We start from the raw sequence: 128,126 nt of genomic DNA on the forward strand, positions 1-128,126 counted from the left end.
TCTTGCGGGCCAAGATTAACATACAGTTTATGCTCATACCTTAAGGAGCGTATTTTTTTATTCAAGGATAGTATCTCTTTATGAACTTTCCATTATTGGGGACAATGCGCAATCCTTTTGAGTCAACCAGTTTGCAAGCGCCACTTGAGTATACTTCTTGTACCACATATGGTCCATCCCATTTAGCGGAAAACTTACTTCCAGACCGATGAGAAGTAATAATGGGCCTTCTTACAACAAGAACTTGATCACCCACTTGGAAGCATCTATGATCGAGCTAGATGAGCTTGATAGCATTCCAGATTTTGTTGGGCCTCTAGTCTCTTTTCATCAAGAGCTTCCAATTCTTCAAGGCGTAACCGAGTATTTTCTTCATTAGTGAGTCCTTCTTGAATGGCAAGGCACAATGATGGGATTTGACGCTCAAATAAAAGAATTGTTTCAACTTCATAAATAATAGAATAGGAAGTCGCTTGTGTTGGCGTGAGATACATAATCTTATATGCCCAAAGAGCTCTTCCATTCTTTCATGCCAATCTCTCTTAAACTTGGAAAAAACTTTCTTCAACAAGTTGCAGAGTGTCTTATTAAATGCTTCAGCGAGACTATTAGCAGCCGCATAATACATAGAGGATTTGCGTTGCTTGAAGACAAAAAATCACATATATTCATCATTAACTTATTATCAAATGGCTTGCCATTATCTGCCAATATTTATTGAGGAATACCAAAACGGTAGATAATATTAACTCAAATGATGTTAGCGACATTCTCTTTCTTCACTTCTCTAAGAGAAACAGGTTCTGCCCATTTTGAGAAGTAGTCAGTTGCAGCCAGGATGTACAAATGTCCATCAGAGGACTTAGGCAATGGTCCAACAATATCCAAACCCCAAGCTCCAAATGGCCATGAGGCAATAGTTGGGTGCAATACTTCTGGGGTTGATGTATAAAATTCGCATGGAATTGACAAGCTTTACATCTTCGGACGTAATCCATACAATCTTTCTCCATGGTTTGCCAGTAATATCCCATCCTTTTTATGTGAATATGAAGTTTTGGCCCAGATTGATGCGCTCTACATACTCCAGAATGTGCTTCTTGTATAGCTTGAGTAGATTCATCTTCCCCCAAACATTGTAAGAGAACTCCATCGAACGACCGCCTGTAAAGTGTATTTTTATAATAAAGAAAACGAAGGGCTCGTCGTCGGATTTATGTTCTTCTTCAAAAGAATTCTGGCAATATTCCATAACACAGGTAATCTATTATTGGTTGTCGTCAATCTTCAATTTCATCCTCCGAAGTGGCGATAACTTATCAAAATTCTTCTTCATGCTCTTCTGGAGGCGGAGTTATCCATCTTTGACAAACCACAACTTGCATTTCATCAGGTGATACTAATGTAGAAGCTAAAGCTGTCAAATCATCAGCCTTCTTATTTTCCTTTATAGGGACATATTGAATAGTCACCTCTCCAAGTCATCCTATCATCTTTTGAGCATAATTGCAGTATGGGAGTAACTCAGGATTTTTTACTTCATAATTACCCAAGACTTGATTGATCACTAACTTGGAATCCCCAAAAACTTTTAGTTGCAATTGTTTTATATCAACGGCCATTTCAAGCCCAAGTAAGAGTGCTTGATATTCGACAATTTTATTAGAGCAGTGTTGTGTTAGAATGAAAGAGTACGACAAAACTTCTCCATGGGAAGTGACAAATACCACTCTAGCACCGGCTCCTTCACAATGTGCAGCACCATCAAAATACATCTTCCAAGGTGGCTGAATTTCCACTAGCATTACATCTTCATCAAGTAATACATCAGATAACTCCCAATCATTTGGAATTGGATGATCGGCCAAGAAATCTGCTAGCACTTGTCCTTTTATTGCCTTTTGAGATATATACACAATTTTAAATTATTAAAATTGGAGGTACCACCTTGCTAGTCGATCACTTAAGACCGGCTTGGACATGAAAAACTTGATAGGATTCGTCTTAGAAACAAGTTGTACAATATGAGCTTGGAAATAATGCTTCATCTTCTAAATCGAGAATACGAGTTCCAGACATAACTTCTTAATAGGTGAATACTTGATCTCATTTTGTGTCATCATCCTACTCAAGTAATATACAGAATTTCTTTTTCTTTATTATTTTCTTGTGCGAGAAGTGCTCCTACTGACCTTTCTCGTGCTGCAATGTATAAAATCAATGGTTTTCCAGGTATAGGAACTACAAGTACTGGAGGCTTCATCAGATAAGACTTTATGTTCTCGAAAAAATTGGTACAAGCTTGGTCACATTCAAAAGAAACATCTTTCTTCATAAGGCGATTAAATGGTTGACATCTCCCAGCCAGATTTGAGATAAACCTCCTAAGGTATGCTAATTTTCCCTGTAAGCTTTTTAACTCATGAATATTTTTTGGCCCAAGCATATTCAAAATAGCATCTATCTTATCTTGGTCAATCTCAATTCTTCAATGTCGAACAACAAAATCGAAAAACTTTCCCAAAGTAACTCCAAAGGCACATTTTAAAGAGTTCATTTTGAGTTGGTATCTTCGAAGTCGTTCAAACACCATTCTCAAATCTTGCAAGTGATCATCATTCTTCCTTTATTTCACCATTAATTCATCAACATAGCACTCAACATTTTTATAAAGCATGTCACCAAAAATATTCTGCATGGCACGTTGATAAATAGCCCAGTATTTTTTAAATCAAAAGGCATTACTTTATAGCAATATATACCTTTAGGAGTGCGAAATGCAGTAAGTTCTTCATCCCTTGGTGCCATGCGAATTTGATTGTATCCAAATGAACCATCCATGAAATACATTATCTCATATCTAGTTGTGGCATCAATCATAAGCTCAGGGATTGGAAGAGGAAATTCATCCTTGGGGCATGCATTATTAAGATCTCTAAAGTCAACACAAACTCAGATTTGGCCATTTTTCTTTCTTACAGGTACAATACTTGAAATCCATGTAGGATATTTGACTTCACGAATAAAACCTACTTCAATGAGCCTGTTAACTTCAGTTTCAATCAAAGGAACCAGTTCAGGTCTAAAGCGACGTTGAGCTTGTTTAACAGGACGAGTGCCTCGTTTCACAGCAAGATGATGAACTGCAACTTTAGGGTCTAATCCTGGCATTTCTTTGTAACTCCAAGCAAATACATCCCTAAATTCCATAAGCAGCTCAATATATTTCTTCTCTTCATCGCCATCCAGTGAAGCACTTACATATGTAGGCCTTATATCATCATCAACCCCAAGATTTATTTCCTTTAATGCATCAACAATATTCTTTACCCCTCCCTAGAGTTCAGGTAGCGCATCTTCAGCATCATCATCTTCTTGAGGATCACCATCATTAAAACATATGTGATGGCAAGCATGAATATCAACAAACTTATCCTCAATTTTTGCATATAGTTAAGTACTTTCCTCGTTACAAATTGTGATGTGATTTGATGATCCCACACTTTATTCATCTTCATCTCACTCCCTGGTGTGAACTATGGTATGAGTTCTTGCTCTCAGGATATTTTCGCATGAAACTATAAGTTTTGTTTCTCGCCTCATTCTAGAAGGAATAAAATTGGCAATTCTTGGGTGAATTATGCTCTCGAGCGTGTTCCCGTTCTTCCATTGTTCTATAATTTCTTTGGATGGTATTTCTTCTTCATTGGTACCAATCAATCAAATACTAAAGTTTTTGGAGTTGATTTGATAAGCCGATCAAATGCAGAAACATTAGGAGTCATGTCATTAAATCGATCAAACACAGAAGGCTTCTTGTTGAACATCATAGGTTCTTCCACAGGGGTAATATAGTTGATGCTTATCCTTTATATATAGATTCGAACTGGCGACGGTTGTTTGTAACCCAAGCCTTTCGCGATTGCTTGATAACATACCCTCTCTCTATCATCATCCTTTGAGTTGGATTTAGGCCATGATTTGCCTTTTCAATAATTTTATTTGGAAACTTCCCTACTTTAAAAGCTTCTTGGGATTGTACCCTGCTTTCACCAACAACTTATATGCATTTGGGTAAAAACCCTCATTTGTACGCTTTTTAGGAAGTGATTCATACGAATCATGATTTGATGGTCTGACAAATCCTTCTATTATTTTTGAAGATGATTTGATTGCATCAATTTGCTTGATAGGAAATGTCAACTTGTTAATCTGCAACTCTGAGGGTGGGATCTTGACCTCATTTGTCTTTGGGATATAGTGAGAAGTAGGAATCACTCTCTTATTTGAAGATGCCTCACTTTTCTTAGGTAATTTACTCATATCTGAAAGTGTTTTATTCTTTTCAATCATGACCCTCGTATTATCAGGTGCTACATCATTCATCAAAGGAACAAGCGATAATGTGTTAATATCTATCGATTTGAAGTCACCACATATAATAATTTTTGGTGGTGATGTGCCTAGGACATCACCACCATCATGTATTTCGACAAAGTTGCAACGAACTATGGGATCGAGTGAACCAAAAGTGACAGAGACTTGATTTGAACTCTCCTTCTCATCTTTAAGCAATATCTTTCCTTTACGGGCCAAGTCCATGATCTTTTCCATAAAGATAAAACCTTTTCAATAGGATGGCCCATCAAACGATGATATTTGCAGTAATTTGGATTATTAGTCCTCCCAGCCTTATTTGGACACTTCATTTCAGGTAGCTCAAAGAGTTTTAATGCTAGAAGCTCCTCAAAAATTACTAGAACATTTGAGTCCAAGAATGGATACTCGTTTGCTTGCATTTCTTTCAAAGTCAGCTTTCTACCAGCATTATTCTGAAAAGTCGTGGTCTTCACCCTTTGATTCTTACTTAGATTTGTAGCCACTTTTAAAGGTACGACATTAACATTCATCGACTCCTTATTTCCAAACTTAGGTGTCGATTTTCCTCCTTTCTTTACCACTATTTTGTCTTTTTCCTTGCGAGGCTCATAATTAAGTGGTCCTTCAATTCCACTTGCAGACATTCTCAACTCCATATCATGAGAACATATGACTGTTCCTCAAATGATTTGGGTTTAATACCCTGTAGGATATAACAAAGTCCCCAACGCATTTTTTGAATACACATTTCTACTATGGAAGTTTCACTAAGCCATCCTTACAATTGAGGCTTGCTTTTCTCCATCGGTTCATGAAATCGATGACATGTTCCTCTTCCCATTGATGTATATTTATGAGTTCAACCATGCTCACAATACACCTTGTGCTATAGAAATGATTGAAAAATTCTTGCTCAAGTTGTTACCAACTATCAATAGAGCCATCCTCGAGATCCTTATATTAGTCAAAGGCATTTTCTTGTAAGGAGCGCATAATTTTTTTGACCAGATAATCTCCATATGTTCCAGCATTATTGGAAGTTTCAACAAAATGGGCAATGTGTTGCTTTGGATTTTCCTTTCTTTCAAATTGTTGAAATTTTGGAGGTTGATAACCTGTAGGCATCTTCAAAACATCGATTCTTGAAGTGTATGGATTTGCATACGTAAATAATGACTTTGAAGGCATGTCATACTTATCTTTGATAGTTCCCATAATGAAGTTCTTCAGCTGATGAATGGGAATTCCTCCTTCAACGGATACTTACAGCTCATCACCCACATTTATTTGCTTTGTAAATGAATCTCCCTTTTCTTGTATTATGGAACATTTTCCAGGTGCATGACTTGATTTCTACTCCATAACATTTTCAACTTTGTCCGTCAATGTGATAATTCGATTATCCTGATCTTGCACATATTTATTTAGACCTTTGATTGCCTTAGTCAAACTCGCCAGTTGTTCTTCAATAGTTAAGGTGTTAGTCATCATCACTTGGATGGCCATTATGTATTATGGAGTAAAGCACGGATTTTCTATCAAACTGAAATTTATTTAAAATAAGTTACGTGGAGTGACTGGGGAAGATCTAGTGATCAAGACATCATTTTCATCTTGAATAGTGCAATTCCTTATGTTAAAAGCACTAAGTCGAGCCAACATCTTTTCAACAATATCAACTATATTCTCTCCTTCTTCCAATTCATTCGGAAAGAATCTTTCCTCCTTTGAAGATGGAAGATCAAAAATAAGAACTGATGCGGACGGCACTAGAAGTGTTTGTTGTCCTAGCAAGTTTGCTCTGTTCCTGATGATGGGTCCCAAACTTCCCATAGTAGCATTCAGTATGTTCTCCACCTCAGAAGAAAATTTGGAATCAGTAGCCTTAGCAACAGTAGTCCTGGAGTCAAACTTCTTAGATGACATTTAAGTATTCTTGAAGCTTAATGATCGATGTAAAGAGATGAGAGGTAGAGATTGTCCCACTGGGCGTGCCAAAATTTATAAACAATAAATTTTTGAGCCGAAAAAAATAAATAATCAAGACCGAAAAATTAGAGTAACAAGGTGTAATATTTGATTTTAAAATGTAGTGCGTGTTACAATCTCTATGATAATCCTCTGATTCTTCAAATAATATGGAATATGTTGAACTTGAATTTGATTTAGAGTCAAAGGCTTGAATAGCTTGATCTTGAATCTTCGTCTTCAAATTTGGATTTGAATTATTCGTCACAAACACTTGTACGGCTATGACGAATAATAAATATGAACAAGTAACTTGATCTCAAACTTTTTGATATTTTCCTTCGTTCTTGATCTTGAACTTGAACTTGAATTTGATTACTTGAACTTTGTAGCTTTATAGAGAATTTGTGGCCTTTGATCCACGAGCTCTCTTCTTGCTTCTTGTTCTTTCAAAACCCTCCTCTCTGAGAATAATGAGAACCCCTATTTATAGTTGTAGGGAGTGGTATCCCTGTGTGATTTGATTGGTCGGTTTGAACTGACCAATCAGATGCCTTTGGTGAAGAGCCTCAATTTGATTGGTCAGAACATGTCACATATACATTGTCATTATTCTAGTGGCTCATTTCATTTGACTTGGATTGCCACATAACTTTGACATGTGGCATGATTTTAGTGGCTTATTTAATTTGACTTGAATTGCCACCTAACTTTGGCACATGGCATGATTCTAGTGACTTATTTAATTTGACTTGGATAGCCACATAACTTTGACACGTGACATGATTTTAGTGGCCTATTTATTTTGACTTGGATTGCCACATAACTTCAACACGTGTCATGATTTTAGTGGCTCATTTATTTGACTTAAATTGCCATATTATTTGAACTATTTTCTTGAATTTAATATAGTCCAAATTAATTTATCAATTTAAATCCAATAAAATTTTAATACTTACAAAACTCTTAGTTGATTTTTTTAAGCGTAAAGGTTCTTTTATTATAGGATCTTAGTTATTTATATTGATAGTATGATGTATTTTTATATCATCAGCTCAGTTTAGTTGGTTATGGTAGATTATTATTTTATTTTTCAGGTTATCCTATCAGGTTTGATATATGAAGAATTACTTGTTATCGATAATTTAATTTAATGTTACGAAATTGTCAGTATACATACCTTACAAAATATCCATTGAACAGTTTAAAATCTTTATATATTGATGGAAATAATGGTAAAAATGTTAGAATAGTTTTCTATATCATGGGAAATTAATTGATTATTCTTATCCACATCGGTGGTGAAAGGCTTCCTTGATAGTCTTATGTCTCTGTCCTTTTATATACTTTGATATACTACACTTCCCATCCTTCTAAAAAAACTACGATATTAATAATATAAGGTATTGTTTTTATTTTAGTTAGTACTATTTTTATTTTAATACACTATATTTAATTAATATAACAAATTAAATAATCAAATAAAAAAATATTACTATTAATTTAATATTATTAATACACTTTATTTAATAGTACTATTTTTATAGTACCTGATATCAAATGACCCCTAGGTGCATTTAACAACGCCAACACATGCTCCACTACAATAAGAAAAAGATAGAGAATCGAGGAAAACCTATGATCAGTAATTACTTCTTATGACAAGAAAAAAATATAATATTGTTATAAAATAAACTAACTTAGCAAATTAATAAGAAAGAAATAGTAAGAAAAAGAGAGAGAGTTGAGAGAACTAAGTATCTGTGTGTGCTCTTTTATTGCAGAAAATATGGTCATTTATAACCAAATGGAAAGAAAAAGTAGTGGGCAACTTGTCCCCTTTAGATGATCCCCATTATAAAAGGAGCATCCACTATCATCTATATTATAATACTCCCTCTTGGATGTCTATGTAAAATAAAAAATTCTAGTGAAAAAACAAATATATATAGTTATTCTCAATACCCATAGATGTTGTGTCTCGTTAAAACCTTATTAGGAAAAATCAGTGGAAAAAAGCTTAGTGAAGGAAAAAGAGTACATACATCTGGTAATACGCCTTGAGTGCTGCCTCATTAAAAACCTTATCAGGAAAATTCATTGAGACAAAACCTTGGTTAAAGGAAAAAGAATACAACGCGTATTTTACACTCCCTGATGAAAACTGCATTTGATATTTTGGAGACAACGCATTCCAATCTTATATCTTAGCTTCTCAAAAATTGATGTTGGTAATGCCTTTGTGAATAAATCTGCAATATTATCACTCGAACGAACTTGTTGTACATCAATATCACCATTTTTCTAGAGATCATGTGTGAAGAATAATTTTGGTGAAATATGTTTCGTTCAGTCTCCTTTTATGAAGCCATCTTTCAATTGAGCTATGCATGCAGCATTGTCTTCGAATATAACTGTGGGTACTTTGACATCATTTTTCAGGCCACATCTTTCTTTGATGAACTATATCATTGATCTCAACCAAACACATTCTCTACTTGCTTCATAAATTGTTATTATTTCAACATGATTTGAAGAAGTAGCAACAATAGACTGCTTTGTAAATCGCCATGATATAACAATTCCTCCGCATGTAATAAATAGTCTATTTGAGATTGAGTTTTATGTGGTCTGATAAATAACTTGCATCTACATAACCAATAAGGTCTACACAGCCTTTGTTAGTATAAAATAAACTCATATCAATAGTACCATTTAGGTATCGTAAAATATGTTTGATACAATTTCAATGTCTTCGCATTGGGGATAAACTATATCTTGCCAGCAAATTAACAAAAAATGTTATATCAGGCCTGGTTGTGTTAGCAAGATACATAAGTGCACCAATAGCACTGAGATATGGTACTTCAGAACCAAAAAGTTCTTCATTATCTTTTGGAGGTCGAAATGGATCTTTATCCAATTCAAGCGATCGAACAATCGTTGGAGTACTTAATGGATGTGCTTTGTCCATGTAAAATCATTTTAAGATTTTCTCAGTATAGGCAGATTGGTGGACAAAGACTCCGTCTGCTAAATGTTCAATTTGCAGACCCAGACAAAGTTTTGCCTTTCCAAGGTCTTTCATCTCAAATTCTTTCTTTAAATATTCAATCGCCTTTTGGACCTCTTCAGGGGTTCCAATGAGATTTATGTCATCAACGTAAACAGCGAGTATAACAAAATCTGATTCTGTTTTCTTAATAAAAACACATGGACAAATGATATCATTTATATAACCTTCATTTATCAAGTACTCACTAAGGCGATTATACCACATACGCCCTCAGATTATATAATGATCTTTGCAATTTGATTGAATACATCTCCCGAAACTTAGTACATACTTCAGGCAATTTTAATCTTTTTGGAATTTTCATATAAATTTCATTATCAAGTGAACCATAAAGGTAAGTTGTAACTACATCCATTAGATGTATTCCATCCATAACAGGTGAATATGTTTCTTCATAGTTGACCCCGAGTCTTTGAGAGAATTCTTGTGCAACAAGGCGTGCCTTATATCTTACAATTTCATTTCTCTCATTTTGTTTTCCCACAAAATCCATTTATAGCCAACTGGTTTTACACCTTCAGAGGTTTGAACTACAAGTCCAAAAATCTCACGTTTAGCAAGTGAGTCTAATTCTGATTGAATTGCCTTTTGTCATTCTGGCCAATCACATCTACATCAATATTCTTTGATGGATTTAAGCTCAAGACTTTCACTATCTTGCATGAGGTTAAGTGCAACATTATATGCAAAAATATTATCCATCGTAATTTTTTATCGATCTAAATTTATCTCATCACCGATAAAACTTATTGACCGTTCTTCATTCACTTGAGTCTCGAGTTCACTGATTTCTTCAGAAACATCAGGATTACTTAAATCTTGACCTTTTTCAAGAGGTTCTTTTATAGTATCATTTTTATTATTTCTCATACTTTTCTTTCTAGGATTTTTATCCTTTGAACCTAATGGTCTACCACGCTTCAGGCGTGTTTGGGATTCAGAAGCTATGATACCAGTAGATGGTCCTTTTGAGACATCAATCCTGATAAGCATATTCACTGCAGGAATATGTGACTTAGTTATCCATTTCAAATCAGTAAATGCATCTGGTATTTGATTTGTTATTTTTTGTAAGTGGATGATCTTCTGGACATCCTGCTCACATATGCGGGTACGTGGATCAAAATGAAATAGTGATGAAACTTTCCACACAATTTCTCTTTCTCTTTTGGGTTCCGTTTTCTCTCCCCCTAATTGGGGGAAAGTTGTTTCATCAAACTGACAATTTGCAAATCGAGCAGTAAATAAGTCTCCTGTTAACGGTTCAAGGTATCGAATAATGAAGGCTGAGTCAAACCCAATATATATGCCTAACCTTCGTTGAGGGCCCATCTTGGTATGTTATGGTGGTGCTGTAGGCCCGTATACCGCATAACCAAAAATTAGTCGATGGGCTATATTTGGCTCATGACCAAATACTAATTGTGATAAAGAGTATTTATTATAATTTGTCGGTCGGAAACGTATAAGTACTGTTGCATGTAAGATAGCATGACCCAAAATAATAATTGGCAATTTCATTTTCATAAGTAGAGGTCTTGCTATCAATTATAGGCGCTTAATAAATGACTCTGCAAGGCCATTTTGAGTATGAACATGAGCAACAAGATGTTCAATTTTTATCTCAATTGATAAGTAATAATCATCAAAAGCTTGGGAGGTAAATTCTCCATCATTATCAAGGCGAATAGCTTTAACTGGATAATCTGGGAATTGCGCCCTTAATATTATTATTTGTGCTAATAAATTCACACATGAGACCATCTTGATGATGAATCTATAAGGTCCATAAAATATCTAAACAATTCACTAGATAGATGAATAGGTCCACATATATCTCCATGTATACGCTCTAAAAAAGTTAGGAGATTCGATGCCAATATTCAAGGTTGATGGTCTGTAATTAATTTGCTCTGATAACAAGCAGCACATGAAAATTCATCATTCGTAAGAATCTTCAAGTTCTTTAAAGGATGTCCAGTTAAATTTTCAAAAATTCATCTCATCATTATTGATCCAGGATGACCTATTCGATCATGTCATATCAAAAATGTATTTAGATCAGTAAACTTCTGGTTTACGATCAAATGTGCTTCAATTGCACTAATTTCTGCATAATATAGCCCAGACGACAAAGTTGGTAAATTTTTCAAAATATATTTCTAGCCTGAGACACTCTTGGTTATACCAAGGTATTCAATATTCATTTCATTTAGTGTCACTACATGATATTCATTTCTGCGGATATCTTTAGAACTTAATAAGTTTTTTGAGGATTTAGAAGAGAACAATGCAACTTCTATAACAATTTGTGTCCCCTTAGGTAGAAATATAGTAGCTCTTCTGGAGCCTTCAATCATTTTTGAATTACCAGAAGTTGTAGTAACATTTTTTTTCTTCTAAACAAGTAGAAAAAATATTTTTCGTCTTTAAAAATGGCATGAGTCATTTCACTATCAATTACACAAATATCCTCGTGATTGATCATTGATCCAAACAAAATTTGAGGCATATCCATATTTTTCTTCAAAAAAAAATAAAGTAAATATTATAATTAAAACATGACTCATTATATAAATTTTATTTATTTACATGAATTAGAAAAATATAAATATATTATTTAGTACAAACAAATAAAAAGAAAATTATTTAAATATTATCCGGCTTATCAATATTCATATTTTCTTTTAGAAAATTGAAGAAATCAGTTGCATCCAGATTCATAAGCTCAATATTATCTTATGAGATAAAGTTTATCTCTGAATTGGTTTCTACTATCTTCAAGAATGCCTGATATTGCTGAACTAGACGTTTTGATGACCGACAGGTCCGTGAGCAGTGCCCTATACCTCCACATCTATGACATATACTTTCTAAATTTTTTTTGGTATAGCTTCTTGATTTTTACTCTTTTTTTTGTATTGTTGATCATTTTTTGGTGCCAGACGAGCATTATGATTATAATTTTTTCTTCGACCACGACTGGGGCTATGACCCCTTTCTCGTTGGTTATAGTTTGCCTGATTTACTTCAAAAAGTGGCAAAGAAACAACGGATTGACTATCATGATTTTTCATCAACAGTTCGTTATGTCGTTCAACAATAAGAAGGCGAGAGAGTAATTCATAATATTTTTTAAAACCCTTTTCGCGATATTGCTGCTGCAGGAGCTTTGTGGGTGAAAATGTGGAGTGTGTTTTTTAAGTTTGTCTTGCTCAATGATTTCTTCTCCGCATAAATTTAACTGTGCTATAATTCTAAACAAGGCAAAATTATATTCAATTATATTTTTAAAATTCATTAATCTCAAATTGAGTCAATCATGACGTGCCTGTGGAAGATGACCAACTTCAGGTGATCATATCTTTCTTTTAGATTCTTCCACAGTTTAAGGGGGCCTTTTAATGTGATGTACTGTAATTTTAACCCCTCATCAAGATGGTGGAAGAGAAATATCATGGCTTTGGCACGGTCTTGACTAGATGCTTTACTGTCATCTTTGATGGTATCTGTCAGACCCATCGATTCTAGGTGTATTTCGGTATCGAGTGTCCATGATGACTAGTCTTTTCCAGATATATCAAGAGCAACAAATTCAAGTTTAGAGATATTAGACATTTTAAAAAAATAAAATCCTTATCCTTTTTGTTATATTTTTAAAATAGTTCAAAGTAATAAAGTCTCGTGCTAATAACATGTTATAAAACAAACTAACTTAACAAATTAATAAGAAAGAGAAATAGTAAGAGAAAGAGAGAGAGTTGAGAGAATTGAGTATCTATGCTCTTTCATTGCAGAAAATATGGTCATTTATAGCCAAATGAAAAGAAGAAATAGTGGGCAACTTGTCCCCTTTAAGTGGGCCCCATTACAAATGGAGCATCCACTATCATCTATATTATAATAAATATATATATATATGTAGACACACATGACATAACATTACTTAGTTTACTTAATTTGCCAATTGATTTAATGAGAAAACAAATTGAGCTCTTTCATTTCAATCTTATCCATTATATGTTGCAAAATTATTAAACCAAAATATGATTAGACAAATACAATAAGTTTAGGTCATATTTTATAAATTATATGCTTCACATGGGAGGATTAACAAAACAAGAGAAATAATAGTGATGAATACTCTTTTATAAAGATAAAACATTTTTAAAAGATTGTCCATGAAAAAGACAATGTGAGGAAAATAATATTCTAGCTAACAGACAGTACTAAAATAGCACACACATGAAAATGATATTATAAGTTAAAATTAAATAATAATGCATTCAATCAATAAGGTGTCAGTACAGGATAATATTAATCCCTGAACTATATTCAAAGTTCCAAAGACACCTTATTTTGACGGAAATTCGAGTACTTCCTAAAAAATTTAAAGATAAAATAAATATTCCCTTCATTCCATATTAAGTAAATTTATAAGGCAATACACACATATTAAGAAAAATATTAAAGGACATAATTTGAATCATATTTTTTACTATTGTCCTTTATAAAATCATAAATATAACTTTGCAATCATAAATATAACTTTGCAAGTAGTGTGATTTATCTCTTAAAAAATATAAAATTTCAATAAATGAAAGGACAAATATAAAAAAAAGTTTCAAATATTTATCTTGAACTTTGAATAATAAAAATTTCCTCAAAAATTCACTTAATATGAAATAGAGCGAGTATTATGTGACATAAAAAGTGTTCACACTGAACCCATGTCGTCTCCATTATACAATTAAATGCATCTAATTAATTATAGCAGATTTTGGCTAAATTTGTAATTGGGTTGAAGAACTTGACTATGTCTGCAAATTCTGACAAATTATTAATTGCTCAATTGGTAACGACTGAATGTTTAAATAACCTTAACTCGGTTTGTGTCTCGTCCCTGACACGGTTCAAATTTTGGCTTTTTTAGGTGAGTTTAGTAAGTTAATACGAACAAATTAACATAATTTAACGATCTTTCTATATTACTCTAATAATGATTAGTTAACTTGTTCTTGACTAACCCAAAAATAGGCATTCTTTAAGAAAGAAAATTACTACTACTACTGGTCTGATTATATTGGCTGGTACGCCTATATATAGTATCAAATGATTAAAAAGAAAATGAAACTAAAATTATTCAAACGTCATTTGATAGCGATGACAAATTATTGACAATTTAAATCTTTGATCTTTAGAAGAATCAAATAGGTAAAAATTATTTATGCCCCCAATTTTGTTGTAAAAGTTAAAATTCCCTCCAACTTTGAAATATAGATATTCTTCTTTTTTTAAAAAATAAATTATAATATGCTCAAGATTGCAAAAGTTGATGATCTCGAAGTTTTAGAAGCTTAGTTAATCAGAGTACGACTGGTTAGAAGACATAAATTATATGAAAACAAAGGTACGATTGGTTAGAAGACATAAATTATATGAAAACAAACACTAACATATAAAATGAAACATATTATACGGTAAAGTTTGAATTGAAGTTTCAACATATGTTCATATTTCACTTCTTTTTTTTAAAATGAAATATGATTTATACTTATACGTTTTAAAAGTTATTAGAAATACTCATAAGTTTTATTATCATTTTTATAATGAATTAGATAATACATTATCAAAAAATTAAAACACAATATTTTAATTTTAAAAAAACTACTAATAAGACAATTATCAGCTAATACAATTCGTCAAATTATAATTAGTTATGAAGATTAATCCATGTAAAGAAATACATAATAACTATAGTAAGTAGCTATTTTTAAAAATAAATTCTTCCCTTATTCTAGATCAAGCGTGCTTTAATGAAGGAAAAGGATAGATAAAATTAGTTTAGATGTCTAAGGATTGTGTTTACACCCCCACCCCACCCCACCCCTTACACCTATATATATAAAGCATTTGTGCCTTTCAATTTCAACTACATAAAAATAGCAAAGAAAGAAATCCCACTTCCCCTTCCAACTATAACAATGCATCAAGAAATAATTTCAACTGATTTTGATCTAAGCATTCTTGATTTTGAACTAGAGCATCAAATCAACGGCTCCAACACAGACTCAATCTCCTCCGATTTATTCGTTGATCATATGTGGGAGAAAGTAGACGAAAATGAAGATAATATACCTCGTTCATCATCACAAGTATCGAATAACTGGAAGAGATACAGAGGCGTGCGTAGGCGATCGTGGGGAAAATTTGCTGCCGAAATTAGAGATCCGAAAAGAAAAGGCGCTAGGCTTTGGCTCGGAACATACGAGACTTCCGAGGACGCGGCGTTGGCTTATGACCGAGCCGCATTTAAATTAAGGGGTACGCGGGCCTTATTGAATTTTCCTCACTTGATTGACACGAACGTCGCTGAGCTGAACAGAGTTCGGCCTAAGCGACGTTCTCGCTCACCCGAAATTAATAAAAAAGAAGAAATTCCGAGTCCTAAAAGGAGAAATCCTCAGCTAATAAACAGCCTAGCTAAAGCTAATAATATCATACATATGTTTGAAATCACTAGTTGGGCATTTTATCCTCAGGGATAAAAAATAAATAAATCATTTTCTAAGTTTGAATTAAAAATATATGGAGATGAAAGTACTCTTTTTTTTCTTTTTTTTTTCGTGAAAAAAGGCTGAGCTTATGAGCTTATTATTCCTTTTTTACGTTCTCATGTTTTAATTCCCTCATATTGTAAATTTCAAATTTGTTTATATATAAAAAGAATGGATCTAATTTTATTAGTGTCTATAGCTGATAGGTTGTGTATGAATATGTTTTGCATTTTGACGTGGATCTTCAATAATAAGTACGTTAACAGGGGCGGATCTATGTGTATGGGTGGGGGTACCATGGCATTCGGTGACCTCGATTAAAATTTTATATATATATATATATGTGTGTATATGTGTAACAAATTAATATATATTAAACTTGCCGCTGGTTGAACAAAATAGTGAATAATTCAACTTGTAAAAGTCTGAATGTTGCATGTGATGGTTTAGGGTTCAAACCTTGACAACATTATTTTTTCTTTGCTTTGTGCGAAGGGCTTCAAGTCTTCCTTCTTTTTTTCCTCTCTTTTTTTGGCTTTTACATTAACATGTGCAAGGGCTTCTGTTCCACCCCCCACCCACCCCCCCACCCCCCACAATTAGGTCTTCTTTATTTGCTATTATTTATTTATTTAATTAACTATTTTTTGCTTGATTTAATTAATGATATTTTTATTTACTATCTCTTTTACTAAGTATTAATCTCTAATTAATACAAGTGTTGTGTGTGTATTCTATATCAATTATTAATTAGTATTAAATTTTGAACAACACATAACTACTAATAAAAATATATTTAAATAGTATTTATTTTTTAAAAAATAAGTTTTAAAAATGATGGATATTATTATATTAGAGCTTTTGAATTTAAAGGCTCTTTCGATCTTTGACCGACATTCACATTAAGTGAAGATAATTGAGTTGAAGCTACAATTTTTTATTTTTTCTCAACTCTATGGTATTTAATTAGATGATTTATCCACGTTCGAATTTTTAACGTGGAAAATCTCTTGTTTTCTCAAAGTTTTATAGAATAAGTTCTCTTATACCTAAAAAAAACTACATAGGTATATATCTTTAATATTAGAATATCTAAAAAAGAAAAATGCTACTAAATATGCATATTTGATCGATTTGGTTATAAAAATCGGAAAAAAAATAATCCAAATCATAACCCAAAATTAAAGGAACCGACCCATTTATTCTCTTTAGAATATATGACATCCGTAATCTCCAAATCCTGAATCTGCCTTTGAATACATAGTAATATTAAGATTGTCAATTGATTTATGTAATCTTGATATACGTATAAACTCCTTAATAACATCGAATTAGACCATCTCTTTCCATGCAAAGGAAGAATTAGTAGTAGGATATCAAAGCAAATATTGAGGTATCAAATTTAAGCTATTTACTTCGCCTCATATATAAATCTATAGTTAGAGATAAAAGCTAAAAATTTAAATTTTACAAAACGCAAGTTTTTGAAATTTTGATAAATTATTTATAAATATTAAGTCAATTTATAAATACAAATACAAATTAAAGCCTAAATTTTTGGGTTCGATAAGCTAAACCCTAGCTCCACTCCTATGAAAAAGAAAGAAGAAATAAGAAGCTAAATAGATAGCCATTTTGAAGAGAGTTGAATCCACGCAGTATTTTTGGGAGCAGGGAAGCTCATGCAGTGTTGTAATCAAACTTAGATTTCATAATATAATTAATAAAGTTAATTATTATTAAGTAATTACATAAAGTATTAAGTAAATTTTGATATTACCTTTTTATTAAGTAATTACATAAAATATGAGTAATCAAATTTAGATTTTCAAAGTATTATTAATAAAGTTAATTTTAGAAAAATAAACGCTAGTGAATACTTTTTAAAAAAAGAAAATGACAAGTCAACAAAAGTCAAATAAAAAAGGAAAAAATGGAGTATAATAGTCTATTATCGCTTAAATACTACTCCTATTTACAAATCGGTGCAAGTAAATATGTCACTTTATGTATTAAGCCATAAATATACTAAATATTCTCTTTTTGGGAACAAAACATATTTTTCGCGAAAGAGATATTTGAAAGTATAATTCATAAGAGAATTCTGAATAATATTCTAAACAAACTGACTAGGGATGTTCATAGTTAGATTAGTCGATTTTAATTGAGAGTTGAATTAAATAAATTGATTTTGATTTGGTTTGAATTTACGTTTTGAAAAATTGATAGTATTTAGTTTAGTTTGATTTTATGAAAACCAAATCGAATAAAAAATCGAACCAAACCAATAATTTATATACACAAATAATATATTATTTTTTATAAATAACTTTATGTACTTTGTATATCTTTTATGAAAAATTTATTTATCTATAATAGAGTAATGAACTTTATAACTTAAGCTCATTTATTAAAAGAAAGTCATGATTACAAACTCCTTTATTCAAAGAAACAATTATGAAGTTATCTATTTATATATTTTTTTTCTATTTCTTGTCAACTTTATTCACTTTATTAAACCTTATAGATCTTAAAATATTTTCCACATTCCAAAAAAATTAGAATCACCAGATTAGTAACAGATTATAAGTTGGAAAAGGACAGAAATTTCTATTCTAATTATAGGTAATAAAAAAACAGACAAAAATACTATTTTGTTTCTTAAAATCAAAAAAAAAAACCAAATCAACAATAATCAAACTGATCTTGAATTTGAATTATATTTGAGTTGCTTTGATTTTAATTTAAAAATCAACTAATTTTTTATTATAATTTCATTCCAAAAACCGATTCAAATCTAATCATTAACGCTCTTTATACCAAGTATGTGGTGGTGCGTGGGGGTGGGTGAGGGAAATAATCAACCAAATATATAGCATGACAGAACACATTTATAATTAAATAAATTTAGTTGAGGGAAAATGATAAAACGAAATGGAAAGTTAGTTAGCTGCTTCATTTTAATCTTACTTTATGTTTCATTATTCCTTTCATGATCAAATTAGAAAAAATAAAAAGTCATATTTACATGTTAATTAATTCTTTGGAATCTCTTCAAGATATCATCTTTAATATAATAAGCTTTTATTTAAAAAAATAATAATAATAAAATTGGGCCTTTATCTTCCACGCATGGGAGAATAATACAATAGTAGGTGATGGAACTCTTATGAAGACATACATATTATTTTTTAAAAAAACAATATAGTATATTTCATTAAAAACAACGTGACAAAACTGAAATTCTAGTTAATTGATAGCCCCATTTGGGACACCAGTTTATAAGAATTCAATCAAAAATAAATTTGTAAAAGACATCACTTATTAAAAATATTTGATTTATTATTTAAAATATACTAGGAAAGTAATTATATTTTAATATGAAAATCTTTAGTTAGTGCAAAATTATTCATTTCATTATATATTTTTTAACCTAATTATCTCTAATAAGTGGTGCACTAAATCATAATGGTGCACTAAATCATAATGATGATAATGATCAATAATAAGTGGTGCACTAAATCATAATGGTGCACTAAATGATAATGATGCCATTCCATTATTTTTTTTCATCTTTGAATGATTTCCTCTCCTATAAATAGAGAGGTCTTCTTTATTTTGAAATGGAAGAAAACATTGAGTGTATTAAGTTTGTCAAAAAAGAGAGTTCTTATTAGTTGAAGGGAGGTGTTCTTTTTTGTGGAGCTTTAAACTCAACTCTTGTCCAGAGTTTATTGAGTAACATTTTGTGATAAGGCTGTTGTATCCTGGAGGGGACAAGTCAAGAGGACTACTGCTGGACCGGTGAAAAGATTTGCTGCAGTGGGCTTGAATCTCCTTAAAGAGAGTGAGATATCCGCGCCTCAGCCAAGAAGAGAATTTATTTTTTTCATTTTATTTTTCAATTGTAATTTGTAATCTTGTAAATTCACCAACAATTTTAAGGAGATTCAATATGGCTACAATTGAAAAATCCGCGGATATCAAGATGGGAAATCTAAACAAGCCATTTCGATTCAATAGTAATCATTTCAAGAGGTGAAAGGGTAAAGTATTTTTCTACTTAAGTTTTCTCAATGTTTCATATATGTTAACTCAGAAAAATCATAATCCTCTCCATGGATAATGATGAACTTATTTCTCATCAAAAGAAAGTGGAAAAGTATAATAATGATTCCTACAAGTGTCGGTATTATATTCTTAATTGTCTATCTGATAATTTTTATGATTATTATGATAGAACTTACTCTAGTGCAATGAAAATATGGAAAGCATTGCAAAGTAAATATGATACCGAAGAAGCTAGAGCGAAAAAATATGCTGCTAGCCGATTTTTTCGTTTCCAAATGGTGGATGACAAATCAGTGATAGACCAAGCTCAAGATTTTATAATGATTGTTGGAGAGCTCAGGTCCGAGAAAGTCAAAATTGGAGACAACCTTATTATTTGTGGCATAATAGACAAACTTCCACCTTCATGGAAGGAGTTTCAAAAAACTATGCGCCACAAACAAAAGAAAGCCTCTCTTGAGACTTTGATAATGAAAATCCGCATGGAAGAGGAGGCAATGGGCCAAGATGCACTTTTACAAAATGAAGAAAGCAACATCACAACGAAGGTAAATTTAGTTACTTTAAAATATGCTACTCCTGAATCTAACTAAAATACCTCTTTGAAGCCTAAGAAGAAAAAGTTTAAGAAAACATTATGGTAGACTTCTCAAGAAAAATAATGGTGAAAATAGCCAAGCACAAAATCAACAAATTTATGATAAAGGACCGTGCTTTGTCAGTGGCAAGAGTGGGCATATTGCTCGATTTTGCAGATATCAAAAATGTGGTCCTACACCTCAGGCAAACGTTATCGAAGAGCCTTTTGTGGCAATGATTACAGACATAAACATGGTTGAGAATGTTGATGGATGGTGGACTGATTCTGGTGTAAACCGTCATGTCTGTTATGACAAAGATTGGTTTAAAAAATATACTCTTTTTGGAGAGCCCAAAACCATCATGCTCGGTGATTCTCATACTACACAAGTGCTTGGAATGAGAGATGTCGAATTGTGTTTTACCTCTAGAAGGATATTGACTTTGAAAGATGTACTTTATACTCCTTCCATGAGAAAAAACTTGATGTCTAGTTTTCTTCTTAATAAAGCAGGCTTTAAACAGATTATTGAATCTGATCAATATGTAATTGTGAAAAAGGGTATTTTTGTGGGAAAGGGATATGCTTGTGATGGGATGTTTAAACTGAATGTTGAAATGAATAAAGTTTCTACTTCTGTTTACATGCTTTCTTCTACTAATTTTTGGCATGCTCGTTTGCGTCATATTAATGATCGTTATGTTAAAATCATGAGTAGTTTAGGATTAATCCCAATGATTAAAAAAAATTTTGAAAAGTGTGAAACTTGTAGTAAAGTCAAAATCACAAAAAGGCCTCATTTTCAAGTTGAAAGAAAAACTAATTTATTAGAATTAGTTCATACTGATATTTGTGAACTTGGAGGAATTTTAACTCGTGGAGGAAATAGATATTTTATCACTTTCATTGATGATTTTTCTAAGTTTACATATGTTTACTTAATGAAAAATAAAAGTGATGTTTTCGAAAATTTTAAATTTTTTCTCTATGAGGTTGAAAATCAGTTTGAAAGAAAATAAAAAGAATTAGAAGTGATAGAGGCCGTGAATATGAGTCAAATGAGTTTAATTTTTTTGTTAGATCATTGAGAATAATTCATGAAACTACTCCTCCTTATTCTCCTTCATCTAATGGTGTAGCGGAAAGGAAAAATAGAACTTTGGTTGAATTGACTAATGTCATACTTATTGAGTCAAATGCACCTTTAAATTTTTGGGGTGAAGCTATTTTGACTGCGTGTTATGTGTTAAATTGAGTACCTCATAAAAAGACTAAACTAATACCTTTTGAGTTGTGGAAAGGCCACAAGCCAAGTTTAGGATATCTAAGAGTTTGAGGTTGTCTAGCCTTTGTGAGGCTAATGGCTCACAAGGTTACAAAATTGGATAAGAAAGTTACTACTTGTGTTTTTTTTTTGTTATGCTTCAAATAGTACAGCCTATAGATTTTTAATCTTGAAGATAATATTGTAATAGAATCAGGTGATACTATTTTTCATTAAAATAAATTTCCTTTTGATTCTAAAAATAGTGGGGGTCAAAAGATTGAACAAAATATTTTATCACTACCTAGTTCTTCCTCTTCTTCCATTTTAAAAAATAAAGAAATTGATGATTTTGAGTTAAGAAGAAGTAAAAGAGCTAGAGTAGAAAAAGATTTTGGTCCTGATTTTTATGTTTTTAATGTTGGAGATGACTTTTTCACTTTACAAGAAGTTTTATCTTCACATGATTCTATTTTCTGGAAAGAGGCTGTAAATGATGAAATGGAATCACTAATTTCTAATAAAACTTGAAAGTTAGTTGATTTACCACCAGGTTGTAAAACAATTGGTTGCAAATGGGTCTTACAAAAAAATTTAAAATCGGATAGATCTATCGATAAATATAAGGCTAGATTAGTTGCTAAAGGATTTAAGCAACTAGAAGGCCTAAAGTTTTTTGATACTTTTTCTCCAGTTACTAGAATTACATCCATTAGGCTTTCAATTGTTATGGCTGCAATTTTTGATTTGCATATTCATCAAATGGATGTAAAAATTATTTTTTAAAATGGAGATCTTAATGAAGAAATTTATATGGAACAACCTGAGGGTTTTGTTGAAGCAGGCCAAAAAAGCAAAGTATGTAAACTTACTAAATTTCTATATGGCTTGAAACAGGAACCAAAACAATGCATAAAAAGTTTGATTCCTGCGTGATTGAAAATGATTTTAAAACAAATGAGTGTGATAAGTGCATATATCATAATTTTTGGAATAATACACATGTTATTATTTGCCTATATGTTGATGATTTATTGATCTTTGGCTCGAATATGAATGTTATTGATGATACTAAGAACATTCTTAAAAGTCATTTTGATATGAAAGATCTTGGTGAGGCAAATTTTATTTTTGGAATAAAAATTACTAGAACATGTGATGGAATTTTCCTTGACCAGTCACATTATGTTGAGAAAATTTTGAAAAAATATAACTTTCTTGATTGCAAGCATGTTTTAACTCCTTTTGATTCAAGTGTACACTTGTTTCCTGTTCAAAGTGAAAATAATGTGATAAATCAAAAGGAGTATGCTGGCTTAATTGGGAGTTTGAGATATGTGACTGATTGCACTAGGCCTGATATTGCATATGCAGTAAGAGTACTTAGCAGGTTTACAAGCAAGACAGGTAATGAACATTGACATGCTATAACAAGAGTTATGAGATATTTAATTGGAACAAAAACTTGTGGTTTGTTCTATAAAAAAATATCTTGTTGTACTTGAAGGCTTTTCTGGTGCAGATTGGAATACTCTAGCAGGTGATTCCTGTTCTACCACTGGTTATATTTTTACATTGGGTGGTGGTGCTATTTGTTGGAAATCAAAAAAGCAAACTATAATTGTTAACTCTACCATGGAGGCTGAACTAATTGTTTTAGCTTCAACTAGTGAGGAAGCGAATTGGTTAAGAGATTTATTATTTCAAATGCCTTATTTTGAAAAACCAATTCCTCCAATTTTAATTCATTGTGATAGCACCACAACAATTGGTAGAGTTCAAAATCGTTGTTACAACGGTAAATCCAGACCTATAAAGAGGAAACACAGTAATGTAAGATTGTATTTGAGTACCATTCATGTTGATTATGTCAAATCTTGTGAAAATCTTGCAGATCCTATTACTAAGGTCTTAACAAGAGAAAAGGTCTGGAACACATCGAGAGGAGATGGGATTGAAGCCTATAAATACATGAGTCATATATGAGGAAACCCAACCTGGAGACTAGAGATCCTATAACAAGGTTCAATGGGAAAAACGAATCATATGATGATTTGTTGTGAAAAATGCACTGTTTTTTATTCCTTTCCTATGATGTGAGTGCATGGTTTCCTGTAGTGAATTGTGGAGGTTGAGTTTATAAAACTCTTAATGAAAATCTGTAGCCCGTATGGGTGGAGTGTTAAATTTACAGGAGCACTCTCGACAGATTTCACCTATGTGAGTGTGGAAGTAGGCCGCTTCCTAAGAGAATTGGGCTTATTCTCAAAAGCACTCATAAAACCGAGATAGCACAAGGCCGAAATGTGCTGGCTTATAAAGCTCGTGACAACACCTTGATTACTATGTGTGAGCAGTAATATTTTATATCCCTTAAGCAGTTATAGTTCAAGTCTGAGACAACTACGACTCTAGAGTAAATGTTATTGTTTCACTAAGTGGAGGTTCAATGCAGAGCACACATTCATTATGTATAGTAGTTTTCCTTCAGCTGATAGACTCTCTTATATAATATTAAAATGAGTGGAGATTGTTAGTGTGGCATTTTAACATTTTATTAAATTATAATTTTAGCAATTGTCCATTGATGACATTTAATGTCATCTTTATTCTATTTTTCTTTAGTACATAAAAATATCTTTCATCATCATCTTTAGTTAGTGCAAAATTATTCATTTCATTATATATTTTTTAACCTAATTATCTCTAATAAGTGGTGCACTAAATCATAATGGTGCACTAAATCATAATGATGATAATGATCAATAATAAGTGGTGCACTAAATCATAATGGACACTAAATGATAATGATGGCATTCCATTATTTTTTTTCATCTTTGAATGATTTCTTCTCCTATAAATAGAGGGGTCTTCTTTATTTTGAAATGGAAGAAAACATTGAGTGTATTAAGTTTGTCAAAAAAGAGAGTTCTTATTAGTTGAAGGGAGGTGTTCTTTTTTGTGGAGCTTTAAACTCAACTCTTGTCCAGAGTTTATTGAGTAACATTTTGTGATAAGGCTGTTGTATCCTAGAGGGGACAAGTCAAGAGGACTACTGCTGGACCGGTGAAAAGATTTACTGCAGTGGGCTTGAATCTCCGTAAAGAGAGCGAGATATCCGCGCCTCAGCCAAGAAGAAAATTTATTTTCTTCATTTTATTTTTCAATTGTAATTTTTAATCTTGTAAATTCACCAACACCTAGTTATACTTTTAATTTAAATTCTACGAATTGTTTTTGAAATTCAATATTTTTCTAAAGGTAAAACTCTAACATTGCATGCTAAAGTTCGTTGAAACTTCGTGTCTGTTTTGTAAGTGTTTTATTTTTATTGTGCATGCGTGGGAGATTCTTTATTTTTTCTCATTCGTCTCATACTTCCGTTCTATCCTCACCATACCCTTTATTCTTGTTACGAAATGACCACACTCTTTTTTAGTTATGTACATAACACATATACAGACAATAAATTTGTAAGAATCAATTAATTTCATTTCTATCTTAGTAAGAGTCTTATGTGAATGTATTTATATTGCTTACCCGTTGAAATAATATAACAAGTTATCCTCAAAATCTTGTCAATGATATCAGAGCCAGATTCATTTTTATTTGGGCTCCAACTGGGTCTAAGCGTGAAGTAGGTATTAAATAGACTAATGGTCTGTTTATATGGATTTAGGTAATCACTCCCCTATGAGCAAGCTTTTGGGTTGAATTAGACCCCTACAATGTCATATCTTGCCTGGTATTAGAGCTACTAGGGCTCGATATTAGGCTCCAGATTTGGAACTTTGTTAGAGAACTGTTCTTACCAAAGTTAGAACAGGATTTCAATCGCTTAGAAGCAGGTACTTCGACAAAATCAATAAAGGGTTTAAATTTTGAGAATTTGAATTTCAAATCATGATCCCAAATTATATGTCCAAACACTAATTTAAATTCATGACTTCATACCGCATGTCCAGACGCAAGCTAAGGATTTAAATTTTCTTTTCATGGTACCTGAACAAATTATCTTGGAATAACTAAACAAAGAAAAGGTGATTCAATTTGAGATGGAAATAATAGCAATACCACATATCATTCTCAAAATAACAATTGCAATTGGGATGCAAGTAGTCCAACAGAGAAATGCATTTTGGGATTTCAGAATTACAAGGTGGCAACAGAGGCCATCTGGGCTTCCATAACCTCTCTTTCAAATCAAAAGTTCCAAAACAAGAAGAAAGGAGAAAAGAAAAGAGTAATAACATAGTTCAGCAATGGAAACCTAAACGCATAAATGGACAAGCAAGCTTCGTCAAAATGGACGATAAGTAACAGCCATAGCACAAAGGGAAGAAACCCGAACAATACGATCACTTATTTCTTATTTAGCAGCAGATATTATACCGGTTTGTTTCTCGTATACAAACTTTCCAGCAGTAAATGATTGGTCCTCTCCGGATTGGATACTTCTCTTCGCACACAAATGTCCACAATATGCTACCTCTAATACAGTTGCATCCTTGTTAAGCGCAGTAAAGATGGAGCCTACTCCTTCACCTGGATTAATGAATGAAGAGTTTATAAGAGATCAGGAATGCTATTGGGAACTTAAACTTTCTATTTTACCAAGAAAATAGAAAAAATATGCATTTTATCTACAGAGCCAACAAACAAATTATACTGTAGAATTAGGTACAACCAGTTTCGACGATCATGGATGCACCAATCAAGTCGTAATTATTATCAAAGCCACCCATTTGAGACTTTCAATCGTGAAAAGGAAAAAACAATACTAGATCTGCCAATTTACAGTTTAGCAGCTGCTTTATGATAAATGAAACTTAGGCAAGAGTATTGATGCCACCTAACAGGTCCAGCAGGTCACTTTCATGAGGAAGGGTTGTTTCCAACTTTATCTAATCGCTAAAACTCAAGAGTGTGTGCAGTTATGAAAAAGTTCATGGCATGCTACTGAAATTGTTGTTAGAAGTGTATTCTCTTCAGTGGAACTACAAAGATACATATTGCTCTTATAAAATGACAAAGGGAAAACGCACAGACACAAGAAATCTAAACATGCAACACGGGGGAAGAAACTATAGCGAGCAATCTGAAACTAGATTTGCCACCCACAAAGATACAACATTTAAATTGAAACACATCTAACTGATTTTGCCACTGCCGAAGTAGTATCTTACAAGTGCCCCTTGTGCTTCTTCAGAGACTAGAAAGCCTTCACTCACCACATCACAACCTATAATGCACCTAGAGAATGCAAAACCAAGCAAGAACACTTACCATGTGTGACTAACAACAGGTTCTCAGAAGGATACTTATCAGCAAGGGCCTTAACTACCTCCACATATCTAGCCCTTGCACTTTCCAACGTCTCTTCCCACTCTGGCAGCTGCAGTTTCAGAAGCATAAGATATCATGAGTAGAGGGAACAGTGGATCGTGCATATACTCAACTATGCCAACAAACAAATTGAAGCAAGAACTCATATCCTACAAAATACCTTCTTATACACAGGTTCAACAGTGTTATCTACAGTTCCAGCAGGCAACTCAGATTCATATTGTGAGATGCTGAATTTGAAATCCCCATCCTTGGGAGCTGCAGAAGCTCTTATGGCTACTAAATTCAGCATTTCACACAAACCATATTCAATAGATACCTGAAATGTAAAAAAGAAACATGTTAAAAGTAATCCAGAAACAGAGTGAAGAGAACAATTTCCAAAAAAGTGACAGTAAAGAAAAGCCATTTGATTTAAATGCTGATGTTCAGCAAAAGTATGTGAGTATATTTGTGCATGTCTCTCATACCCCTGCTTCTACAAAGACTCAAGTGAGTCATATCAATTTTGCAACAAGTTTCATGGCACAGAAGAAGCATATTCAAATCTAAGTCCTGGTATAACTTAAGTGACCGTATTGATTACTGATTAGAGGCTCACACCATAGAGAAAATAGAAATATTAATGAAATTCATAAAAGATTTCATGACAGGATTGAAATGGGTGGATGCATCAGTACATGGTGGAAACATTTAATGATGGAATAGCTCCATTTAGTAAGTTCTTCTATATTATCAATGTGAGATTTAGCATGAAAAAGGGCAGACTGTGCCTTGGTTTTTCTTCTCTCCGTTTTCTTTTTCTTTTCTTTTTTTTATTTGACAAGTCAAACAAATTTTATTAATATGTACCAAAATGCTGCTAACTGTACATAACGAAATTTTAAAAGTATGCTTTAAGAGTGAATTGCATATGTAACCTTCATGAATCTTCATGCACACTTTCCTATTTCAGGCTACGATCTTACATGCTTATTCATAATGAATCTGCAATTCTTGGGTTATTGATATGGCTATCGAAGTTTTGAACCAGGAAATTACAAATCTGGTAATTCAAATATCCTCACACTAGAACAACCTGACTTCTGAATTAGGAATTCTCCTTTTTTACTTTTTTGAAAGTTGATCTATCAACTTAAAAACAGGGACCGAACCAAACCAAACTTTGTTTAGTATTATCCACAAACAGAAAATAAACAGACCAAATCGAATTAACCTAGTATGGCAGAACCAATCAGAACTATGTGCCTACAGACAGGTTTATGTTATAAAAGGCAGTGATTCACCAATCAGTTCTAAGTGGAGCATGCTTTGCAAGAAAATTTTAAACATAAATGAAATTAATAATAATTTGGACCATGAAGGAAAAATATTACAGCTAAGTGATATCTATGAAATAACATATTAATTAAGTGCAGAAACCATTTTAAGTCTCTAACTTAGATGTGATGATGCAGCTATGAATTTCTAATTTGGATTTATCTGATACTTTTATCGAAACTAAAATTCTACTCCGAACAATTAACAATTGTATCTGGACAAAAGAAACTACAACTAAATGAAGTCTCCAACAACTAAATAAAGTCTGAAGAAAAGAACATATCAATCAACTCAGAAACTATTTTAAATGTCTAACTTAGATGCAATAATGCAGCTATAAGTTTCTAACTCAAACTTATTTAGTTTTGTTTTTTTTTTTGATAAAGAAACTTATTTAGTTTTCTTGAACTAAAATTCTAACTTTCCATGATTAACTCATTCATAATATTTATTTTAAAATTGATGATATATTTGGTTCGGCCCCTGTTAATGATATATTACCCCTCTTAGATTTCATTAGCTCCCTCAATATGGCTTAGCGACCATTCTTTTGCTTGTGGCTAACTCCCTGATTAAATAGGTGTTTTTGTTCTCAAGAGTTAAACATGCTTTTGTGTATGTAATTTGCATCTCCTTGATGCCTTTCTAACACAACATCTTACTTCATCAAAAAAATTGATATATCACTTTGTCAATTACATTTATTATTTAGCACTAATCTCTTCAAGATAAAGCTCGTGAGCAATGGGACTCACGTCTTAAGCAAACTGCCTTTCTTGGACTACACCTAGCTTCATGGCTTAACCACACTTTAAATGAGCTTTAAACAATACTCACATACTTACCATAGTAAAAAGCAATATGCATGCACAAAGACAAACATATAAAATATGTCTACATATAAACCTAAACTACCACATAACATTATTTTTCTCTGCTTCTCATTGAGGTTACGTTCTCTCTTTCTCATGGCTACCACAATTCGAGTTGTGTGCCTGAACGTAGAACACCATTTTTGTCACAAAACCAAGTTACAAATTTTTAGACTAAGCTTGATAGTTGACAACTCAGTTAATGCCAACAATAGGCATGGTTAATTCCCAGCTCATTCTGAAATCAAGCTCAGATATAATTCCAACGGCTAATTCTACTTCGCTATATCAGACACACAGGCAATCAACCCTAATAACAATGTGTTGAACAAGCTGGGATTCAGGTTGACTTTGACATATTGGTAATGTTACATGCATAATGGACACATCTGAACTAAGAGGACAGGCAAGAGCCGAGCCACTCAAATCACCAAACATCATCCTTAACTAGGACCTGAAATAGTGAACAAACTCATTAGATCATTGTTCAGTCTCCACAAAGCCCAACTTTCTTTCTACCTATTAACACTTTAGTTCAAACCCTCCTTTAACCAGCAACCAAGCTTAGACAACAAAGTGAATATACCAACCATCAACTACTTGCACGTTCACTTGGTAAACAATCATATATCTAATAATCAAGAGCTCAAGACACTTTCGTTACTACCAACACAACCAAGTAGTTGACAAAGTGATGTATCAATTTTTAAAAATATTATGAATACATTAATCGTGGAAAGTTAGAATTTTAGTACAAGAAAACTAGATAAGTTGGAGTTAGAAATAGTTGCAGTATTGCACCTAGGTTAGACATTTAAAATAGTTTATGCAGTTGATTGATATGTTCTTTACTTCATTTAGTTGTTGTAGACTTATTTAATTGTAGTTTCTTTTGTCCAAATACCATTGTTAATCGTTTGGAGTAGAAAGTTAAAAATTTAGTGTTGATAAAAGTACCTGATATCTGAATTAAAAACTCATAGATGCTATCATTACATCTAAGTTAGACACTTAAAATGGTTTTTGCACTTAATTGATATGTTATTTTCATAGATATCATTTAGTTTCAACACACCTCTATTTCTAGAGGTGTGTTGAAATTTAATTTCCTGGTATAATCATCACAAGTTGTTTGACAAGAAGTTATATGGTCCTTTTATTCATCTTGAGAGAAAAAAAATCTTTCGTTCCATTATAGTCAAAAAAGCTAAAGAAATTTGTGTGAATTATAGGCAAGATAAACCAACTAATTGCAGCAAGACAGCAATGGCTATAAAGGGAACATATTAAGTCAAGGATTGACCATTTTCTTTTCTTCAAAAAAGAAAAAAAGTTGATGTCTGACCTCAGATGCTTAACAGTGAGGATGACAGGGAAAAAAACAAAAAATGTCATAGTTGCAATACTGCTTTGCCTTTGCTCCCTTGGGAATCTACTAAAAGTTTTCCAACTGCCCATATTATCCTATTATTGATATTCACTCATAAAACAAGAGGAGGGCTAAGTTATAAGTCAAGCATACAAGAAATATGTCGTCTTCTTTTTTTTTGATAAGGAAATATATCTTCTTCTTTTTGTGACAGACAAAAAATAAAAGCGATAACTTTTTCAGCCTACAAAATTTCTTATAACAAACGCAGTTCTTACTAGTAGTATTACATAAAGACCATCAATGATGTATTCTCCCTATGAAAAGTTAAGCTTTCAAACTATGGTGTTACCGGGTAAGGTTTGGGTACACGCACCTTCCGAACTCGATTACATTAAGTATGTTGTTATTGTTATGGAGGCGGAGCTACATTTTTTACTTACGGGCTCAGCTAAATCAGTAGCTTTGGTTCAAACACAATATTTTTCATACTTAAAAATTCACATATATCTAGAACAAAACAAAAGATAAAAAGAGAGGAATATATACTTTGACTTTGGAAGGATCAATGATGACGGAATCGGAATTGGAGGACAATACATTGGACTCTCCGCTGTGATCGGCAACGTCACAAAGAGCACGTACGACTTCTGCAGCCGTCTGCACACATCGGAGGAACGGAGAAACGAAAACCCTATGGATCGGATAATCAATATTGGATCGGATCTTTTGACCCGTACAAAATGCCCGGATCTTACCATCCTGATGCAAGGGTGGGTCCCACGGTCTTTCAGCTTTCATCACCCACAACTCCTCAAAGTTATCCAAACGATCACCGTGTCTCATTACGACGACGTTTTGTTGATTTTCCTGCGTCGCCATTGTTGAATAACAAAATCTATTATCCTATTTATTTGTTTCTTGTTTTGTATGATGAAAGATTTGAGATTATTTATATAGAGAATGTACAATGCCGGTCAGTTTCTGGGTGATGGGAAAGTGGGAAATGGAGTTGGGATTTTTTTTTGTCAAGAGGAATTCGTTGAAGCTTCCGCAGCAATATGAGAAACTGCGATGGAACTTCTCTAATGGCGGACAAATTGGATTTTATTTAGTGCTATCCAAATTTACATGTGTCTTTTCAACACTTTGTGGATTTCTTCTTCTCTGACCCTTTCAACTTAAACTAAAAAAATGAGACATTTGGACAAAGTGACATTAAACTTCATTTTCTTTTACACCTTGATTGGATGCTTATTATGATGGTGAGCCAAACATGAAAAATCTCATTTTACCTTAGTATTTTTATTTATTATATAATAATTATATTTTATCTTTTATCTTATCTTTTCATAATAGTTTTACCCCTGTATCCTACTTTTCTTCTACGATTATTATTTATATTGTTAATGTATGATACTATGTAAGAACGAAACATTATGAAATAATACGGAACTATTATCCAAACAGAGTGTTAGAAATAACCGTCAATAATATTTCACTAAAGAATGTGGTGCACTAGGGTCGAATTAGAAGTTTGGATATAAAAAAAAATTGGTATAGAGAGTTTTCTTCCGAATGGGATGTTATGTGGCACAAATCAAAGATTAGTTGAACTCAAATATGGGTATCAGACATAAAATGAGAAATCAATAAAATAAAATAAAAAGGTCAATAACACATTTGAAGTATCATTTCTTTAGGAGTTTCATACATCACTTGTTTGCACTTAAGTCGAGGGTCTTTCGAAAACAGCTTCTCTATATCCATGAGGTAATGATAAGGTTTTCCCTTCCAAATATCCACTTTGTGAAATTTCACTGAATATGTTGTTGTTATATACATCAATTATTTATTCTTCCTTTTATCTACTTAAACTATCATTTTATTTGTATTAAAATATACTTCGATGATGAGTTGATCTACAAACATATGTTATCAATTGAGAATAAATATTTGATAAAATCAATATTGAACTGTATTTTAATACAAATAAAAATAAAGGAAATAATAATACTCCATAATTTAAATATGTTTTTCCACAAGTAGTGGTAATGGATGAGTTGGTCTAGGAACACCAATAGTGTTACAAGTAAGAAAATGGTTCATACCTTAATACTAGTCCTCATCAATCAAATTCTAGAATCATTTTCCACCAAATGTGATATTTGTGAATCTACATGGTGCGATTTTCAGATATTTAGATTCAATAATTTTTTATATTTATATTATCCTGTTAAAATATTATATCAGTATCCTAATTTAATTTGATATGGGTCAGTTTTTCTCCTTTGATGAATTCACTTTATTTAGTTTGGTAACTTTGATTTGTTCGATTTGGAAAGAAAATTGCAACTTTCTTTAATTTATAATTAATTTGTTAAAATATTATATCAGTATCCTAATTTAATTTGATATGGTTCAATTTTTCTCCTTTTGATGAATTCAGTTTATTTAGTTTAGTAACTTTAATTTGTTCGATTTGAAAAGAAAATTGCAACTTTCTTTAGTCTATAATTAAAAAAAAAAGTCTTACACAAAACACTAAATTAAAGAAAGTATCCTATGAAGTTCTCAAATTTCTAGGGAGTGTAACTTAGAGGAAAAACATGTATCAATATTTTATTCGACTATCATATGTTATAAATAAATATAGAACAAACCAAACTTCCACCAGTTGGAGATGTAATGATTTAGAGCCCGTTTGGATGGACTTAAAAAATATTTTTTATGTGTGAAATGCTTTTAGAATTTTGAAGTGCTGAAAGTTATTTTTATAAATAATCAGTTGAGTGGTTGAATAAAAGTGCTTATGCCGAAGAAATAAGGAAAATAATGTAAATTTTAGGGTTAAAAAAATAAAAAGTTTAGTTTGGAAATTTAGTTAAAATATAAGGGATATAAAAGTAATTTTCATGGTCAAAGAAAATGACTTTAAGCACTTAGAAAACAAAAAGTTAGGAATTCTAACTTTTTGTTTTGGGCTGAATTTAAAAACTTTATGGCTTAAAGTTGATATTAGGCAAATACCACAATAAGCTAAAAAGGGCTTATAAGTTGATTTGACCAACTTATAAGCCCATCCAAACGGGCTCTTAAATTGTATGGTCTTTACACTAGGAAAAAAATAATTAAGAATAATTTTCTGTTTCGCGTAAATTAGCCAAGTTGAGACTTTGTGAGTTTTTAAAAACTGAGAGGTATACATCACATTAGGTGAAAATCATTTTCATTTTTCAACTTTACTTTGAAATATTGATTGAGATATAATTAAACCTAATGTCATTCTTTAGCTCCTTTCTTTATCCGATCCGGCCCGAAAGGGAAGAGATAAGAAAAGAAACAAATGAGCAAAATAAAAAAAAATTATTAACTGTAACTGTAATGTGATAATATTATAAACATGTGAATAATACAATGTTCTTTTAATAAAAAATAAATATATATGTCATAATAATTTCTTAAAAGATTATTCATTTATATTGTAAATAGATTTTAAATTATAATTTAAAAAATATTTTACTAATAACAATCAAAATTCTTTTATGTCCAATAATTATCTTTCAAAGTTGAAAAAGGAGTTTAATTTTTAAATCAAAATTGAGGAATGTAAATAATTTTCACCCATAATTTCAAAAAAATACGTTCAAATTCTAAATATTATTTACAAAGAGTATGTACAAACACAATCCCAACTCGGATTCTTAATTTAAAAAATTACATTTTGTTCATTTTCTCAGCATTTTCTGTTACGCCACCGCCCAAAATCTGAAGCCAAAAACCTCTCGGAAGAAGGAAAAACACATGTCATCTTCCCCTTGTCATTTTTCTCTCTTTGTAAAATAACAACAAACTTCTTTCTATCGCTCTTTCAGAAAACCCCTTCTCGAATTTCGAGGTAGTTTTTCTTCTGGTGTCTAAAAATCTTAGTTCTTCTTTTTCTATTGATGTTTTCTTGAAAATCTGATTCTTGGGTTGTTTGTTTGAATTGTATGTTAGCTTTTTTTATGTTTTTTTTTAAATAATCATTTGGGGTTCTTTTTACTGGTTCAGCTGTTAAGAAAGTTAGTTTCTTTTTTTTCTGTATCTTATTTGTTCCTGTTTATTCTTGAGTTATGGTGATTTGAAGCTTTGCTGCAATTTGTGTGAATTTCTTTTTTTTCAGGTTCTTTGTGTGCTTAGAGATGTATAATTTTGATTCTTTGCATCAGTGGAAAGATAAGTAGTATTAGTTAGTGGCGGAGCCAGTGTTTTTACCATGGGGTTCAAAGTAGGTAGAAGTAAATAAGAAGCGGAAGGGGATTCAAACATCTAATATATACATAAAAAAATAATTTTAATCAGGTATAAAAGGCGTAATTTTCCGACCCGTTAGAATCATAAAGAGGTCTTGGTAAACTTACAGGGGATTTAGAACCTTGAAAAGTTTGTTGGGATATTTAAATGCTATCTCCAAAGAAGTTTGTTGGTAGGTTTCATATATGATTAGTTTAATTGATATACTAAGATAGTTGAAGGAGGAAGCTGCAAAAGGAGTCTAGAATCAAAAATAATAGAAGGGGACTGGCATACTAGAAGAATCTTGGTATTTAAATGGGAAAAGATCCTATCCTTTTTCCCCATCATCCAAATAAATAAGACCCTCCTTTTTTTTCTTTTCTCTTTTTCCCAAATTTTGAAGTTAGATTCAAAGAATAACCTCCTCTCGCTGGGATCACCTTATGCCTCACCACTTGAAGTTGCGCTTTTCTGTAGAGTGTTGCTGCACCTATGAGGTGATCGAACCTCATTTTGATTACTCCAGCAACAACATACCTATGTGATCCCACAAGTGGGGTCTGGGAAGGGTAGGAAGGGTGAGGGTGTACGCAAATTTTACCCCTACATCGTTTTGATTGCTCCGTCATTTAATACGATAAAATCATGGCTTTTAGTAACATTGCCTTTCAGAGCATGGCTTTAGGATTGTTAACGGAATGTCATCTATGTTCTATCATTTTCGTGCTTGAGCTACATGTTGGAACTTAACCTACTTTTTGGATTGCTAGTTCTAATACTTCCCTACCCCAATTGACTTGTAATTAATACATCTCAGTTCCCTATTTACTGCACATACAGTATGTGAAGTATCCAGATTTCGTTATATAATAAGTTTGTCCTATAATGGTTGAATTAAATGAAATTATTGCACTTTTGTGCAGGTTCTAAGGTGATCCATAATGTTTGGACGGGGTACAAGGAGGAGCGACAACTCCAAGTATTATGAGGTTCTTGGTGTTCCAAAAAATTCCAGTCAAGATGAACTTAAAAAAGCATACAGAAAAGCTGCCATAAAGAATCATCCGGACAAGGGTGGGGACCCTGAAAAAGTGAGTTCCCCTTCTCGCATGTGCAATTAAAATTCTCTGCATGTTGCTATTCCAGATATGTTGTATCTATACCAAGGGAACCTTTTGATTCTGATGCTTATTTTCTTTTTCGTCATATGTATATATGTCCTGTTTTGTCTCCACTCAGTTCAAGGAGTTGGGTCAAGCATATGAAGTTCTAAGTGATCCAGAGAAGAGAGAAGTTTATGATCAGTATGGTGAAGATGCCCTTAAAGAAGGAATGGGTGGTGGTGGTGGTGGTCACAACCCATTTGACATATTTGAGTCGTTCTTTGGTGGAGGTTTTGGTGGAGCTTTTGGTGGGGCTTTTGGCGGTAATAACCATTAACGGCCCATCTCCCTCTTGGGAAAGGTACCCTGCAAGAGGAGGGGGGTGGGGGCTGTTAAATTCCTCTTTGTGTTTATTATCTTTGCAAATTTTATTGTTGAAACATCTCTCTGCCTTGGTTATCCCAGGTGGTAGTAGCTTCAGAGGCAGCAGAAAGAAACAAGGTGCAGATGTAGTGCATACTCTAAGGGTTTCACTGGAGGACTTGTACAATGGCACAACAAAAAAGCTCTCTCTTTCACGGAACATATTTTGTCCAAAATGTAAAGGGTATTTCTCTTTCTTTAATTATATGACTTCTTTCATTTACTACTGTCTGTAAATAAATGTGTTGAATGATGATATTGTATTTAAAATTCTTCTGTTCCCACTTAGGCTGAAAACCAATACCAACTTCTGTCTTTGAACATATCTGAATTGAACAAATTGGGAGTACAATAGAGAAAGAATGTGAATTCTCTATGTATACAGATGTATAAACCGGTGACTGTTTTCTTCTTTTGTTTTGTCTCTCCACTGATCCTGTCTGAAGTAATTTTAGATTGAATTATGATTGTCGAAGCATTAGTTTTTGATTTGTGTCAAGTAAACCTGGGCATAATCAATAGGTTCGTCCTTGTGTAATTAAGTCACTACCGTTGAGCCCTCTCTTAATTTTCCTACTGCAGATTGGTTGCATGTACGTATTCCTGAGAAATACAATCACCAAATTTTAGGCAGACTTTGCATTTGAGTCTAAAAATCGACCACCCTTTGAACAAATGTCCGACACAGAGTGCTAGATACTTTTGGAATTCTTCGCATTTACAAACCCTTCTATAGGAAAATTTGGGTTTACTAACTTTCTGCTAGTTTTATCTCTGTAACAAAATGATATCTTTTTATAGATTAATCACTTGTTGGAGACGAGAACATGTATTAATGCAGGTGTTCGTCCCAATGGTTTGACCAAATTCTAAATGGGAAGGGAGAAGAGACTTCTCTACAAGATAAGACTGTTAGAGGCAGGATTTCTATAGTCTTGGCTCTTTCCACTCCCTATAGATGCTTTAACAGTATTTTGTAGGACACAAAAAGGCTTGGATCTAATTTTGCGGTGTTGCAAAATTTGAATTTTATGGCCTCATAATGTTCAGAACAAAGAATTGTCTGATAGAAATTGTTATATATTTACCTCTTCGAAAAAGTCACGTGTTTCATTGTATCGGTCTATGTTCTCTACCAGAACATTTGCAATCTGAATGAGATATTCGAGGGCTTACACAAATCCATATTTATTAGTTTAGCTCGTCTTAATAGGCTTTTTTATTTATTGGGTTGCTTATGCATTAACTTGCTCTTCACATGTATGTTTTATTGAAACTTCACTGGTGCATATTTACAACTTTTATATGATTTACTTGCATTATCAGGAAAGGTTCAAAGAGTGGAGCTTCTGGAAGATGTTATGGATGTCAAGGTACTGGAATGCGTGTTACAACTAGACAGATAGCCCCAGGCATGATTCAACAGATGCAACATGTTTGTTCCGAGTGCCGAGGCTCAGGTAATGAGATTTTCCTGCAATTCTAATTTTCAGTCTAGAATGTAGAGGAAAAAAATTAATTGCTACGAGTCTTTCTTTGTTAATACAGGAGAGCTTATAAATGAGAGGGATAGGTGTCCTCAGTGCAAGGGAAACAAAATTACACAAGAAAAGAAAGTATTAGAAGTGAATGTTGAGAAAGGGATGTTACACGGTCAGAAGATTGTTTTCAACGGGGAAGCTGATGAAGCTGTAAGCGTTTTTTTGCTATGCAATTCCCCAATACATGTTAAATTGTGCGTCCACAGTTTCTAGGCAATGTTTGCTAACAAAAATGGATCCTTTTTTCCAAGTCTTAATCTATTCAAATCTGTAAATTTTGAAGTCAGTGCAGGACTTTGAATTGAATATAAATCCTTGTCACTAATACACAATATCGTCAGTCCTATCTGCTTTCCTTTTTCTGTATGTGACTTCCTCTTACATTTTGGGAGGTGGTATTTCGTTTCTCATAGTTGTTTTGTGGTTATATGCAGCCAGATACCATCACCGGCAATGTCATTTTTGTATTACAACAGAAGAGTCACTTGAAATTCAGGCGTAAGTCTGACGATCTTTATGTGGAACACAATCTTAGTTTGACAGAAGCTCTGTGTGGCTTTCAGTTTGTCCTGACTCATCTTGATGGAAGGCAGCTTCAGATCAAAGCTAACCCCGGAGAAGTTATAAAGCCTGGTAAGGAATTCTCTAGTCTGTGCTTAATTACTTGTGAAGTGAGATGTGATTTATTTATGGGGATCATTTCGTTGTCTCTTGCAGATCAATATAAGGCGATAAATGATGAAGGAATGCCCCATTATGGGAGGCCATTCATTAAGGGTCGGCTTTATATCCATTTCAATGTGGAATTTCCAGAATCTGGATTTCTTTCGCCTGAGAAATGCCACACTCTTGAGGCTATTCTGCCACCAAGACTAGGGAAGCGCTCTTCTGATATGGAGTTGGATAAGTGTGAGGAAACCACTATGCATGACATCAACATGGAGGAAGAAATGAGACGCAAGGAGCAGCGACGTAGACAGGAGGCTTATGATACAGATGACGATGATGATGAGCCAAATCTGCGTCGTGTCAATTGTAACCAACAATAGAATTTCCATATACAGTAGTGGTCTTTTGGTTGAGTCCCCAATTTTGCCTTATGCTCTCTGTTGGCTGTTTTGGTTAGGTAGGAATTAACTGGTTTCTTTTTGGTTCTGCTTCAGTTTGGTGTGGTGATCTCAATGCAGTTTTTTTGGTCCTAAAGTTCATTGCTATCTTAATTGGGCTTTCTGAACTCTTTGTCGTTGCATGTTTCTATCATTCCTTAGCTAGTAGTATAGGAGTGGGAAATCTTAAAAAATAGCTATAGTTTGAGGTCTAATTATCAAACATGGCGATAGTCTCGACGATAACCAGATGTATCAGCAGTTTCTGAAATTTGCTCCCTTTGTATTTGTGATACAACAACAGATACAACGGGAATTCCTGTATCTAGAGCACGAATTGTTGCATCACTGATAGTAATTTTGTTGTTTGTGCGCGATTAATAACTACAGCAAATTTTGCAGAGCGATGCATACTGTTTGTAGCCTCATTCCAGCTCAATTATTGAAATCACAAGTAAATAAAAGTATGCTCTCTACTAGGCAGGAGTTGGATTTTCCTTTCGCCTATGTTATCTCGATTTTTTCTATCCTATCTATTTATAAGAGTTGCTTGACCTGTACCTATCTTTTATAGGATTGGATTAAGTTCGGGTAGAATTTTTTGGTTGATGCGATTTTGCTATTTTTAGCATTCATTCTCTTTCGGAATAAGTCGTGGTATTTCAAACTTTAACCTCTTTGCCTTTATTGAGGGTTTTGTAGTGTTTCCTTTCTACATTGGAGAAAGTGTAGGCAACATTTTTGCAGTCTCGCGGTTATTAAAATTTATATATTGGTCCATAAAAAAAAATCAGATATACATGAAAATATAAATAAGTTAATAAAAGTATGTTCTTTGGAAAACATAAGCATTAATCTATCACATACTTCAATTGTTGTAATGTCAAACTTAGGCCTATATCGAAGTTCATTCTTTTGTTACAATTCATTTGATTAAAACAAAATAACAAGAAACTCAGAAACTGCTGCGTTTTTTTAAAAATTTGATAAAAAATAATGAAATTTGTCGTGAAAGAATAAACTTTGATGCTTTGGGTATTGAAAAGAGAAGAGGATAAAAATAAAAGAAAATAATTCGGATTGGACTAAATGGATGGATTTCGGAGTGAATCATTTGATTCTTAACTTGACACGTGTTTATTCATAAAAATTAAAAGCAAATTTGTGTTAAAATAGATGAAATGAGTATATTTAGACCGAAAGTATCACAAAAGAAGGCTTGGACCGAAAGTATAGCAAGGAGTATATTTAAATAATTCTGATAGTGTAGAGATATATTTGACTCTTTTTTCAATGTTCGGTATGTGCCGACTATATTTGAATTCACATATTGCAATTTCCATTTTGGGCGACGCTTCATAAAAAAATCTTTTTATTGTTAGGGACTCAAACTCAAAACCTCTAATTAAGAATGAAAAGAATCTCAACCATTTCAGCGTTGCCTCAATAATTAAGTTATTTTCTAAACAAATAAATAAAAATAAGAGAATCATAAAAGTGAAAAAGACACTTCTAGGTTTATGGTGGATAAATATGCCTTTCCTAAGGTTAATATCATCCACTAAAGTGAACAAATTTATTAGTGCATTAATGTTTTTCAGTTTGCACCCAAAAAGTATTAATAGTTTCTCTAAATTTATTGACGAATTTAAGATTTAAAATTAATTAATTAAAACTTTTTTAAAAACTAATATATAAGTAGAAAGTTTGTTGACTCTGATGGTAATTTTGCTTATTGTAATTAATGGATGCAACTGAATGGCTCACCTCATTCGTATATGCAAAATTAAAACGTCGTTTTCCTTAAAAAAAATGTACAAAAGCCCACGCATAAATATGTACACACATGCACGTTGTTTTTATCTGTTCACTTTTATTTGTCACGTTTTATTTTACAAGAATTAATTTGATTAATTTTCGAAACTTTACACTAAATTAAGTTGATTCAATATTTAATAATCGAAAATTATACGAAAAATATCATAAGTGACAATCTTTCTCATATTAAAATAATAAAAAATACATCTTAAAATATTAATCAAAATTTATATAATATGACTCTTGAAAAGTGACGTGATAAGTCAAAGTTTGAAAGGAGTAATATGTATTTTTATTAACACAATCTTAATAAATACCTTGAAAAGATGTAATTCTTTAGTAGTTATGTTTCTTGGTTTTATATATAAAATTCTCTTTATTTAAAGAAATATAAAATTAAAAGAACATACCATTTATTTGAAACAAAATAAAAAAAATTAATTATTTTAAAATGGATGAGTAATAAATAGGTTCACAAGCAAGAACTCTTCTTATGTGAAAATAAATATTTTTGGTGGTGTGCCTCCCCTAGAAAAGGACATAACACTAAATCTACCTTGCCATTCAAAAGTTTAGAACCTTTTGATTGAGCATCAATAGAAAATTTAATCTAACTTTTGAAATATTAATGAAGACATGTGCAGGAAGGATCCCTACTTTCCTAAACGCGTTCCTTTCACAACGAACAGAAAACACATAGCTATTGTCTAGTTAACATCGACTTTCATACCACCTAAAAAAAGTAATGGACTTTCATATCAAACTTGAGGTTCGACCTCCTTCAATTGCTTTTTCGAGATTGAATTTCAATCCAAACGTAACTCAAATCTCCACTGAAACAACCTCAAATTTAGATATGAATTCCATACCTTTTGAGATATCATTCACTCAAATATAGCTCTTTTCTAAAAATCTAAGTTTCAAACTTGACTTCCGAGATCCTTCAAATGATTTCACTTTTTCTAAAAAGCAGATCAAGTCATCAAACCATAACTGATTTATTTATATTGGATGATTAAAGGCGAAAAAACTCTGATTATTTTATTTATATTTACTTGTATTTATTTGACAGAATAATTAATATATTATTATACAGATATGTTGTTGTTAATTAATATATTTTAATAACTGAAACTCTGACAACTCATCTATATTTGGGTCGTTTTCGTTGATGTTATTTTCATCGTACGGCACGTACTTTCGCGAGAATAAAATTTTCTCTCCAACCATGAGGCATAACTCAATTCGTGTGCACAATTCAACTTGAAACTTTAATAATTTGATGTAAAAAAATGTTATTTTGTATTGTGATCTAGAAAAGACAATTTATATAGATTAGTCTAGATTTCCTAGCTGAGGCAAAAAAAATCATGTATATCAACTGAAAAAATATTTTTATGATTTGAATCAATTTCTTAAATAGTGAAATAAGAGAATTTGATGCATTAACGACTATATATGAATTCTTGAGAAGTACATTAATAATTGTGTGTATCACAAGAAGACGTCTGGTAACTCAGTGATTTATTTACTGTTGTACGTTGACAATATATTTATTGCTGTTAATAATATCACAAAAATAAATATTCTAAAGAAATTATTGAGCAAGAAATTTGATTGAAAAATTTAAAAGTCGCAAAAAAAATTCTTTGATATGGAGATTTCAAGAGATATATATTGTACTTCTTTCTTTAAAAGAGGTTATCTTCTTGAGAGATTCATTATGCATATGCAAGCACAATTAACACCATTATGTATGCTATAATGTGTCAATGTGTTTGAATTATATATACATTACAAAAAGAAATTCTATCAAACATGGTGCAAATTATGTGGGAATCTCCTCTAACCAATGACCAAATGACCCCTAAGTGATTATTATAAATAACTTACAACTTAACTAGGCATTGACATTGTCATACCTAATCTTAATAGTAGCTAGGTAATTTCATCTAAGATAATATGCACCAATAACTACACTAGGCATATCCTTTTCAAAAGAGAAGTATTTTTTTTTTGTCAATCCGTCAACAACTTGATTAGCTTATCGATAGCAATGAGCTTTGCTATTAAGTAGGAGGAAATTACGCAAATAAATAAATATATATTAGTTAATTAGTTAACATAATTATAGTTTAGCTAATTTATAATTCGTCATTAATATTTAATATTAATTACGGTTTGAATTTGTATAATTCACACGTTTGTATGATTCGAAATTTTTATAATATAATTTGGATAAATTTTGTATAATGTACTTTTATATAATATAATTTGTATAACTTTTTAAAGTTCATATGTTTTGTGTTGATATAAATTCATTACAAACCCATAAATTATACAAACGAGACAACTTAAACTATATTTACAATCCGTAAATATGCAAATTATAGCTAAGAAACCTAATTAAGATCAATATTGGATGAGATTGAGATAACTCATTAATTTGGAGTTATTACCAAAGTTGGAAAACTCGAAAAGTATACACGCATCTTCATCCATCAAAGAAACTTATTTAGGTCACAAGATATTTAAGACTTTTAAGTACTTTGCTGATTAATTATTCAAATTACTACTAAAATAATACCGTGATAAAGATGTGTACATCGAAAATAAACAAAATATAGGTGAAAAGTTGCATTCTTACTTTAATGATTTACGTCATTGTTATTGTACTTCATTGGCTTTAGCAGCTCGATAAGTTTCTAATTAATTGCTAGATGAATTAAGTTTGATTAGGGTTAATAATATTTTCAGTTCCTTAATTATTGATAAGTTTTAATTTTTGTCCTTGTGATATTTTGTTAAGCACATTTTCAATTTCTAGAAATGTGCATCTTATTTTTAAATCTCTTAGCATGTGAATAGTCACAAATTTCCTACAAGATTAACTAGTTCACCGTTTAATTATCGATGTATTATGTTAAACTCGTAATCTTACTCATATTTGAGGGTTATATATCTCACGCTCCGAGCCTATACCCTCGACGTAGCTGGCACTTGAAAATTATTACTAGTCCCAAGCGAACCTTTGACGTAGCTGATTACTGAATGGAAGACTAAACATACATGTGTAAGTTTATAAAGTGAACCTTTAAAAACATGTAAGTCAACATGTAGGAAACATGTGTCTTGTTGTTCAACTTTATACAAATTTAAGTGTCTACTTGTGCCCATCCAAAGTTAGAGCTAGGGCATAGATGTTAGATGAGACGAAGTTAAAAGGCACTATTTTTCCTTTTACTTTTGTTCACTTCTTTTTTCTTTTATCAAAATCCATGTATAGATACATGAATACATGTATATATACAATATATTAGAGCATATTTGATACTGGTTTATTTGAGGAATGTATCAGAGAATAATTGATAACATATACATATATCTATGCTACCGAATACATGTATCTTTGCACGGATACATCAGATATATCAATATCCTCTCAGAACCAATTTGTATTTATGGACAAATATACTGGATACATCAATGAATATTTTATATAGGATACATTGTATGAAATTAATATCGAATACACTAGATGAAATTAATATTGGATACACTGGATGAAATTGCTATTGAATACAACAATTGATACCGAATGAAATTGATATTGTATATAGATACATTAGATATATTAATGCATATTTGATACATGATACACAAATGCTTAAAATTGTAAATCACAAATACAAAAAAGGAGAGGGACGAGAAAGGAAGAGAGGCGAGCGAAAAATGTAGTTTTAAGCGAGATACATACGTCAAGCGCATCGAATACAATGTATCTAAAGACAAATTCAAACAAGATATACAATTATTCTGCATTAAGTAATTAGCGCACAAAATATCCGTGTTGAGTAATTAGAACCTATACCAACGTATTTTAGGAAATCTCTTAAAAAATTATCTGGTCAATATCTGGAAAAAAAACATATCAAACGCATAATTAAGTAAATTAACTAAGTCAAACTGTTCACCATTTTAGACGAATGTGAGCTATGTTTGCAAGTACTTATCTATATCAGGTGTTTTTAATAAACTATATAAATTTCTTATTATGAAGTAAATATACATGTTAAATAATTATAATTAAATACTGAAAAATTATGTACATATATTGTACATTTATTAACTTGATCTAAATATTGATTACAAATAAATTTTTATCCTCCGTATATTTTACCTAGTCAAATGATTGATAAAATAAGCCATTATATCAAAACAAGCTCATTTTCCTTAGAGCTAAAAATATGTAAGTGGCTATTGGAGGTCCCCTATCTTAAACTAGTACTAATATATTGAAAGAGCTAGAGTGGTACTTTTGGATTGAGCACCAACACAAATATTGTACTAGGGGATTGGGCTGATTTATGCAAATATTTTATTTTTTTTAGGTTATTATTTAAATTTTATTTTTATTTTAAAAATTGTGCTAGTATAGTCTTTTGAAAACTACCCTTCAGTTTATTGTTAGATTTGAATTTAATATTTGCTCATATGCTATTAATTTTACAGATAAAATATTATAGACAGTGATCTAATGTTCGCAATAAGTGATAAACTTTAAATTGTAGTCTAACATTTCATTTTCATTTTAATTATAAAAAAAATTTTAGGCCGTTATTTCAAAAGCCTGTAAACTGCAAGAGAAATAAAAATATCTTTCTGATATCATCATTCAGTGGCGGAGCCACCTTATGGTCAGGGAGTTCATCCGAACCCTCTTTGACGGAAAATTATACTATTTATACATGGTTAAAATATTTTTTTATGTATATATAGTAGATGTCGAACCCCCTTCGACTAGTTCATGTGTCTACTTCTTCAGATTTTGAATTCTCTTAGTCAAAATCCTGGCTCTGCCATTGTCATTTATCATGGACATAAAAATACAATAATTATGTCTTAATATCAAAATTTGTTTTATGAGGATTTATCAATCATCATGAATTAACTAATTAAATGCATGCTAACTGTCTGCCCACTGCATTCCTCATCTTTTATTCGTGTTTGAGATTGACAATATAAACTCGCATAAGCGAAGTTAATCATAAAGACTTTTTGATCATATATTATGTTATGATTTTAAATGTGATATAGGCATGAAAGCTACAATATAAGAAAGATAAGATGAGTTTCCATATATGTTTAGTACCTTTTCTTGGTTGCATTTCCCAAAAGGAATACTATGAAAGAGTGTAGGGACATGAATTGAATCTCCTATTATTAAGGTGATCAAGACAAACATGTACAACATATAGAGGCATGCTAACTTCAGTTCTTCTGACCCCTTCTCTCAACCAACAACTATTCTAATTTATGTTACATCGTTTTCAAAAATTTGAGCTTTTAGCTATTATTTTCTCAATTCTAATTTATGTGGTATTGTTTGGTGTATTAACTCAGTTAGTTAAACTCAATTAGTTAACAAGATGGCTGGACCATTTAGATTTGAATTATTTGAATTTAAATATAAACTAAAATAAACAACATTTATTCAAGCACAGGAAACCAAATGTTTCGGTTTTTTAATAGTACGAAACTAGTTCTACTATTACGATAATGTTTAATGTAGTAATAAATATCAAGTGCTCTAGAACAAAATGATTTTTGCATTTACTTTTACTTTTTGAGAAGGACTTAAATAGTTAAGTTTTCAAAGTTGAAGATCCTTTATCATTTACACCAGTGTTGAATAAAATTGAATAAAAAATCGAATCAAACCGCAAATTAAGTCAAATTGAAAAAAAAAATTGATTAGTGATTTGGTTTGACTTAATTTGATATTGAAAACAAAACTCGATTATACTTGATTTGGTTTGATTTGATTTAAACTAAAAAAAGTCAATTCGAGAGCAAATCAATCCGACATTATATACATATAATTTTAAAATTTATTTTATACATAAAAATATTTAATTTGATATAATTTATATATATTTCTTATAGTTTTTATCTCTAAACGTATTATTTAAAGTTTGAAACTTAGAATTTTAAATGGTCCAATAAAGGTTATAGTTCATAGATATTTGTAACTCTAATAAAGCTCAAATCAAAATCAAATCGATACTAATGCTAACAAAAAATAATCAATTCAACACTAAGAATGATAATAATATTGAATATTTGTTCTTTAGTTTTACATTGGTTTAGACAACTAAAATACATAACCTAATTTTAGTTTTCCTTTAATATTTAATCATAGAATTAATACTTAATAGGCTTATTTTAGCATGATTTAGTACTTTTAAATTATGATCATTTTTATCATGACTTATTAATTTACAATATTTATTTTATGCGATTTCATTATTATTTTTTTGTTGAATATTTTAGTGTCATCATTCATCTCATATTTTGTGTTATTTTCTTAAAGAAAACACCTTAGTTTAATTTTGGTAGGACTAAAGAAATATTTGAAGCACAAGTTAATTTTATGTTTGTATGAATACTTTATCGAAAAATCTGAAAAAACACAAAAATCCAGAAAAAAAACCCCAAAAGAACTCGAGGTTAAAAAATCTGAGTTTCATTAATTTGATTTGATTTATAAATTTAAAAATCCGACACAAATAATTTAATTTGATATCTAAAAAATTCGAATCAATCCAATCAGGTACATCCCTAGTATAGTCGCAGAGGGATTTTGAAAGCCCAAAGCTGCCAATATATATGTGTTAGTTCTTTATATTTTTCTGTATAAATATACAAAATCTAAATTAGGATCAATGGGTGCAGTTACAAATGTCAAATGGATGTGTTGAATTTAATTTAGGCTAATTTTAATTAGCTTAATTAATAAATGGACAACGGGTAAAGCAATACTCATTTAGCAATTTCTTTTCAATTGGTAAGCACTTTTTTTACCCTTATTAGATAGAAACTCGTCTTTATTAAGAATTATTTTATTCTTTAATATGAGATATTCTCTTGTTCTGACTATTCTATCATATGCCAAATCATTTTCTAATGAGTCAAAATTTTCACTAATAAAAATTAAAACGATGAAAAGAACGTATATTTTCACTATTCGACATTCATGATGTTACACCCGCATGCATTGTTGCTTCTACAATACAAAATACAATAATCATGGCAAGATACCAATAAAGTATGTTATTACAAATTATTTTTAGTGAACTATTTATTTAATGTGTTTATAATTGCGTGAGGAAATAAGAGTTATTTGTGAAGTTTTGACCAAAAAATTCACTGCTGAAGATGTCGCAAAACAAACAAAAAAAAATAGACTCAAGAAGTTTTATTAATGACATATGTGTGATAAGAAGGAGTTGAAAGTCTAAATTAATGAATATCAGAAATTGCTTGAAGACTTAATGATCGAAAGATCTTTCTATCAAAATATTTGTTATCAAAAGTGTAGATCAAAAAGTTGCTAACTCATGAGTGAAAACTCATATCATCATGTAATTTTCATGTCTAACTTTAAAATATCATATCTTACTCATTTTTACTTCATTAAAATAATATATTAACGAAAAGTCCTAAACAAGTAGATTCTGAAAATATAAATTTCTGCGAAAATTCAAACAAATGATCTCAAAAATTAAATTATAGATCGTAGTTTTTTTAAAAAATAAATAAATTTCAGCCTAACTTTAAAAATTCATATTTCATTCGTTTTTAATCTATTTACATGAATAATATATCAATGGTAAGACCTAAATTAAACAAGCTGATTTTGAAAATGTAAATTTTGAAGACATATTCAATGTAATAGTATATTCATATCAATAGAACACACAACAATGACTTTGATACCGATGTAAGGAAAAAAAATTAAGGAACAAGAATAACAAATTATGTACCTTAATGCAGCGGAAGAATCGTTAAACTTACTACCAAATTTTGAATCTCTTAAAAACAAAATATTCTTCATTAACTAAATATCCTAATTGTAACGATCTATTCCGTCGTTATTAAAAATATTTGCGGTAAAGGTTATGAATCTCATTCTTCATAAGATTAGGATCAATTCTTTGATATGCGAGTACATTAGTTGTGAATTAAGGTCGTACAATATTCCGATCTAAAAGTTGAGTTAAAAGTGTCTTTCCGATTTAGTTTCAGGCTTGAGTTTAAACTAAGGTCAATTTGAAACGACTATAGCTCTTAGCCTATAATGAATTAGGTGTTCCGTAACCTATCAAATTAAATGTCTATGAGTCTTCTTTTCAACGCCGCCGAGTAACCTCATTTGGAGCTCGGAGTAAAAGTTATGCCCATTTTACTGAGCACTGCCGTGTTGAGGCCGTTGTGGCGGGAATTAGGCCGCTGTAGCGGGATTTGACGGGCCAGAATTAAAAAAGGAAGGATTTTTATTATCTCCTTCTTCCCTTAAGTGCCAAAATAGATGAGGGTTAACTTAGAAACCCCCAAAAAGTTACTCTAGGCTTGGAGAGAAGGGAAGAAGGGAATTCTAGTGCAAGGAAGGCTATAACCCACGGATTTTTATTATCCTTCTTCCTTTAAGCGCCAAAATAGATGAGGGTTAACTTAGAAACCCCCAAAAAGCTTTTTTAGGCTTGGAGAGAAGTGTAACATCTCTCAAAATGCTCATAAGTGCCTTAAGAATGCCTTAGGAATAGGCCGCTCAAGTAATGCATTATCCTTAATCTTTTTGGAAAATCCGAGCTCGGAATATCGATCAGAGGGTCAAAACCTGTAGAAAAATAGTCTCAGTGGATTTTTAGGACCCGTAGATCGAAATATAGATTTATCAAGGAACTACGCAAACCAAAAAGGTCTGCGACAAGTCCGTGTCGCGGACTTGCTTGCCTCCGCGTCGCGGACCTGGCAAGGGTTTTCTGGCCGAGTTGGATTTTTAGTAAGGGCGTTTTAGACTTTTCCTAAATTGTTAGCTAATGAACCTAGACGTTTTTAGGACCTAATTCAACTCTATAAATTAACCTAAACCTCTAATTCTTTTCATTCTTCTATAATTAACCTACTAAAATATTTCTCTCTCTACAAAAGACTCTCAAAGGCTCCATTGAAGACTTCAAGTAAATTCACTCAAGCTCTCCATCAAAACTCTCAAGTTCTTCCAAATTATTTGGTCTTCTTACTTAAGGTATGTGAGTATTGATTTATGAATTCTTTTATCCATGAATTCCAATAAATTTTTCAAGGTTTTCTATCAAATTAAAGTATGGTATTTTATGGGTCTTATGATCTCATACTCATATTGCATGAATTATAATTCAAAGTATGATCATGAGTCTATTTTAATATAAATTAATGGTTATTGCATTAAATTGAAGAGTCCTTCCATGAATTCTTCTATTTTGATCTCTAGGGTTCATGATGTAAAATATGAGTATTTTCAATTATACTTTCTAATAATATTATCTATATGAATTATGTATGGGCTGATATAAAGTTTATGATCATGCATGTTTCCAAGTCAATTACATGATTTTCAAATCAATTTATCATGCATTCATGTGTTACCCTATTTCAAGTACAAGCTATGATCATGAATTTGCTAAGTATGAATTATGTCTATGTATGTATGATTGTAATGATGAAAGGACAATTTTCATATTACAAGTATGTTATGAAAATGAGCTACTCTATGATTTCAAACCTATGATCATGACTATGATATATGTAGTTATGATTTTTATGCTATGTATGTATTTCGTGGGATTTGACTTAGTACCGAATATGGACTTGAAGTGGGGGCTCGAAGTATGGGGTTCTTATATAAAGTCTCTTGTCTCATAACTACGTGCCACCATAGGATTGCCTTTTTGGCCTAGCTAGTGGATCCACATATAGCATACGCATGACCCGCCTAGCGGGGTAGAGTCTACCTTGGCAAGTAGATTCCTCTTTCCTCCGATGTAGGGGCAACATTGGGATTTCATGTTATAGCTCGCATGGTCTTATTGTCGGTTATGGTTTCTATCCCACATATGTATGGTCTTTTTATATTGTAAATGACTAATCTTATCTTTTACTTTACATGATACTCTTATGGTTTATTATGCATTGGTCCTTCTTAAAGACTACTTATGATTTTTGACTACTTCTCCTATCATGCTATGTAAAATGGTCATTTGTACAAACATGGTTTTCTATGCATTGTATTGCCTACATACTTAGTACATTCCAACGTACTAATGCATACTTTTGTCTACATTGTCTCATAATTTAGGGGTTGAGGTTGAAGATCATATTCGTCCACGTAGCTAGTAAGCTTTTCTATGCAACGGAAGTATGGTGAGTCCTCATTTATCGGGGACTATTCATCAAGTTTGTTACTGTTTTTAAAGACTTTTGTTATGTTTCATATTGAGAGTGAATTAGAGACATGTCTTAGCCCTCGCCCATACTCATGTGTAGAGGCATCTAGTTGGACAATTGTTTTGAGTCTATGTTGTCATGTGACATTCTTCATTTACTAATCATGGTTTAGACTCTCTTATGATGTTTCCACTTTTGCTTTACCCTATTAATGCTTATAATATGTACAAGAGGCTTGGTTGGAGTTCTTCGGGGTTTCAATCATCGTGTTACAACTAGGCCTTAGGTCGGGTCGTGACAAGAAGGGAAGAAGGGAATTCTAGTTCAAGAAATGCTATAACCCACGGATTTCAGGCTCGTATCCATAGTTTGTCCTTCCGAAAGTTAGAGATCATGCTATAATCCTTCTACAATTGTTTGGCGCCTAAGTAGGCTAGTTTTTTTCAATTAAGTAGTTATAAATTCATTCCCATTGCTTAATATAATATAGATTGACTGGAGATTTCATGCCTAGGCCTTCGGACAGAGAGTATGGATGGTTAAATGATTGTCAATTCTTGTTCAGACTGGAATGTATATTGTGGGTCATGATTATTATATGACTAGTGATACAGGTCAAATCTTTGAATGTTAACCTTAGTGAAAATGTTTAGAAGGCCAATGACTATTGTAAGATTAAGTGTAGATAATAGCTGGGTCATAATGGAATTTTGAAACTTGGAGATTATGGGTTATTGATGCATATAGTGATAAGCTTATACAAAATTGTGGGTGTTTATACTGATTATTCTCTATGAATTACTTAATTAATGTGTATCATAAAATAAATGGTGAATGTGAATGACTTAATGTTGATAAACTTCATACCATGAACCTATTGGATTACCTGTGGTTGTAGGTTATGGTTTAGCGTATATCATAGAGAAACTCTTAATAGTGATTGAATAATGTTGTGATATTTTCCACATTGAATTATAGTGGTAGGGTGATTGATATGTTGTTCTGATTGGTCTGTAATTTTGAGATCGTGAAATTTATAATCTTGAACTTGCTCTACCAAAAGTGATGCCTTGAATAAAGAATGCTTGATGAAATATTGTTAATAAAGGGAAAGATAGAATGAAACCAATGAAATGACTATTTGTGCACAATTGCATGTAATGAACCTGTTACTTGATTGTGCAAGTATGTGAACTATTCGTTGTGGATTGTGATTGTGTTTGTGATTGTGATATTGGATCGGATGCCACATTTCAACATACTTATTAAATCGGGTGTCACATTTCGACACATACTAACTATTAGATTGGGTGTCGCACCGATATACTAACTTTTTGGGTATGGATTTCATGAGAGAACATTTGTGTGGCTATCATCTGTGAATTAATCTTGATTATATGTGTGATGATAGAGAAACTCACTCAATTATAATTGAGCACGTCTATCATGTGTAATAATTGATCTGAAAGGACCGAAGGTCCAAGTGTTGTATTGTGAAACTATATACTGCCTTTGAAATGGTAAATTAGTAATGTGCTTCTGTATAAGCCTGTTCAGATTATGTTTTGGTGGCTAGATGCTTCCATATCGTAGGTATGAGGTCATGGGTAAACAAGTGGAGAGCAGTTGATGTGTGGTCTAGTAAGATTGGCGACTTAGAGTCAAATATTGATTTTGGCCTGTTGGTACATATGAAGAAGGGGGAATTGGGAGAGAATTCGGAGATTCTGCCTCTGGGCACGCCACCCTGGCGGGATGAATCCCATTGTGGCGAGACCACCAGAGTGGGTTAAGTCCCGCCAAGATGGGCCAGTGCGATTAGAATATGAGCCTTAGTCCACCTAAATATTTTTCTCTTTCAAGTGAGATGCTATTTATTGTAGGGCCAGGTGTTGGTATGAAAGTTAAAGGTAATAGACTAGTTAGATAAATTTAGTCGTGGACGTTATTTGAAAACTCCTCTATGTGATAGAAGGGCTAGGGATGAGAGCTGGTAGAAGAATAACTCAAATGGATGAGAGCTAGGTTTGAACGAATTTAATGAGGTTAATGAGAATGATAAGAGTTTGTATATAAAGATTTGGCGGTGTATTTCCTCAAGAGCATGTATACTTTTTGTTAATTTCTTTATATTATACGGTGGGTGAATGGGAGCCTTGGAGTAACTGGTAAAGTTGCTGCTATGTGACTAGGAGGTCACGGGTTCAAGCCTTGGAAACAGCCTCTGGTAGAAATACAAGGTAAGGCTGCGTACAATAGACTTTTGTGGTCGGGCCCTTTCCCGGACCCTGCACATAGCGGGAGCTTTAGTGCACCGGACTTCCCTTTTTTTATGCGGTGGGTATTAGATTGACCGATGATGCCTACTAGTACGTGTTGTTTGTACTAATACTATACTCTAGCTACGCTACTTGGCATAGTCTAGTTGTAGGGTCAATGATGTTTCTTAGGTGAAGATGAAGATGATTCTCTAACATGTTCTACTCTTCCTTCGATATAGTTGGAGTTGTATCATTACTCTATTTATACTATGTATCTTTAGAAGCTCTTGTATCTGTTTATACTTGTATCCTTGGAAGTGTTAGAATGTTTCCTGTAATTAACCTTAAAGTTTTGATAATTCAATTATAGTGTATTCCTGACTCTTAGGGATATTATTGATATTTTGTTAAACTTCCGCATGTTATTTTCTTTAAAGGAATTGAGGATTCTCCTACTTATGTGTTAGAGTGGGTACCCGCATGATCTGATGGATTGGATGGTGGCTACCTTTGTTTAATGTAGAGAGAGTTTTATCATAAAAAAGTGTATCAAATATTTACTCTTTTTTCTTTATACTAGTGTCTATGGACGGGAAAGGGAGTCTTGGAATAATTGATAAAGTTGCTGCCATGTGACCAGGAGGTCATGGGTTCAAGCCTTGGAAACAGCCTCTGGCAGAAATGCAAGGTAAGGTTGCGTACAATAGACCCTTGTGGTCGGGTCCTTCCCCGAATCCTGCGCATAGCGGGAGCTTAAGTGCACTGGGCTGCCCTTTTTTAGTGTCTATGAACGTGCTTTGCACGCTACTCTTTATCAATTATCATACAAAAAAGAATTTTGATGACTAATTCGGAGTCCCATTCCGACACTCGACACCCGACTCGGGACTCGACGCTGACATCCGACCTCAACACCCAATGCTTGAATCGAAATACTACTTTCAAACTAAGACTTGACCCTGACTCCCAATCCATTTCCCAATCCAACACTTTCTCCAAGATTCGACCCAAGAGCGGACTTCTTACTTCAGATCCAATCTCGATAATCGACTCTTGGCCTGACTCAAAACTCAACTCTGACATCCGACCTCAACACCTGACACTGATTCGGGACCACACTTTTGACATTAACTCCATACCTAGGACCCGATCCGGGATTCAGATCTAGATTTGATTTTCGACTGAAATTCGACCCTGTAGCAGACTTTCGAATCGAGATTTGACCCCACCCAACCCAGCTTTTGACTCTTGACCCAGCCCAACTTTCAACTCGAGATCCGACCCCGACATCAGACCTTGGATCTGACTTACGAATCGGAATATGACCCCGATCTGACCTAGGACCAGACTCCAACTTTTGATTCGCAACTCGAATTTTGAATCAGGACCCTACCATGAGATCCTACTTTCAACCCTGGATTTGATCCCGACACTCGACTCTGAATTTCGACGATCGATTAAGAACCCACTCTAATAGTTGACTTAGGACCCCATCTCGACTCTCGATCTGAAATCTGACTCCGACACCCAACACGAAACTCCATCTTGACACCTAACTCGGGAGCCAATCCTGACACCCCGACCTGACTCGAAACTCAACTCCGACATCCGACCAACACCTGACAGTGATTCAAGATCGCACTTCTGACATCAACTCCAGACCTAGGACCCGATCCGAGATTCAGATCTAGATTCGACTTCCGACCTGAGATTTGACCCTGTACCCAATTTTTGAATCGAGATTTGACCCCACCCAACCCTAACATCCGACATGAGACCGTCCCCATCTTCTGACTTCTGACCCGTCCCGACTTTCGACTCGATATTCGACCCCGACATCAGACCTTGTATCTGACTTGCGAACCGGAATCTGACCTAGGACCCGACTCCAACTTTTGATTCGCAATCCGAATTTTGAATCAGGACCCAACCACCAAATCCTACTTTTGAACCGGGATTTGATCCCGACACTCGACCCCGAACCCCGACGATCGATTAAGGACCCATTTTGATACTTGACCTAGGACCCCATCTCGACTCTCGATCTGAAACTTGACTCCGACACCCGACACGAAACTCCACCCTGACACCTAACTCGGGACCCAATCCTAACTCCCCGAAATCTTACCTCGATTTCTAACTCAGGATCCGACACTCAAATTGAGATCCAACCCAAAATTAAGGAGTTGGGTCTCGAATAATCTTGAATTTAGAAAAAATGTTAATGACGGAAAGTTGTTCTCATTGAATTATTGATTGAACACTGCCTTTATTGAAAGACTCTATAATAGATAAAATTATCATTTACTATTTTTTACAATAAACAAAAATTTTATTTACTATTTTCTTTAAATAATTGTTATTTAATTATTAAACGTGTAGAAATTCTCTACTCATAATTTATTTGAAATAGATTTAATGTTAAACTTCTATTTTTAATAGGATAATATGTATCTTACTATAAACTTAGCATTCGTGCTTTTATAATAATATAGATAGATAGAATAGCACTCTCCTTTTTTACGTTTAGTTTTAAAGGTAGGAATCTAGAAACTCCTCTAATAGAATTGGATCAATCCACATATTCCGACCCAACACCAAAACATACTTATTTGTTCGTTTATCGATTATAGTGCCTCAACATGAGTTTCCATTGTAGAATTTAGTAAGGTGAAGAGAATTGAAGCAAAAATTCTTTGCTACGATTCATAGGTTCGTACTATTCAAGGCAAGCAAAAAATATAAAAAATCTCTCTTCTAAACGTGATTTGAAATTTTTTTAAATTCTTTTTAATTAAGCTCTATAGATATAGTTGTTATTCATAAATTTTATTTTGACCGAAATTCTGAAAGAAAAATAGAATAAGGAAAAAAGAGAGTGAAATTAAGGAAATAACAATTTCTTATTCCAAGTTAGATACTTTTTAAACTAAACTAGATTGGACTTCTTAGCATGCGATGCATGTGTAACAAAGTCAGATGTAGCATTCTCTCAATTTTTCAAAATATTTGGTGTTTTATTATTTTTTTCTTATTTTAAAATAAGTGATGTTCTAGAATTTTAAGAAGTAATTGATTTTTTTTAAAAAAATATTCTGATTTATATAATAAAGAATTATTAATTAGCGTTTCTTTGATTAGGGTAAGTTAATAAAAGAACCTCTGATTTTCCAGAAATGAGTAATTTCTTAAGGGTTGTATTCAGGCTAAAATTATTATTTATTTTAAAATAGAAAAAAATATTTTTTTTAATTTAATTTCTTAAAACTTAATAAATATATTTATTGGAAAAACTCGAATTGATTTCGATAATAAATGTAGAAACACACGGCCAAAAGCTTCTTGTCCATTTGCCATTATTAAAAAAGCTAGCGCACATTTGAAAAAACAAATGAATGACAGTACGAATTAATTAGTGCTTCATCTTTTTTTGTTTTCTTGTAAATATCTTTAATTGGTCAACTTATTGGTGTTTTTTTTGGCTGCTTTTTATATTTAACTATAGAGAAAATGGTTTCTTATATTTGAGGATAAATTTAAAATATTTTTTTAATTATGTAGTTAATAGTTCTGGTTTTATAATTTGATAAAAAAATATTTTAATCTCTGTCAAATATTTAAACATATTTACTAGATTTGTCGTTAATAATGGATTATGTTTTTTAATCATAAACACCATAAAAAACTATCAAATTATAAAAATATGCAACACAATAAAACATTAAATGCTAAAAATAAATTTTTAAAAATAACAAAAATTACATCTTAAAAAGTTGCACCAAATTTAGAAATATAGCAAACACTACAAAAATTGTATCTCTAAATGTGAGTTCCTCCTAAAAAAAAATTCTTCATGGTTTTTGTCAAATCTAATAGATAAAGATTGATAAATCTTTCATTGTAGTGTATCTTTAACCAAGTTTGTATTAACTCCAATTCAAGAAATTATAGGTCTTTTGAGACAACTTTATTCTATGTGATTTTAAGTCTACCTCATCCTTTTTTCAACGGCTTCACTTATCATAATTTCACATATGCTAATCAAAACATATGCAAAATCGATGTAGGATATGACCAAAAACCATTTCAAATGACCTCTTATTTTATCCTCTGCGTGTGCTACTTACACCTTTTGACAAATATGCTAATCTTTCATTATATCTAATCTTATATGATTACATATTCATTTTAATATTCACATCTCGCTTCAATACTCATCTTCTGAATATGTTGGTGGCTCACTCACTAATCACTACTATATAAAATTTTCGATCTTATAATTCTTTTGTAAAATTACTTTTCACTTTGATAAGCATCCTTCTATCATCTAACACTTTGATAGAGCTTCTCCATTTCGACCATGTTATATTAATTCTCTGAGTAATTATTTATCTAACATTTCATTCTCTTATAATAATAATAATTAAAAAAAGTATAGATATCTAAAAAAAATTAGTTTGACACCACAATCTGAAAGAGATTAAACGTGTGATTTTGAGGAGTATGTAACTTGGCAAAAGAAAATTGCGTCTCATCAAATATTACGTGACGGCTAATGATTATTTTTTGAGATGACAAATCAAAGCATTTATATTCATGATGATGTGACGGATATTTCAAAAAAATACACGGGGTTGACTGGGGTTGAAGTTTGTTTATGAGTGTGGAGGGAATGAGAGGATAGCATAAACACCCAAATACACGAAGATGAAAAAAAAGGGATCCTTCTGATAAAAAATGCAAAGAGGGGATTGATAGTTTACCAGTTTATGAGGAAGGATGTTGAGAAGGTAAGTTGTCATTTGCAAAGCATAATGCCAAAAGTAAGGAGGAAGGGAAGCATGAGCCAATAAGGTACAAACAATGTTATTAATCGTACAGATTTGTCTTTTGGCTTTCCCGTTTTGAGGAGATGTGTGAGGACATGACAATCGAAACGACAGACCATTGGCTTTACAGAAGTCTCAAAAGGGTCCATTATTAAATTTGTGCCATTATCACATTGAATATTCTTGATGTCCCGCTCAAAGTGAGTTCAAATAAATGTCTTGAAAGTTAAAAATGTGGAAAAGATTTGTGATTTTTTCAATAAAGGAAACGTCCAAAAGAATTTAGAATAATCATCCATAAATAAGACATAATATCTATGACCTGAGGAACTCAAAACGGGTGATGTCCAAAGATCACTATGTATATAATATCAATGGCATAAGAGTGCTAGAATTCGAAGCATAAAATGGCAAATTAACATGTTTTCCAGGAGGACAAGAATGAAAAATACGAATATCTCTACTTTGATTACAATCAATCAATTTATTCTTCCTAAGGAAATTCAACACAGGTGCTCTTAGGTGACCCAAACGAGCATGCCAAAGAGATGGTGCCAAAGCAGCAAAAGTAGATGGTGAAGTGACTATATTGATGATTGGATAAAGCTCTCCCCGATTATTACACCTCATTACCAGCCTCCCCGTCTAAAAATTCTTCACAAAAAATCCAAAGGGATCAAAATTAACAGAGACAGAGTTATTAATGGTAAATTTACGGATGGACACCAAATTTTTAACTAGGTGAGGGGTATGAAGAACATTATTTAAGTGCAAGGGAGGACACGGGGAAGACAAAGTAGTGTGACCATAGCCATGAATTGGAATTGATTGACCATTACCAATAATTATACCACATTTATTGCTCTTATTAAAATAATACATGAGGTTACCTTGTGTGGATGTCATGTGAGAAGTGGCACTAGTGTCCATGTACTAATTTGTATCCAGAGGAGTGATCCCAAGAGTATGCATAGCGGCTTCAATGTCCATAGGAGTAGGGGCTGCCGTGTAGGCCTGCTGAGGTCGGGGTCCAAGAACACTCGCTCGTGGTGGTTGCTATTGTCCATAATTGGGCCGGAACCAAGAAGTTGAAGGATATGGACACGGTGGGATAGCCCTAGGACTCCATAATGCCATCCACGACCACTGCTGCCCACCAGCCCATGGAGAATAGAGCGGAGGGTTCTTCCTCACTGACTGCTGCCCAGTGTCGCGACTGTTTTTGCCTCCCAACTGACCATTACAACATGCATTACCATCGATTCTGGCAGCTCCTTTGCCGTCTCCACGACCACTATTGTTATCGCGATACTTTTTACCATTATTGCTTTGGTTGTGGTTCCTCTTCCCACCATTAGTATTGCGGTTGAAAGAGAAATTATCAGGAACATCAGGAGGACCCTCGGATGAGTGAGCAACTAAGACAACAGAGAAGCTTTGGGCCACTTTCTTAGCACGATCAGTCTCCTCAAGAGTGAGCATCGAACGAGCTTGATAAAATTGAAGCAAAGGGTCACATTGGCGAATAAGAGTGGCCACACCGTGGTAGGGCTCGGTAAGGCCAGAGACCAGTTGAAGAACTAGTCGATCGTTAGAGATCAGAGAGTCGATATTCTTGAGTTGATCTGCTAGAGATTTGAGATATTTACAATAGGCAGAGACATTCGGAAAATCTGTCATGTCTACATGAGTGAAGTCGTACTCAAGGGTGACAGCACAAGAGTGTTTGTTATCCTGGAATATGTCACGCAAATGGTTCCAAGCCTTCATCATCGTGGTGTCGGATTTAAGAATTGTATGCAAAAGATCATGAGAGATAGTAGCATAGAGCCATTGGAGAACGGTGGCGTGAAGGGTGGACCACAACTCTTTGTCCTCTTCTTGTTGAGGCCGTTTCTCCATGCCCGCTGCCGAAGAAATAATATGATCAATTACCCGATGGGATCTTGTATGAATCTTAAAGAGTTTTGTCCATGTGGAATATTGTACGTTCTCCATCTCAAGAGTGATGGAAACATGGTTCTTGATGTTGGATACAATACGAGCAGGATGAAAGAAAGATTTGGAGTTAGACATGGTGATTGAGAAGAGAAGAAGAGGGAGAGGAGAGGGGCGGCGGCAACGAGAATCCGAGAAGAATGAAGAAGGTCGGATCGTGCCCTAGATAGCTGATACCATGAAAGATATTAATTCCTTGATTTATTTCATTAACCTCATCAGTTTATATACACAAAATACAAGAGTATAATTAGGCTATAATTAAGGAAACTAAATATCTATATATTAGGAACTAAATATATACAATCTGTCAGATTATATTTTCATATATTCTAACACAATCCTTGGTTCTATCATGCAAAACAGCGGAGAGATCGACGATGATGTCACACACCGTATTGGGGCAGGATGGATGAAATGGAGGCTCGCCTCCGGTGTGTTATGTGACAAGAAGGTGCCACCACAACTTAAGGGCAAGTTCTACAAAGTGATCGTTAGACCAGCTATGCTGTATGGGGCGGAGTGTTGGCCAGTTAAGGTCTCCCACGTGCAAAGGATGAAGGTTGCCGAGATGAGAATGTTGAGATGGATGTGTGGGCATACCAGAAGTGACAAGATTAGAAATGAGGCTATTCGAGAAAAGGTAGGAGTGGCCTCGGTGGAAGACAAGATGCGGGAAACGCGACTGAGATGGTTTGGACATGTGAAGAGGAGAGTCCCAGATGCACCAGTGCGGAGATGTGAGAGGTTGGCCATGGATGGTTTCAGAAGAGGTAGGGGTAGGCCGAAGAAATATTGGGGAGAGGTGATCAGACAGGACATGGCGCATTTACGGCTTAACGAGGACATGACCCTAGATAGGAGGGTGTGGAGGACACATATTAGGGTAGAAGGCTAGTACATAGTTGTTTTATTCTCCCTTACTCGTAGGCGTATTAACGCACTATGATTTCCTGTACTCTGACGTATGTTATTTATGGTATTTATGTTATTATCTAATAATGAGGTAAGACTGCGTACAACAGACCCTTGTGGTCGGGCCCTTCCCCGGACCCTGCGCATAGCGGGAGCTTAAGTGCACCGGGCTGCCCTTTATGTTATTATCTAATAATAATATCTACTGTTTTTTATGCTTTGATTATACTACTGTTTGGACCGTTTTCGTCATCTACTGATTTACTCTAATATTCCTGTCTGATCTTTTTCTATGTTTTTATTGAGCCGAGGGTCTTTCGGAAACAACCGTCCTACATTGGTAGGAGTCAGGTCTGCATACACTCTACCCTCCCCAGACCCTACGATGTGGGATTTCACTGGGTTGTTGTTGTTGTTGTTGTTGTATCTCTTTTCAAAGGGTTGTGTTACTTGAATTAGGGCAAGTTGTGAAGCCATTGCAGAAATGTAGTAATTAGGACAACTTGCAGAAGACATATCAACAAAGCCTAGCATTTTATTTTAGTTTTCCTTGAAGGGTGGGGAGGGTAAGGAGAATGAACTTATAATAATCAAATTTTGCACCCATAATATATTATAGTAAAATACTCATATAAATCGTTGATTCGGACAAGTAAAAGTGAACGAGGAAAGTATTAATTAGAAGAGTTTTAAAATTACTTACTCTTCATTGGTATCTAAAAAATCATAATATCATCCCATAATTAAGATGTTTGTAGTCTTTAGGAATAACTATTTTTGAGATAACTTTTTCCTTAAAATAAGAGAATATAATTTGTGAGTAGTGAAAAATTCAGCTTGATTAGTTCTTAAAATGTGCAAAGCATTTATTTATTATTATTATTTTCAATTTTTAATTTCTTCCTTATTAAATGGTGGACACAAAAGTAAATGAAAAATGAATGGACTGAGTCATTTGTAACCCTACTAAGGTCTTATGTCAAACTTTCATGTGCAATACATGGTTTTTGATTATGACAATAACTCTACCCTCTATATATGGCCAAAATACATCTTATTGGCATTTCAACATGTTAGTATTCCATTCAAATTTCTATGTAACAATCATCCTTTTTGATATTTTATTATAAATATTAAGTTTTTTGAAATTGATTTTTCATATTATATTCTTTATAATAATATTTTATTATAATAATTAAAGAATATATTCAAACAAACAATATCTTATAGAAAAGTTTGACTATTTTTATTTTTACTTTTTTCCTACAAAAGTAGACAAGACCAATAAAAAATTTAAAAATAAATGAGAGTAGGAAAAAGAGAAAAAAAATAATGTATGGCAATTACCACATGGGTGGCAAAATAGCTTAATTGTTGACACCCTTGCTTGAAAAGGTCCTTTTCATCTTTATTTCCTTTATTTAAATGAACACAACAATATTTTATATATAGGAAGGACCCCAAAGCAAAACAAACATATCAAAATTTTCTATTTTAATAGATTTTTCCTTTCTACTTTCTTTACTTGCTGCAACAAACTTCACAAGAAAGTATAGCCACTTTAGCTATCATGGAAAATCAAGAAGAAATAAAAAACCGTCATGATTTTATCTCAAATGGCTTGAATTCTCCTTCGACCACCGCAACATCATCTTCTTCTTCTTCTCAAGAATTCGTCCACAACGACAAAAATAAAGAAAAGAAGAAAAAGAAGAAAAATAATGAAGACGATGATAAGCACCCAACCTATAGAGGAGTACGTAAGAGGAGTTGGGGAAAATGGGTGTCCGAAATTCGAGAGCCAAAAAAGAAATCAAGAATATGGTTAGGTACTTACCCATCGGCTCAAATGGCAGCTCGAGCACATGATGTTGCGGCTTTAGCCATCAAGGGATGCTCGGCTCACCTTAATTTTCCTTATTTGTTTGATCAATACCCGCGTCCGGCTTCCACTTCTCATAAGGATATTCAAGCAGTAGCCGCAAAGGCTGCTGTCATCCCATTTCCCGAGGAAGAGGAAGAAGAAGAAGTAGTTCGAGTCGAGCCAAATAGAGTTGAATTACGAAATTGCCATTCATCAACAAATTTATTCTTGGAAAATATCAAAGAATCTCTAAATTCTCCATCAAGAGAGGATGATGACACATTTTTCGACTTGCCTGATCTTTCCATTGATGTGGTGGATCAAAATAACCGTTATTGGTGCACAATGTCCACATGGCAGCAGCTGAGTGGAGCTGACACAATGGTATACCGTCTCGATGAGCCATTCTTGTGGGAGTAGTCGATAAATGTGTACTTTTTATATCAATCAAAATATTAATTTTAGCAGTAATAAATTTTAGTAATAATACATATAAATATGTGTGTACGTAGGAGACATACATCTTGAATTCATTTAATTTTTTTATTTTTCGTATGGCGTCTGGTATTAGGACACTTCTTTTCAAGTGGAAATGTTATTTGGAATAAATAGATTTTTTTTTTAAAAAAAATATATCAAAAATTGTCCCCATGTTTTTTCCTCCATTTATCTTTCATAAGACTCAACACAAGATTTCGACTTTTAAGTACAGTCCTATGCATTTGATTGATTTAGTTTACAAAATAGCTGGCAATTGTATAGATTTTATATACTTAAATACAATATAACTTACGTATACTATATATATATATATATATATATATATATATATATATATAAACAATGTATAAATTTTATATAATTCAGATATATTAATAAATAAATTTGATTGAATCGCACATATTGATAAGTTTTCTATTTTGACCTACTTAGTTAAGGTTATGGGAAGTTAAAAGTTTTTTTAAAAAATAAATAAATAAAAATAAAGCACTTTCTTGAGATAAACTCATGAGTTAGTTTGGAGGAAAATGGAGAAGTGCAACAGAAATATAATTTTGCTATGGGGAGAGGCTGAAAATGTAAAGGCATAAAAAAATTGAATATTTTTTTTCAAAGCAAAAATATCTTTATCAATAATTTAGGACTTATACTAGCTAATCATTATTGATTATAGAGGAAAATCAACTTTTAGAATGATATGGTTAAAGATTTTACGAAATAAAGGTTAAAAACTCTATTTTGATATCGTAGTTTTATGCTAGTTGTTTGGAGCTTGTGTTGTGTAAAGTTGAGGTGATTTGATTGTATATATACTGCTGGTTGTTGTTGTTGACATGGTGGACGAGTTGAGATCTCGTGGATGGTGTATTTACAGGGGAGATGCTGCCGAAATTTTGGCAGATTGGAAATTAATTTGTTTAAAGGATGAAGACAAGTATATGGTGGTGAATCTAATGACTATGTCAACTCTCTTGAATGTAGAAAAACAAGTTGGACGCATAAGCGTAGCTAGTAAGGTGCGACACAGGTATGTAAAGCTAATTGTTCCTTCTTTTGGCATGTCTTTGTCATAAGTATGTAAGGCTTACCCTTTTCTTTCAAGGCATGATCCCGATGTTATGGTTTCATAAGTGCTTCCATTTTTTTTTGTTTCCAAAAGTTAGGTGTCAATGGTCCCAAGGGAATGACTATTTTTTTTTCTATAACCCGTCAATGTTTTCTAAAATGTCTATAGCTTTTCAAGACAAAGGTTTACAGTATTACAAGCTTTTATGATAGTAACGATAGATATGTTTTACAACGACATTGATGACGTCGAGAATGAGAATATGTTATAATGGCTATGATAAGAACGGATTCATGTCTAAAAGGTTCTTGATATTACTCTCGTCTTGATTTTTAAGTAATAGTCTCATCTTATAACAATTGTTCCTTCAAGGTGAGACGAAGCGACCATGATTAATCCATAATATAATTGGAGGTTACCGACCTTCCGTCACTCCGATAAATATGCGACTTTCGTTGGGCTCTCGTGCATGTTGTCTATATGTATATGTATATGTATATGGGGGATATGGGGAGGTGTATATGTGGCGCTATAGACGCATTCCCACCTGATCAGTTGGAGTAATTTTCATTCCGGACGCGGGACATATGTGGGCGAGCCGACGTTGTTCGGTGATATTACTTTTATTTTCTATGTATATGAAAAAGAAATGTTTTTAAAGGAAAAGATAAGCATGCATGGCATCCGGCCTAAAAGGGCACTCATATGTACAGGTTACTCTCTTATCTCACTATATGTTCTATGATTCTATGATATGGTTGTTCCTACCTTATGTTCTTTATTATGCTGATTTTCATGTCTTACATACTCGGTACATTACTCGTACTGACCCCCTTTTCTTCGGGGGCTGCGTTTCATGCCACGCAGGTACACCCAGACAAGTAGAAGCTATTATAGAAGATGTTGCAGCAGGGTTAGCAACTCCACTTGTTCCTGGAGTGCTGCCGAGTCAGAGTATATGAGCTATGATGTTTCATTCGAAGTTAGAGACTTTGCAGACAGAGTTGTGGGTATAGAGTGTCAGCTTTGTAAGCGGCGTCACCAGCCGATAGGTTATTATGTCGTATGTCACGAGCTTTATAGGATGATAGATTTTGGAAAAAAAAAAGAAGATTAGGAAAGCTTAGCTATGGTTTTCATTTCTTATTGATGTAAAAGTCTAAAGAGATTAAGTATGTACTATGAAGCAGCGGGTTCGCTCGACTCCAAGCAGGGGGTCGGGTGCCCATCACACCCTGTTAATATCGGGGTGTGACAGTATGCCGGTGGCAGAAGAGTGAGGAGGGGGAGGGGTGGGATGCAGAAGATAGAACTTTTGTGTAAATAATAAAATTTGAGAATTTTAAAATTAATGTCATTAGCACATGTTAAGATTGTCACATTCACTCAATAATTAAGACTTCTGCCATTTTTTCTTAATATTGAAAATTTTCTATTCCCATTAATTAAAATTCTCCTAAATAATAAAACCAAATTAATTTTTAATAAATGATACTATTGAAGAAAATCGTTACATACTTTATCGTAATTTAACACTTACAAATAATTTTGAATAGATTAGTCAAATATTAACAATTTTTTAAAATATTAATAAAAGCACATCTTAAAATGACTTGAAACAAACTTTAACCTCAAAATATTTTGTCAGAAAAAACAATTTTAATAAAATTACTTTAAAAAATAAGCAGATTTCCCAATCCTGTACTTCTCCAATATTCAATCTACTTTCAAGTTATAATTCATTAAAAGCTGCTTAAATGTTACGATCCGAATCCGTCGTGACTGACACCCACTCTAACTTTTCAGTGGGAGAACCATTCTAACAACCCAACAACAATAATCGCAATACGTACACAAGCTTAAAGATGCGGAAGCATGTTTAAATCAAAGACAAGTGCTGAGTTTCCATAAACTCAGAAAACTAACTAGTTATAACCTCCATTGTGCGGAATTAAACACCCCTAGGAATTGAAAGTCATCGTACCAAAACTCTAAACTAACAAGTCTAAAACAAGAGTACAACTCCAAATAGAAACCAATAATAAATATAAACATTGTCTGAACACCTAAGTCCTGGAAAAGAAAAGGACTAAAATAACGATAGAATCCACGGAAGCCTGAAGGAATAACTCACCCTTGAACTCGAAGACATGATCACTCCTCTAGACGAGTTCTCTCCGCAACCGGTTGAATATGCCCTGTACTCAACAAAAAGGCAAATCAAGTATAGTATTAGTACACAAAGACAATGGTGTACTGATAGGATCATGCGGTTAGTCAGTAAACGGATCATAGACAAGTAAATTCAATGCAATAGGCATATACGTATACAAAATAAGTCAACCACATCTCAATATCACAACTCAATGCCTTACACATGCTATAATTTCACATAAGGGTCCTCTCAAGAGACCTACAAACAATCAATTTTGTCCCGGAATGTGACACTCGATCCAACTATGTGTCAAAATGTGACACCCGATTAAAATACATGTCGGAACGTGACACTCGATTCAAATTATGTGTCGGAATGTGACACCCGATCCCAAGATATCATAATTACAAGAACATTCAACGTTTACCACATTTATACCACCAAGAAAAGGTTCATCAAAATAACTGTCTAGCAAGTGATCATTTCACGCATAATCTACCATATTTCTCTATTTATATACGCACATGCATATCATTAAATTATTTAACAAGTATATGATACACATACGGGAAACTAGACCATCACCTACCTCAAATTCAAGGTTTTACAACCTTACAATGCAAGAACCTTACCTTTCAATGTAAATCCGTGAAAAATCAATGTAAATCGCTCTAGGTCGCATCTTGGGGTTTTAGAAACTGATTGTTGCAGAAAAGACCGTTTCTAGTCTTTTTCACGACTTAAGTCGCGGCTGTCCTGCTCTGACGAGAATAATCCCGCCCTGGCGGGATATATGAAAACAGTGAGCTCAGAGTTTGTGCTCCAAACCCCCATTTCACAACACGCCCCTTTTCAAAGACATATTAAAATATACTCTTCACGCCAACTTCGAATTCGGGAGTTTTATCACCCGAATGCAATTCTGCGAAGCCGTAAATGCTCCGTATCATCTTGGCTATCAGCCTATCCGATCAAATTATAAATTTGACCTCCCATCATTCACGTGATCACCCTAGACTTCACCTGACTCAGAATTCGTCCAAATCTGGCCTAAGCTCCAATTTTTCAAAATTACTATCCGAAATTTTCTGGCCCAAAATCCTTCCCCATTAGTCTATCCCTAACGACGGGAATAGGTCGTTACATTAAATAATTCGTTGTGTATGGAAAAAGCAAAATCAAAATTCAAAGTTTAGGAATTGCATAGTGATCTAAAATTAAATATATAATTGAATAATTGAATTGATATTTAATACGTTATTCGCTCACTTTTACTTTCTAACTATATTAAAATATATTTTTAGTTTTACTTATCAATTTAGCATATTAATAAAAAAATATATTAATTTTTTATATATTTTACCCTTAACATTAATTACTTATTTCTTAAATTATTTCTCAATACCTAAAACTAAATATCAATCAATATAAAATTGTGGTAATCACCCTCATCAAGTAATATTTCTTAAAGAATGTGAAAAGTTGGACAAGTAAAAGTGAACGGAGGAAGTGAATATATTTTAATACATAAACAAATTATGATATTCCCTCCGACCATTTTTACTTATCCAATATAAACGTTTTACACTCTTTTGAGAAGAAAAAAATTGAATGATAATTTTACTATATTACTCTTTGAATTTAATAAATTTAATACTTTAAAAAATAAATTAAAAAATGACTATAGTTAATAATAAGGATAAATCAAAAAATAAATAATAAATTATTTCTTAAACTAGACAACCACAAGAAAAAGTGGACACTTGGTATATTCTCTTCATTTTAATTTGCTTTGCCTAATTTTTTTTAAAATCCATTTCAAAAGAATTTTTTTTTAAAATCCATTTCAAAAGAATTTTTTTTAACAACTCTTTAATTTTAACTTTTCACGTGATATATTTAAAATTACAAGATTAAAAATCTTTTAATATATTTTAAATTTAAAATCATAAAATTCAAAAATTATTTTTATTTTTTAAAAAAATCATATAAAATTAAAACATGACAAATAAATTTAAAAACCGAGGAAAGAGGCAGTATTGAGTTTACATAATCCGTGACTTTCGGGCTTTACCCTTTAGCGGCTTCCTGCGGTGCCTAACAATAACGAAATATATACTAGTAAAAATAAAATATGTATAATTAATTAAAATATCACCATCAAAGAATTTGATGTTATGAATAGAATTGATTTTTTCTTAATCAGAAGTCACGATTTCGAGCCTTAGGTATAAAAAATATAATTGATAGGAAGCGCTACCTTGCTAATAAAATCTTATTCGATGCGAATCTGAATTCATCGTATTCCAATACAAGTATCGACATCGAATAGGAAAAAAGAAATGTCAAGATCCATTTGTCACTCACTACCAGAAAGTGCCAAACATTCTTTTCCTTCGATCCTTTGATTCATTATTATTATTTCAATTATTGAATTACGGGGTCTTCTATTCCTTTAATTACACTATTTTATACTGTAGTATTTAATCGTAAATATTTGTTAATTACCATTGAAAATTGGCCTCAGTATGTGTAAATATTTAATTACACATCTACACATCAATCTCAATTGTATTGAGGCCAATGATATAATTAAAGGAAATAATATATTTAAATTTATTAATTTATGTACGTAATGAACATTTTAGAATATGTACAAAAAAAATAATTCAAAATTTAAACGGACAGTATCTAATATGAACATATTATATTGTGTTTAAATGCTCAACTAAAACAAGTTATAATTAAAGTATTGAAATGAAATTTATTCATTAATTTAAGAGGCCATTGATAGCTGTATTAAGCCAAAAAAATATATGCTTTTATGTCCAATTGATCGATTGTCTTTTTTGTTAGTCGATTATGGTTAAGAGTTCTTAATTTTTCAGATAGTTCCAAGAAAAGATCAAAGGTGAGGTGGAAAATGCCCCACACGAATTATCTGATCAAGTTCTTTTTTTAATTATTATAGGTAGCTGGCAAAGACGTGTTTAATTATCGCGTATGATTAAACAAAAAAAGTGATGATGAAACAATAAGCAAACTAAATACCATGATAATATATCTATTAAACTTTTATTCAACCATTCTGTCCAAAAAAAAAGTAAAACAATGATTAACAATATTTCAATGATTGACGTTTTTTTTTTATACAAGATGATGTTTACTAAAATTAGAAGGAAAAGCTTTACTACTATATTCATCTGATATGTATTGTCAAATAAATTCGTACTTGAAGAAAGAAAAAAGTTTACCTAGGGTCGTTTTGTAGGAGGAATTTTTTGTTTTTTTTTACTTTTTTTGTTGCTCAAAATTTTAGATTTTCTCTTTTTAGAAAAATAAATTTCTTTAAAAAAAATGAGGAAAATTTTAATGAAAATAGAGAAAACAAGTTACGTAAGTAATATTCTACATTGACTGTGTATTTCACATCCTCTAATACGCCTCATTTTCACCTCATCTATCATAGTATTTATCCCGATTATATACAAATACTCCTTCTGTTTCTTTTTTACTTGTCAAATTTTAACTTGACATACCTATTAAGAAAACAATGATTGGTATAACGAGTTTACCAATTTATCCCTATTAATTGATAGAGTTTTAAATATATTTACATACTACAATTTTCAAAGACATCAACTCAATATTAATAAATTGAGGATATAATAGAAAGAAAAAGATTGTCCTTTAATTTTTTAATTTGTCAAAATTGACAAGTAAAAAGCTGAAAAATCAAATTAAAAAATATTTGACAAATAAATAAAAATAAAAGAAGTATTGAACAATATTTTCAAATTACATATCGAATAATAAAAAAGTGAGAAACTCATATATATATATTAGCTAACATCTTCCCTAAAATGATTGATGCCACAGTTAGACATCCTTTGGACAACAACATCATTTTCAGAATTAATCTTAGTGTGTTACATTTTTTATAAATATTATCAGTGCGAAGTTATAATTAAAGTGCACCACCCTTTTCATATCAAACACACCCTTAAAAATAGAAAAACTAACACGTGAATAAGTGTCAAATCTTGTTGGATTATTCATCTAATTAAGAATTTAGACAGCAAAATTAAACATCTTTTGTAGCTACTTGAAACTTCCATTAAAAGGGGGCCTATATATTCTTGAAATGAACGATTCTAAAAAATTCTTGTGATATATTGTTATAAAATCAAAGTAAGGGTTCATTCAAATTTCTTTAGATAAAAAATTATACTATATATTTAAGGTTAAAATTTATAAGAATAAATTCTATAGCTAAATATTAAATTTATCGCTTATAATTTTATCTAGCGGTAATTTAACGACATATTTTTTAAAATATAATTATTTATGAGCTATTTAACGATGAATTATCAACGAAGTTATTATCTAAATTTTTTTTTTAGTGATTGGTCTTATGGAATTCAATCAAGATGTAAAATATTTACATCACAAAGATTAGTGTGATTAAGATATGATTTGATTGATAAAAGATCTAATCAAGAGTCTGAACTATTTAATTGATATTACTCATTAATTAGCTGTGTTTCATTAAGTAATAAAAAGGGAATCATAATAGTTTTGTCAAAGAATTTAACAAAAAATAATAATTTCATACAAGTATATATAAGATGCAGGTTTGTGTATTAATCAGCTAATTTAGGCATAAAGCTTTTACAAATATAGATTAGACACCAAACACCTATTAAAGCAGTTGGGTAAAAGAACTAATGAAGGAAGTTGAGAAAAATATTGGATTTAAATTTTCTCCATTTCTTCAAATTCTTCCTTGAATAAGTGTTATAAGTCTCATATTAATATCAACGACTTAAATTTAATTAATTAAACGAGGGTTTTAATCATAGTTAAAAAATATTGGTCTTCCATATATTTGCTACCATTTTACAATTCTAGCATCAGTTTTTTCAAATAAAATCAATTTGTTCTTCCAAGAAAACAATAAAGGAAAAATTACTTAACTACACACCTTTTATATCTACATTTACTATTATTCCCTACCATTTATAAAAATATCAAAAATTTCTCTTTTATTTTTTCTCTCTCAAACTATCAGATACATCCCATTACTCCTCAACAACTATACTAATTTTTCGCCTAATTTCAAGCCATCGGGGAAGCGATTTCATTTTTTCAATTTCAGTCCATCTTCTTCTCAAATTCGAACTTCTAAAAAAGGTAATATAATTTCTCCATTCTCATTCTACTTCAATTTCATCTTTTCTTCACTGTATTTTTTTCTTCGATTTTATTTTAAAAACTTTCTTAATTTTCATCGGCATTACTTGATATATATGGATTTCGGTCCATCTTTTAGTATTGGTCTTACTCAGTCAAACCAACATCAAGGAGTACTCGTTTCTCTTGGATCTGATTCATCTTGAGAAGGTTACAACGAGATTATATCCAAACATCGTAACGATCCCATAGTTATGGATAAATTACGTGCGAAATTGAAGTCCAAATCTCTAGTGCAACAAGGACCCAAGAAGCAGGGAAAAAAATTGGAGGTGTTACAACACGCCCTAATCTTTCAAAGCTATAAGTTCTTCTATTCTGTATTGTTATTTTTCTTTTTAAATATCGATTTTTTGAATACATTTCAATGTATCATTCTTAAAGTCCGTAATGATACATTTAGTCTTTTTTTATATGGGATAAATGTATCAGATATATTATTTTTGTATCTATTAATGTTGATACACACTTCGTATGATGATACATAAGGTTTTGATATGTGTTTTGTTATTATGTTCTTGATACATAAAATATACTATTTTTTATAATGGTCATGATACATCATGTATTAATCATGATACATAAGATTTTATTGATTTTGCGTTGTTTATGATACATTAATTTATGTTTTTTCTGTTGTTCTCAATACATAAGGGCAAAACAAAGTGTCTCATATCAATATACACAAGCTCTATATGTTTACTTATTGGTCATGTACCTGATACATATATTCACCTTGTATTATATTGTTTAATGTATCATGTTATGTTATATTTTCAGAAAGTCAGATGTAATATCCCCTAAAAACGTTGTATACGATGTTTCAATTTTTGCCTAAACATGATACAGCCTCTGTAGTTTGGTCATAACTTTTCATAAAAATATCCAAATTGAGTGATTCAAATTTCTGAGTAACCACAAGATCATTACCTACAACTTTTATGAAGACCATATTTTAAGATTCGAAGGTTAAGTAGGTCAAATAAATTAATCTTTGTAAGGTAGGATGCTGTTACGGAAATGAGTGTTTATAGAAGAAACATCATATCTCACTGTAGATTTATCCAAATTGGTTGATTCTTGAACGATATGAAACTAGACTTCCATATCTACAATTCTTATGAGACACCAAATACTAATAAGGAATTTATCTTAGTCAAACGCAGCTCCCAAAAAGAGTATTCTGTCAAAGATAACTCATTTCACCTACCATAGAAAGATCTAGATACATTTGACATCACTCATGACATAAATTGTCCTCCATTTAACATCATCCATGACATCAATATATTTCACTAAATTTTCAGATTTTTATTTATAATTATTTTATTTATTGTTAGGTCATCTTTCCCACCTATAAATACCCACCTTATTTCCTCATTTTATTCATCAAGCTTTCTCAAGCAAATCTTCTCTTTATACACATTCTCAAATATAGTTTTAGTTCTTAGTAGTAAAGAAATACTATTCCGGTGATTCATATATTCCGGGTAGTACACAAAACATTCCGGCAAGGAGAGAAGCTAGGACTCAAGAGTGTTCATTAAGTCTTCCGGTACCAACTAAAGCTTCGGTTTCCAGGTATGTAAGGTTTCAATGAGAGTTTCCTTCCACTCTCATGTCTAAATTATTTTGATTATATGATAAATTATAGTTATTTTCTTTAAGCTTTACTCTAAGTTATGTGGTGTTTATCCATGAATTCTTCCATCCATATAGTCCAAAAACTCTTTCAATTAAGTCTCTTGATTTCAAGTAATATTTTGTTATGGTAATTTTTATTTTTACTTAATAGTATGAATCATGGTTAAACTAATGATTATTGGTTTATTTTGATACAACATAATTTTATATGTATGAATTGATGGATTGCAAGTAATTTATTTATTTATATTTTTAAAGGTTGTTGAAATTCATGGTGGGTTGTTTAAAGCATGATTTTTAATGAATGGATTTCAAAGTATTTATGTATATTTATTTACATACATATTTGCAAGTTGAACTGATTTGAACCCACCTAGTTTTACTATGTTTTTAATAAAGTTTGACTTGAAAGCTTTGACTTCAAATAAATGTTTATGAAAGCAATATCCATGATCAAAAAGGGAGTCTTATGAAATGAAAGAATGATGAAATGATATGAATGATGGATTCTTTATGCAATAAGGACAATTCTTGCATATTTGAATTATCAAATGTTTTAATGAGCTATTCTACCGAATATGATGTTTGAATTCTCAAGTTATATGCTATGAATATTTTGAAGTATTAAACTATTCCGTGGGATTGACTTAGCACCGAATGAGGCATTGAGGTGGGATTCGGTAAGGGAATCCTAGTAGCAACCCCTTGTCTCATTAACTATGTGCCAACATAGGAGCCCTTGTAGGCTTAGGCTAATGGATCCATAAATAGCCCTTAAAGTTAAAGTTAAAGAAATGAATGAAGTTGACGGAGTTCTACCTAGCAAGTAGTCTCCCCGGCCAACGTAGGGGTTATGTTGAATTCCATGTAATAGCTCGCATGGTCTTAAATGTCGGTTATGGTTAGCTTCCCACAAAATGAATGTTTTAAAGGATATCCATATGATTTATTATGCATGTATTACATTATGTTCCATATTACATAAATGTTATAATATTTTCTCAATGTTCATGCATCCTTACATACTTAGTACATTCAAAGTACTAACGCATACTCTTTTGCCTACATGATATCACCATGTAGGGATCGGTGCTCCTCCTCGTTCTCCTCCACGTGGCTAATTGATATTCCATTGAAGACTACTTTTGGTGAGTTCCCATGTTCCGGGAACAATACTCATTTGTCTTTCTAGCTTATGATATGTTAAGATATTTTATTATGGCATTTCTTCTATTATGATTGAGGGTGAGCTAGGAACTTGTCTTAGCCCCATTAAATCTAATAGTTAGAGGTATTGTTGGACATATGTAAGTTGAAGATTTATTATTATTATGATTTCCGCTTGTCTATTTATCATCATTACCTATGAAAGGCTAAAAGAATGCTAAGAGGCTTGTTTGAGGTACTTTCGGGTTCCTCATTCGCCATGTCACGTCTAGGCCCTAGGCTTGGGTCGTGACATCAGATATACAATGTAACTGGTACAAATCATAGTTATTCTTTTGTTCTATCAATGCAGGATCAGAAGTATGTGATCAAAAAAATTTCGTCCTATTTTTTTAGATTCGGCACTACATATACCACTAATTTTATTGATGATGAAGAAGGTATTCAGTTGTTTAGGCAAATCATCTTTGGTCACTACCTAGATATCCCACATTGTAACTTTCAAAGTCAAATCATCAAATGTCTCTTACTTCTCTAGGTGGAGCAGAAAAACACAGATGAATTGCACATTCAGCACGTTCAAGATTACGTACTCCATTTCTCAATCAAAAAATTTATTATTATTATCGATTTGCGGTGTACCGATAATATCGATGAATTTCGTTATCCGAATGCACTCCTAAGCATATTGTTGTTTTCCTGGTGCACAAAATGGTATAAAAAGGACGTTTGGTCCAGCGTTTCCTGATAGGAGGATGAGAATCTAATGAAGACGCTGTGATATTCTGATACATCATTCATTTCTTGTATCGTCTTGAATGATTCTGCTTTCTACAATTATAATAATAATTATTTATGAGAATGACAATTAAATAAAAATTAATGATCTGATATATGAACATGAAATGTATCAAGTAGTTTAAAAATATATCAAAATAGAAAAAGCAGAATTATCAAGAACTACATGATGTATCTATCTGAATATCTTCCTGGCCATGAGATTGGTTATGTGCTATGGAGGAATCAGATTTATTTGGATCATTGTGCTCTTCCAATACAATAGGTGCTTGTTGTTCTTCCACCACATGAAATGGTTGAATAAAATCATCCTTTTGAATTAAAGATGATGTGCCAGTCACGTGGTGTACTATATTGTCAATGGCTTTCAAGAGATTGGTATAATTTGAATCAATTTTATTCTCTAGTCACTTGAACTTCCGGTCAACCTTAATACAATAATATGAAAAATCAGAATGTATCAACTTATTAAAAGTATATTGACTAACTTAAATCTTATAGTAATAACTTACATATTTCTTTAGAGACTTATTTAAGGCTTTGAATTCCACTTGAGCAATTTGGTCCGATTGACTGGAAGATTCACCTCCTACTGGAATAAATTTTTTACCATGGACAATCTTTGCGACTCGTTCTGTAGTAGTAGACACAAGCTTTTTTGATGACTTTGGTGGTATAAAATCTTTGTCTTTGTTAGCCGTTTCTACTGGAATTAATTTTTTACTAGGGGCAGTCTTCCTTCTTTTGAGAGGAGGTGGAGAAGATGTATCAGCAACACTACCGGATCTTCTTAACAATTCTTCGGATGGTTTAGTTGAAAAGTCCTCAAATCCGGAGAGTTCTTGAGGTTCCATTAATTTAGCTTTGCCAGCTGATGTAGTAGCTTCAGTATGAGGTTCACTGTCAGGAATGTCAAGTGATTCCATTTCATTTTGAGTTGGGATAATATTGGAGCATGTATACTGAAAAAAATAGAGTGAAAAGCAGGAAAAAAAACAAGTATTATTATGTATCATGAGTTCATGACATGAGTCTTATGTATCAGAACATAGACTATTGTATCATATTCAAGACTATTGAGTGTATCATAAATGTTATGTATACTGAATCAGAGCAAAATTGCAAAATGAATAATCTTAAACTACAGTTAATAAGCAACATATGATATATACTTTTGATGTAAATATGAATAAGATTTTATGAAATATACCTCACTGAAAATGATAGACATGAAGGTCTTATATTTGGGCTTGACCACAACAATACGCCAATTAAGAATTCTGGGGATACGATTATCCACTCTTACAATAATTTCAGAAGGGACTTGAGATGCACATTCGTAAATCCATGCATTAAGAGCGTATAGAATGCTGCCCAAACGATACATTTGTTTGGCAGTAGTAAACTCCTGCCTCATTTCTTTCATCAATTTGAAAAATGTTATCTTACCCCATGAAAACTGCTCATATCTGTCATCCTCCCCCATCCTAAAGTCATTAACAGAAATAGGTGAATTGCCTAGTTGAGAAAAGACTAAAGTGTGAATGAAGTAGAGGATGACCAACTGAACAACGTCTTTATTGGTTTTTCATCCTCCCATCAGAAAAAGTTGAACGAAACGTCCTTTGTTTACCCCATTTTTTGCACCAGGAAAATATCTAGACAACATTCTGCTTGGAAGTGCATCCGGATACCGAAATTCATTAATATTATCGGTAATCGATAAGAATAACAAATTTCTTGATTGAGAAATGGAGTATGTTACCTTGAACGTGATAAATATGCAATTTATATATGTTTTTCTGCTCTACCTCGAAAAGTAAGAGACATTTGATGATTTGACCTTGAAAAGTACACTGTGGCATATTTAGATAGTGACCAAAGATGGTTTTCCTAAACAACTGGATACCTTCTTCACCTATTGATAATTTGAAATCATCAATAAAATTAGCGGTATATGTAGTGTCGAATCTCAAAGAGTGGGAAGGAATTTTTTTGATGACAAACTTCAGGTCCTGCATTGACAGAACAAATGAATAAATACAACTTGTACTTGATACATTGTATATCTGACTTTATGAAAAGATAACATAACATGATACATTAGAATAGATGATACAAAGTGACTTTATGTATCAGGTGCATGACTAATCAATATACATATAGAGCTTATGTATATTGATATGAGACACTTTTATTTTGCCCTTATGTATCAAAAATAATAGAAATGACAGAAATTAATGTATCATAAACAATGCAAAATTAGAAAAATCTTTTGTATCATGATTAGTGCATGATGTATCACGAAAATTATAAAAAGCAGTAGACCTTATGTATCAGAAACATAATAACAAAAATCATATCAGAACCTTATGTATAACCATACGAACTTTAAGAAAGATACATTGAAATGTATTAGAAAAATCGAGATTTAAAAATAAAAATAACATAATACAGATTAGATGAACTCATACCTTTGGGAGATTAGAGCATGTTGTAATACCTTCAATCTTTTTCTCTGCTTTTGTGGGTGCTTGTTGAACTGGAGACTTCGACATCAATTTTGCACGTAATTTATCCATAACTACGGGATCGTTACGATGTTTGGATCTAATCTCGTGGTAACCTTCCCAAGATGCATCAGAATCCGGTGAAACAAGAATTTCTTGATTTTGATTCAACTGTGTGAGACCAACACTAAAAGATGGAGCGAAATCCATATGTATCAGTGAACAAAAGAGTAAAAACAACAAAAAATTACAGTAGAAATCAATGGAAGAACGAAGGAGGTGAAATTGAAGTGAGATGACAGAGAAGGAAGAAATTGAATTACCTTAATTAGAAGCTTGAAATTCAGTAAAACTTGAACTAAAAATTCAAAAAAAAAATTGCAATAGTAGTTGCTTGAAAATAGGCGTGAATTTAGGATAGTTGGGAGAATTGAAATAGGATGAATCGGGAGTTGGAGAAAGTTTAAGAAAAAGGGATTTTTGAGATTTTTACAAATGGTAGAAAATAATAAATAAATATAGTAATATAAGGGGTGTATATATTTAATTTTTTCTACAAATAAAGGACACACAAATAAAAACTAAAATAAATGGTAAAATCAACACTTATCATTCTACAAGTGTCCCTTTTGCCTGCATGCCATGTGTCTTGTGGTGTGCTCGCCATTTGTCATGCGTGCATACTCATTAGCTTCCGCTTATTTATTTGATTGCAAGCTTAAGGAAGCAAGGCTTTTCGAAAGTTATAATCAGTAATTATATGCTTAATTTTCTTAAACATATATTAAGGACTTGTTTGGTCGTTAGAGATGAAACCATAATATGAAATTATATAAGATAAAATTAAAGTTTTGTTTGGACATACAATTTGAATTTTTAAGTTTTATATTTTTCTCATAAATATAAAAAAATTCATAAATTGTAAAAACTATCTAAGTTGTTCCAATTTCTTATACAATCTCACCACATAAGAAAAAAAGCATAACAAAAATATAATAAACCTCACAAAACTATTCTAAAATAAATAAATACGAACATCTATGATTAAACTTAGTTCAATAAAAAAGTAAATTGAACATGAGTAATATTTATTTACCAATCAAAAAACATTTTTGTAAAAAATTACTAAAGAGGCATGTGACAGAAATGAGATAGTTTTGTGTAAATAAAATATTTTTGTTGGTGTGAGTAATAGTTATATCACATATAAATGACTTACAGATTGGTAAGAGTAATAATATTTACTATAAATTTTGTTTACATATAAAATAAATGATTGATAGATATAAAATAAGTTTTATTTTTTAAAAACATATAAATTTATTGATCAATTTTTATATTTAAAAAATATAAAATCATCATATAAAATTTTACAATCAAGCTCTTTGGAGTGTAATTTCATGTCATGTAAATTTTAAATCATAAGATAAATCTCATATCGTTATGAAAAATGAAAAGACTATTTTAGACCAATCTTCTCACATAAGGAAACTTATTTTGTCATTTTCCTCCTTTCTCAGTTCCTCTCCCTTGGGCAAAAAGTAAGGTAAACAAGCAGCATCAATGTCAGAATGAGAAGACAACATGGAAAAAACAAGAGAAAAAGGAAGACAATATGGAAGGCAAAATGCTTCTTCACCACTTCCCTTTACAAATTTTAACCTTACCATTCCTTGTACTTGGAGGTTCGGATATTCATCTAGTGATTCCTCCCCTCCGTCGCCGGATTCCGGCGAGACAGTTACCGGGACACCGGCTAAAGCTTCATCGTGGTTGTTCGGAGCTAGTTTCGCTTCAACTGCAGCTTCAACTGATACCTCTACTAGTATTGTGCCTCCTAAAACTCTCACATTTTTCAGTCAACAGTCTGTTCGGTATCTGAAAAAACTTGCGATTCTACTACTACTAACTCATATTTTGTTTCTGCAGTGACTTGGTTTTCGAATGCGAGCTCATCAACAGTGATTTCTTCATCTTTAGGATCGACTACACGCAATTGTTTTTCGGATTCACTATCATCAGTCACTTCACCGTCTTCGGTTTCGGCAATTACTACTACAGTAACAGCAACGTCTTCTCTCTATGAAAAAGCATCTGTATCAACTTCTTCACAACCACAATCAACCGTCTCTGCACCGGAATTTGGTAATGTTTTCTTCTTTTTCTCTTTTTTTTTTGGGTTTTGATGTCCAATGTTTAAGCTATGTGCCTCGTACAGCAATGATCATGTTAATGGAAGTTTGCTCCATGATTGGTTTATTTTGACTGACATTATCTGCTAGAGGTTTCACTCTATGTTAGGAAGTGAAACTAAATTCAATTTACAGTAGTTCCTTTGATTTCAATAGCAAGTCTATGTTCCCCTGGTGGAGGTTTCTAATTCTGTTGTTTGATGTACAGTTTTCTAATTGCTCAGTATGGCTTTTACTTTACGGAAATGTATTTGGGGTTAAATTGAGTACAAGTTCCTCTTCCAATCATTTCAGCAATTTTGCATTGTTTGTTGGAATGTTTAGATTCTTCTGCTATCCTCATGCTTGGAGTAGGAGGGAGCCAGTGAGCCACTGTCCAATGATGTACAGTTCCTGTTTGATGAGAAACAGATTAGTGAGGTTGAGAAAGGTATACTATGAGAATAGGGAAGTAATGTAAAACAATGTGATTAGTGTGCATAATTATGTTGTTCATCTTGCTCTCAGTAACAACACTGTTGTTAAAAGAGGCTGTAGCCTTACTGGCAATTTTCCGCCCTCTGATTACTGCATCTATGGCCCCATGCATTATTACTATGTTGAAATGGAGCAGCTAGCGAACCTACTAGCGCTATCCAGTAGATTTGGTTTAAATAGTTAGCTCGTAGGTCAGAAAGAATGAGCTGCAGAAATGTTGCTTTGAGATGGCCTCTGTGCCTAGGAAAATGGGAGAAAAATTTGCAATGAGATCCCAGCAATATCAAGGGTTATTCTTCAATGCCTAAATTAGACTTGGCATTAGTAGGAACGAATTTGGGAGAGCAACCCTTCTAACCCGAGGTCCAGGTATTCCGGCACCAGAGAGAGAGCGTGCCAAAGCCTGATGAATAGACAGGGGATGGAGAACTCCTTTTAGAAGAGTGTCTTCGAGTTATGAGCCTTTGCTTCTGTCTTTACTATTTGTTATTTGTACCTGTTTCCCAAAGCTATGTTTTGCCATCTTATTGATATTTGGTAGCTGTTATCAATGAACTACTATCTTATTAATTTTTTTTTAAAAAAAGTTATCCATGACCTACTATCCATCTTTGGGTAGGGCTTGTATATGAGATAGCTCACTCCATCCGTTATATACTATCAGATGTTCCAAACTCCGTGGGCTTGGATTTATTCAAGGTAGAAAGTTAAGCGATTCAATGTGGTGCTCATTTGTTTTTACGACTTGTGACGTGTGTTTTGGCCGCCAAAAAGGGGATACATCACTTCTTTTTTGGTGATACATTCTCTCCTCATATATAAACATTGAGCACCTGCTTCCTTGGCTTTTCTGAGAGAGTTTTTTGTCTTGTACATGCAACTTCCGGCTCCTTCCTTTTGTGTTTTTTACTTACCTTCATTGTTTTTGGTTTTACACTTTCTTTTCTCATCTACCATATATCTATCAGTTAAAGGTAAGGTTTAAGCTTCTTTGTTCAATTCTGCAGTTCTCTTTATTTGACTCATTTATTTTGCTGCTTTACATGTTTGTGATTGTTCCATCATCTGTTTGCGCCTCTGTTTCCTGGCTTCTGACAAGTTTGCTTCTTCATCTTTTCCTTTACTTGACTTGTATATTCTTAGATGGTTGCAAGATGACATGATTTTTTTCATGTAGAATATTATCATCGAACTCCATACTAGACTCAGAAATTAAAAGCATCTTCCCCATGCGGTTGAATCCTACTTTTCCCCCTGTTTGGACTACTCTCATTCGATTTGGTTAACCATAGAATAGTACATGACAAAGTTCTCGTATGTATTCTTGGACTCTTGACTTTTGAAGAGAATTAGAGGTCTATTTGCCATCTTGGGGAAGTATACCCCAAAGCAATGATAGGGCTAACATAGCTTGTGAAGATGATATGTAGCTCCTCAATTGTGTTAGGTCAGCCTCTGTTTTTCTTTTCATCTTCTAGCCATTGAGCTATTTGAGCAATGTCATGCGTTTTCTTTTCTATAGAGTTCTTTGTAGGATCATATGCATGAAGTACGTTGTTTTTTTCGAGTTTATTTTTTCCAAGTACCTTTCGAATTATCTTGGTTGTTTATCCTCGCTCATAAAAGTATTCTCAAGTGCCATTGCAATTCACAGCTTGTGAGGAAATTTTTTGTTTATCCACTACTTGGGGAGTCGCCTACCTACCTCTATGAGCTGGCAGGAGTGAATCTTGAGCCGTAGCTCACCTCAGCCCTTAGGAACATGATCAAGTTCTAGCTGATGGGTAGCCAAGTGCAGAGCGGATAACATTGATCATGGTTTGCAGCTGAGAGAGTGCATTTCTTTGCTGGTGGAGCTGATGTTTTCACTCTTACAATCGCACTTGTCTTTTAAGTCAACTAGCGAAATTATTACTTTCCAACCTTTCATGTCGCTGACCTTTTGTTTGTTTGCAGTAACTGTCCCTGCTAGTTGTTCCCCCGAGCAGGACGAGGTTGCTGCAATTTTGGCAAGACAATGTGAGAAGCTTCTGTCCTGCCAAGCTGCTAGGCAAGCTCAAGGCAGAGGAGAAAATGAAAAGCATGTTTCAATCACTCAGCCTAGCGACTGTGGAGCAATGGGATTTGAAACTACAAGCTCAAGCAGGCCAGTCGGTGATGCTGCTCATATACCAGCTGGTACTGCTGAACAGAAATATGGGGAGTCCAAGCCGTGCAGTGTTCCCATTACCGGTGCCCCTTCAACCTCCACTCCTTCAGCCCCGTTGGACTCAAAGTCAGGCAGCTCATTCCATCCCAGCTTGCAGCCTTTTGAGGAGGAGCAACCTTACCTTCCATCTGTCGATCTTCTGGACTCAACAATGGAAATGTGGGAACGGGTTGTCGCGAATAAGAAGACGGATCAAGAGGTCACTGAAGAGGGGCTTCGTCACTTCTACGAGGTCAGTTTCTCTCTTTTGTCTTTTTTCTTTTCTTTATGAAGTTAGCCTCTCCTTTCACCTTTGTTTCTTTTCTCTTCTGTTTTCTTTCTTGACCTCTTTTTCTCCCTTTTGTAGGGCATAAACTATTATTGTCTTCTGTCAGAACGCCTTCAAGTAGTCACTGACAAGTATAACGAGGCGGCAGAAGCGAAGGATGACATGGAAAAGATGAACTCCTCTTTGAAAGATAAGTTGGCAAAAGTCAGTCGGAAGCTCGAGGACTCTAAGAAGGAGAAGGAGAGTCTGGAGCATGAGTTGGCTGGGGCTGCAAACAAGATAACTAGTCTAACTGGTGAGAAGGAGTGCATGTTGCTGGCCCAGACGATCCTTCACCGGACTATCTCCGAGCTGAGAGGGGAACTGGAGGAGGCTGGTCCTGCTGCTATCCAGAAATACAAGGCTTCTTCCTTGTACAGACAGGAACTCATGGAGTATGCTGCTCCTTACATGGGAAAAGGGGTGAAGCTGGCCATATCGAAGATCAAGGCTAAAGATCCCACGTTTGACCCCGAGACCTACGGCCTTGAGATGTACATTCTCCCTCCTGAAGCTGATGACCAAGAATTCTCATCGGAGGAAAGTGACAGTGGGGTGCCACTCACAAGTAGAATGAGGTGAGGCCAAGTGCTCCAGATTGAGATATGGCTGAAGGAGCAAGTTTTATGAGATTTTGGTTATAAATGTGTCGACTTAAGTGCCGTAGAGCGAAAGGATTCCCGGAGCTTAGTGTGAAGCTCTTTCTGATTTACCTATGCTTATGCCAATGCAACTTTTGTGGCTACTCTTATCTCTGAACTACTACTGTGTTTTGCTGCTCCATGGATGTTTTTGGTGGTGTTAATAGAGTATGTATGAATGTGCTAAGTGATAACATCAGATCTCTGCAGTAGATGTATTAAGTGTTACTTTTATCTGTGCAGTCGGCCTTGATGTTTTTTATAAGCGAACCAGAAAAAGAGGCTTATTACGCTGCTGATTTTCTCTAGGTAACCTCATAGAGTAAAAGCTCTTTATACTGACGTGGTATATAACTTAAACTCTAGTTTAAAATGTGGAGTTTATTGCTAGTACAATATATATCTCTATCCAGTTTTTGTGCTCGAGTTTGTTTCTATGGCAGTTAATTTTGGTGATGATTTTTTCAATACCTCATAACAATACTTTAAATAATCAGCTTAGTAGTTTTCAATTTGTTGTCTTTCATTTTCAAAATTTTAATTAATATTGACCCTAAATAGTCAAATGTGAGGAAGCATTTTATTATTTTCTACTTCCAAAGTTGGTACGTCGTAGTATTTCTTTATATAGTTTCAAAAAACAAGCTATTGAAAATTTTGAATGGCTGATACGAGACTAACATTTTGATCAGCATGACCATTGATTGAAACAAGTCAAATCAGGATAGATTGAGTAGTTAGATATATCATTTTAGTGAATGATGAGTCATTTTTGCAGTGTCTTTTACATGAGAAATGAAGCTCTTTTTTTTTGTTGCCAGGACCTTAATGAGACCTCTATTATCATCTATTATCATTTATTACTTTCATTATTTTCTGTAATTTAATTGCTTATCTTGATTTTTCATATTGTTTTGAACTCCTTATTCTTATCTAACTTCTGACTTCTTTCTTATCTGATTTACTGAGCCGATGGTCTTTCGGAAACAGCCGTCCTACCTTGGTAGGAGTCAGATCTGCGTACACTCTACCCTTCCCAGACCCCACATCGTGGGATTTCACTGGATCGTTGTTGTTGACCTTAATGAGACTTCTACTGTTTTGTAATGCCTGCTTTAAACTATTTATAATATCAGTCCTTTATTACTAAAGCAGAAAAAGAAAGTGAATTCAAATTTGACATGATACAAGTAAAATTTGCATTATTAAACATCTACAATTTTGTTATAACCTGTATCACATCCTTCAACTAAGTCTTATGCAACATGAAGAGTTTACTTAAGATTGTATTTACCAACTCTAGTACAAACACTAACATCAAAATATGCCACACCATATTGGGTTGCTGATGAGGATAGAAGAATAATTCAGTTCAATTCTGAACTCTATACGAGCAGTGGACAGTCATGTGTCATAAGATTTCGATTACCCTAAATGGTGTAGCATTAGTTGTTCAGAAGCATCATTTGAGCAAAGCAAAATCCTATTCGTTAAAACTGTAATTGCAACATAATTCCATTCACGGTATAAGAAACTAGAATTTGGCGCCTTCCTGTTCATTAGACGTTAGAACACAGATAGCACAAGAAACAGTCAATTCATAACTAGAAAACTTCTCTATAAACTTTTCATTGAATAGATAAACAAACAAGAAAATAAAGCTACAATGTCAATTTTCCTTTGATGAAGAAAGCTATTGCCCAACAAAAAATTCCCAACTCAACAATGAGATATCTGAATGTCTCTAGCCCTCTCTGCGGACAAAGTAGAGCTTACCCATGACGTGAAGGATTGCGACAAAGGCTATGAAGCCAATACTCATCACAAGCACAACATTGGGGGATATCTTTAGTCCAGGGGAATCATCAGTGTAGAATTGGAGCATGGTACCACCTGCTCCTCCTGCACCTTCACCGCCACCAGCAGTCTTCCTTCGACGTAGGTTAGCAGCTGCTGCTGCTGCAGTCCCCCTTTGTGGTCCACCTCCACCCAAAGCCATTTCTAGTCACTGTTTCAATGTATTGAATAGAAAATCATTAGTGGGAAGAATCACAGAAATGTTTTGCAAGTCCTCAAACACAGTGATCATATAAAAGATGGTAAACAACTAACAATCAAATAAATAGAAGAATTGATCCACTAAAGGGAACATGGTAACTATTGCATCTGGGCATTTCAACAATATATAACAGTATGGCGTTGATTATCCCTTCCTATATTTGTGCACCACAACCTCTAAACTCTCAGAAAGTTACATCAACTACCAATTACCAGTCAAAATTTCAATCAACTCAACCATCAAAGTCAAATTAGGCCACACAGTTGGAACAAACAGGGTTTTATTTAAGACATTAGTCAGACAACATTAAACAAATTGTGAAATAGCAGAATTTTGAATTATTCATTTGCAACTGATCTTTAGGAGTTCCAAACTATACAACAACACCACACCCAATGTAATCCTACAAGTGGGGTGTGGAGTCAGGTGTGTACGCAGACCTTACCCCTACCTTGTGACCAAACTATATTAAAATTATTTGGCCTCCGTGTCACCAATTCCTTGTACATCTGGTACTAAGTTTAAAAATTGCATATGTAATATGAGACTGCTAGAACTCCTATACATATCTTCTTACTCGGATTACGAGAATAATACTAATAAGACTTAACTTCTGTAGTGTCCATTCCTGTATATAATTAATAAACCACATGATTTGTTTAGAACATGTATTGGTTGCTTATACTATATAACCTACTGCAGGAGCTATTAACATATGCAAGCTCTAGGCAGCTAAGTTGCTTGGACTCCAAAAATATTGCCGTACCCGTGTCGGGTCCTCAAAAAATGCACTATTTTTGAAGGATCCGACACGCAACTGACGACATTTTTGACAAGTCCGAGCAACATAGCTAGGCAGTGATCTTGTTTATACTATATAAGGTTATTTATAATCTTGTCTAGTCTTGTATGCCCATAGTGTAATTGCAATCCAATTCCGAGGAAAGAGATCCACGTCTATAGCAGTTTGACAGGAAACTCAATCTATCATTTATTTATTTTTTGTTTGGATTTTGGGGTGGGGGGTATTCCTTCTTTTCTTTTTTGATAAGGTAAATTTCATATGCAAGCAGTTAAGCACCAGCATCAAGAATATGCTATCATGTACAACGGAGTACCTCAAAGAAGATCTTACGAGTTGCATAAAGAGCTAATAAGCTCAATCATGGCCTCAACATCGTGAGTATCATGTACATTTACCATATTGCTCCAAACAGAAAGCAAAGAAATACAATGAAACTTAAGACTAGTAACATTACAATGAAACTTAAGACTAGTTACATTCTCCTTTAATATCGGGGATGTCCCTATTCTTGCTTCTGTATCATTATTTTTATACATCCCTCTTTTGACAAACATTATCATTTGGTGAATAGTCGATGTACCGTGTACGCACAAGCTGGCCCACACATCACCATTATAAAGAAAAGATTTAAACATTATTATTTAATAAAGCCAGTCAACACATTCATAAGACCAGTGACGTGGAGAGCGGATGCTAAGATGGAATTGTGGTCATACTAGACAAGATTATATATAACCAACATTCACGACAAGACTCAAATAGCACATATAAATAAAGGTACATATTTTTTTTTCTTAAAAAAAATGCTGTATCGTTTATTCATCATTCTTGCCCCTGCTAACTGCTATACTGCAAGTGCCTGTTATACCACCAACTATTGCAAATCATCAGCATAAATTCACATTGCGGTTTCGGAAAAATCAGAACTTTTTTTCCTAATAACTTGCTGAATCTGAACAAAACCCTACCCGATCCGAAAAATCAAATGTCAAAGCCATCAGATCATAAAACATCAACACAATTCAAAAGTTTAGATCCTTCAGATTTCAGATCTCAGCACTAGAGAATATCTCTTTTTCGTTAACAAATCAATTAGATGAACTTGCTCCAATAAAAACTAAAAAATTTTAAAAAATTCACAAGCAAAAATCAACACAAGCATGTGCAAATCTAATTTAAATCTGCAGGTAAGAACACAAATTCATACAAAAAAAAGGAAAAAAATTAATCAAATAAAATTATAAGAGGAGAAAAATACCTTAAGAATGCTGAGAATTAGGGAAAATGGTCTCTCCGATCTGGAAGGAAAATGGATGAGAAAAATTTTGACCCGTCTTGTAATTGTTTTTTTTTTTTTAATAGAAGTTCGACTTAAAAGCTTAATTTATTATACGTGGAGGAGGCCACATACATATGGCCAATCAATTCATGACACATAATCAAGCACAACTTTGGCAAACTAATGACATTTCATATAGAGTAAAACCTCACTAAATTAATATTCAGTAAATTAATGATCTCTCTAAGATAATATTTTTCAGCAGTTTCGATTTGAGCCAATGAAAACAATCACTCATTTCGATAAGATAATATATTTTTAGAAGACTCCTTATAAATATATGATTTCATTAATATTATAAATTAATAGTTATACAAAAATACAAATATATCTAAGACAATTTAGTGAAATATGATTCTATTGTATTTTGTTAACATGTAAATCTAGTTGAAGCTCATCTCTAACTTTTTTTTATTGTATCTAAAAATTTTGGTGTTGTCCGTTCAAACTGCATCATAAAATTGCAAAGAGTTCTAGATGTGATAAGTGTTTCCTTATGCCTAACCGGTTTCAAAGATTTTGTATCATCTTCAACTTCCTTATCAACATTATATTTTTTTTGATGGTATTCACAATTTCTTCTAAGCTCTAGACCTCTGAATATGTATCATTTTCACCTGGGTAATCCAACAGGTTACTGACGTCCATTTTATTGCGGTAATCGAGATCATTAATTATAACCTCGAGTTCATGAATGATGTTTTCATAAGTGGATTCATTAAAAAAAGGGGAAAGAGCCAAAACTACCCTTCGACTATTCGAAATGGAACACATATACCCTTAAACTATATTCTGGCTCAAAAATACCCTTTCCGTCATATTATTGGCTCACTTCTACCCCTCCGTTTGATGGAATGAAATGAAGCATTCCATGTGTCTTAATTTATGCCATATAGGATCTCCACATAAGCGCCCCATCCCACCCACCCAACCCCATCAATTAAAAGACCCAAAACCAATCCTTGATTCTCGTAGTTATCGCTGCCACAATTAATTTGCAGCAATTTTTAAGCAACTCCAGCAACAATTTATAGTAGTTAGACACCCCTGCTTGTTGGCCTTGTTTTAGGAAGAACACTTCAACTACTTTCCAAGCATCTATTGATCACGTTGAATGTACGATTATGTTGCTCTGCAAATCACTTCAGGTCCGACCGCACCCATCTTCTTACTAAAAAAGCACTTGCTTGATCAGGAACCACATTTGCTTAATTGCCATTTTAAAAAATTAAGATCATCACCCTTTGTTAGTTATGTCTACCGGATGAAAACTATAGTTTAGCAAATTAAATAGCTAATTAATAGTTTGCCTAAAAACTGCTGCAAATTAATTGTGACAGTCATAACTACGGGAGTCAAACAAGCTATAACTACGGGAGTCAAGGATGAGTTTGAGTCTTTTAATGGGTGGATTTGAGTCTTTTAATTGATGGAGTGGGGTGAGGTGCTTACATGGAGATCCTATGTAGTATAAACTAACACACATGGGATACCACATTTTATTCCGTTAAATGGAGGGGTAGAAGTGAGCTAATAGTACGACAGAAAAGGTATTTTTGAGCCAGAATATAGTTTAAGGGTATATGTGCTGTATTTCGAACAATTAAATGATAGTTTTGACCATTTTCCATTAAAAAGATCATGTTTTTTCTTATGGATTACAATTTCGTCTTCATGTCTTGTATATCAAAATCAACCTTCTTTAAATCTCAAACACTCTTTAAATTAATAAATATTAATTTATCAATTAAATAATACTTTTATAAAATAATAATAGTTCATGGTCCACCTATATTAATTTAGTGAAATTTTACTGTATATAAAGAAATAAATGAGCAAAACAATCTTTTTAAACTTAATTACAAATAATGAAAACTCTAAATATTATACAAGTGAAAATAGCAGAGAGTGTAGATTTATAAATGTATTTTTAATGTAAATAAGAAAAAATAATTATTAATAATAGAAGTATATTTTATATCAAATTTCTAAAAGATCAACATCAATGTGTATTGTAACTAAAATTTAAATTATAATTAAAATATTCAATTAATGGTAACTCGTTTATCTATATAAATAATAGAAATCTCTCTCTCTACTGTTCATCCAACACACCTTCACAATATCAGGTCTGCCGGAATGGCTTTACCGCCGCCGGTGGAGCTTCCCAGACCACCAGAACAAGCCTCATCCTCTAATCCAGCTAATACCACTTTGAATCTGCAAAAAGATACTGAAAATGCAATTTCAAGTGAGGTTGGATTGATTCAAAATGCATAACATTTTCCCAATCAAATTGGGAGCAATCATCAGGCGATTTATGCGAGAACTGCATCTGAGTCGCCTGAAATGCGCCTCCAAAATCGAACAACTTCAGGCGAGATTCAAGACATGGCAGCCACTGAAAGAAGCCGCTCACAGTCACCGCCGTCGTTCCTTCATATTCGAAGCGGCTCCGGAGAGATTCGAACCATCGGACTTACTAGGGGTTGCTCACAAGGTCATGGCGCAGCTGTAGGAACAATCTTCACCGGAGAAATCATCGTCGGTGAAGAAAGTGGTGTCGGCGCAGGGGCTCAGGCGACCCATTTTAAACAAAAGTTATACCAGAATGTTCCTCAGTTTGATGCGCCTCTCCTAAGCTCAGAGCGCCACTTCGAATCACCTCCATTGGATTCGAATATCCTTTGGACCACTGAGAACAGTAGGAGCCACGAAGTTGCAGGTTCAGCAGGTCAATTTTCGAAAAATATTAACTTTCAGGACCAAGTACAGCAACAATTGAATGGAATACAACCGTGTGATCACTATGATCATGCTCTAGCACAAATTCAAGAAATTCAAGGTACGGAGAAGGAATGTAACAGTAAGTAATCAACGGAAATTCAAGATAAGTCCTCTCAGCCCACTAATTTCTCTCAATCTGAACAATTTCATTATGTTAACAATAATGTTGATGGTCAACTACCTGTGAATACACTCGAACAAATGACTTATGGTTCTACTGCTAGGAATAATATTATAGCTATGACCAATGACAAAAGAAATGATCAGAATGATAGAACTCAAACTCCCTTAGTTGTCAATCAAAGTGGTCATGAAAACAATCAGTCGCAAGGAATTCAAAACAAGGAAACTGTTAAGGATCCTAACAATAGGAAACATGTTGATCAGGCCATCATCGAAACTAGTGTCGAAACTATTGAAAAACCCACTGGAATCGCTATTTCGGTGAACGCCCAAAATAATTCGCAATCCCAAAACGACCCACATACCATTACGAATGACAAAAATAAAAAATCCCAATTTTTAGGCACCCCGAACTCAAATTCTAAAATTCCAACTTGCACAAATAGGGCCGAAAACAGTCTTCTCGTGCCCGAATCTGTTTTGGTTGATTGTATCACCACCCCAAGCAATCTTAGCACTTCCACTAATCCCAAACGTACCAACCATCCTCCCGTTTCAGAATTCCCTCCCATCTCATCCAATTTCCAAAAATTCAACTCGAAAAACTCTAAAAATCCGGTAGTGTCCTTAACCCCCACCGCGCTACCTCCTAAGACTAAGCCCCCTACCAACCAACCCACCACCACAAACCACCCTCCACCCCCTATAGCAAAGCAATCCATGGCTACAAGACTAAGAGCCAAACAAGCTGAGCCTACAAACAGAATTGACCTAACACCCCCAAAAAGGGTGACAAAACAAGGTTGTCCGGCTATCATGTTTAAGAGAGAAGACTACATGATTAAGATGGCTGAATCATGTAAGTATACTCTCGTAGGCAAGTTTTACAGCCCAATGCCAAAGATGGAGGTAATACGAAAAAAGTTCATTACTCAAACTGAACTTAGGGGCAAGGTCAAGATCACCCATTTTAATTCTAGACATATATATATTGATCTTGACAATGAACATGATAGAGCTACTGTTTTAGACAGTAAGAGAATGTACATAGACGGTGTATTTATGAGATTTCAAGTTTGGACCCCTACTTTCGATCCAAATTATGAAACCCCCATTCTCCCTGTTTGGGTCATACTCCCAGAACTCCCTTGGCATTGTTTCCATAAAGAATTTGTTACGCTCCTACTTCCGGACGTGGGACAAGTGTTGTACTTGGACATGGCCTTCATGCAAAAGACAAGGGGGAGTGTAGCAAAAGCAAAAGTCCAAATGGACATCACCAAGCCTAGAATCCAAAGTGTATGGATTGGATTCGACGAAAATGATGATCCAAATGGAGAAGGAAGATGGCAGGACATCGAATATGAAGATGTGCCCCTTTACTGTACTTACTGCAAACACCAAGGTCATACTCCTCTTGCCTGCCCCGTCAGCAGAAGAGATACAGAACGAAACAAGGCCAAAGGCAAGGAAGAAGAGCCAAAGAAAGATGCATCGCCAAAAAACACAGGTATGATCTCTACTCCTATTGTCTTAACTAATGCTGTAAATTTCAGGCAACAGGTACCACTAGCAGAAACCACCACCTCAACTCAAGAAGGAAGCCGCAAGGCTAAGGAGCACTCAACTAATCAAAACAGGAATGAAGTTTCAAACGACCAATGGGAAACCCAAAAGCGAAGAAAATTCAAAGGTAAGACTCAAGCTGTGCAAAACACCCAAAAGATACAAAGTAACACTCAACAGGTCTATAAACCCACTCAAGCCAAGACTACAGGTATTTACTCAGTACTCCCAGACCCCAGTCCCCATCTTAATTATGATATTGTTACTAAAATGCAAACAGGACAAAGCGGTCGACAACCAGGTATTGACTCAATGCTCTCAATCGCCCATGGCTCCCCGAATAATATTTTAACTGTATTGTCTAATTCTGAAGCTGATGGAGGTGAGGATGGTATTCAGGAGAAGCCAACTAACCTGCAGGATGGGGTGTCCAGAGGGGGGGGTTTTGTCTCATGTTTTGCATGAGAATCTTTTGGTTGACCCTAGGAATGACTTTAGAGACCCTCCTACCACTACAAATATGTTTCAGCATCCTTCTTCCCAGCAAAGTGACAAAATAGACCTTATTAATGCTCAAAGAATGGCTTCCAAACTGACCCCTGCTGTGAGTGCAGATGTGGGAGCAAATCAGCCCCCAAAACAACCTCAACAGGTTGTTCAGGTGCATGATTTCAGACCTGCTGGTACTGCTATTGAATTTGGTCAAATTGCAGCTTCAGGTCAGGATCAAAACATGCATCTACTGGATAGAAGTTCAGCTACTGGTTTAAAGGAAAATATGCATGGTTGGGGTGCAAATTCAGCTTCTAGTTTGAATGAAAATAGAGTGCAGACTGTGACCCCTAAATTAAGTTCACTTCATCAAGGTTTGGGAGGTTGTTCAGCCCATATGCAGTCTCAAAAACTGCAGGTTTTGGGACATGCCTCAACTGCAGATTTGGAGGAAAATTTGCAGGTTTTGGGTGCTAGTTCAGCTCCTAGATTGAAAGAAAAAAATGTGCAAGCTATGGCTCATACACTTACATTATTTCAGCACCAAAGGCAAAGTTTTGGTCACATTGAGAGGGCTGAAAATGACCAAGCTATTGGCTGCAGTTTCAGCACAATCTTAAGTGACCAAGTGTCTAGTCCTTGCTCCTACCAAGTGTAAGATTCAAACTCCAAACAACAAGACACTTACAACATTAATGATATGAAATTCTCAGCTACCCCTAGCAACTCTAATTAGCCTGCTACCTCTAAAACTCTAAGGAGAAAGAGAGCTAGAAAGAAGAAACTAGAAAAGCAACAAGAAGTTGCAGCCTCCACCCCTACAACCACTGTTCATACAAGTGAAAAAGATAACAATAGTGAGGTGGTTTCAAACTCTTGTTCACAGTATGTTCTCCTAGATCAGACCACTCCAATAAGAAGTCCAGATTTTGGTTGTGAAGATCCCCTTAATCTTACCCCTTTGAATATTCAGCCAACTCCTTTTATGCAACCTGAAAATGCCACCAACATCCTATGCACTAACAATGAGGCTCAAACTTCAACTCCTGCTAGTGATGATGAATATGGTGTTATTCATTTGGAGGATGAATATGACCAAGACTTTCAAGGTGAGGTTGAATTTGAGGATGAAGAAGAGACTACTGAACAGTCCATTAAAACAACTGCTCCATCCAAGACCACTACTAAGGTCACGAATGACGAGATGAACCAACTAGCTAGTGAGCAAGGCTTATCACCTAGAGGCATTCATCACAATCCAAAATTTACAACTATTCGTGCTTCTATTAGCAGACCAAACACTAGGCTCCACAACCTTAGATCCCATCAATGATTAACACAATTGTATGGAATGCAAGAGGTATCAATACCAAAGGAGTCATAGATAGACTAAACTCACTCAAACATATCTATCAAACGTCCATAATTTCCATCCTAGAACCTTTTTCTAACAATGCTCATCTGCAAAGCTTTAGAATCAACCTTGGTATGGATGGGTCCGCTTGTAATCCTAATGGCAAGATTTGGATCTTCTAGACTCAAGATGTCGATTGTAAAGTTATTTATGTTGACGACCAACAGATCACTTACGAGGTGAAACACGTAGAGCATCAAAATGCATTTCTTAGGACATTTGTTTATGGAAAATGCAAAGATACTCTTAGAAGGCCGCTCTGGGATAGGCTCCTTCACCACGCTCCCACTAACCTTCCTTGGTGCACAGTTGGAGACTTCAATGTCATTACCTCCACTAATGAGAAATTAGGTGGAATCCCTTATAACATGCGAAAAAGCTTCGAGTTTATCAGCGTTATTGAAGCTTGCGGCCTTACAGATTTAGGGTATCATGGCTCAGACTACACTTGGTGTAATCAACGAGATATGCATAAAAGAATTTGGAAGCGACTCGATAGAGCTATGGTGTCCGATAATTGGTTAGCCGTTATGCCTCACACTTCAATTACCCATCTTCCCTCTACTGGTTCTGACCATAACCCTTTACTAATAGAGATGAATGCTAGGCAGGATTCCGCGATTAAATATTTTAAATTCTTGAATTGTTGGGTGGATAGCCCTACTTTTCTCGAAACTGTAGAGTCCTGCTGGAGCAGACCCATGACAGGGAATCCAATGTTGTCCTTTCACCAAAAAATGAAAAGACTTTCCTCCACCCTTAGCAAATGGTCGCGAGTGGAATTCGGCGACATTTTTGCCAAGGTTAAGGAATATGAAGAATTGGTGAAAAGTGCCGAAGAAAATCTGATAGTGTCCAATAATGAAGAGAACAGGATGCAATTGCATGCTCTCAATGCCAAATACATCAGATTTCTTAAAATTGAAGAGAACATTCTCAAACAAAAAAGTCAGCTACATTGGTTCAAGGATGGAGATGCTAACACCAAGTATTTCCATGCTCTAATCTGTGGTAGGAGAAGGAGATTGTTCATTCACAAGGTTACCAACGAAGAGGGGGAGTGGATTCAAGGCGACGAACACATTGCTAGAGCAGCATGCGATTATTTTTAGAAAATATTTACAGGCGATGAGTCTCCGATTCCGGAGAATATCTTGAATTACGTTCCTAGAATGATCACAGATGCTCAGAATGAAAACCTTCAAGCCACGCCTACCATAGAGGAGTTGAAACAGGTAGTCTTCTCTATGAATCCTAATTCTGCAGCTGGTCCGGATGGTATGAATGGAAAATTCTTCCAAGCTTGTTGGGAGATTATTTCGGAAGACCTACTAGCAGTGGTTACTTCTTTCTTTGGGGGGTATGCTATGCCTAAGTTCTTTTTTCATGCCTGTTTGATCCTGCTCCCAAAGGTATATCACCCCAACACACTCTCTGACTATAGACCCATTAGTCTCAGTAACTTCACCAATAAGATCATATCAAAACTCATTTGCCTCAGGCTTGCTCCGATTCTCCCCGATCTTATTTCTCCCAATCAGTCCGGGTTTGTAAAAGGAAGAAGCATCTCCAAAAATATCATGTTAGCACAAGAGATTATCCACGATATCCGAAAGCCTGTTATTGGCGACAACATGGTTATCAAGTTAGACATGGTCAAAGCATATGATAGAGTCTCCTGGTCCTATACTTGTCTGGTACTGAGAAGGATGGGCTTCGGTGAGACCTTTATTGATATGATTTGGCGAATCATGTCTAACAACTGGTACTCTGTTATCGTTAATGGGTCTAGACATGGTTTTTTCCACTCCACCAGAGGGCTCAAACAAGGTGATCCTCTTTCTCCCGCCTTATTTATTTTGGGAGCGGAGGTGCTGTCAAGAATGTTGAATAGTCTTCATAGTTACCACTTCTTCCGTGGTTTTCATATGGAGAAAAGAGGCCCACAGATTAATCATTTGAGTTTTGTGGATGACATTATCATCTTTTCCTCCAGAAGGAGGGAAATTCTTCAGATTATCATGAAGACCTTGACTCTGTATGAAAAAACATCGGGGCAGCTTATAAACAAGAATAAGATCCACTTCATGATGCATCCCAGTGCGCTCCAAGACAATGTGGAAACGGTGAAACAGGTTACGGGTTTCACTCAGAAGCATAGTCCCATTACCTACTTAGGATGCCCTCTGTATATTGGCAGGCAGAGAGTCATGTACTACACGGACATGGTCTCTAAGGTTGTCAACAGAATTAGAGGGTGGCACTCCAAAATCCTCAGCTACGGCGGTAGAGCTACACTCATGAGATACGTACTTCAGTCGCTCCCCATTCACCTTCTTTCGGCCATTACTCTCCCCCGTACCACTCTCAAACAGATTGAGAGAGTCACCGCTGATTTTTTCTGGGGGTGGAAGGATAACAAGAAAAAATACCATTGGGCTTCATGGAAAAAACTTTATTACCCTTATGACGAATGAGGTATTGGGTTAAGGAGAACTATAGATGTGTGCAAATCTCTCCAGTTAAAGCAATGGTGGATCTTTAGAGCTAAACCAACGTTGTGGGGTGAGTTCCTTAGAGCCAAATACTGTCAGAGAGCCAACCCCATCATCAAAAAATTCCATTCTGGCTAGTCGCTTGTGTGGAAACACATGATGCACAACAAACACATTGCCGAACCTCACATTTAATGGAGGATTCACTCGGGTTCATGTTGTTTTTGGTGGGACGATTGGCTAGGTATCGGACCCTTAGCCAACTATAGGCAGGAGTTGGGAAGAGCAAGCAATGCTAGGGTGGCTGATTTTCTTATAGATGGGCAATGGAACATCGATATGCTAAATCAATTGGCACCAGCGCAACTAGTTCCTCTCATCACTTCTTCCACACTTCAGCTGCAAGGAAACACACCGGACCAGGCCATTTGGAAGTTGAATACCAATGGGAACTTCACATTCTCCTCGGCATGGCAGCTTGTGAGGGAACATAGGACCAAGACACTTTCCGACCAGTACACTTGGCACAAAAACATCCCCTTTAAATGCTCTTTTTTGCTGTGGAGGGCTTTTAGAGGCAAGCTGCCAACGGAGGAAAAGATCATTACATTCGGTCATGTTTCCACTCCATGCTATTGCTGCCACAGTCCAGGTCCAGACACCATAGAGCACATTTTCAACACGGGCCACTTCGCTATGAATATTTGGCGCTACTTCTCTGACTCCCTAGGGATAAAGCATGAAGCCACACCCCTCAAACCTCTTGTTATAAGCTGGTGGCTTCACAAGTACCGCACAGAAGCTCACAAACTTATCCTTCACTCCACCCCAATATTTATATGTTGGAATTTGTGGAAGAATAGATGTGCGAGCAAATATGGGGGAAAGATTTCTAGTCTGGCGAGAGTGAAATTTGCCGTTTTCAAAGACATCTCTAATCTACTTAGAGTCGCGTACCCCTATATCCATTGGCCTTCGAACTGGATCCACACTATTTCCTGCATAGATAAGTGTGCTCATGAAATGAAGATCACCCAAGTCTCGTGGACTAAACCACAACTTGGTTTCGTTAAGCTGAACACTGATGGAAGCGCGTTGGGTAATCCGGGGGCAATTGGGGGGGTGGCATCTTAAGAGATCATATGGGTAGATTCATCTTCGCCTACGCCATACCGTTAGGGGAGGGAACCAACAATCAAGCCGAACTAGAGGTGGCAGTTTATGGGCTTAAATGGTGCATTCAACAGGGCTTTCAGCACGTTATCCTAGAAGTCGACTCGGAGTTGATCACTAAATGGATCAATCATCAGACGAAACCTCCGTGGAGCCTTCACCGGGTAACTCATGACCTTGTTATTATTTCCGAATTATTTGTTTTCTTTTCTTGCAGGCATGTATACAGGGAGGCAAACTTCACTGCGGATGCTCTCTCCAAGCACAGTCACACTCTTACCACTCCAGGCCACTACACCACCCTCCAGCAGCTACCTCGGGGTACAAAAGGATACTACATGCTAGATAGAGCCGGCCTACCTAGCTTTAGACGGAGGAAGACCAAAAGGATTAAGAAGCCTCCATGATCTACTATTAGTGTTGCAGCATTGGATTGAGCGCCCAATTGCAGTGTTTGTCTCCATGTTATATTTTTAGCCATGTTATTTGATGATCCTCGTTGATGCTAAAATTTTGTTGTATATAGCTTTTATGAGGATTCATCCCCAGTTTTATTTAGATTTTTCCTTTATTTTATGTAAAGGGCGAGTCTCCCTTATTTATGCTTTCCTAGTTTCTTTGTATCGAGAGGAGTCCTCTTCTTTAGATGCATAGTTTCTAGGTTTCCTTTTCGTGTGCTTGTATCGGGGATGAGTTGGCTGACCTTAGTAGGATGACCGACTTATGAACCACCATAGGATTGGAGGTTAGGTTTATGTCCCCCTCCGTGTATTTTTCTGTTTTATGTATAATAAGGCTTGGGGGTGTGCGGCTCAACCCCTGGCTGTGCACGAGAGGTGGGAGCCTCGTGTAGGATCTGTTCCCGTAAAATATATATATATATATATATATATATATATATATAATGCATGTAATACTAAAATAATAATCATAAAAGATAGTACTTGATTTTGTAATAAGTTCATAAAGTAATTATTCTATTTATAATATTAATGAACTTAAATAAAAAATAGATATTTATTGTCTAGGTAAGATAGATATTGTATAGGATGAAGGGTGAGAATATTTATTGTTCAAAACTAAGAGGAACGTTTGGTTTTAAAACAAAATCGGGGAATGTTAATGATTTTCACCCAAAATAATTTTTGTTGAAAAAAATGATATATTAATATTATAATACTTTTGAATCAAGTTTTCAATGAAAAATACGTGGATTTCTTACCTTTTTTTAATAAAAAAAAGTAATAATTATGTCCACACTAATTTGCACAAATCTAAATTATTTCATCAAATACATAGGTATTGTGTAATTAGGACTGCTTATCGGATTGATCGGGTGGATAATTATGCATAACGATTTGATTTATCGGATGTTAATTTTTAAATATATTAATCTGCTAGCCAATCAATAAGATATCGATTGTTTTTTTATCGAGTTGGTAATTATAAGACGGTTAATGGGCGATGTATTGACTCAATTATTTTATGCTTCATTTTTCACTTTCACTAACCAATATATTGATTTCCCATCAAAAATAATTTTTCTAGCTCTACTTAAGTTGGTAATTTTGTAATTGAAAATCACAATAAGAAATCCAACTCACAAATATGCATCAAGTCCTATAAGAAGCAACAAAATATTAAATAAGGCTTTAGGGTTAATAATATATACTTTATATACTAAGGAGTAAAAATGTAAGTTGATAATTTTTAATGTGTTAACGATTTGTCCAATAAGGAATTTGAATAATCCGCCACCATACCAATAAACTGTTAAATATAAATTTTTATTCCGTTCACCAACTGTTAATTCAATAATTCAATATCAATAAGCTAGTTCCGCAATTGATTTATCGATTACGGTTCGATTTTGAACTACCCCATGCGTAACCACCTTTAAATTTTGTCTCTTTTAGAATTTAAACCAATTTCAAGAATTGCATCATTCTGGCCATTAGTTCACACCCTATGCTAGCTCGATTATATCTTATCATTACTTAAGCCTCATTTGTTTTCATTAGGGTTAAGAACGTCTAAATCTGAATAGACATTTGAACGATTAAGATATTGTCTCTACATATGAACACTGAATGATCTAATCTATTTGTTTGTCAACATCTAAATATGCATAATTTATTATTTGTAGACATAATAGATATAAAATTCAAAAAAGTAATTCAATATTAAAAAAATATAAATTTAATAAAATCAAATGATTAGTTTATAAGAAAAATGAAACATTTATGTTTACTAATAAAGGTAAAAATGATTTGTAGCGGTAATGGAAATAATTTGTAGTGGTAGTAATTACTGGTGTTGGTGGTCGTAACTAACAATGGTGATAATTGTGAAAGTGAGGGGGTTTCATGTAGTAGTGATTATTGTGATGGTGACAATTGCTAGTTATGGTAATGATTATGATAGTGAAGTTGGTTAGTAGTAGTTGGCATTATTGATGGTGATGACTGAACATGTGGTTGTTGACAAAGTATTAGTGATAGTTATGGAGGAGGAGGGGGGGGGGGCGAGGGGGAGGGGAGGGAGAGCTAGTTGTGATGGTGGAGGAGGTGAAAGAAAATTATGGTGGTGGTGAAGGTGGCAGTGGTGGCAATGATGCCAACAAATATAGTTATAACGATCAAGTTGGTAAGTGTAATAACGATTAATAATAGTGATACAATGATGATGGTTGTCGATGGTAGTAGAGGTTGTTGGTTGTAGTGACTAGCAATGATAATAGTGTTTGACAATGTAGCTGTGATTGTGATGATAAAGATAGTTAGTGGTGATAACCGCTAAAAGTCTATAGAGTGATGATGAAAATCATCCACACATAAATAAATCTTAATTATATCAAAATTTTGATTTAAACTTTAACAATTAAGACCTACTTAGATCAAATAAGTGTTTAAATCTTAATGTAAATAAATACATTTAATAACCTAAAATCTGAACCATTCAAATTCATATCTCCATTAAGCTAAAATAAATGAGGTTGTTAAAGAAAGAAATTTCTAATTAGTTAGGCAAGGGGTAAGTCAGGTAAGCGTGCACTCGGACCGTTGCCGTCAACTCCCTTTGAGATCATTTAACATAGTTGCCTTTCAACTTTTCCCGTAGTAAATTATCTGTACTGTATGCAAAACTTAAATAAAAGCATAGGATTTAGCACATACAGTACAAACATTGACTTCAAAACATGCACCATATTGGGTTGCTGATGAGGATAGAAGAATAATTCAGTTCAATTCTGAACTCATAACGAGCAGTGGACAGTCATGTGTCATAAGATTTCGATTACCATCATTGGTACACAGAGAGGAAACATTAGCTGTTCAGAAGCATCATGCAGCAACCAAAGCAAAAACATCTCGCTAAAGTTATAATTGCAACACAATTCCATTCATGGTCTAAGAAACTAGAATTTGGCATCGTCCTATTCAGTAGACGTTGGAACACAGATATCCAAGTAACAGTCAACTCATAACTAGAAAACTTTTCTATAAACTTCATTGCATAGACAAACAAACAAGAAAAAAAAACTACAATGTCAGTTTTTCCTCCAGCAAAGAAAGCTGTTGCCCAACAAAAATTTCCCAAGTTAGCCTAGCCCTCTCTGCGGACAAAGTAGAGCTTACCCATGACGTGAAGGATTGCGACAAAAGCTATGAAGCCAATACTCATCACAAGCACAACATTGGGTGATATCTTGAGTCCGGGGGAATCATCAGTGTAGAATTGGAGCATGGTACCACCTGCTCCTCCTGCACCTCCACCGCCACCAGCGGTCTTCCTTCGACGTAGGTTAGCAGCTGCTGCTGCAGCAGTCCCCCTTTGCGGTCCACCTCCACCCAAAGCCATTTCTAGTCACTGTTTCAATGTATTGAATAAAAAATCTTAAGTGGGAAGAATCACAGAAATCTTTCAACATATTAATATATAGCAAGTCCTCAAACACAGTGAACAAACTAACAATCAAATAATTGCAGAATTGATAGACTAAAGGGAACACGGTAACTATTGCATTCAGGCATTCCAACAATACATAATAGTATGGAGATAATATCTCCCTTATGATATTTATGCAACACAACCTCTAAACTCTCTAAAAAGGTACATCAACTAAACCATCAAAGTCAAAATAGGCCACACAGTTGGAACAAACAGGGTATTATTTAAGACAATAATACACAACATTAAACATTTTCAAAATAATACAATTTTGAACTATTCAATTGCTACTGATCTTTAGGAATTGCAAACTCTATTAAATCTTTTGGTCATCATGTCACCAATTTCTCATAGATCTGGTATTAGAAGTTTAAAATTGCACAAGTTATATGAGACTACTAGAACTACTACACATATTTCTACTCAGATACGAGAATCACACTAATAAGAATTAACTTCAGTAGTATCCATTACTGTATATATTTACTAAGCCGCGTGGTTCGTTTAAAACATGTATTGGTGGTTATACTTTATAAGTTACTGCAGAAGCTATTAACATATGCAAGCTCGAGGCAGTATGCCTATAGTATAATTGCAATCCACTAGGAGGAAAGTGATCCATGGCTCTAGATGTTTGACAGGAAACTCAATCCTTCATTTATTTAATTTTGTAGTTTCAAAAAAATAAAAAAGTTTCAAAAATTTATTTACTTTTGTTTGGGTATGGGGGATATTCCTATTCTTGCTTCTATATTGCTATTTTTGTGCTTTCCTTGTTTGATTGAACCGTTATCATTTGGTGGAATAGTCGAGGTAAGCGCAAGCTAGCCCGAGCATCACCACCAACAACATATCAACCTAGTGTATTCCCATTGGTAGAATCCCACAGGGTTGTAAGAAAATACAACAACAACAACCCAGTGAAATCCCACAACATGAGGTCTGGGGAGGGTAGAATGTACGCAGACCTTACTCCTACCAAGGTAGGACGACTGTTTCCTGGAGACCCTCGGCTCAGCAAAATAGTAAGAAACAAAGTAGATGAAACAATATACAATAATAGACATTGGAGAAACAAAAACTGTATGGTTACTAAATACTACTACTAATAAGGAGGAGAGAAGAAGAAACTAGCCCCCTGCCTCTCCCACATAAAGTGTGACAACATTGAACTACCTATTAACCTTCTACCCTAATCCTTGATCTCTACCTTCCTATCTAGGTTCATGTCCGCACTAAGCTGAAATTGTACCATATCATGTCTAATCACCTCCTCATTCTTCTTCAGCCTACCCTACCCTCTTCTAATCTGGCTTAAGCCAACCTCTCATACCTCCTTTGCTTAAGCTAGCCTCTCATACCTCTTTACTGGCGCATTCACACACCTCCGCATCACATGTCCAAATCATTTCAACCTCACTTCCCTCATCTTGTTCTCCATTAAGGTCACTCCTTCCTTGCCCCATATAAGTACATTCTTAATCCTATCTCTTCTAGTATGCCCACACATCAATCTGAGCATCCTCTTCTCTACTACATTCATATTCTGAACATAGACGTTCTTGATTGACCAAAACTCTGCTTCATATAATAATGTTGATCTAACCACCACTTTGTAAAAGTTACCTCTAGCCTTAGCGACACAAGGTGAGAACATCACCCTTTTAAATAAAGCTTGAAGCACTATTATTACTAGTGTCAGTTAAAGAATATATCTACAAGACTCAAGGATGTGACCTAGTAGTCAATAAAGTGGGTTAAGAATCATGAAGTCTCAAGTGACAAAAATCTCGTAGAATTAGTCGAGATGCACATAAGTTGATTCGTACACCACGATTATCCCCCCAAAAAACATCTACAAGATAAGTATCGCAAAGATGAAGATGCTAAAATGAAAGTATTGTCATACAAGACTAGACAAGATTATAAATGACCACAATCATGAGAAGATTCAATTAGCACACATCGATACATTCAAGCACAAATCCCATGAGAAGTTGGGCAGTGGATAGCAGCAAGGAAAAACACTCTATTGTAGCGAGCAACCCATTCTTATTGCATTAACCCAAAATAGTCTTGCTAGCTCTTGAACTCCACGAGTTCAAACCCACCTTCGGGTTTGAGCTCTACTCAAGCACAGTCAGCCAACTCTGTGACTTTGCTTAGCTTCAAGCATTGCAAAGGAATACCTTTCATTATCTAGATTCCCTCGAAGGAGGGGTCCCCAACCTTCTTCCCTAAAGGTCAAGAATAAAATGAGAGGTAACTTGAGATAGTATGGTCATGGAAAGCCAATGTGAAGGTGTCACAAGGAAAATAACTTGGAAGAAAATTGTCTCGATGGAACTATAATTTCTTGGGATCCACGCAAAGTTACTGCAAACAGAGTATGCAATAAAAATGGTGCACCATTTATTCATCATTCTCACCCCTGCTAAACTGCACTCGGCCTAGAATTTCTAACTACCTTTATAAGACTGGTACAATTCAAATACAAGGCATCCAGTTTTAAGAAAAGTTCTTAACCAGTTGAGAGAAAAACTAAAGAAAAGTTAGTTAACTTGTCACTATTCAAGCAAGTACTTGTTATACCACCAACTACACTAACAAGCCAAGATTCCTGAAATCTAAGATCACAAAATGTTCACGTATAAATTAAACTTACGCGTACCCAATTTAGGGAAGGAACAGACTACTCTAATCTTTGAATCCGCACTCATTGCCCTACCCAATTCGAAGATCATCAGCATGAATTCACATCGCGTTTTCGGAAAAATCACAACTTTTTAATAACGTGCTGTCATCTGGACAAAACCCTACCCGATCCAATAGATAGATCAAATGTCAAATCCATCAGATCACATGTTTAGATCCTATAGGTTTCAGATCTCAGGTAATTTAACGATCAATTAGATGAACTTTCTCCAATTAAAACTAAAAAATCGGAAAATTTCACAAATATAATTACATATACAGGTAAAAACAAAAATTCATACAAAAAAAAAATTAGAAGAGGAGAAAAATACCTAAGAATGCTGCGAATTAGGGGGAAATGGTCTCTTCGATCTGTTAGGAAAATGGATGAGAATTTTTTTGACCCGTCTTTTATTTGGACTTTATTATGTGGAGGAGGCCACATAGATATGGCTAATCAATTCATGACACGTAATCTAGCACACCTTTGGCAAAACTAATAGGAGTAATAAAACATTATGAGCCCGTTTGGATTGACTTAAAACCAACTTAAAGCTCCTTTTTAGCTTTTGAACGTGTTTGTCTAATGCTAACTTTAAGCCATAAAGTTCTTAAAGTCAGTCAAAAATGAAAAGTTAGGATTTCTAACTTTTTTTCCCTAGTGCTTAAAACCATTTTGTTTGACCATGGAAATTACTTTTATATCCTTTATATTTTAACTAAATTCTCAAACTACCCTTTTTATTCTTTTAACCCTAAAATTCAAACACTTATTTTCAACATAAGCACTTTTATCCAAACACTCAACTGCTTATTTATAAAAATAACTTTCAGCACTTCAAAGTTCTAAAAGCACTTCATACCTAAAAGTTACTTTTTTTAAGCTCATCCAAACGGGCTCTATAGTAATACTTTTGAATCAAGTTTTTATTTTAAGTTCTCCATTGCAAAATAAAGTTGAAATAATAAATGAAATTGCAAAATGTTTGCAAATAATATTTGGAAATTTGTATATTATATGATGGGGGACTCCCTGTCAATTAGAGCAATTAAGTGGTAATCAAGAATCAAATCAGAATTTTTTTTCATTAAGGACGGTTATTTCTTAAAAAGATTTGAATTGCTTAAGGATCGAGCTATGATATTGTATTATGGTCCTTATATGATGAACTCTCATCCTATTATTATAAAAGCTTAGTGTCCAGAATTTAACTTCAATGATGAGATATTACTGAGCACCATTCATTTATGGATTATTTTCCAACTTATCATTAAGTGTTGGGGGTAGAATTCATTGAGTCGAATCGACAGTACAATTGGGAGGCCATTGTTTGTTGACAAATGCACATCGAAGGTGGAAGAGGAAAACATATTGAAGAAACATGCCTCAATAACCACCATTCTCACTTTCGATTCTCACACTTTCAACTTCATCTTTCTAGATTTAGAATCATTCAACTACTTATGGCTTACAATTAGGGGTGTTCATGGTTCGATTTGGGTCGGTTATTAATTAAAATCATAATTAAACCAATTTAATCAGTTTTTAAATGTCTAAAATCATAACCAAACCAAGTAAAATAATAACCACCGATTTGGTTATTGTCGGTTTGGTTTGATTTTTTGGTTTATAACTAGCCGAGACAATTCAAATATTCTCTCTCTACATTCTTCAAATTTCTTATGAAGCTCTTTTTTACTCACGGCCCACAAGGGCAAACTTTGCTGCATATTGAGGGAAAGACATGCTAATGGCAAATCAGGTGGACCAAACTTGCAATGCAGTTTAGATTTAAAAGAACAAGTCAAATAGAGGTTCCAAAATACAAACAACTTTGTTCAGTAAAATGAAAAAATTACATATTTAAACTAAACTAACTAGAGAATTCATAATATAATCAAAAGTATTTCGACCTTCTTCCTTAGCTTAAGCTCCAAAATCCAAACTAATCAATGCTCAAAACAGTGCTCGGAGAATCTGCAAAAGAAATCACGATATTAGGCATTAAATGTCTAAAAACATAAAGGTATAGCAGCTGGACTTAAACAACACCCAACAAGCTGCAACAACTTGCAGCACTACAACATCTGAGAAGGATCAAACAAGGGAGAGATGCAGCATATACTACAGACCTGCAACAGATTATCCAATTCATGCAGTGCTTCCAATACAAACATTATCCAAAGATTTTTTCAAGTACTCTAATCATCATGTACCTACAAGCTCAAGAAGCTGCAATATGACCCCCCCATGGTGTTCTCCATCACCACCAAACTTCAAACAACTTGAAGAATCCAAGAACTACAACTTGGTTCATCCAAGAGCTGCTGAACAAGCTGACCAACACCATCAACAAATTCCAAGATTTCCAATGGACACTGCAGACTTGTAGTGCCCAGCAGGTTATCCAATTCATGGAGTTCTTCCATATCCAAAGGGAGCACTACATGGTGCAAACACCTTGCAGCAGCTCTCAGTAACCTGCAATACATTGCAGAGTTGCAACATCCACAACAACAGCACCCAACGACCTTCAACACCTTGCAGAGCTGCATCAAGCTGCAACGTCCAACAATAAATCCTTCAACTACATAACTACAACTTCAGCATCCAACAATTGTAACATCTTCAACAACCAACAATTACAACAACTTCAGCATCTAACAGCAGTTGAGCTACTCTTGGAGTTTTTCCATTTGTAAAAACAACTCCATGAAGCTTCTCAGACAATGCAGAGATGTAGCACCCAACAACCTCCAATAATATGTACCTCAACTACACAACCACCTACACAGTTCCAACACAACCATACTTGGAACCTGCAACATCCAACAACTAGCAGCAACCTGTAGACCTGCAACAATGGATCAAACAAAGAAGAAATTTTTGTTCTAAATTCAACACAGTTCAGCAGCGGTAGCAGCACTGCTGAAACTGTGGCAGAAGCACAGTTCAGCAGCAACAGCTAGGGCTACTTATCGAGCGGATCGAATGGATTATTATGCTTAACGGTTTGACTTAACGATTATCGGCTTTTAAAAATACTAATCTGCTAGCTAACTTATAAGATATCGGTTGGTTCGGTATCGAATTAGCAATTATAGGGCGGTGTATCGATGGTAACATGTAAAATTTCTATCATTTACTTCAATTCCCCTTCTTAACAGGCATGCACAATGTAAGAAGTTAGGTAAGCAGATATGTGAACAGATTAACAACAACCCGCCACTTAAACTTCACAGTATATTCATATATAGCTACAGCCACCATGACAGTCAAGAAGAGTACATAGTTACAAATAACTTAACATTCACCTTGGTAACATGTAGCTTCAATACAGAGAAAAATCTTGACATGGCAGAAAAGCATATCACTAAGCTTTGAAGATTAAAGAAAACAAATTGCATAAACAAGAAAATTTCCATATTTTAAATTCTAATTAAAGATGTTTATACTTAATAAATACTCAATATGACCTCTTAACGCGAGTTCAAACCGTAGAAAACAGAAAAATAGTACTACCAAAAAATCAATTTCAACAGAAATATTGTAGGTGTGTTCTTCCTTTAAAAGACAAGCTCATGTGGTTTCATGCCTGACTTCAATGAAAATCTTGTAGACAAATATGCCTTCAATTCAGGAATTCCTTTGATGGCTTTGAGTAATGTAGCGTCCAGCCATCCACAACTTTCTACTCGTCTTTTTTTTCTTGTGAAAGCACATTCTTCTCCTACATTCAACAAATGAATACAAATCATATTAAATCAAACAATTCTCAAATGTCTACTCCTGCTTCAAATTAGATAACACAATGCTGAAGAATTTCAACAATGTATGTTAAACAAAGAGAGTACTCACTATTACAAAGGAGTAGCAAGTGCATTAGTTCTTACCAATATATATTTATACTAAAAGTTAGAACTTTTTTTCAAAAGTAAATCCTCAAACCATCTCTAATCAAGATCATAACAGAATATTATGAAAGTCACCTTGTACTATATGTCAACTACAGTAGGCGTAGAGTCTTTCCCAGCACTGGCTAAATCTGAAGAGAAAATTATCATAATGAGTCATGTAATAAGCATAAACTATTTACAACAATAATATACAACAATATATAATAAAAAGTATCATTACCTTGTTCAAGCTGCTTGAGATTATCAAGATCTTCCTCAACGCTAACAGATTATTTTAATTTTTCACTTCGAAGCCAATCTTGAATACACACTAGAGCTTGCACTAAATTAGGAGTCAATGAACTCCTAAATGAATCAAGAAGACGTCTTCCCGTACTAAATGTAGATTCAGATGCTACACTTGAAACTGGTACAGCTAATGCATCACGAGCCATCTCAGCAAGAATAGAAAATCTAGCTGAGTTCATTTTTCACCAGTTTAGGATGTTAAATTCTTTACTATCATCCTCAGTTTCTTCACCAAAATATTTATTTAACTCCATTCTAGCATCCACACCCCCATTTGCTGTTTTATAGTTCTTTAGATATTTCATGAGTGATTCTAAAAGTTCTGTACTTTGGGTACTTACTTGACTGCTAGAAAGTCTGGAAGTAGAAGTGTCCAGTGAAGAGCAAGGTGAAGATTGAGCAAGCACGCCGCCTTTTGAGTTGAATTTTACATACTTGCTAAATAATGAAGTCATGTACTTCTTTACTTCTGCTTGTATAGTAACCCTTTTTCCCCAAACATCTTTACAAGTGCATAGCTAAGTGATTCAACTTGTAATGAGGATCCAAAATACACGAAATGAAAATTATCTTGTTCATTTTTATTGGATCTCTCCAATACTTATTAAATTTTTCTTGCATCTTTTTTCCATATCGCTTAAACCAGTGTCTTCGCTTGCCATCAATTGATTCAAATAAACAACAACCGCACAAATTTTAAGAAAATGAATATTTGACGTAACATAACGTGATCCAGATATTTTCAAAGTAAGAAGATAAAATATCTCAAGAAATCTCATAATTCTTTTCACATGGACCCAATCACTACTCAAAAGTTCATCGGTAGTGATTCCAATTTCAACATAAGAATTTTCAAGATAATGTCTCAGGCCAATTTCACGGGAAGCATAATTTGAAAATACATTCTCAAATTCAATAGCCCTACTCAACATCAAATAGGTAGAATTCCACCTAGTTAGAACATCTAAGCATAAAGATTTTTTACAACTGAGTTGTTCATCGTCACAACTTTCTTAAAATCTTTTCAACCTTGCAGGAGACTGCCTAACATATCTAACTGTATGTATAACACGTTCAATAGACAAAGAGCATTCTTTTAAACCATCCTGGACAACAAGATTCATGATATGAGTCATACACCTCACGTGAAGGTGATTACCGTTCATCAAATTAGTTCCCATTTTTGTTAATTGCTTAGACAATTCTTTTACTATCACATCATTTGAGCTTGCATTATCAACTGTGACAGTAAATATCTTATTTATCTCCTACTCACATAAGCACCTACTAATACCGTTTGCCATATCTTCACCTTTATGGCTAATAATACAACAAAAAGTAAGTATTTTCTTGCGCATGTTCCAATCACTATCGATCCAATGGACAGTGATACACATGTAATTAATTCTTTGTATAGAAGTCTATGTGTCAGTGGTAATACAAATTCTCTGATTTGTCTCTATAAAATACATTATCAACTTTTGTTTTTCTTCATTAAGCAGATTAAAATAGTCCCTAGTTACAATACTACGGGAAGGGATCCAAAAATGAGTCGAGTCATTTTCATAAATTCTTTAAAATCTTCTTTTTTGACAAAGCTAAAAGAAAGCTCATCAACTATTACCATACGACATAAAGCCTTCCTACACTCTTCTTGGTCAAATTTCCAAGAGACAACAGCTACATCACCTTGATTACCCCCCAGAATAGATTTAAAGCCTATGGTTGATTGTTTTTTATCAACAAGAGGAGTATGAAGTTTAGGACATGTCAACAAATGACCAAGAAGAGTCGACGTTCCATCTCTTGACTTAAAATAGTACAACTTATAGCAATGACTATATTTTGCTTTCGTACCTTCGTAAGTTTCAACTTCTGTAAAATGATCCCCAAGCAACAAGCCTTTTTCTCCTTCTTAGCACTAGCTGACAGAGTTATCTCAGTATGACTTGGAGCATTTGAAGCCTCACTTTAACCTATCACCTTATCACTTTGTTCATCTATGCTAAAAGTTTAAGACTTTGAGTCCCTGTATTTCAATCAACAACCCAAAAATAAGCTACAATATGGATAATCAATTTTATACCAATAGTTTAATAACGCCAAAATTAGTGAAGCACATACCAAAATTAACAAAAATAATCAAAGTAGATTCGAAGCCGATTTAGACATAAAGTGAGGATTTAGCACATTAACATAAAGAATCAGTGAATCAAAGATCTGAAACCTCAAAGAAATTCATGCTTTAGCCAAAATTCACAACAAGAGTAAACATGCATCAAAAGAATATATTGGAAAATTAATAGACAGAAATGAGAAATTAAAAAATGAGAAAACAAACCTAGATGGATCTTTCACCGGAGATAGTAGATGAGGGCGAAATTTTGTCGGAGATAGTAGATGAGAGCGAGAGGATAGAGGCAGAGGGGAGGAAAGAGAAGAGGGAGGCAACGAGTTTAGAGGTTCGGCGACCTAAGAGAAAGGAGAGGAGGTTTGGTAGAAGAGAAGACAGGGCGGCGCCGACGCCACTTCTTGGCCTCATAAGAGACTGAGAGAGAATGAGAGAATAGAGATGAGACAGAGGCGGCAACTGGCAAGGGTGAAGGGTCTTATACTCTTATGTCTTATTTAGGTTTAAGTAAAATTAGAGTATCGTAAATTAGTAATATAGTAGTTGTTGTCTAATGAGTAATGTCTTATACTCTAAATGGGCTTGGCCTGTTTAACGAAATGGGCTAGGCCTATTGAGACTTATCTTTAAGTTTACAAATTATAATTACCATACATATTTTATATGTTTAGGGATAAAAATATAATAAATTCTTAATGGGTTAACGATTTACCCAATAACAAAATTGAGTAATCCGTCCCCCACACCGATAAGCCATTAATTATAAAATTTAAATTCATTCCCCACCCGCTAATTTGATAATCCAATACCAATAAGCTAATAAGTCAATTTTGCGGATGGGTTATCGATAGCTGTCGATTTTGAATAGCCCTAGCAGCAGCAGCTCAGTTTCGAGCTCTCAATATTAAAGTGTAGTAACACATATTAAAGTAGCAACAATTAGCTAAAATACCATAAAAAGCTCAAAGTTTCGACAACTATCTTTCTAAGATAGTAATTTGCAGCAAGTGAAACAAATATTCATATAGTTAATTATGTAAAATTACCCTTTTCAGCAATCTCAAATTTTTGAATTTCTTCTAAAAGGTCTTCAAGATTGCATTCTTTAGATATTGACCGCAACCATTGTTGACAACACACAAGAGATTCAACCATCTTTGTCGATAGAGAACTTCGATAACAATCAAGTATCCGACCACTGGTGCTAAAAGCTTATTTCGAGGCAACAGTAGATGTAGGAATGACAAGCACATCTCTTGCAATCCTAGAGACAATATGATATCTTTCAGATGAATATTTCCACCAAGTCAAGATATTGAAATCCTTAATCTTCTCCAGATCATCCATCAAATACTGTTCAAGATCAGACTTATTATCAACATCATTCTCATCTTCAAAAAATTTCTCCCATTGCGATTGCCACACATCAGAACTATTGATTGCACCAATTTGACTCATCACACAAGTTTGATCTCCAATATTTTTATTAGAAGGCCCAAAAATAGAATTCTTATAATGATTATACAAGCGAGTTAAAGTGTTCACCACTTTAGTAGACTTTCCATTTCCCTTCACAGGATCATAAAAATTGTTAAAAAGGATCTTCACATACTTCATTTTGTAGCGAGGATCCAACACAACGGCAACAAATAATAACATGATCATATCCTCAAAATCACCCCAATATTTATCAAACTTAACTTTCATCTTCTTAGCCATATCGGTCAAAATTAAATTACTGTAATTCGAAGACTGAACAATTATGCTTTGAAGATTAAAAAGCTCATGGAAGAAATAATTTGAAGTAACATGCAAAGTACTCGAAAACTTCAAAGTTGTTTTTATAGAAAATCTCAAGAAACTTGAGAAAGACTTTCACATTCTTCCAATCTTCCGAAGATGAATGCACTGTTGTTTCACTCAATTCAAGACATTAGTTAAAGTACTTATGATCAATAATATACATTCTTGAAAAGGCTTTTTCAAATTGTACAACTGTATTTAACATCAAGTATGTAGAGTTTCACCTCGTCTCAACATCCAAACTCAAAAGGCCATGGGTGTCTAGTTTTACCTTCTCAACATATGACTTAAAGGAAGCAGATCTTGTAGGAGAAGACTTAACATATTTCATAGCACTCCTTACCTGAGAAATGGACTCATTTTGTTCACTCAATCCTTCTTTTACAATTAAATTCAAGATATGAGCATTACACTGAACGTGTAAATTATTTCTCTTCTTCATAAATTTTTAAACATTGTGTAGCAATAGTAATGCGAGAAGGTAACACAAAATTAGGCAAAACAACCGCCACTAGCCTCTTAAAGCCTTCCCCCTCAACGACTCTAAATGGTTGTTCATCTATTATAACAAACTCGGTAACGACCCTTCTAACTTCGACAACATTATAAACAACCTTTTCCAACCCTTTTTGTCTTCCTCCTTTAATAGGTTTAATATTGAGTGTTGTCTGTTTCTTATCAGTGATCTTAAAAGGGTATTTCTCACACTTGTTAAGCAAATGTCCCCAAAGATTAGAAGTTCCATAATTAGAAGGGCAAGCAAAGTCTTTGGGGCAGTACTTGCATTTTGCCCGGAATTCCCTTATTTTATTAGTAAACTGTATGTAGTGATCCCAAATTTCAGATGTTCTTCTACCATTATCCCAGGGCTAGGGTCTCGACTATAAGGAGTAGTTCTTTTCTGCTTTTTAGGAGGTTTACGCACTAAAGAAGTATTAGGAGCATTGCCATGTGCTTGTGTTACAATAGATGTTGGTGTTACTGAACTATATTTAGGAAGCTCCAAATGTTCAACCTCCAAATCTTCAACCTCTGTAGCTGTCCTTTTCATCTGAAAAATATTAGAAGTTTAGGACTCATTCAAATAAGAAAAAATAAAGGTAAAAATTCGAAACAGAAAAGGAAACAACTTAAGTTAAAATCAAGTAGCAAGCAAAGGAAACAACTTAAAATCAACTTAAACATTCAAAACAGAAAAGGAAACTGTAACATCCTCTAAAAACGTTGTATATGATGATTCAATTTTCGCCTAAACATGATACAACCTCTGTATTTTGGGCATACCTTTTCATAGAAATATCCAAATTAAGTGATTCAAATTTTTGAGTAACCACACGATCATTACCTACAACTTTTATGAAGACCATATTTTAAGATTCGGAGGTTAAGTAGGTCAAATAAATTAATTTTTGTAAGGTAGGATGCTGTGACGGAAATGAGTGTTTATAGAAGAAATATCATATCTCACTGTAGGTTTATCCAAATTGGTTGATTCTTGAACGATATGAAACTAGACTTCCATATCTACAATTCTTATGAAGACACCAAATCCTAATAAGGAATTTATCTTATTCAAACGCAACTCCCAAAAAGAGTATTCTGTCAAAAATAACTCATTTCACCTACCATAGAAAGATCTAGATACATTTGACATCACTCATGACATAAATTGTCCTCCATTTAACATCATCCATGACATCAATATATTCCACTAAATTTTCAGATTTTTTTTATAATTACTTTATTTATTGTTAGGTCACTCTTTCCATCTATAAATACCCACCTTATTTCCTCATTTTATTCATCAAGCTTTCTCAAGCAAATCTTCTCTCTATACACTTCTTTACACATTATCAAATATAGTTTTAGTTTTTAGTAGTGAAGAAATACTATTCCGTTAATTCATTTATTCCGGGTAGTACACAAAACATTCCGGGAAGGAGAGAAGCTAAGACTCAAGAGTGTTCATTAAGTCTTCCGGTACCAACTAAAGCTTCGGTTTCCAGGTATGTAAGGCTTCAATGAGAGTATTCCTTCCACTCTCATGTCTAAATTATTTTGATTATATGATAAATTATATTTATTTTTTTTAAGCTCTACTCTAAGTTATGTGGGTGTTTATCCATGAGTTCTTTCATCCATATAGTCCAAAAACTCTTTCAATTAAGTCTCTTGATTTCAAGTAATATTTTCTTATGGTAAATTCTTATTTTTACTTAATAGTATGAATCATGGTTAAACTAATGATTATTTCTCTATTTTGATGCAACATAATTTCATATATATAAATTGATGGTTTACAAGTAATTCCTCTATTTATCTATTTAAAGACTCTTGAATTCATGGTGGGTTGTTTAAAGCATGATTTCTAATTAATGGATTTTAAAGTATTTATAAATATTTGTTTACATACATATTTGCAAGTTGTAATGATTTAAACCCACCTAGTTTTACTATGTTTTTAATAAAGTTTGACTTGAAAGCTTTGACTCCAAATAAATGTTTATGAAAGCAATATCTATGATAAAAAAGGGAGTCTTATGAAATGAAAGAATTATGAAATGATATGAATGATGGATTCTTTATGCAATAAGGACAATTCTTGTATATTTGAATTATCAAATGTTTTAATGAGCTATTCTACCGAATATGATGTTTGAATTCTCAAGTTATATGTTATGAATATTTTGAAGTATTAAACTATTCCGTGGGATTGAAGGTCTTACCATAAGTTGGATGAAAGTGGCATCATAATGATGTGGCTGCTATCAATCCTGAGTACATAAATCTGCATTATGAAATGATACAATGCTGAATAATGTCATTACATGGAATGCATGGTATGTAAAATAGCTGGAACATCCCCTAAAAACGTTGTATACGATGTTTCAATTTTTGCCTAAACATGATACAACCTCTGTATTTTCATCATAACATTTCATAGGAATATCCAAATTGAGTGATTCAAATTTCTGAGTAACCACAATATCATTACCTACAACTTTTATGAAGACCGTATTTTAAGATTTGGAGGTTACGTAGGTCAAATAAATTAATTTTTGTAAGGTAGGATGCTGTGACGAAAATGAGTGTTTATAGAAGAAAAATCATATCTCACTGTAGGTTTATCCAAATTGGTTGATTCTTGAACGATATGAAACTAGACTTCCATATCTACAATTCTTATGAAGACACCAAATCCTAATAAGGAATTTATCTTATTCAAACGTAGCTCCCAAAACGAGTATTCTGTCGAAGATAACTCATTTCACCTACCATAGAAAGATCTAGATACATTTGACATCACTCATGACATAAATTGTCCTCCATTTAACATCATCCATGACATCAATATATTCCACTAAATTTTTAGATTTTTATTTATAATTATTTTATTTATTGTTAGGTCCTCTTTCCCACCTATAAATACCCACCTTATTTCCTCATTTTATTCATCAATCTTTCTCAAGCAAATCTTCTCTCTATACACTTCTTTACACATTCTCAAATATAGTTTTAGTTTTTAGTAGTGAAGAAATACTATTCCGGTAATTCATATATTCCGGGTAGTACACAAAACGTTCCGGCAAGGAGAAAAGGTAGGACTCAAGAGTGGTCATTAAGTCTTCCGGTATCAACTAAAGCTTCGGTTTCCAGGTATGTAAGGCTTCAATGAGAGTATTCCTTCCACTCTCATGTCTAAATTATTTTGATTATATGATAAATTATATTTATTTTCTCTAAGCTCTACTCTAAGTTATGTGGGTATTTATCCATGGGTTCTTCCACCCATGTAGTCCAAAAACTCTTTCAATTAAGTCTCTTGATTTCAAGTAATATTTTCTTATGGTAATTCTTAATTTTACTTAATAATATGAATCATGGTTAAACTAATGATTATTGCTCTATTTTGATGCAACATAATTTCATATGTATGAATTGATGGTTTACAAGTAATTCTTTTATTTATCTATTTAAAGGTTCTTGAAATTCATGGTGGGTTGTTTAAAGCATGATTTTTAATTAATGGATTTCAAAGTATTTATGTATATTTATTTACATACATATTTGCAAGTTGAAGTGATTTGAACCCACCTAGTTTTACTATGTTTTTAATAAAGTTTGACTTGAAAGCTTTGACTCCAAATAAATATTTATGAAAGTAATATCTATGATAAAAAAGGGAGTCTTATGAAATGAAAGAATTATGAAATGATATGAATCATGGATTCTTTATGCAATAAGGACAATTCTTGCATATTTGAATTATCAAATATTTTAATGAGCTATTCTACCGAATATGATGTTTGAATTCTCAAGTTATATGCTATGAATATTTTGAAGTATTAAACTATTCCGTGGGATTGACTTAGCACCGAATGAGGCATTGAGGTGGGATTCGGTAAGGGAATCCTAGTAGCAACCCCTTGTCTCATTAACTATGTGCCAACATAGGAGCCCTTGTAGGCTTAGGCTAATGGATCCATAAATAGCCCTTAAAGTTAAAGTTAAAGAAACGAATGAAGTTGACGGAGTTCTACCCGGCAAGTAGTCTCCCCGGCCAACATAGGGGGTTATGTTGGATTCCATGTAATAGCTCGCATGGTCTTAAATGTCGGTTATGGTTAATTTCCCACAAAATGAATGTTTTAAAGGATATATATATGATTTATTATGCATACATTAAATTAAGTTCCATATTAAATAAATGTTTTAATGTTTCCTCAATGTTCATGCATCCTTACATACTTAGTACATTCAAAGTACTAATGCATACTCTTTTGCCTACATGATATCACCATGTAGGGATCAGTGCTCCTTCTCATTCTCCTCCACGTGGCTAGTTGATATTCTATTGAAGACTACTTTTGGTGAGTTCCCATGTTCCGGGAACAATACTCCTTTATCTTTCTAGTTTATGATATGTTAAGATATTTTACTATGGAATTTCTTATATTATGATTGAGGGTGAGCTAGGGACTTGTCTTAGCCCCGTTAAATCTAATAGTTAGAGGTATTGTTGGACATATGTAAGTTGAAGATTTATTATGATTTCCGCTTGTTTATTTATCATCATTACCTATGAAAGGCTAAAAGAATGCTAAGAAGCTTGTTTGAGGTACTTTCGGGTTCCTCATTCGCCATGTCACGTCTAGGCCCTAGGCTTGGGTCGTGACAGAAACAACTTAAACATTCGAAACAAAAAAGGAAACAACTTAAAATCAACTTAAAATTCAAAAAAATTCTAACAAACATTCTCAAAATTTGACAGTCTTGTACTTGAGGAGTTGAGGTTGCTCTTGAGCCTTCACTATGAGTCTATGACTATGACTTTGTGAGAAACGTGAGCTTCTGCTTCTCTTGTTCTTAGGCTGGAAGTGAACAAAAATCAAAATTGTAAAAGGAAAAAAGATAGTAGGGTTTTTACAGTTTACCCTTAATCCCTTATGTTCCTTACTGCTTAGTGCTTACTAGGGCTTAGAATTTAGAGTTGGGCTTGGATTGTTGGACTTGAACATATTCTTTTAAGACATGAGCCTTGAAAATAAGTAGATCAAAATTAAATTATTAATTAAAAGGTATAAAATATCTTTAATTATTTATGAAAAGCTAATATTATACATATAAATAATTATAAATTTTATGTATATAATTATCGGTTTGGTTCGGTTATTTATTCTGTTATTTTTTACTATAACCATAACCAAACTAAATATTATCAGTTTTTCAAATTTAAAACTAAATCAAAACAAATGTTGATTTTTTTATTCGGTTTGGTTTTGGTTTTAACCAAAACTGTGAACAGCCATACTTACAATGCACCATTTCACTATATACTTATGGATTACAATGCACCATTTCACTATATACTTATGGATTACAATGCACCAATTCACACTATCTCTTGAGTGAAAACTAGAGGTGGAGCTACATCAAGCTCAGGGGTTCATCCGAACCCCCTCGACAAAAAAAATACACTGTATATATAGAATCAAAATTTTATTTTATGTGGATATATTAAATATTGAACTCCCTCAAACACAAGTTCAAGGCTTGGTTCAGTGGCAAAGAGGTTTAGATTAACGCAATGTCACGCAGGTTCAAGTCCTTCTTGTGATGCCTTTTCAGCATTTTAGCTGCAGGCGTTTGGATTTTTCTTCTAAACAATTGGAACGACTTCTTTCTCTATTAAAAGCTCATCACTCCACATTTTCCTCTTCTTCTTTGTTATATGGAATAATTTTTTTCGAAAATCTTTTGGCTCAAACCTAACTAATTTTCATCCTCTCTAAGGTAAAATAATAAAATAATTTTAATAACCAATTTCTTGTCTAAATACTATTGAAAAAATAAAATAATTTTGTTCTCTGAGGTAAAGTTGAACTTCATCTAGCCCACTTATATTTTACCCGACCCATTCATATTTGACCTGATTCATTTTTTAACCCCTCAATAAAATTTCTGGCTCCACAAATAGTGACAACACTACCAAAGGATTTAGAGACATAATTTCTCCCTTAAGGATATCATCTGAAATAGAAGATAGTCTGAGAGCACATACATCTTGCTTTGGTTCAAATGCACGATTCATATGAATAAAGGTACATTATCTTGAATCAATAAACTTAAAGACATTATTGGTCTCCTCTCAAGCCATTGTGCACCCTCTTTACTTTTTGATGGCTTTATTTGAGAGTGTCTTATCGATAAGGATCTGAGCATTATTATTTCTACCACCTTGAGCATGTAGGGTAGCCTAACAAATTTAAGCAACACACGAATCTAAATGAGTTTCTTATGGCACAATCTATTGCATGAGCTAAAGTATGAATGAATTGGAAACATCTCTTAAATGCCCTATAGCCTCTTGATTATGAGTGTGGTGCACAACACAATGTAAAACACACCTATAAGCAAGACTTTACTAGATACGGCTTCATAGACACTTTTGGACACTTAAACTTTATACTCTGATACCAAGTTTGTCACACCACAAGCCTATGTTGTAACACTTCATATTATTTTAACTTAGATTGATCAAGAGGAACCACAAGAGAACTTGAGAAAGTAAACTTTTAGAGGTTTACGACCACACTCCATGACCTATAAAGTGTTCTATGAATCGTAGGAGGGCTCATAGAACTCCCACCACTTAGCCAAATTTGAGTTATTGAGACTCATCTCCACGATCCATCTTTACAGTTCGTAATGTGTTGTACGACTAGTAGGGATTGATCGTATAAGGGTCCCCAAGGCCCAACTCTAAGTCCTTTACCATGAGTCTTAGTACAACCTGTCAAAGGGTCTACAACCCATAAAAAGGACTCATATACCTAATGATACAATTCCAGTAGCTATTGGAATTTTCACTAAGTTCCATGAGTCAAGGTCTACGATCCATAATAATCTACAACCCGTATGAGGATCCATAAACCCTGACCCTTTTGAGAATCCCTAATATTTTTATGATTGGATTTCACGATCCATAAATGGGTCTACGACCCGTCAAGGGTGCCCATAGACCCAACCTTACCCAAAATAGTGGAGTCCAATTTTGGATCATAGGTTCTACGATCGGTCTTCTATGGCCCATAGAAGACTCTACGGTCTGTAGAAGTGCCCGTAGACGGCCTAGATGCAATTTTAATAAAGGGTATTTTAGTCTTTTCCCACTTTTCTCAAATAAAATTTAAAATATTTTGGGACTAAAATTAGTTCCTTATTAGTATCCAACATTCCTTTTTATCTCATTATTACTTATAATATTTTGAGAGCAAGGGTTGGGGAGAAGAGGAGACGCTAGGGTTCAAGTGTTCCAAACAATTTGTTCAAGTTTCGTCTAGATCATTGGTCTTCCGAGGTAAGGATAATCACAATGTTGGACTAAGGTCATCTACATGCCCTACATCTTCATTTAGTCAAGTTGAGTTTTGTGATTGAGTTTTGATTTTGATAAATTGAATTATTAAGTTATTAATATAAATTCTATTGGATTCTTATATATATATTTAAATATACTTTGATGATTTTTATGAGTTGAGTTTTTGATATATGTGTTAATGTTGGCTTTCACATGAACCCTATTGAGTTTTTTGTTAGGCTAAGGGATCGCTTGGGAACCAACATTGGTTTTTTAGTGTCGACCACGCTTACAGTGTAGACTCAGAGTGTGACATACGTTCAGAGCGTGGTCGGCACTCAAAACCATTTTTAGTCCCAAGTGAATCCTTAGTCTGACTTACTATTAAGCTGAAGACTAAACAAATAAGTGGAAGCTGTTTAAAAGTGGACACGCAATTGCTGTAGAAAATTACTTCAATCATTTATAAGTAATAAATGTTAAATAAGAGATATTAATAAAATAGCTGCTAATAAGACTCAACGACTCGTTAATAAAGCTTCTAACATACTAAAAATAGGTTATAGGGACAAGACCCTAAGCTACCTAGATACTCTACTAATAACATCTAATAACTATTTATACTTTAGATAAACTTGAGCCTCCCGAAAGAAAGAAGGTCTTACCATAAGTTGGATGAAAGTGGCATCATAATGATGTGGCTGCTATCAATCCTGAGTACATAAATCTGCATTATGAAATGATACAATGCTGAATAATGTCATTACATGGAATGCATGGTATGTAAAATAGCTGGAACATCTCCTAAAAACGTTGTATACGATGTTTCAATTTTTGCCTAAACATGATACAACCTCTGTATTTTCGTCATAACATTTCATAGGAATATCCAAATTGAGTGATTCAAATTTCTGAGTAACCACAAGATCATTACCTACAACTTTTATGAAGACCGTATTTTAAGATTTGGAGGTTACGTAGGTCAAATAAATTAATTTTTGTAAGGTAGGATGCTGTGACGAAAATGAGTGTTTATAGAAGAAAAATCATATCTCACTGTAGGTTTATCCAAATTGGTTGATTCTTGAACGATATGAAACTAGACTTCCATATCTACAATTCTTATGAAGACACCAAATCCTAATAAGGAATTTATCTTATTCAAACGTAGCTCCCAAAACGAGTATTCTGTCGAAGATAACTCATTTCACCTACCATAGAAAGATCTAGATACATTTGACATCACTCATGACATAAATTGTCCTCCATTTAACATCATCCATGACATCAATATATTCCACTAAATTTTTAGATTTTTATTTATAATTATTTTATTTATTGTTAGGTCCTCTTTCCCACCTATAAATACCCACCTTATTTCCTCATTTTATTCATCAATCTTTCTCAAGCAAATCTTCTCTCTATACACTTCTTTACACATTCTCAAATATAGTTTTAGTTTTTAGTAGTGAAGAAATACTATTCCGGTAATTCATATATTCCGGGTAGTACACAAAACGTTCCGGCAAGGAGAAAAGCTAGGACTCAAGAGTGGTCATTAAGTCTTCCGGTATCAACTAAAGCTTCGGTTTCCAGGTATGTAAGGCTTCAATGAGAGTATTCCTTCCACTCTCATGTCTAAATTATTTTGATTATATGATAAATTATATTTATTTTCTCTAAGCTCTACTCTAAGTTATGTGGGTATTTATCCATGGGTTCTTCCACCCATGTAGTCCAAAAACTCTTTCAATTAAGTCTCTTGATTTCAAGTAATATTTTCTTATGGTAATTCTTAATTTTACTTAATAATATGAATCATGGTTAAACTAATGATTATTGCTCTATTTTGATGCAACATAATTTCATATGTATGAATTGATGGTTTACAAGTAATTCTTTTATTTATCTATTTAAAGGTTCTTGAAATTCATGGTGGGTTGTTTAAAGCATGATTTTTAATTAATGGATTTCAAAGTATTTATGTATATTTATTTACATACATATTTGCAAGTTGAAGTGATTTGAACCCACCTAGTTTTACTATGTTTTTAATAAAGTTTGACTTGAAAGCTTTGACTCCAAATAAATATTTATGAAAGTAATATCTATGATAAAAAAGGGAGTCTTATGAAATGAAAGAATTATGAAATGATATGAATCATGGATTCTTTATGCAATAAGGACAATTCTTGCATATTTGAATTATCAAATATTTTAATGAGCTATTCTACCGAATATGATGTTTGAATTATCAAGTTATATGCTATGAATATTTTGAAGTATTAAACTATTCCGTGGGATTGACTTAGCACCGAATGAGGCATTGAGGTGGGATTCGGTAAGGGAATCCTAGTAGCAACCCCTTGTCTCATTAACTATGTGCCAACATAGGAGCCCTTGTAGGCTTAGGCTAATGGATCCATAAATAGCCCTTAAAGTTAAAGTTAAAGAAACGAATGAAGTTGACGGAGTTCTACCCGGCAAGTAGTCTCCCCGGCCAACGTATGGGGTTATGTTGGATTCCATGTAATAGCTCGCATGGTCTTAAATGTCGGTTATGGTTAATTTCCCACAAAATGAATGTTTTAAAGGATATATATATGATTTATTATGCATACATTAAATTAAGTTCCATATTACATAAATGTTTTAATGTTTCCTCAATGTTCATGCATCCTTACATACTTAGTACATTCAAAGTACTAATGCATACTCTTTTGCCTACATGATATCACCATGTAGGTATCAGTGCTCCTCCTCATTCTCCTCCACGTGGCTAGTTGATATTCTATTGAAGACTACTTTTGGTGAGTTCCCATGTTCCGGGAACAATACTCCTTTATCATTCTAGTTTATGATATGTTAAGATATTTTACTATGGAATTTCTTCTATTATGATTGAGGGTGAGCTAGAGACTTGTCTTAGCCCCGTTAAATCTAATAGTTAGAGGTATTGTTGGACATATGTAAGTTGAAGATTTATTATGATTTCCGCTTGTTTATTTATCATCATTACCTATGAAAGGCTAAAAGAATGCTAAGAGGCTTGTTTGAGGTACTTTCGGGTTCCTCATTCGCCATGTCACGTCTAGGCCCTAGGCTTGGGTCGTGACAAACTTGGTATCAGAGCCCGAGGTTTTGAATGATCCTTGGAAGTCCAACATACCGCGTCGAATAGGTTCTTGTTCATGGTTGTGAAGAGCGCCACAATTATGAATAAGAGACTATGAGACGTTTAGGAAAATTTTCACTTCTTTCAAATTCATGTCATGCCTTAGAGTGTCCTAAGCTTTCCTTTAACTAACGACCCATTTTGTGTTCTCTAAATAATGACTCGTGGAAGACCACCTCGAAGAGCAAGGGTTAACGATGAGGACCAAACTCCTCCGATTCCTAATGCCCAACATCATGAGGACGGGGTAACCCATGCCGAGTTTCGCAGTGTTATTACTTTGTTAGCCCAAGTCGTAGCTAACCAAGAGAATCTAGGTGTTTCTCCTCCCCAAATGCAAAATGTAGCCTCTAGGATTTGGGATTTCCAAAGGATGAATCCATCCGAGTTCGATGGTTCTAAACTAGATGAGGACCCTATGGAGTTCATTAATGAGGTGTACCGGATTGTGGCTATCATGGGTGTGCCACCAAATGAGAAGGCCGAGCTAGTGGCCTATCAACTCAAAGGTGTGGCTCGAGTGTGGTATGAACAATGGATTGTTGAAAGGGATGAAGAAATAGGGTCGATAGGATGGGAAGAGTTCAAAGGTGCCTTCCTAGACCGCTTCTTACCATTGGAGCTAAGGGAGGCCAAAATCCAAGAGTTTATCAACCTTCGTCAAGGAAGTATGAGCGTGAGGGAGTATGCTCTCAAATTCACTAAGTTGTTAAAGTATGCTCCCTTCATGGTCTCCGAGCCAAGAGCTAGAATGAGCAAGTTTATTTCCGGTGTCTCAAGCTTGGTGTCCAAGGAGTGCAAAACGGCCATGTTGATCAAGGAGATGGACATCTCTCGGTTAATGACTTACGCAGAACAAATTGAAGAAGAGAAGCTTAGAGAGAGATCAAGGGGGTTCAAAAAGGCTAGAGTGGATGGTGGAGGGTTTAACCCTCAAAGGTCTGATCATGGAAACAATGGCAAAGGCCAAGGTGGGCAACGATTTGTGGGACAAGGTTCCACCAATACTCCTCCTCCAAAGTTCAACAAGGACAAGAGTGGTAAACCAAAGATTCCAAGAGAGAATGTTGCTACTCAAACTTTCCCCACTTGCAAGAAGTGTGGAAGGACTCACAAAGGGGAATGCTTAGCCGGCTCCATTGCATGCTTTAAGTGTGGCAAGCTGGGCCACCATGCTAAGGATTATAGAGATGGTGGTGGTAGGACTCAAGGACAAATTGCTCATGGTCAACAAGTCCAAGGAGGTGTCCAACGCACCAACCGCTTTTACGCCTTGCATGGGAGACAAGAGGTTGAGGATGCACCTAATGTCATTACCGGTATATTAAAGGTCTTTTCTTTTGATGTGTATGCACTATTAGATCCGGGTGCAAATTTATCTTTTGTTACTCCATTCCTTGCTAATAGATTTGATGTTTTACCTAAAATGTTATTAGAGCCCTATTTGGTGTCTACCCCCGTTGGTGAGTCAGTTATTGCTAGAAAGGTCTATAGGGGTTGCCTTGTGTCTGTCTTGCATAAAGTTATTCCTTGTGATCTCATTGAGCTTGACATGATAGATTTCGATGTCATTCTTGGGATGGATTGGTTACATGCATCTTATGCTTCCATAGATTGTAGGAATCGTCGAGTCAAATTCCAATTTCCAAATGAGCCTGTTATTGAATGGCAGGGTCATGATTCGGTGGTGAAGGGTCAGTTTATTTCTTATCTTAAGGCCCGCAAAATGATTTCTAAGGGATGTATTTACCATATTGTGAGGGTTAGGGATGTCAACTCCAAAAGTCCTTCTCTTGAGTCAGTTCCTATAGTCAATGAATTCCCCGATGTATTTCCCGATGACCTTCCTGGTGTCCCTCCCGAAAGGGAAGTTGATTTTGGTATCGATCTCCTCCCTGATACCCAACTTATCTCTATTCCTCCTTACCGTATGGCCCCGGCAGAATTAAAAGAGTTGAAGGAACAGTTAAAGGACTTGTTAGAGAAGGGGTTCATAAGACCAAGTATTTCTCCATGGGGTGCTCCCGTTCTATTTGTAAGAAAGAAGGATGGGTCACTTCGAATGTGCATAGACTACCGGCAATTAAATAAGATGACAATTAAGAACAAGTACCCACTCCCTAGAATAGATGACTTGTTTGATCAATTGCAAGGGGCAAGTCACTTCTCCAAGATCGACCTTCGGTCCGGCTATCACCAACTACGGGTAAGGGAGTGTGACATTCCCAAAACAGCCTTCCGAACAAGGTATGGTCACTATGAGTTTGTGGTGATGAGTTTTGGGTTGACGAATGCACCGGCGGTGTTTATGGACTTGATGAATAGGGTGTTCAAACCTTACCTTGATACCTTTGTAGTAGTCTTCATTGATGATATTTTAATTTACTCTCGGGGTGAGGAAGAACATAAAAATCACTTGAGAGTTGTGCTTCAAGCATTGAGGGATAGACAATTGTTTGCAAAATTTAGTAAGTGTGAATTTTGGTTAAAGGAGGTAGCATTTCTTAGTCACGTAGTGTCCGGTGATGGAATCAAGGTTGATCCTAAGAAAATAGAGGCAGTCAAAAATTGGCCTAGACCATTATCTCCTTCAGACATTAGAAGCTTCTTAGGTCTAGCCGGGTACTATAGAAGGTTCGTCAAAGGCTTTTCTTCCATCTCATCTCCTATGACAAAATTGACCCAAAAGAAATCCAAATTCATATGGACAGATGAGTGTGAGAAGAGTTTCCAGACCTTAAAAGATCGACTTACCTCTGCTCCTATTTTAACTCTCCCAGAAGGATTAGAGGGGTTTGTAGTTTATTGTGATGCTTCAAAGATTGGTTTAGGTTGTGTCTTAATACAAAACGGCAAGGTCATAGCCTATGCTTCTAGGCAATTAAAGGTGCATGAGCGTAACTACCCTACCCATGACCTTGAATTGGCGGCCGTTGTTTTTGCTCTGAAGATTTGGAGGCATTACCTCTATGGGGTGCATGTGGATGTGTATACTGATCATATGAGTCTTCAGTATGTGTTCACCCAAAAGGACCTTAACCTAAGGCAAAGAAGGTGGCTAGAACTCCTTAAGGACTATGATATGAGTGTGCACTATCATCTGGGTAAAGCTAATGTGGTTGCTGATGCACTTAGTAGAGTGTCTATGGGGAGTATGGCCCATGTGGATGAAAGTAAGAGGGAGTTGGTGAAAGATGTTCACCGATTGGATAGATTAGGGGTGAAGCTGTGTGGTACTAATGATGGGGGTATGGTTGTTCAAAATAGGTCTGCATCCTCTTTGGTGGTGGATGTTAAATCCAAGCAAGATCTTGACCCAAAGTTTATCGAGTTAAAGAAGTTGGTAAAGGAAAAGAAGATAGAGGTCTTTTCCCAAGGGGGAGATGGGGTACTGTACTATCAAGGTCGGATATGTGTTCCAAATGTTGATGGCTTAAGGAGTTTGATCATGATGGAGGCTCATAATTCTACATACTCCATTCATCCCGGTTCAATGAAAATGTACCGAGACTTAAAAGGAGTTGTATTGGTGGGGTGGCATGAAGAAGGACATAGCAAGGTTTGTGTCCGAATGTACGAATTGCCAACAAGTGAAGGCCGAACATCAAAGTCCGGGTGGCCTAGCCCAAGACATTGAAATCCCAACTTGGAAGTGGGAAGATGTGAATATGGATTTTGTAGTGGGTCTGCCTCATACCCGGAAGCGTCATGACTCAATTTGGGTAATTGTTGATAGAATGACTAAGTCAGCTCACTTCCTACCAGTTAAAATTTCCTATAGTGCCGAAGACTATGCCAAGTTGTATATTCGGGAGTTGGTGAGGTTGCATGGTGTGCCATTATCCATTATTTCGAATCGTGGTACCCAATTCACTTCTCACTTTTGGAGATCATTTCAAAAAGGCCTCGGTACTAAGGTAAAGT

At 33.9% G+C, this 128,126-nt stretch overlaps 8 protein-coding genes and 1 non-coding gene across 9 annotated transcripts; 4 read left to right on the forward strand and 5 right to left on the reverse strand.

Annotated features, from left to right (window-relative positions):
- Positions 1-15,393: 15,393 nt before the first annotated feature.
- Positions 15,394-16,009, forward strand: LOC129877125 (ethylene-responsive transcription factor 13-like). Its single transcript, XM_055952609.1, has one exon. It carries the CDS (start codon positions 15,409-15,411, stop codon positions 15,970-15,972), a length of 564 nt encoding a protein of 187 aa, XP_055808584.1. The 5' UTR covers positions 15,394-15,408; the 3' UTR covers positions 15,973-16,009.
- A 9,949-nt stretch (positions 16,010-25,958) lies between these two features.
- LOC129880748 (uncharacterized) lies at positions 25,959-32,009 on the reverse strand. Its single transcript, XM_055954929.1, has 4 exons — positions 31,353-32,009; positions 27,403-27,561; positions 27,183-27,291; positions 25,959-26,441 (listed from the first exon to the last, which is right to left on the reverse strand). The coding sequence occupies exons 1-4, from the start codon at positions 31,683-31,685 to the stop codon at positions 26,266-26,268; spliced, it is 777 nt and encodes a 258-aa protein (XP_055810904.1). The 5' UTR covers positions 31,686-32,009; the 3' UTR covers positions 25,959-26,265.
- A 2,535-nt stretch (positions 32,010-34,544) lies between these two features.
- LOC129880749 (dnaJ protein homolog 2-like) lies at positions 34,545-39,364 on the forward strand. Its single transcript, XM_055954930.1, has 8 exons — positions 34,545-34,701; positions 36,005-36,172; positions 36,321-36,507; positions 36,650-36,791; positions 37,934-38,067; positions 38,156-38,298; positions 38,583-38,781; positions 38,866-39,364. The coding sequence occupies exons 2-8, from the start codon at positions 36,023-36,025 to the stop codon at positions 39,195-39,197; spliced, it is 1,287 nt and encodes a 428-aa protein (XP_055810905.1). The 5' UTR covers positions 34,545-34,701; positions 36,005-36,022; the 3' UTR covers positions 39,198-39,364.
- A 20,123-nt stretch (positions 39,365-59,487) lies between these two features.
- On the reverse strand, positions 59,488-60,333 carry LOC129873040 (uncharacterized). The gene has a single exon (XM_055948034.1). It carries the CDS (start codon positions 60,331-60,333, stop codon positions 59,488-59,490), a length of 846 nt encoding a protein of 281 aa, XP_055804009.1.
- Positions 60,334-62,778: 2,445 nt separating this feature from the next.
- On the forward strand, positions 62,779-63,860 carry LOC129877131 (ethylene-responsive transcription factor ERF039-like). The gene has a single exon (XM_055952620.1). It carries the CDS (start codon positions 62,915-62,917, stop codon positions 63,626-63,628), a length of 714 nt encoding a protein of 237 aa, XP_055808595.1. The 5' UTR covers positions 62,779-62,914; the 3' UTR covers positions 63,629-63,860.
- Positions 63,861-79,782: 15,922 nt separating this feature from the next.
- On the forward strand, positions 79,783-84,368 carry LOC129880750 (uncharacterized). The gene is made up of 4 exons (XM_055954931.1): positions 79,783-80,127; positions 80,232-80,447; positions 82,928-83,412; positions 83,527-84,368. Exons 1-4 carry the CDS (start codon positions 79,887-79,889, stop codon positions 84,067-84,069), a joined length of 1,485 nt encoding a protein of 494 aa, XP_055810906.1. The 5' UTR covers positions 79,783-79,886; the 3' UTR covers positions 84,070-84,368.
- Positions 84,369-85,706: 1,338 nt separating this feature from the next.
- On the reverse strand, positions 85,707-88,359 carry LOC129880751 (protein transport protein Sec61 subunit beta-like). The gene is made up of 2 exons (XM_055954933.1): positions 88,251-88,359; positions 85,707-86,136 (listed from the first exon to the last, which is right to left on the reverse strand). The coding sequence occupies exon 2, from the start codon at positions 86,125-86,127 to the stop codon at positions 85,873-85,875; it is 255 nt and encodes an 84-aa protein (XP_055810908.1). The 5' UTR covers positions 86,128-86,136; positions 88,251-88,359; the 3' UTR covers positions 85,707-85,872.
- Positions 88,360-101,662: 13,303 nt separating this feature from the next.
- On the reverse strand, positions 101,663-105,461 carry LOC129880752 (protein transport protein Sec61 subunit beta-like). The gene is made up of 2 exons (XM_055954934.1): positions 105,359-105,461; positions 101,663-102,251 (listed from the first exon to the last, which is right to left on the reverse strand). The coding sequence occupies exon 2, from the start codon at positions 102,240-102,242 to the stop codon at positions 101,988-101,990; it is 255 nt and encodes an 84-aa protein (XP_055810909.1). The 5' UTR covers positions 102,243-102,251; positions 105,359-105,461; the 3' UTR covers positions 101,663-101,987.
- A 2,740-nt stretch (positions 105,462-108,201) lies between these two features.
- Positions 108,202-108,293, reverse strand: LOC129881197 (small nucleolar RNA snoR109). The gene has a single exon (XR_008765530.1). It is a non-coding gene; the product is annotated as a small nucleolar RNA snoR109 (small nucleolar RNA).
- Positions 108,294-128,126: the final 19,833 nt, after the last annotated feature.

The sequence above is a fragment of the Solanum dulcamara genome, chromosome 2 (assembly GCF_947179165.1).
Source record: "Solanum dulcamara chromosome 2, daSolDulc1.2, whole genome shotgun sequence".
In the NCBI taxonomy this organism is placed as follows: domain Eukaryota; kingdom Viridiplantae; phylum Streptophyta; class Magnoliopsida; order Solanales; family Solanaceae; genus Solanum; species Solanum dulcamara.

Bases quoted from the DNA above. Each gene is read 5' to 3' on its own strand.
- LOC129877125 (XM_055952609.1), top strand. From the start codon at position 15,409: ATGCATCAAGAAATAATTTCAACTGATTTTGATCTAAGCATTCTTGAT.
- LOC129880748 (XM_055954929.1), bottom strand. From the start codon at position 31,685: ATGGCGACGCAGGAAAATCAACAAAACGTCGTCGTAATGAGACACGGT. The intron at 27,562-31,352 runs GTATATATTCCT...TTTACATTTCAG, and splicing joins TTGATCCTTCCAAAGTCAAA to GTATCTATTGAATATGGTTT. The intron at 27,292-27,402 runs GTATTTTGTAGG...CTGAAACTGCAG, and splicing joins TTGAACCTGTGTATAAGAAG to CTGCCAGAGTGGGAAGAGAC.
- LOC129880749 (XM_055954930.1), top strand. From the start codon at position 36,023: ATGTTTGGACGGGGTACAAGGAGGAGCGACAACTCCAAGTATTATGAG. The intron at 36,508-36,649 runs GTAATAACCATT...TGGTTATCCCAG, and splicing joins TTTTGGTGGGGCTTTTGGCG to GTGGTAGTAGCTTCAGAGGC. The intron at 38,299-38,582 runs GTAAGCGTTTTT...GGTTATATGCAG, and splicing joins ACGGGGAAGCTGATGAAGCT to CCAGATACCATCACCGGCAA.
- LOC129873040 (XM_055948034.1), bottom strand. From the start codon at position 60,333: ATGGAGAAACGGCCTCAACAAGAAGAGGACAAAGAGTTGTGGTCCACC.
- LOC129877131 (XM_055952620.1), top strand. From the start codon at position 62,915: ATGGAAAATCAAGAAGAAATAAAAAACCGTCATGATTTTATCTCAAAT.
- LOC129880750 (XM_055954931.1), top strand. From the start codon at position 79,887: ATGGAAAAAACAAGAGAAAAAGGAAGACAATATGGAAGGCAAAATGCT. The intron at 80,448-82,927 runs GTAATGTTTTCT...GTTTGTTTGCAG, and splicing joins CGTCTCTGCACCGGAATTTG to TAACTGTCCCTGCTAGTTGT. The intron at 83,413-83,526 runs GTCAGTTTCTCT...TCCCTTTTGTAG, and splicing joins GGCTTCGTCACTTCTACGAG to GGCATAAACTATTATTGTCT.
- LOC129880751 (XM_055954933.1), bottom strand. From the start codon at position 86,127: ATGGCTTTGGGTGGAGGTGGACCACAAAGGGGGACTGCAGCAGCAGCA.
- LOC129880752 (XM_055954934.1), bottom strand. From the start codon at position 102,242: ATGGCTTTGGGTGGAGGTGGACCGCAAAGGGGGACTGCTGCAGCAGCA.